The sequence below is a fragment of the Erigeron canadensis genome, chromosome 2 (genome assembly GCF_010389155.1).
Source record: "Erigeron canadensis isolate Cc75 chromosome 2, C_canadensis_v1, whole genome shotgun sequence".
Classification (NCBI taxonomy): Eukaryota; Viridiplantae; Streptophyta; class Magnoliopsida; order Asterales; family Asteraceae; genus Erigeron; species Erigeron canadensis.
The window spans coordinates 42511381-42618889 of NC_057762.1; the positions used below are offsets into that span (position 1 = coordinate 42511381).

At 33.5% G+C, this 107509-nt stretch overlaps 16 protein-coding genes and 1 pseudogene across 17 annotated transcripts in view; 11 read left to right on the forward strand and 6 right to left on the reverse strand.

The window, feature by feature from the left end:
- LOC122587280 (60S ribosomal protein L27a-3) overlaps positions 1-433 on the reverse strand; it is a 1215-nt gene extending 782 nt beyond the window's left edge. The window contains exon 1 of the mRNA XM_043759403.1: positions 339-433. The gene's annotated coding sequence lies outside the window, so the exon portion shown is untranslated. The remainder of the gene's footprint in view (positions 1-338) is intronic.
- Positions 434-1827: 1394 nt separating this feature from the next.
- LOC122586692 (DEAD-box ATP-dependent RNA helicase 20) lies at positions 1828-6712 on the reverse strand. Its single transcript, XM_043758676.1, has 10 exons — positions 6562-6712; positions 5749-6389; positions 5485-5664; positions 5234-5395; positions 4976-5130; positions 4776-4868; positions 4598-4683; positions 4294-4520; positions 2264-2491; positions 1828-2131 (listed from the first exon to the last, which is right to left on the reverse strand). Exons 1-10 carry the CDS (start codon positions 6615-6617, stop codon positions 2037-2039), a joined length of 1923 nt encoding a protein of 640 aa, XP_043614611.1. The 5' UTR covers positions 6618-6712; the 3' UTR covers positions 1828-2036.
- Positions 6713-10273: 3561 nt separating this feature from the next.
- Positions 10274-12260, forward strand: LOC122590070 (plant intracellular Ras-group-related LRR protein 9-like). The gene is made up of 2 exons (XM_043762402.1): positions 10274-11171; positions 11476-12260. The coding sequence occupies exons 1-2, from the start codon at positions 10299-10301 to the stop codon at positions 12241-12243; spliced, it is 1641 nt and encodes a 546-aa protein (XP_043618337.1). The 5' UTR covers positions 10274-10298; the 3' UTR covers positions 12244-12260.
- Positions 12261-12899: 639 nt separating this feature from the next.
- On the forward strand, positions 12900-16245 carry LOC122589906 (annotated as a pseudogene).
- A 987-nt stretch (positions 16246-17232) lies between these two features.
- Positions 17233-18962, forward strand: LOC122589907 (protein DETOXIFICATION 16-like). Its single transcript, XM_043762236.1, has 2 exons — positions 17233-17535; positions 17983-18962. Exons 1-2 carry the CDS (start codon positions 17269-17271, stop codon positions 18583-18585), a joined length of 870 nt encoding a protein of 289 aa, XP_043618171.1. The 5' UTR covers positions 17233-17268; the 3' UTR covers positions 18586-18962.
- Positions 18963-22032: 3070 nt separating this feature from the next.
- On the forward strand, positions 22033-24025 carry LOC122587450 (probable serine/threonine-protein kinase DDB_G0281745). Its single transcript, XM_043759624.1, has 2 exons — positions 22033-22139; positions 23087-24025. Exons 1-2 carry the CDS (start codon positions 22113-22115, stop codon positions 23738-23740), a joined length of 681 nt encoding a protein of 226 aa, XP_043615559.1. The 5' UTR covers positions 22033-22112; the 3' UTR covers positions 23741-24025.
- An 11439-nt stretch (positions 24026-35464) lies between these two features.
- Positions 35465-36399, reverse strand: LOC122589710. Its single transcript, XM_043762034.1, has 2 exons — positions 36213-36399; positions 35465-36103 (listed from the first exon to the last, which is right to left on the reverse strand). The coding sequence occupies exons 1-2, from the start codon at positions 36331-36333 to the stop codon at positions 35634-35636; spliced, it is 591 nt and encodes a 196-aa protein (XP_043617969.1). The 5' UTR covers positions 36334-36399; the 3' UTR covers positions 35465-35633.
- Positions 36400-43653: 7254 nt separating this feature from the next.
- Positions 43654-48383, forward strand: LOC122590038 (protein JOKA2-like). The gene is made up of 7 exons (XM_043762376.1): positions 43654-43974; positions 45009-46288; positions 46366-46492; positions 46576-46827; positions 46900-47049; positions 47137-47901; positions 48000-48383. Exons 1-7 carry the CDS (start codon positions 43948-43950, stop codon positions 48096-48098), a joined length of 2700 nt encoding a protein of 899 aa, XP_043618311.1. The 5' UTR covers positions 43654-43947; the 3' UTR covers positions 48099-48383.
- Positions 48384-51347: 2964 nt separating this feature from the next.
- LOC122589750 (protein JOKA2-like) lies at positions 51348-54264 on the forward strand. The gene is made up of 5 exons (XM_043762079.1): positions 51348-51428; positions 52064-53069; positions 53137-53286; positions 53381-53869; positions 53951-54264. Exons 2-5 carry the CDS (start codon positions 52194-52196, stop codon positions 54041-54043), a joined length of 1608 nt encoding a protein of 535 aa, XP_043618014.1. The 5' UTR covers positions 51348-51428; positions 52064-52193; the 3' UTR covers positions 54044-54264.
- Positions 54265-62556: 8292 nt separating this feature from the next.
- LOC122589751 lies at positions 62557-63685 on the forward strand. The gene has a single exon (XM_043762080.1). The coding sequence runs from the start codon at positions 62733-62735 to the stop codon at positions 63414-63416; it is 684 nt and encodes a 227-aa protein (XP_043618015.1). The 5' UTR covers positions 62557-62732; the 3' UTR covers positions 63417-63685.
- Positions 63686-65142: 1457 nt separating this feature from the next.
- Positions 65143-66708, forward strand: LOC122589754 (protein JOKA2-like). The gene is made up of 2 exons (XM_043762081.1): positions 65143-66324; positions 66421-66708. The coding sequence occupies exons 1-2, from the start codon at positions 65812-65814 to the stop codon at positions 66532-66534; spliced, it is 627 nt and encodes a 208-aa protein (XP_043618016.1). The 5' UTR covers positions 65143-65811; the 3' UTR covers positions 66535-66708.
- A 1602-nt stretch (positions 66709-68310) lies between these two features.
- LOC122587781 (serine/threonine-protein kinase STY13-like) lies at positions 68311-70513 on the forward strand. Its single transcript, XM_043759946.1, has 6 exons — positions 68311-68689; positions 68774-68906; positions 68999-69194; positions 69274-69398; positions 69490-69648; positions 70051-70513. The coding sequence occupies exons 1-6, from the start codon at positions 68559-68561 to the stop codon at positions 70363-70365; spliced, it is 1059 nt and encodes a 352-aa protein (XP_043615881.1). The 5' UTR covers positions 68311-68558; the 3' UTR covers positions 70366-70513.
- A 157-nt stretch (positions 70514-70670) lies between these two features.
- LOC122587780 (pentatricopeptide repeat-containing protein At1g08070, chloroplastic-like) lies at positions 70671-73004 on the reverse strand. Its single transcript, XM_043759945.1, has one exon. The coding sequence runs from the start codon at positions 72846-72848 to the stop codon at positions 70743-70745; it is 2106 nt and encodes a 701-aa protein (XP_043615880.1). The 5' UTR covers positions 72849-73004; the 3' UTR covers positions 70671-70742.
- A 5613-nt stretch (positions 73005-78617) lies between these two features.
- Positions 78618-84589, forward strand: LOC122588302 (pachytene checkpoint protein 2 homolog). Its single transcript, XM_043760416.1, has 14 exons — positions 78618-78804; positions 78891-78954; positions 79807-79913; positions 80130-80197; positions 80578-80681; positions 80764-80868; positions 81305-81394; positions 81489-81564; positions 81684-81753; positions 81837-81907; positions 82274-82364; positions 83538-83665; positions 83756-83884; positions 84225-84589. Exons 1-14 carry the CDS (start codon positions 78618-78620, stop codon positions 84363-84365), a joined length of 1431 nt encoding a protein of 476 aa, XP_043616351.1. The 3' UTR covers positions 84366-84589.
- A 6014-nt stretch (positions 84590-90603) lies between these two features.
- LOC122589420 (protein DEHYDRATION-INDUCED 19 homolog 5-like) lies at positions 90604-92844 on the forward strand. The gene is made up of 5 exons (XM_043761714.1): positions 90604-90959; positions 91513-91646; positions 91787-91864; positions 92253-92431; positions 92556-92844. The coding sequence occupies exons 1-5, from the start codon at positions 90872-90874 to the stop codon at positions 92644-92646; spliced, it is 570 nt and encodes a 189-aa protein (XP_043617649.1). The 5' UTR covers positions 90604-90871; the 3' UTR covers positions 92647-92844.
- A 218-nt stretch (positions 92845-93062) lies between these two features.
- LOC122589419 (elongation factor TuB, chloroplastic) lies at positions 93063-94696 on the reverse strand. The gene has a single exon (XM_043761712.1). It carries the CDS (start codon positions 94611-94613, stop codon positions 93180-93182), a length of 1434 nt encoding a protein of 477 aa, XP_043617647.1. The 5' UTR covers positions 94614-94696; the 3' UTR covers positions 93063-93179.
- A 2286-nt stretch (positions 94697-96982) lies between these two features.
- On the reverse strand, positions 96983-99581 carry LOC122589320 (50S ribosomal protein L19, chloroplastic-like). 2 transcript variants are annotated; one of them, XM_043761605.1, is made up of 5 exons: positions 99341-99581; positions 97837-98094; positions 97661-97747; positions 97430-97563; positions 96983-97315 (listed from the first exon to the last, which is right to left on the reverse strand). In XM_043761605.1, the coding sequence occupies exons 1-5, from the start codon at positions 99455-99457 to the stop codon at positions 97213-97215; spliced, it is 699 nt and encodes a 232-aa protein (XP_043617540.1). In that variant the 5' UTR covers positions 99458-99581; the 3' UTR covers positions 96983-97212. The 2 variants fall into 2 exon arrangements, with proteins under 2 accessions (XP_043617540.1, XP_043617541.1); XM_043761606.1 differs by having other exon boundaries at positions 99381-99469.
- Between the last annotated feature and the right edge of the window lie 7928 nt (positions 99582-107509).

Genomic DNA, 107509 nt, shown 5'->3' on the forward strand with positions numbered 1-107509 from the left:
CTTTCCATCAAATGAGCTTATTGAAATTAAAATAAAATCAACTCACAAAAATGAACTTCTTTGTGAACAAGTCTAATCCAACATCCTCCTCTTATTTAGAATAAAATGAACTTAATAAAAATTATAAGTTTAGCATGTGCTCTTTCATCATAAATCCAATCACAGGGCAAGTATTATTAGCTACCAAATTATTACGAGTATGTATTAAAAAAGAAACCATAACATAAAATAATAATAGTGAAAAATACACAAACATATATCAGCGACGTTATGTGAATGAGCGTATTACTGGTATTATCAATCATATAAATTTAATCCTCCAACAGTAAGAGACTTACCTGAAAAAGGGGCTGCTGCGGCAATGACCTGTGTGTGTGTTAGGGTTTGGATGACAAATGAGAACCCTAACTCCACTTATAGGGAGGTTGATTTAGATGGGCCTGTCTGCGGGCTATTTTTTTGTTCAGTCATATGTGGCCCGGCCCACTATATATCTTATCTTTCATCAGACTTTCAGCGTTTTGTATTTTGATTGATATTATGATACATACAAAAAAAAAAAAAATCAACATAGACAACAAGATCATGATAATCTCACCGTATAATAATGAAACCTTATATGTACCATAGACAACAAGATGTCGGCCATGCACGTTACAAGTATATAAAAATAAAACCTCAAGGTTTAACATCTTAAGTATTGAACTCAAGAAAGGTAAAAATGCGAATCTGACCAGTTGGGCTAGCTGCTGATCATTGGCTAACTACTAACTTCCCGAAACGGATCCTATCAAATATTTCACATTTTCTGTAATCATCCCTATTTCAGGTATTTAGGGAATCCTTCCTGATAGACAATATTTCTATTATATCAATATCAATTGAATCAATGTTATTAGCTATAAATTTGAACTTTTTTGGTATTTTACTTTTCTTCAGATGATATAATGGGTCAATCATTTGCTTCAATGGTTGCAACGGTGGCAGCTGCGGTTATGAAATGGTTAACAAAAAGCAACAAAGCTTCTTACTAAGTATAGCCGGGAGACTGTAAAATTTGGACTGTTAAATTAGTACCAACACATGAGGGAGGAGGTGTATTCAGTAAGCTTGACCTAACACGTCGTGGTAATCACGTTTAAATTAGGGAAAATCCTAAAGATTGGTTTGACTTTTCAATTTTCATCTTTGAAACAATTAGGAACAACCATTGGTTCTTCCAACCATGAGGTACTGTGATTAGTAAATGAACTATCCTTTCGGATGTCATAAATTCCCAAATATAATTGTATGATAAAAAAAAATGTCATTTCATGCATACGGTTTTGCTTGTGAATCTCTTTTAATGAGGGAGATAGTTACCGTCGAATAAATTTGACAATGAGTATAAACTGTATAAAGCATAATACCATGCTCAATCTGCACTGAGAATGAAACAACCAACCCACATTGTGATTGCACGGAAGCTATCAATGGTGTTTGTTCTCTATAGCATCACAGTGTATTACCATAAATTTGGACAGATACCATCACCTCATCACACAGCTTTAAATGTTTAAACATATCCTCAATCTGAGTTGGTTGTTTGGTTTCAGTTGAATGAGAAACCTAAGGCAGGGTACTCTGAAGGTTTGATGATGAACACAATTAGTGATGTTTCATCGGCCAAAACTTCGAGCATGTTGAGCTTGGGGTTTTGAGTCTTTTCACCCAACAAGCCAGTTGCATACATGACACAACAAAAGGTACAATCCATGACTTCTTTCTACAGAAGACATATATCCTATATGAATCTCACAACATAAGTTGTCGGAAAATACATTATGATTAAAAACCGAAGCAAGCAATGTTTATAACTTAAAAAGATTGTGTTTATCATGTGGCAAAGAAATTTCCATCTGTGATGCACAAAAAAAAAGATCTAACAATACAATAACATTAGCTAAATCCTAAAATTGAGACACTACTGTAGTTGTGGAATTTTTGTAACATAACATAAATCTGTAAGGTTTGCTAGCTAACACCACAAAAAGAAATTACCAACGCCTTTTTGAACCAACAGGCACAGTATTGGATCCTGTCAAACCGCGATTGCCAAATCCATTTCGACCTCTTGATCTAAAGTTCCCACCTGAAAATGTTACATAACACCATTAAAGGGTATTTTAGATATCTGACCAATGGCTGGTCATTTGTAGCCCTGTGCTTTTTCACAGGACCAAGAAAGTATATAGTAAACAAATTGTTGAGTTAAATAATCTACCCCCAGGACCCATTGACCGGGTCATAGCAGTTAATGCAGCAGGAACAACTTGGCCAGCTTCTTGAAGGATCTTCACGAGCTCTCTAGCATATTTTGCATTTGAATGGGTAAAAAAAGTGACAGCAATCCCCTTGGCTCCTGCACGTCCAGTACGTCCTATTCTATGTACGTAATCCTCAAGACTTGTGGGGAAATCATAATTGATAACACATTTTATGTCCTTCACATCTACAGTCAACATAAGAAATTAAGTTTATATAAATCCAAATATATAAAACCCAATTAAATTGGAATGAAATGGAACCTTATCCCTGCATTTATAAGATCATTAGTATCAAATGTGACCACCTCAACCTTGCAGGGATAAGGAGCAGCAGCACCACTACATCCGCCAATTCCAAATCAATAAATCCAATCAATCTATAAAGCTTTTGTTTGTACAGGTCAACCGGGCTGTCACGACCACCAACCTCATAACCGTGGATGGGAAACGATAACTTTTTAATAAAAGGTTAGAGTAGAGTATCAGAACGAGTTCAGCAAATGTAAAATGCTTCACATGAGACTCCTGATGTTCCCATGGTTGCTTTTAGAGTTGTAGATCAACCACATGAACCTTATTTGACACACATAACAGACTCAAAAGACCTAGCAGACCCTATGACAATGACATTTATAGCTCCCATCTATATATGTACCATATCAGCTAGGCATCATGACAATTGCTCATCTTAATTCTGTTTAATCATCCATTAACTCAGCAAGGGTGACACGTATAGGCTACAAATTTAGAATCACTTCAAAATGTTTGAAAATTTTCCTGTCCTACATCACCAGGATGAATAAAACGTACATACTGATTCCATGTATGTTGCAGTGCATATATATCATAAGTAAATGAATCTTTGAATGTACAATTACGCTTCAATTAAAGTTCTAAAGTTTTTTAAAAACGGGTGCAATTTAGCATTGAACATATAGAGCTTAACACTCAAGACTATATCGTTAAGACGTTAAACCTTATCACAACTCAAAACTTAACACGTAATTAATTTAAAAAAGAAGAGTAAAAATATTAACATTTACCTCAAGAATCAGTTTCAATACTCTTACCTGCGTCTCCAAAACCAAGTATTTTCATCTTAGATAACAAAACAAAAGAGACAACAGGTTTTGCCAAAAACTTGCATAACCCCTGAAAAAAGAAACAGTAAGGGCAGCACACCAATAACGCATGTCCCTTTGCCAAGCCAAGACTTCAGCAACTACAGCACTAAGCTGAACCGAGTAAAACTGTGATAAGTTTTATGTGTAATGCATTACGCATGATATATTGATTCTATATTCAATGCATTAAGTTTTATAAAATATAAATACCAATACTCTACAAAATTTGGTGTTTTAGTTTAACTCAATGCAGCTCGTCAAAAAGCCAAACCTAAACTTAAACTCATATTGCAGTTAACATTATTTTATATAGCCTAAATTTGAGATTAGAATTTGATTTGATTAAGGATTACCCTTTATACGCTAAACAAGTAAACTTATCATTGGGAGTGCATCATGTATAACAAGATGTTCAAAATCCTAAATGTGTTGACATATTGGTTCACCTTAAATGCAGCTGGCCAAAAAGCCAAACCTGGACTTTAACTTCAGTTTGCAGTTAGCTTTACTTTTGATAACCTCATATTGAGGTTAAGATTCGATTCAGTTAGCATTTATCCTCTATATGCTAAACAAATCGTAGGGCATGGGGTCTGTAACAACACTTGATCAGCGCCTATTTTCCTAATACCTTATCATTTACCATACAAGATGCATACTGCAACCTAGATACTAAGAGAAGTCAAAATGATGATGCCTTCCTGTTATGACAACTAAAAACCACTTCCAAACATGGTTTCACTTCCTACTCTCGAACCCATACCACAAATTATTTACTAAGGCAAGTAGACAACAGCCCGCTGATTTAAAGGATCTCATGACCTAATAAAATATGTAAGCTTCCTAACACACAGTGATCCTACCAAGACCACGGGCAGCAACATCAGTGGCAGTCATTATAAGACTTCTGCCACTTTTGAACTCTGCCAAGACCCAATCTCTTTCATCTTGGCTTTTATCACCATGGATGGATAATGCAGGCCATCCATCCATTCTAAGTTGTCTTGTCACTTGATCACATCCTTTCTTTGTTTCCACAAATATAAGAATTCGGCTTCCATCCATCATTTCTTTCAGCAGTCCAATCAACCTACATGGAAGAAATTTAAGAAACAAGTGCACAAAGAAAACGTTTTACTTGAATGTTAAAAGGGTACCAAACTATACCTGTTGTACTTTTCTGCATCTGTTACAACCTCAATAATCTGGTTTATTGACTGGTTTGCTTTAAGAACAGGGGAACCAATGATCACCTAAAGAATTTAGGTTTTTCAACAATGATATAAGCAATCTGATAAAGATGTTTGCTACACAATGTAAAAACAAAAAAATTTCTGATAGTAACCTTGTATGGATTGCGTAAGAACTGCCTTGCCAAACTCTCAACCTCTTTAGGCCATGTGGCACTCCAATATAGAGTTTGTCTATCTGGTCTGATCTGTAAATGAAGCACCTCCGAAATTTAGCATAAGCTACTGTCTGATATATATCATATAAAGGATCAAGAAAGAAAACAGATGAACCATTTAGAGAAAGTTAACATACTTGGGAAATAATTTTTCGAATTTGAGGCTCAAACCCCATATCTAACATGCGATCGGCTTCATCTAAGACAAGGTAAGTCACTCTTCTCAAGTTTGTGTGTCGGGCTTCCAGCATATCTATCAACCGACCAGGCGTCCCGATAACAATTTCAACCCCTGAAATTAAGAATTGTATGAGTTTATAAATACAACTTTTCATTATAAAGCACTGTCTGGTTTTACTAGAAAAATACTTCTGACTAGTTGCCAATTCCTGTACCTCTTTGAAGATCACGAATCTGGGGTCCCTTAGGGGCACCACCATATATGCAAGTGCTTCTTATTCTGGAATGTGATCCAAATTTTCCAGCTTCTTGTTGGATCTGGACAGCTAATTCTCGAGTGGGAGCCAGCACTAGTACAATGGGACCGTCCCCATGAACTGAATATATTTAGCCAATACAAAAATAAATTAAGTTATAAGAAGAATAACAATATATCAACCAAACAAAATATAGAATTGAAACCAACCCAATTGAGGTTGGGCTGCAACATGAACCAAAGCAGGAAGCAAATACGACAAAGTCTTCCCCGAACCAGTCTCGGCAATCCCAATTAAATCTCTTCCCTTCAAAGCCATAGGCCATCCTTGGGCCTGAATTGGTGTCGGCTCAGAAAATCCCAGTCTGGAAATGACCTCGAGACAGTAGTCTGCCAAAATAAAATAATAAAGTTAGTTAGACTAAAACAACTCTGACGTAAAAAAGTCGATATCTCAATGTGCAGACTGATTACCGGGAAAACCAGCCTCATGAAACATCCGGACTGGCCTTGGAACATCATGACCTTCAATAGTAATCTCCCTTCGGTCACGGTAAATCGCGACCTCGTGATCATTCAAGTCCCTAACAGAAGGATTCTCGACGTAAAAGTTCTTCTCAAAAGGCACCAGATTTCCAAAATCCTGTTTCGGTAAAGCAATATTATCCAGATCCCCTTTTGACCCACCACCTCTTCCTCCTCTCCCACCACCACCAAAACCCCTCCCTCCACCTCCACCTCGCCCACCCCCACCACCAAACCCTCTACCTCCATCACGTCCACCTCCCCGACTCCCCCTACCACCACGTCCTGAATCAAAACCCCGTCCACCTCCTCTCCCTAAACCACCATCAAAGCCTCCATTACTCATTCTCCCTCCGCCACTACCACCACCTCTCGAGGCACCGAATCCCCTCCCTCCTCTTCCAACACCTACACCTACATTAAAACCTCCCCTCACACCAGGTTCAAAAGGTGGGTAACCATTTCCAACACCTCTAGCACCGCCTACAAAAGGCGGCGGCACTACAGCCGGAGGACCTCTGAACGGAGCCGCTCCTCCTCGGCCAAAGTTTGCAGGGGGTCCCGCAGTAGCCGGTAATCCCATAAAATCACTGTTACATTCCACAAATAATAATAATATAAGATCAAAACTATACATCCTATCTATATATCCTACACATATACATATTCAATAGATAGATGCACATACACATACTGAATTGAATTCTATGTGGTATAATAAACGAAAGAAAGATAAAAGTTGGATTTTTATTAGTAACGTACCTCCGGCGCTGATGGTAAGAACCGGCGTCGACAATTCTGGCATCGTAATGATTCATGGCGGTTGAAGGTCGAAATTAATTCCGATTTTAGAGTTAGGGTTTTGAAAAAGTATTTGGGAATGACTTTGACTGATCTCAATCAATCAAATGGAAAAAGGATATCACCCGTATATTTATTTTCTGTATATAACAACATTAAATTAGATTAATAAAAATTGAATTAACCGTCTTTACATTTAGAAAATATCACCGGGCGTTGCCCGGAGAGATATTATGTTTATGTATATAGTAACATATTAAGTTAATTGGATTTTTCAGACATATATTGTGTACGATAATATGTAAAGGTTATTAAAAAAAAATCTCAAATCCGCTTGTTAGAGAAGAAAAGGATCATTTTATACAACATTTAAAATGTCATGGGGATTACAAAAATATTAATGATTTGTCATTGAATTGTAGTTGTCATAAAACATAAAAGTGAAAAACGTTGTATATAGTATAAGTAAACTTTGTTAAGTTAAATATAATGTTTACAAAAGTGTAACGTAAGTCAATCTGTCAATTTAAAAACGCATATGACATTTAAAGATTGTTAAACTATTAGAGAAAAAGAGCTAACTCCGTGTTAGAGAAAAAGAAACTGACACTACAAACAATATTGCATTTGTTCACACTTTTAATGAGTGTGAACAAATTAAAAAATTTTGTCACCCTTTTTTGTGTATAAAAATATATATAAATAAAAGTGTGTAGAAATTTTTCCATATTAAAAAGTGTGTAGATTTAAAAGTTCACACTTTTTAGTGTGGAGAAATTTATACACACTTTTATTTCTTTATGTATTTACACACAAAATAATTTATTTGGGAAAGGAAATTTGTAATACCATCCAAGACATAGGATGGACAGTTGGACAGTCAATTTTAAAAAGTGTTATCAATTTTCTTATTGTTCAAAAAAAATAAATTATAAATAGATAAATTTCTTTTTTTATATTCAGTTTAACAAGTGTTTAATATTTTTTTATTGTTCCTTTCTAACGAAGATTTAGTTATGACAATTATAAAAATCTCATATTTAAAAGTGGTTTAGCCTTAATGATTAAAATGATGGAAAAAGAATCTTTTGTCGTATAAGTTTTACTAAATCGTATTTTGAAGGACGAATTTGGACACAAAGAAGACCCAATGAGATATAAGAACATATACACATGAGTAAATTTAAAGCTTATATTTATTACATTAAACAACTTATATAAAAAAGGTACTTTTATAAGTTTAAATAAATTTATATGATTTAGAGACATCCTTATAAAAGTTTAATTATAACATCAACTAATGATTAGGTACTCGTATCAAAGTAGATAATTGATGCATGTTGGGTAATATGTGAGTAATCGCAACATGGTTCACAATTTGGTCAAAATTCAATAAAAACTTAGTTTAATACTTAAATCTACCAACTTTGTTAAAACTCATTGTTAACTTACTCGAAAAATTGGTAAAAAAAATTGGTTTAATACATTTAAGTAAGAGTTAATGTTATCTTTCAAACAAATGTATGGTTTTATGAACAAATTTATGGTACAAAATAATACTACGCCCCCCACGGACTTCTCAAAAACAGCGGGGTGTTTACTCTTTACAAAATAATACTTCGTCGTCCTTAAAAGTACTTGGGGACCAAAGTGCCGCCAGCAGATGTACCGGCTTGTGCATATCGAGATCGATTGTCATCCGTTGTTCTTTCTGCCTTAGCACGAGCCATTTATGATTAAAAACAAAGAAGATAGAAGAAATAAGTGAAGATACAAGAAGAAAAAAAAAGAAGAAGTTGAAAATCCTACAATGAAACGGTAGGGTTTTAAATCCCCACCTACCGCTTCGGTTACCGCACCAAAAGTCAAATATTTCCACTATCTTTCATCACTTGCTAAAATTTATCCTTCCACAAAAAGTCACCTTCCTTTAACCCTCGGAACCGGTCAGAATGATCATTTTTTGTCCTTCGAATATTACTTTAAGCCTACTTGATAAACTAGACTTTCGCGATACATGAATGAAAGAATAGTCTAAAAATTATAGTCTTTGCAGCCTATAATATTAGACTAGGGGGCTTGATGATATACCCCTTTGAATGCCTATACGAAACATACCTTGTATGAAGCATGTTCACGAAAGATATGAGCTTGGAGGTGTTTAATTAATTAGTTAAGATATAAACTTTCCAAAGATAAAAAGATATTCATTAAAATAAGATCATTATCTTGTGAAAGAAATCAGATAAACATAATAACTAAATCTAAGGATAAAAGATTAACCATAATCTTTTCCTCCAATAAAACCCTTTGCTATAAAAAGGAGATGAAGTTCGGCATGATCATTAAATTAGCCGACTCATATACAATCCTAATCACTCCCTTAGCGTCAAACTACATTCGGGTTTCGTCAACAAAACATAAACCCAAATCCGTCTTGATCATTAACACATATTAAACTTACACGGTTTGATGCACAATCAATATAGATGGCCTTTAAGAATTACAAATTAACATAAAAAATTACTTTCTTATTACGTCAACTATCAAATAAAAATAAAATTTATAAAACAAAATAGAAAGAAAGAAAGAATATTCGAATAAAATAATTTACTCATTCAAACTAAAAAATTGTAAAAATATACCGAAATTAGCAAAAACCCTCTATATCCTATAAATAAGCCGTACAAACCCATTCCATTCCGTATACCCAACAAAATCATACACTTTACCGTACACGTTTAACCACCTTGTTCGTATTCGTATCATCATGACTTATAACTTCATCACCAAACCACTAACTAACTATCAAATTCCTATACAGCTATTACGGCAGAATCCAGCCACGGCATCCCGACGGCAAGCTCTGTTACTTTGGTGGCCATACCCGAGTCCTTGCCGTTAACCGTTCCATCACGTTTTCGGAACTCATCGTTAAGTTTTATGAGGTGTGCGGGTTTTCTGTTGTGTAAACTACCGACGGAAGATCTCGACGTATTGGTTTCTGTAAAATGCCTGTTGTTGAAGAATACAATCGTGTTGATTCGGCTTTGAAGATTAGAGTCATCCTGTTCCCTATTGAAACGTTGAAAAAGATATCCCCTGTTTCGTCTGCTGGTTTGCTTAAAAAGTGTTTGGCTTCAAATCAACCGATGTGCAGGGATCGAGAGAGTTTTGATCAGTACTAGTACTATTTATTTTACTAACTACCTTACTTAGCAAAGAGGAAAAGTAAAAGTATATATTAGAATGAACTAAGGTAGAAACCATTCGAAACTTTTATTCAAGGCCATAAATAAAATAAATTAATATACTCTATTTTCGGAATATATTTATGTATATGGGTAAATTGTATTTTGGTAAAAGCCTCTCATATAATGGATGACTGACAATTTTACCAGAAAATGTGGAAACCATTGTTGCAAAATTTCTTCTTCAAATTGGTGCAACAATGGACATAATGTCTTTATCATCGTCCTTCAATATTATTTGTTTGTTGCCTTTTTTCTTTCTTTGTTTCTCCCGTATTCAGGAGAGACATATAACGTGACGCACTGATCAAGGCTAATTAATTAAACCAACAACAGGCGTTACGTTCATTGATCTCTCTGAAATCTATCATCATCCTTTTATCTTAATTCCTTATTTGTATTAAAACAACAACAACAAAAAAAAGTAAATTAAACGCGGCCGGCCTTATGGATCCAAAATACCCGACCCCTAGGCCGATCAAGCTCAACAACACCTCTGTGACCAAGTTTCACGCCATGGATCCAAACCCGAGCCCTAGGACGCCGATGACCAAGTTCAATTCCATGGATCCAAATCCGAGTCCTAGGAAGATGCGAATCCTTTCATATGTTATGACCAAAATCCCTAGCTTCAAACGACGCCAATTGCAGGAGCTCGAGATTGAAAGGCTGTCACCGAGGTCCTCCTTGCCAGAAACCTATACCGAATTATCTCAACGCGAGTCGTATTCAGAACTTGCTGAACGTGTGTCTCGTTTGACGGATGATGATATCCTTGCAAACATCCGTGCGGTTGCTGTTGAGGTGTCTCAGATCCGATCTGTGATTAAAACTTTAGGTGAACGTCCGGATCCGGAAACAGTTGAACTAGCCAAGTTCCGGTATGCTGAGGCAGAGGAATCACCTTTTGGTGATCATTTTGATGAGATCGCGTTGTCTGAAAACGAAGTTGAGATCGTGGAAAGGAGAAAGAGAGCGTTGAAAAGAGAGCAACAAATGTATAAGGCCTTGCTGTCCTTGGATGAGATGCACGCCACGTATGGTAATTTGTTAGTTGTTGCGGAAACAAGGCTTCAAAAGCTCTATGATACGGCTAAGGAGGCTGGAAAGTTAAATGCTCTCGATAAGAAGGCTTCTTCTTCTATGCTTCCAACGATTGCGGAGGAGGTTAAGGAAGAGATGGCTGATATTCTTCAGGATGCATTAGTGAATGGTGTTGAACGGATTAATTTATCTAACCGGAAGTTGCCTTTTGTTCCTGAGGCCTTTGGAAAGCTTCGAACGTTGGTTTCTCTCAACCTGTCCTCTAATAAACTTATGGTTCGTTACCCAAACTTTAATCTATATATTATATCGTTCTTGACATGTTATTAATCGATCATATGTTTTGTGTAACTTATATGGAGTAATATATATATTTGTCCTAAGTGTTAGGGTCCAACAGGTCATGCATATTATTGTTACGATGCCAAGATTTATGAATGTAGTCTTTAAACGTTTTGGCTTTGCCATTCAAAAAAGTTGAGTGGCGCAGCTTGTTGCCTGTTTGCCTTCTATTTATATGTAAAATGTAATTGTTATTTAAAAAGTTAATTAACAAGGATCTTGGTGCATTGAATTACAGGCTATTCCGGATTCACTTGCTGGACTTGAGAGTCTCGAGGAGCTTAATCTTTCTTCAAATCTATTCGAGTCGCTACCAGAGTCCATTGGTTCATTGCAAAGATTGCAGGTCCTAAATGTGTCAAGCAACAAACTCACCTCCTTACCAGATGGCATTTGTAAATGCAGATCATTAGTAGAACTTGACATCAGTTTCAACAAGGTTGGATATCTCCCTTCCAAGATTGGCTATGGGCTGGTGAATCTAAGGAAACTCTTGATGGCATTGAACAAATTGCGCTCCCTTCCTACCTCCATTGGCGAGATGACGTATCTCCAGGTTCTAGACGTGCACTTCAATGAGCTCAAAGGCCTGCCACCCTCCATTGGGATGTTGACAAAACTCGAGGTTCTTAACTTGGGTAGTAACTTTAATGACCTTACAGCACTCCCTGAAACAATAGGGAGCTTGACCAGCCTTAGAGAACTCGATATTTGCAACAATCAGATTCAACAACTGCCCATTACATTTGGGCGGCTTGTGAATCTGAAAAGGCTTGTGGTGGACCATACTCCATTGACGGTTCCACCCCCAGAAGTAGTGGAGGAAGGTGTTGAAGCTGTGAAGGTGTATATGAGCAAGAGGTTATATGATTTAATTGTCGAAGAAGAGAAAAGGATGATGTGGGAACGGGAAGAACAGGCACAGGCTGGTTGGTTTACGTCGGTGTTTTTTGGGCCGGTTTCTGGTCCAGGCACAACGTATCCTTACCTCACTCATCGACTATGATCACGTTATAGACAACATCCTGTAACGACGGATGGGTAGTTTGAATTAATTAATGGGGTATACTTCATACCTTGTTATCGATAATTGATTATCTGTTTTAAATATATGTTTTCCAAGCCAAATTTTAAATCACACACCTAAAAACATGCATGTAAAGTTTTGCAGGCCGGGAGGATACATATGGTGATATTTATATATGTAACGTGCTAAATTTTATCCCATGTATTTAAGGACGATGTATTGAAATAAAATGGGCTCGCATTTATTATTACGGAGTACTGTATTTTCTTTGTTTGATGGCTGGAGAAAAATATTTCAAAATAAATACATATTCTGCTTTGACGGAGAAATATATCATATCCATTCGTGTGCTTTTTAAGCAGATTAATGTTGGACATGTATATATATCCTGCTAGATCAGTTTGACTCTCATTTTTGTTGAAAACTATGGTAACAATATTATATACTCGTATAATACACTTACATACGTAGATCAGTTTGACTCTCATTTTTGTTGAAAACTATGTTGTCCATAAAGTTAATGCATCCCGTTTGTCACGTAAAATTATATATAATAAATATAGTTTTTTCATTAAAATTATTGCATTATATTATATTTTCAAGAAAAAAGAGTACGTGTAGCCAGCCAGCCAGCCATGGATCAAGATAACTCGAGAAATGTTCTTGAAGCTCCTCTAGTCGTTCCCAGAGCAAAAACTGAAACGGGTTTTGGGGGAAGAAGATGGGTTAAATTGAGTATTGCTCCCGAGCCGTTTTTAGAGCTGAAACACCAGCTGAAGTTGGCAGGGCCACTTTGTTTGGTTAGTTTTTTGCAGTATAGTTTGGAGATCATTTCTGTCATTTTCGTTGGTCATCTTAGTGAACTTTCACTTTCTGTTGCTTCAATGGCCACTTCTTTCGCTTCAGTCACTGGCTTTAGCTACATGGTATTTTACCCATATCAACTAGTATATTCAATTTTTATGGGTTCTGTTTTTATCTATTGTTCATGTACATAAACAATAAAGTAATACTCGTATATGAAATTCTGTGTGATCTCTTTATGGAGTATTGTTTTTGTAATAATATGGAAATTCTTAGCTGATTCTTTTCTATTTCTATACCATCAATACACATATCCCCTTCTTCGTTTTAGACAAAATAAAATTCAATATTTTCCGTTAAATTTTGGTTATGGGACCCAGCAAAATTGGTCCACCAAGTAAAGATTGACATGAGTTGTGTTTTATCTCAAACAGGTCAACACACAACAAGTCAATGGGTCAATCAATTTCTTTTAGTCAGAAGGGGAATTCGTCAAATGGGCTTAAAGGCTTGAAAGTTCTCAGAAGTTTATTTTTATTGCATACAACTTCATACAACTATTTTCTTTTGGAATCATTTTAATGTCTCATATATTATTTGCGAGTCAATCCAACCCAACCCAACCCAATTTAGACTAGTTTGATTTGACCCGTTCTAAAATGACTCAATTCAACCACAACATAGTTTGACCTGTTAGTTACCCAACCCGCCCACACGCCACCTTTTGAATTCTTGATATATATATAAATGAATGGTACTTATTATCCATGATCCTAATTTAAATGTTGGCCACACTGATAATAATCAAATCAGACAACTAACTAACAAAGAACACAGAGAAGTAGAAGTTTTTTTTTAAAAAACCATCTAAAACTGGTTTTAGTGGAATTATCTTTAATGCTGATCAGACCTTACTGATGTTTTGTCTATTGCATATCATTGTGAACAGCTTGGAATGGGACGTGCACTAGAAACATTTTGTGGACAAGCTTATGGGGCAGAACAATATCGCATGCTCGGTGTACACACACAAAGAGCAATGATTGTGCTGATGTTTATGGCAATTCCTATCTCCATCATATGGACTTTTACTGGTACCATCTTTTCTTGGTTCGGTCAAGATTTGGAAATATCAAGTTTAGCAGGGTCATACACACGTTGGCTCATTCCAAGTATTTTCCCTTATGGGCTTCTTCAATGTCAGTTTAGATTCTTACAATCTCAAAGTAAAACAAAAGTGTTGATGATAAGCACTGGATTAGTTCACGTTCTTGTTTGCTGGATTTTGGTATTCAAGCTCGAGTTAGGCTGTCAAGGTGCTGCCCTTTTGATATATATCGATATATATCAAATTGTCGCCTGACTTTGAGAAAACTTGGACGGGATTTTCTAAAGAAGGCCTGACAAATCTTGGCGAGTTCCTTGGGTTGAGCATACCATCTGCACTCATGGTCTGGTTAGTTCTTTTGAAATCCTATTTAGACTAACAAATCTATTATAAAATTTCCAAGTTTGTACAGTGTTTTCGATAATCAAGTTGACATCCGTACTCATGCTCTGGTTTTAGATCAATGTGTTGGTTTTATTGATCTATATCAAGTTGATTATTCATTTTTCATTATGAAGTTGATGTTTGCGGACTGCAATCGACTATGGATCTCATTATTACAACTTGAAGCCGCAAAAGTTTTTAGCGTTTGGATGAAAAAGTTATAATTTTGATTATTAACAGTGTTAGAAATTCAGTTTCATCTCACGTCTTGTAGTTTCAATTTGAAGGTAAGAGTTCTTTTAAGTTTTAAGCTATTTTGAATGATTTTCAAATCTGTTTTACAAATTGTTTTTGATAGCACTGTTGTCATCTGATTATTATAATTTCAAACTGTAGAAGCACACATATACACTATCTTCAACAATCTGTTTTCTTACAATAAATTGATAATTATTCAATATCACACCCTCTTGTCATTTTTAGGGGGAAAAAGCAGAACTTAACTAAATATCATTCTGTATGTTATGTAGCTTGGAGTGTTGGTCCTATGAGTTCCTCGTTTTCATGTCTGGCCATCTTCCAAATCCGAAACTTGAAACCTCAATGATGTCTGTCAGGTATGATGTTAACTGGCAATAAGTAGATTACACACGCTTTGATCAAGTTGACTTCTATATCTTGTTTTCTTAGATGTTTTTTATTTCCTACAGTCTTTTCCACAAGTTCAGTGATCTTCAGAATTCCATGTGGTTTTGGAAGTGCAGTAAGGTAGACATAATCCAATTTTTTCCGAAAAGCTTCTATAGATAGCATATGTGTTTGTTATTTATTTGTTTACCGGATTTATGTGAAGCACAGGAGTTTCAAATGAACTTGGAGCCGGTAGACCACGAGCTGCACAGCTTGCAGCAAGAGTAATGATGTTTCTGGCTATCATGGAAGGGGTTTTAGTTAGTGTAATTTTGATTGCCATTCGGCATATCTGGGGCTATTTGTTCACAAATGAAGAAGAGGTTGTTAGTTATATGTCTTATGTCATGCTGGTTCTTGCTCTATCCAATTTCATGGATGGAATCCAAGGTGTTCTTTCAGGTTAAAGCTTAAACTATCTGAACCTTTTTGTACTAGAGGTTGTGCATGCAATAAGTATTTTCAGGGTACAACTGATTTGATGCCCTGTGAAAAAAGGTACAGCAAGAGGATGTGGATGGCAAAAGTTCGGGGCAGTTGTGAATCTTGGAGCTTATTACATTATTGGTCTTCCTTGTTCGGTCATCTTGACAATCGTATTGCATTATGGAGTGGGCTTCAAGCCATACTTCTCTTGGTTATTACTATGCGCATGAACTGGGAACAATAGGTAAATAACTTCTATATTAATCATCTTTTTTCTACACTGATCTATAAAAGATGTATAACTTTTGAATTAAAGACAGATGATTGTAGCTAACATGTTATTATTTTAAAAGGCAGACATTTGCACACCCCTAACCACCTATCCTTTACATCTTGCTATCTCAAATGAGACTTGACTGACAACCTCTTGGTTGATGGTCACCTCAATGCCGCTAGGGCGAATTAAAAGCGCATTAGTAGCTACCTTTTCTTTTAATGTTTCTTTTACATTGTTATTTCAGGCCATAAATGCACGAAATAGGGTATGCAGCAAAAGCTTGCCTAAGTGATTTCTTTTTTTTACTTGATAGACTTAATAATTTAGAACTTAATGCATTCAGTCAAATTTCATGTTCTTTTTTTGACTTAATAAACAAAAATAATCGTCAATTACCTATTTGTTACTTGATACATTCAGACATTATTTATACATTCAGTTACTTAATACATTCAGCACTTAATGACTAAAAAAAAGAACGGCCCCTAGCCAAACAACTAATTATTGATATACTGATTGTTTGATCGTCTCCAATGCGATCACATCTATGGGTATGGCGATCTTAATTTTCTGAAGTGGGGCAAATAGAGGTACTTTGGTGGACAGATCCATGGAATATATAATGCTGAAAATTGTAAATAGAAGTTTGATAGTTAGTACGCACGCAGTTAAGTTATGATCAAGCCGAAATCAAATGTTATATGGATATTTGTCATTCAATGAGGACTTCAGAGTCATATAATCTTCATTGCTATCTGATTAGTTCATCTGTTTCCTCTCAGGAAGTTTTACATATTAGTGCCATTTTCTTTGCTGAAATAATGGGTAACACTTTTATTTTAATGAAAACACATTATGCTAGATCAGTAAGACTTCTTGATTAAAAACCAAAATCTTGATCAAAAAGTGTACTTAAATAAAATGATATAAAATATAAAGACAAAAATGATGAGAGTCAATAGTGGATGTCTACTTCTCTATAATGAGAAGTGACTAGGAGGTACTCAGATTCTTTTACTTTCGACTCCAATAATGCAAAAAAATGTGATAAAAAGTTAGCAGACGGTTAGTACTAGCACTGAGCCGGTATAAAGTTAGCAGATTGTTAGTATTAGCCCCAAACTATTTTAGGTTAGTGATTACATACGATAGCATGAGCCGGTATAAAGTTATGTTATATAAATGATCCTGTTACAAACAAATACAATGTCATTTCTACAACAATATTTCACTAGCCTCTGTGTTCTTTATCATCAAAGATCAAAATATATCCGTCTATTTAAGCTCCAACTCAAGAAAGGAAATCCGAAGAGAAATGGATAGACAACAATATTCCAAACTGCTTCTCGGGTCTTCTATTATTATCCCAAAGTCAAAAAACCGTTCTAACTTTGACACACCGAATATTTCTGCAGAACTAAGGCAGCAACTGATGTTAGCAGGACCTTTTATTGTGGTTAGCTTTCTTCAATATAGTTTTCTGCTAACATCAATCATGTTCATAGGGCATCTTGGAGAGTTTGCCCTTTCTGGTGCATCTGTAGCCACTTCATTTGCTAATGTCACCGGTTTTAGCTTCATGGTAATAAAAGAGCATCTGTAAACGCCAGATCTGGTAACTTTGATCCATTTGCTTATTATTGGGTCAATATGGGTTGTGTTTTGTCTCAAAACTGTCAAATGGGTCAGATCAATAATTTCTGCTAAAAGATGAATAACTCAAAGGGTCACATGGGTCAGGTTAAATGTCGGCAAAAGCTTTTCATTGATGCATAAGGCTTCCTAAATTGATTCATTCAAAGATAGTTTATCATGTTATATAAATAAATGAGCCAAAAACTGTAAATGGGTCAATCCGAATTCATTTGTGACTGTTACTAAACACGCCCAACCCGTCCATCTTGCCTCTTCTAGTACCAAGGGCCATCTGAAAATTTATCTGTAACATGAATGAGCATTTCTTAGTGGTCATCATGTGGTTATTTTTGTGGGTCAATTTCAGAAGATATGATTTCTTTTTCTTGATCAGATGGGAATGGGGAGTGCATTAGAGACATTTTGTGGGCAAGCTTATGGTGCAAAACAATATCAAATGCTTGGTATGCACTTGAAGAGGGCTATGGTTATACAAATTCTAATGAGCATTCCAATTTCTCTCATTTGGGTATTCACACGAAATATCCTTACATATTTTGGACAAGATTTGGAGATCTCAAAAGAAGCAGAAAATTATGCACGTTGGTTAATCCTTGGCATCTTTCCATATGGTCTACTTCAATGCCAGATCAGATTCTTGCAGACTAAAAACAACATGAAGCCATTGATGATAAGCACAGGATTTGCAAGCTTACTTCATGTCATGTGTTGCTGGATCTTGATTTCAAAACTTGGGTTTGGCAACTCGGGTGCTGCCCTTTCTGCAGCTATCTCGTACTGGATTGATGTGCAGATTTTGGGTATTTATATCAAGTTTTCACATATGTCTAAAAGCACATGGACAGGGTTTTCTAAAGAAGGTGTCCGTGATCTGGCCGGATTTCTTACTTTGGGCATACCTTCGGCTCTCATGGTCTGGTTAGTTCAAAGCTGCTTTTGTTCATGCTATGTGCATCCATTTATCACCTCTTTGTAGCTGAATTACACCTTTATTTGGTATTATTTTCATCATACAAGCTTGAAGTATTGGTCTTATGAGTTTCTGGTTTTACTGTCCGGAGTTCTTCCAAATCCAAGACTGGAAACATCGATGATGTCTATCAGCCTGAGCACAACTTCACTGGCCTATAGAATTGCATATGGTTTTGGGAATGCAGCAAGGTATGCTTAACGAGTCCAGTTCCTCCACTATTCTCAATCTGTCACTTTCTTGACAGTAGGACGGTGAGATTGATGACCTGTACTAGACCAAGGCATATTCACTAGAAAATGATTCAAATAACGGTCATGTAACTAACTCCAAAACAGGTTTCAAAACTTAGCTGAAAATGAAATTGGCCAGTTACTTCGAAATTGGACAAAGTTTATTATTTGAATTTTCAATCTTCCCAAAACAATTTATTTAACTAAACATATTTTCTTTTAACCACCTTCAAGGTGGCCTAGTGGTTATTATCCAATGGAAAGGTTTGGAAATAGTTACTGAATAACATGGTTAGGCTGCATGCATATATCTAAGTCACAAAGACACTTTTTCTGCAGGTAACCTGTATAGGAAAAACCCCGTCCCTTTATATTAAACATATACTTACAAAAATGGGATTCATAATCAAAAATGATCATGATATCTAGCCTGACTCAACTCCACCGTTTTGCCACCTGTTGACATATTCTACTAATCAACAGCACAAGAGTTTCGAATGAACTCAGAGCAGGAACACATAAAGCTGCAAAATTAGCAGTATGGGTTGCCTTATCATTAGCCACCACAGAAGTACTCGTGATTGGCCTAGTACTAGTGGTAACCCGTGGGGTTTGGGCCAATTTGTACACGGATGAAGCTGAGGTCAAACACTATATAAAATTAACGTACATACAGCCCGGAGTTAATTAATAAGTTAATTATTTGTTGTAGTGTTTCAAAAGTTTTTTTTTTTTACCATAACGTACAAAACTTTGAAAAAAACATAAATGGTAACAAATAAGGAAAATGTACTGTACATCGCTAAGTGTGGTAGTTACATGCATAAAGGTTCATTTTCAAACTTTATCTTAAAAATACAATGAAATTAGCAAGAGCCATCAAATAAAAAGGCTTAGATGATATAATTAATTAACCGTACTGAACCGGCACCGTACCGACTAATACCGATACCGGAAATTAATGGCCCAAAGTGAGAACCGAATACCGTACCGATTATATGGATACAGTACCGGTATTTTGGTTTTGTACCGAATAGTACCGAATTTTTACAAGCGTTTTCGGATTTGACGAGTAACTATACGCATATAAATCATCTTTGAGTTCAAATCCGATGTGTTGTCGTTAAGTGCTCAAATAGTCATTCCTAAGAACAATTTTTATATCATCATGTGTAATATCCGTTAATTGTTTGGGACTATCGCACCTAAAGGCATGGCGACTTATAAGCTATTCACATATCTCCAGTCCTTCCGGTAGATGCTCGGTATAGTTCCTAAATGAATATGCCGTGTTCCAAACTTCACATTTTTTAGGCAACAACCTACTGTATCTTGGTTTCCTTCCTGTAAGGAATCTTTTTTTTCAAGCAATGCATCCAATTGATCAACGTTATCAAGAACAAGAAGTTGGAATACTATAATATAAATAAGACTAAATAAAACGAATAGGGACTTGAAGAATCACTAAAGACTAGCAATGCATTCCATCGTTATATGCATTTTCAAATAATCGGTAGTATTCATATTCGGTTTACCCGTACCGAACCGATTGGTATCGAAATGAAAACCGATACCGAAACCGAATCGTACCGGTACTGGTTCGGTTTCGATTTTTTGCTCATCCCTACTTTGTAGCTGATTATAAATCATAGATAAAGTACTTTCTAATTAAGCATTTGCTAGTAGAACTTTGAGATTGTTTACATGATCGCCATATTTTTAACGTGAATTATGTAAGCATAAAATTGAATTATCACTTCTCTTTAAATATCGTATCAATCTCAAGTCTAGACTTTATTAAAAATTAGTTACATCGATGTTCATGCGCATAGTTGTCGACTCGTTATTTTCGACTCGACTCAAAACCTTGATTATGATTATTATAATTTTTAATTTATAGTTAATCTAAATGATAACATAAGCGAGAGTCAATTTGATGAAGTTAAGCGATTTGATTAGTTAAAAAGTCATTAGTTCAACCGTCTTATAGTATATATTAAGATAATATTATATATTAAGTTAAAAATCAATTTAAAAAAAAAAATAGAAAAATAATAAATTATTTTCTGACTCGTGACTCGGAAGACTCGAACCACAAACCGACTCGTACAAGTTTAACAACTATGCCCACGCGATATGCCAATATTTCAATGACGGGTGGTGGTGATAGCAATAGAGGCGATGATGACGATAACTGTATGGTTATTATTGTAAAAATAATTGATGTAAAAGGTGTAATGTTAGTTATTTTAAGGGTTAAGATTTTTAAAAGTATTATAGATATATTATGTAAAGATATTTAAATTTGTGAATAAAAAATTTATTTTAAGATTATCAAAAAATTTAGTTGGAATTTTTTAAAATAATACTTATAATGTGATATATATCTATACTATATTATAAAGCAGATTTCACCTGTTTATATTTTAAGTTTCAACATTTACTTTCCCAAAATGCCCATATTTCGATTCTATATTTACCTAACACCATTTCTTTCTCCTCAAATCTCAATCAATTATTTGTTTTCTCTCTCCTCCATAAATCATTTATTTCTCCAATTCATTCAAAATCTTTTATCTCAAAAACCGTACATCGATAAATTATAAAAATTATATGGGTGTTCTTAAAATTTCATGTTCTTTCATTATAGATGTCATTCGATATACTTTCGACGAATTTTTAAATCCGAGGGCGGAGCCCGTACGACTAAGGCATTTGGATATCACACTTAATGACCTATCACCCCCATCATCTCACCGCCGCAACGCGCAAGTACTTACTCTCGTATATATATATATATATATATATATATATATATATATATATATATATATATATAAACTAATCATGAGATTGAATTTGTTTTTGACTTCATGTAGTTAATTTTCAAAAAAAAAATTCTTACTTTCTGAAATCAATCCATTTAAAAGTTGAAAAAGCTTAACTAAATACCACTCTTTAATACAAATCCGGTCAAAACAACAAATCCGGTCAAAACAACGTATATTATACTCTACGCTGTTGAATCAAGATACGGAAGTTTAAATTGAAATTCACTTTTCAAAAATAAAAATAAAAATACAAAAGACCAAGCAAAAACAAAAACTAAAAAGGGCAAACATTAAAGTTTATGTGATGTGGGACTCTGTGCCCAATAATTCACAAATAGTACACACTCCTTTTTCTTCTATTTATACACACGCTAGTATTTCTCTTTCGGACTCATAACTTTTATTAAATTCGGTTTTATTTCTTTCTTCTTTCTTCTTGTTCAAGTGTGTATTTTTTGTTTTTCAGACAATGTCTCTTTCCTCGATTGTCATCAAGGTTAGTTTTTTTTAATATAATATGTTTTCATCTTTTTATATATTAGCTGATTATTTTTATTTTAACTTGCATTGATTCCTATTTATGTATTTTTATATTTTATTTTAGAAAAATGAGAATGTTTGTTCTGGTGTTGTTTTTGAAGCAAAGATCTTTGTTTGTACAGTAACTTTGATGATCGGCACCTTTAATTAATAAATATATAAATAAATAATTGCCGTTCTAAAATATAAAAATAAAATAAAATAATAAATAATTATATGTATTTACGAGTTTTAATTTTAATTTTTTTTCATGTACTCCTTAAATAGTGTTACTTTAGTTAAGGCAGCTAATTATTTAGATGTATTCGACGGTTAGATCAAGGGGTTTTTTTTTTCATTATTAACAACTTTTTCTTTTTTTTTTAATCACTATTTCTGCCTTTCAAAACAAAAAAAAAAAATAATAATAACTTATTTTTGGACCATTTTGAATGTTGAAATTTGGCCCCGGTTAAACTTTTAAAACCGGATGACATAATTAGCAAATATTTAAATGTATTAGACGGTTAGATCAAGTTTTTTTTTCATTATTAACAACTTTTTTTTAATCACTATTTTTTTTTTAAAAAAAAGGAAGCCTTTTTACAATTTTTGTCTATAACTTATTTTTGGACCATTTCGGATGTTGAAATTTGGCCCCGATTAAACTTTTAAAACCAGATGACAGAATTAGCAAATTCTAGTGATTCGGTTAATAAAATGTATGAAATTTTAATCGGCTCCAAATTGGTTGTGCATTCCTCCAATTGAGATGATGAGTGAAATATGCTACAGTAGTTATCATAATGTATTCCATAGATATACCGGTTACTAAATAACTTGATGGACAATTTTGTAACATGTAAGGATTGAAATGAAAGGCAACTTGTTTGCCGTTGTTATTGATAATAATTTGAATTGCAGGTCAAGTATGGGGAAACACTCCGTCGCATAAGTCCATCTGTTCATGACAAGAAACACTATCTCGACTTTTTTATGCTCAAGGAAAAGATCCGCAGTCTGCTCGGTTTTGGTCCTAATGCTATGTTTAATATGACTTATGAGGATGAAGATGGTGACGTTGTCACACTTGCTAATGATGACGATCTCCGTGACGTGATGCAACAGTCTCTGGATCCATTGAGGATTACTGTCAAGTTAACCTATGGCAACAGCGGCAGCAACCCCCCTGGTGGATCATATCCTGGACCCATGAAATTTCCACATAACTCGTATCACCCACCTCCACAAAAGCCGTTTCACCCACCACCACCACCACCACCAAAGCCGTTTCACGCACCACCACAAAAGCCGTTTCAGCAACCACCGCTAACCCCGTATCAACAACCACCGCTTAACTCGTATCAACAACAACAGCAACAACTCCAGCTTCAGCAACAACTGATTCAATGTCAACAACGACAACAACAGCTCCAGTCTCAACTTCTGGCCATGAACCTTTCCCCTGTGCTGCTTGAGCCTCCACCTCCGCCTCCGTTTCAAACTATGAGTGCTCCCCCGTTCAACCGCATGAATGAAGGAAGGGCAGACTCTTCTGCAAGTACAGACTCTTTCTAAGGCATGATTTCATATCATGTGGTCTTTTATTAGATAACAACCTATCTATCTATCTGGTATTTTATTAAATAACCTATCCGTCTGTCTATCAACATCTATCTATCCATCTATTAGTAGCTAGCACATCTTATATTGTGCAAATTATGTTATCTAGCAGCTTAATGGAAGACGTTTTAGGATGGATCATATGATTCAAATCTACTGTACTTGATTATGGTTTATTTGTTTCATTATGTTATTATCATGTTATGTTTTTATAAAGTTTAATGACTCTGTTTATTAAAATGTCGATCTGTGATGGTATTTTACATAGTCGCAAAATATAAATGGACTACCGAGATACAATAGCAGACATTATACACTAATCGTGTTGCAGTTCTCTCAGAATTGTACTCCCTGCCAACTAAACTTCTTTGGTCGACTAGTTAACAGTGGTTCCGTTTTAGTTTATTCTATAACAAATATGCTTGTAAAAGAAATGGCAAAAAGATCTGATCCCGTTGGAGAAACCCGATATCGGAAAAATTCGGGTTGGGTTGGTGCGAGCTCATTGAATTACAAGTTGGGTTTCAGTGCTGTTAACAGGTTCTTTTTCGTGTTCGGGCATGGACTGTAGCATATCTCTACGTACCCCAACCAAACAAACATATTACTTGTATATTAAAAAACTACTATTATCATATGGTATTACACTTTAACGCATTAGTTGCTTCCTATAGTGTAGTGTTGAGAAAACCACCTCATATCAAGTAGGTTTTGGATTTATTAATGTGGATCAGGTTTAGTGCAATATTTAATCCCGATAGGGTCCTTGATAAGGAACCTGATGAGGACTGGGTCAGATTCGGATAGTAGTTTCGTTGCCAAGTTCAGTTGTCTTACCACCCATCCCGAAGATGACCCATTATTACTCATACGTCAACCCTAATAAGCATGGAGCTTTATAAAAATTTGGTTCTATTATAGGTACGGTTTTTTAGTTTGTGTACACTCTTTAAAGGTAGTAAATTTTAAGAAAGACAATTTGTAGATTAACTAAAGAGTTCATTGAGCTATTAAACGGGTAAAATTATACGTATCAAGTTATGTCACTTTGCGCGTGAGAAACCACCGACCCGGGTCTCGGGTTTTGGTGCACTAGGCACATCCCTAGTCTCGATCACGTCACACCTAAAGCAAGCTTATTTGAACAATGAATGCATATACTCGTATATCTCAAATAAATAATGGGAAAATGATGAGAACTGCAGTTGTACGGTACTGCTGTTCTCCATCATCCTCTCCATTTTTCCATATGATCAATTAAACAATAAATCCTCCCCTGAATGTGAGGGGTAACAGTTCAAAATTACGAACAACTGCACTAGATATTATATGCCCATAAATAATTTTAGATTAAATATGGTCTTTGAAATCATTTTTTTTAACGTTAAATTATGTTTTATTTAGTCATAGAAAACCACTTTTGTTGTTGTGAACATTGGATATGGTTAAAGGACTTCCCGTCGATGGTTAACATTTTCAATTTGATGCGTCCATTTCAAGATTGAATCCGGACTATACCCTAACGGGCGTTTGGTTCGCATAATGTTTTTGAAAGAACTGGAATCTGTCAAAAAAATTGAAATTTGAAAGAAATTGGAATTGGAAAATTTTAAAACTTGTCATGTGTTTGGTTGATAGAATTCAACTAAGAAATCTGAATTGAAATTATAACGAATGACAAAATTACTATTTATTATTAAAATTTTATAATATCTTAATAAAATATAAATAATAACAATTATCATCATAAAGTTATACTCATATATTCTTTATAAACATATGACTTGATCTTTAAAATTATTACTGTATTAATAATAAAATAAAAATAATAATATTAATAAAATTATAAACAAATATATGTTAGTCTATGTTGTACACACCCACCATGTACACATTTTTTCACAACAACTCACCATCTTCAATTCTACATCTTGGATCATGATCGACAATACTTTTTTTCCATCATTCAACTTTATCTACCCTTTACCTCTTATTCATTTTTCATCCAATAATAATAATAATATAATATACTATATACGCATAGATCTATTTCTGTTATAATCAAATAGCCCCCAGCAACAAGACATCGATGATGGCGGATGATGATGGTTGTTAACATCCGGCAGCCAACAATGGTGAAACATTGATGGTGGCGGATGGTAATGGTTGTTTAAAGGAGACAACATGCTTCAACGGTACAGGGAATATTTTTCTATTTTAGATAAAAGGGTATTTGAGTAAAAGCGGTGAATTTCATGGAATGTTTAAACATTCCATCAAGTTAGTGATGGGATTATAGATTCTCTATTTTAAGGAATTCAAATGAAAGTTTTGAATTCCAATTCCATTATTTTGCCAACCAAACACCTTCATGAATGTAGTTCAACATTCCAACTCCAATGAATTCCTAAGAATTTTATGAACCAAACACCCTCTAAAGGGTTTGTTTCCTAGTCTTAATGAGTATAGCTAGCTAAAGTAGTTATTCCTTGCGTTTCAATATATTTATTTCTCAATTTTAATTTAAAATATTTTTGTTTGTGTTATATAATACTTGATGAAGCTAGTCATATGAATTGATTGAGTTTTAAATATATTTTCATTGGGTATAATTATTATTAAGTTCTTTTTCTTTTTAATTTTTATTAAGTATATATAACATAAAAAAAAAAAATTTAAGGTTGAAGTTAAAAAATAAATACTTTCAATATTTAAAGTACGACATTTTTATTGAGACGGAAAAAATATATTTTAATTCTACATTAAATGTGACTAATGAAAATTTTGTTATATTAAAATGTACGCACGATTCCATGGATAGTTTCATTCGAGATCGTGATGGAGGACATAGCTTACGATCATCGGCTTTGATCATTCCACTAGGCATTTGATTAAGACATTGCACAATGATCCGAACACTTTGTCGCATCTCTTCGATACGAATACGTGGTCGTAGGTTCGAATCCTACTTGGGGAGATTTTCAAATCGCCGTCAACACCCCGGTACAGGTCCGGGATACTCCTTTATTCCATAGCCCTGAGGCTATTTACAACTATCCAATTAAGAATTCTCAGATATACTTCGATATTCAATACTTGCATTGACAATAAAATGTGACTTTAAACAATTTATGATTATTAGTTGCAGTTTACTAAACAAAAAATTGATATATTTTAATGGGGTTAGGTATTGTAAAATAAGTATTAAGATAAAACAAATAAGAGATGATCTTGACCCTTAGATCATGGTTAAGTTGATGCACGAAAATTCACGAAACAATTGATGTACGATGATTTTCATTTTGCACGGTGATTAATTATCACTTAAGAAAAACCTATTGTTTTATTTGTTTTACTTTAATAGTTGTTTTATTTTACCTAAAACCATATTTCATTTCATATATATATCTTAATCTTAATATATACTATAAGACGATTGAACTAATAACTTATTAACCAATCAAATCGTTCAATTTCATCAAATTGACTTTTGCTTATGTCATCATTTAGATTAACTATAAATTAAAAATCCTAATAATCATTATCCAAATATATTATTATATTAATATTTATATTATTTTGTAGAAAAAGTCTCATTAATTTACACTTTTTTGTTTTTCATCAATAATTTACACTTTTTAACCCTGAATACTTAAATTATGTTTATTTACTTGAGAAAGTTTTTTAAAATTTATAATCATTAAATTAGTGTTAAAAAAATCTCAATATATTAAATATTATCTACAAAAAATTATTTCAAAACCTAATGACTTATTAACAAATATTAGATTATATTTTTCTTAACTATAAATATTAATATTAAGTTTAATATTTAATATAAACACAATTTGAACTCTAGATACATATCCCAAACATAATAATAGATGACGATATATAACATCCTTATCCTAAACACAATAGGAATCACAAAACATGAGACAATCATAGACTAAAAACACGATTTACAACAGAGGGTTACTTGAATACTAAATCGAAGTCAATATGAACTCCATTCAAAATTCATTATATCTCTCAAATAAAAAAGGTACATAATTTTCTTTATTTTCTATATTAGGTTTGCGTATTAATATTTAAAGTTACAATTGTCACTCAAATCAAGAGTCCTAATTATTATCAAAGAGTATGAAAACAATCCTAATTGTTATCTAATTATCATAGGACAGGTGATCGAAAATAAATCTATGCGTGTTATGAGTCCGCATCATAATGAAATACGTATACTTGAATGTCAAATACATGATCAAAAGTATGTTTATATTTTAATTCTTAATTATCTTTCATAATAATATCACATTATGAGTACAACTGGTTTCAAAAAGTTATATAATAGAGAAATTATTATAACATGTGCCTTGTGGAATGAATATGGCGAACAATTTCATCAATATGTCTCAGCTAAAAATGACAGTGACGAACATATGATTATTGTACTACAACTTGCAAAGTATAACACTTAGAACTCTATATCTTCAAAATTATAAGTTTTTATGACTTAAATGTATGAAAATCTAATATTGATAATATCGTAAACCCCGTGTACAGTAATGGACACGGATCTAAAATCTAGTTTTATAGTAAATGCAAAATTAAAATTTCTTATATGTGTTAATTAATTAAATGTATTTTTTTTTTTCTAAATAGTAACCGATCTAACGTGAATGAGGTACATATAAGCAATTGATCTAATGAAATTTTATTAGATCATTATTATGCATGTCATTATAATCTATAAAATTTTTAAAACTATTGAAATATGTAATTCATCAATTCATGTATATATATTTTTGTCGGGTGGCTTTCAAATAGAAACATACATTTCATTTTCAATATGTGAGGTCCTGACATAGATAGTCGGTTGTCTAAACTAAATACTGTTATCTCATGCCTAGCAACAGTGCCAAAGGGAAACCCCACAAACTCCCCCCTAAACAACTTAGGAATTAGTAAGAATAAAATTTGCATTTGACAAGACTTGAACTTCCGCCTAATAAGCAAAACTCAGTTGCCTTCCCATTGAACAAGTAGGTTATTGGCTTATGTCTTCCTTAAATTGAGGGCGAGAACAATGGTCGGTTCATTTAAGGTACTCCTAACGCATTCATTTTGGACTAGTATTGGACTCGTATTATCCTTTACTATGAGTCAAGACGTTAGGTGTAGTTAATATTCGATTTATATATGACAGGAAATATAATTAAATTAGTTAATATTAAGTTGATGATCGAGTTATAAAGTAAATTCATTTATACATGTATCACACATTGAGAGAAATATATTATGGTACCAAGACAAAGTTTAGTATGAAATCGAGCATAATAATAAATTAGTTAATATTGAGTTGGTGATCGAGTTATAAAGTAAATTCATTCATACATGTATCACGCATTGAGAGAAATATATTATGGTACCAAGACAAAGTTTAGTATGAAATCGAGCATAATGTGATAATAAACTCGATCTTAACACTTGTACCTTTTTAAATTTTTTAACTTATATATAGAGTGGGTTTGATATATATATTTAAATCGTCAATATTCGTCCCAACCTCAAATTAAATCTGAAAAAAATCGAGCATAATCGAGTCATAATTTATAATAATGATGCATAACAATATTAATCTCAACGTTATTTATACTATAACTAAAAGTGCATGTTTGGGATATATTTTCTCTAATCCTCCTACTTAGGCCTAATTCTCTATCTTAATTAATCTAGTTCTCTCTTTTTCTTTTTTTCTAGTTTTTTTTTCCATTTATGTCTATTTATAGTTATTATTATGTATAAGGGTAGTATTGTAATGTAACAATTAATATTATGTATAAGGGTAGTTATTATTTCTAGTTATTATCTATCTCCGGGTAAACAACTCTTTACCCAAAAAAAACTATCTCCTTTTTTAATTAATTTAAATATTTCCACCTAGTATCTCTATAATATTCTTACTAAAGTTATTTACAAAAGATAAATCTCTTAACCATAAAATAACTACACTAACATTTACGTCAATTACTTTTAGATTAATAATCACATTGTTACCTCCACTGCCACTAGCACCACTCGTTGTTGCCACCGCCGCCACATTGCGCGAGTACCCATCTCGTCAAGACAACGTAATTTTACTTTGTGGTATTCCAGACCTATAGTAGATAATTAAATTAAATAATTAAGTATATATATATCTACCAATAAACTAAAACAGGATTGATATGTTATTGAAACGACACGAGGCGTAATCCTTGATCGACACGTGTCTTTTTTTAAAATTTATTTTATTAAATTAGCTTTTTTAATTGCATATGGATTCAATTTACTTATTAGATTTAAAATTAAACTCTAACTCTTGGTTTATAGATAGAATTGAGATGTTCTTGAAACAACACGTGGTGTAATCATTAATCGACATGTGTCTTTTTAATTTATTTATTTTATTAAATTAGTTTTTTTTTAATTGTATATACATTCAAATTTTTTTATTAGACTTAAAATTAAACTCTAACTCTTGGCTTATAGATACAACACATTATAATCTTATTTTTCTCTCTCGATCTCTATCTATATGACTATATATACACACCCTCACCATCACATCACATAACGAGCATAGTGCCCACGCGTTGCGCCGGCTAGAAGGTAAGGACAATATAAAAAGGAGGCGGTGGTGGAGATCGAGGGAGGCGGCAGAGGGTGATTGAAGATCGATGAGAGTGTGTAATGATTAAAGGTAATGGAGGAAATGAGGGTATATAATGGTTTTATGTTAAGTAGGGGTATTTTGGGAAGAAAAAAATGCTTAATTTCTTAATCCTTATTCTCTTTACAAAGTATTATAGATATATATTCTCTAGCACACACACAACCTATCACAATCGGCTCACGGCTACCCGTTAGTTTTTACACAGGGCTTCTTCAATAGTGATCAAGGTTAATTAGTTTTTTAGTACGTTTTTATATATTTATTTTAATGGGTTTTGATAATTTGAAAACTAAAATTTTCGTGAAAACCAGAAAACTGACTAAAATACACTGTGATCTTATTTAACACAACGTGTTTTTAATATGTTTTTCAAAAACACATTATGTTAAGTTTATATCATAGTGTGTTTGAACAATTTCTGATTTACAGCGCTATCAAAAACACACTGTGATTTAAAACTTAACACAACGTATTTTAGATTACACAATAAAAACACATTGTGTTCTATAAAGATACAATTAAAACACATTGGGTTAAACTTAGATCACAGCGTGTGTTGGCAGTTTTCTAGTTTTCACAAAAAATTTAGTTTTCAAATGAACATTTCACTTATTTTAATTTTAATTTTACTTTAGCTGTTAGATGATGTTTTTTATGCGTTTTTAATACTTTAGTTTTTACACTTGGCTTTTGTTTTCATATAATTATAAAAAAGTTACTATGAAATCAAGTCAAACTTTATTGGATGATTTTTTTTTAATTTTTTTTTTTTGAAGCTAGGGTTAGGGTTTTTACACATGAAGCTAGTATTTTGGTTTTCGTTAATCTGTTTTTTTGTATATGTATTATATTCATAAAGAATCAGTACTTAGTATGTCGTAGAATTTTAGAAAAGAAAATAAAAAATTTAGGCCCCATTTGGTTGTAGAAAATGTTTTATGGTTTTCTATTTTTAATTTTCTAGAAAATAAGAAGGGTTATTATTTTTTCTAGAAAACAAATAAAAATTTTGAAAACGTTTTCTAATTGAAAAACTAGAAAACATGTTATGGATGTGAGAGAAATTGGAGGGGGGAAATAGAAAATGAAAAACAAGGAAAAGATGTTTTCAGGTTTTCCATTAAAAAGTGAAAAACATTGTTTATATTTTTTGAAAAATATTCTTAGAAAACTATGTTTAGAACGCATTTTCCGTTTAACAAAAATGTTTATTTGAAGGGTAAAATAAACACTGTGTAATAATGGTTAGTTATGTGATTAACAATACTGATGTTTATATATACCCGTGTGATGTGTTACATTTTACAACAACTAGTACTCGTAATTTGTTAAACTTTAATTCATGAATATAAAGATGTACATTATTGACTTGGATTGACCAACTCGATCTATTCCTATCAGACCATTTAATCAATAAAGTAATATTGCCGTTTTAAAAAAAATAATAATCAAAAAAAGTACATAATTTGTATATATTGCCGTTTTTGTACAAGTACATATTTCTTCATAGACCATTTTGAAGCACTCTCCCTTTCTAATGCATCCGATTTATATATATCCTTGTAAGAAAAATGACGTGCAGGGAGATTTCCACCTTGCAATGATCAATGTGGTTCTTTTTGTGGGTCTATTCCTTAGAACTTCATACTTTATTTTTGATCAGGAGAGATGGGCATCAAGAATGGACTGTAAACATTTAGGGAGCCATTAATAATATTTTGTTTCATTAATTATTGGATCATCTCATAAGCTTCCTCATAATCTTAAAAAACCAATGGCTATTCCATGTGTGTTTGGTACCTCAAGGGCCCTTATATTTATAGGCAAACAGCCTTCTATCACTGCCAATGTATCAACCAGGAAACCGGGTGCAATGGGCAGGGTATAACAACCATTCAAGTAGAGATGTCGACAAGTTTCAAGACAATCGTTTTTACCCAGAGGAAACGAATGGTTAAGGTCAACAAACTTACCCCTTTGTAGTGGTCTTTATGCTAAAGATTGTAAAACAGGTGGCAACTCTGCAGAAGTTGAGTGACCAATCCACTCAACCTCTTTTGGTGCGTTCGCCTATACAGATATACAAGCACGTCATCAAAGCTTTTGTAACAAAGTTTGTGAGTTTATAGCAAATTTGAATATGAATACGGTACATTTTTGCTGGTATAGTGTCCAACTTGAGAATGGAAAATTTTGACATGAAAATAAACCCGTGCATCACTGCATCTATTGATGACAAGAAACTTGATCTTGACATAATGACATTGTTAGGTTGAGTTTCAAAATCAGCAAGCTCTTCAGCTTTGGTTCTGATGTTGAGTTTTTAATGACTTGATGATTCAAGCGTGACTTCTGCACCCTTGGGATTTCCATTTGACCCGTTTCAATTGTTAAACCCGTTTCATGATTTCATTATCAACATCTTCAATATCAAGCCATCAGAGGTGGCTCAACAGTACTATGGAACTAGGCGGTCGCTTTAGGCCCCCAAATTTTCGAGGCCTCAATATTTTGTATATTCGACTTATTGTTTGGATTTTGGACTAACTATGATATATAATTTGCATTATAGTAACGCCCTTATTGGTTTTGGTATCAACATCCATATTTTTTTTATACTAGTAGTTTATAATAAAAATCGAATTACTTTTTTTTTTTGCTTTTCTCTTTTACTCTAATTTATATGGTAATGAACTAGGCCTCGAAAATTGATACCGTTTGAGGCCTCAAAAAACCTTAAGCCGCCACTGCAAGCCATGAACCCTCAGGTGTGTCCCGTCTGAATTCACCCTCAAGTCCAGCCTTGGTTTCAACAAGAAACCACACTCTAGAACTCGTGGAAACCTGAAATTACCACCACAACAACTTCCAAAGCAAACATAGAAGAATATGTTATCACCACTGTACCAACTTCCAAATCAAACCATCTGACTCTCAGGTTACTGTTAAACGGGAATCTGTGCATGCATCTTCCATGGGCTACTGATCTTAAGGAAGACACAGATGACTTGGTTGTGAGGGTGCGTACTGACCCTATTGGCGGTGCATTAAACGTTGATGATCAACAGGATGCAGATTCTGAATCATCTTTTTTTAAAGGACAGTGAGGACGATCCTGGTGGATCAGGTGGGACTTGTGCACCCTTGAGATTCCCATTTAGCTCATTAGAAAATCTATACCGGGTTCGATGTCAACCACATGTTTTTTCCCTTGAGATCTGAGATTTCTTTCCCTTCAAAATCAACAATGGTCCAGCCTTGGTTTCAATTTCAGACGTTGAACCCTGGAATTTCTTGAAATGTGAACTCTGTGCGTGAACTACTTCGGGGATATTCTGAGTTTAAGGAAATGACCGGAGACTTGAGTCAGACACCTAGCGGTGCATCAAATGTTGATAGTTAACATGCTGCGGATCCTGATTCATCAGGTCTAAAGGACAGTAAGGTTTTCATTGAATCCTGTGGTTAGATGTATATACTCTAAATAGAAGTATTAACTCTTCTAAGAGCATATTTGCCAGCATGTAATTAGTAGATAACCTATATGAATGAGAAGCAAACTTTCGGCAATTTGACCCACTTGACCCGTTTCATTCTTAGGTGTGTTTAAAAGTTCAAGTCATCGGAGATTAATACCACTTAAATTCATTTCAAGTAAATGGGTCAAAAGTAGTACATCTTGTCATTTGACCAGTCTTTTTAGCATTGACTAGCATATTCTGCTAGTCATTGGCATGATAATTTCCAATGAAATTGGTGCAAAAGAACACGAAATTGCAAAACTAATGGTGTGAGTTGTCTTATCACTAGTTATGACAGAAGTGCTTGTGACCAGGAGTCCAGGATAATTCTACTGGTAGCCTGAGGGGCTTGAGTCCCTTTGTAAACCAAATAATCTGAAGTTATCAGTTATGCCATCTAACATCACAGTAGGAATTCAAGGTGTATTGACAGGTTAAAACTTGTAAATCTTTATATCGATCTAAGACCTTAACAAACTCTAATGTTTTAATGGTTTTTACTACCACAAAGAAGGCACTGCAAGAAGTTGTGGCTGTCAGAAACTCGGTATATCTACGCTTCGGTGAATCTCTGAGCCATCTTTTTAGTAGTTGTGAACCGTTTGTGAGGGATGGCCATGTTTGACGATGTTTATTTTCGTTTGTTGGTTTTGACTTTTGAGGATCAAATGTGATCAATTCCATGGCTGGTATTAGCAATTATGGTATGTACAAAATAGGAATTAGGGGAAAATTGTTCCGCTTGTTTGAGTCAGTCTTCCTTTATCTGGGCTCACATACACTAAATGTTTTCACAGTTGGAGATGTGTGCATGCTACTATGGTAGCAGGTTTCATGTAGTCACAGTTGCAGCTTAAATGATACTCGTATCAAATTTAGGGACTGGACTACCAATGAGGCAAAATTTGAATAATGAGATGCAACCTCAAACCCTCCACGCAAAATTTGAATAATGAGATGCAACCTCAAACCCTCCACGCACACTGGTCTGACGAATCACGAATTATACAAATTCATACCCGGGAAGATGGGAATTGAAAACAAGTTGACTAACAATGATCAAGACCATTGACTTCAGAATTCAAATGTGACAGAACACAAAGTATACTAGCTATAGTAGCAGGTTCAATGCAACCACAATTACAGCTTAAGTGATACTCATCAAATAAAGAGACTGACTACCAATGAGGCAAAAACTGCATAATGAGATACAACCTCAAACCCTCTACGCACGCTAGTCTGACAAATCATGAATGAGATACCATCGTCTCAAATCTTTTACACTACTGTATTCGACACCAACCGTACTGTATTCGACACCAACAGTTAAACAAACTCATACCCGACTACCTGTGAATATGGGGAATTGAATACAAGCTGAATACTTAATGATCAAGACACATTGAGATTCAAAATTCAAATGTGACAAAACACAAAAGAACATAGTACTAACAGATATTCATATACTAAATAGCAATAAGCATTGGCAACCATCCAACCAACATTACAATGGGGTGTTAATAATAGCATTAAGATTGGTTTCTGACAAAAACTGTTACTCCTCTACTTTTTTCTTTCTACTGTTAGATTAAGAAGATTAGCAGTACGTTAATCAAACAGCTGAGCTGCCGCCATCCCCCTCCTCCTTAACCTTGTAGACAGTAACTGGGCGGGGCTTGTTCTTGAAGAACGTAACCAACAAACCACTGTCTTTTGTCTCTGTTTTATAGTCCTCATCATGGCCAGCAGTTAAATGAACCTTGCTGTGGTAGATTATCTTATCAGCGATATTAGCTTCGACGAAAAACGCCTTGCGGTTCTTAACACATTCAGCACAGTGGGTCTTGATATCGAACCCGTGGCTGTCCCAGTTATCGACACCCATGTTTAGGAAAAACGACATGCTCCCTCCTCCTTCTCCTTCAGGTGTCTCCTTCACCTCAAGGTTTGCAGGGATATTTAGTGACATATTCATGTTTTCTAGTATGTATTCCTCCTTAACTTCGCCCTCCGGCGAGATTAAGCTTTCAAATCCATTGGGTATAGTTATATGCATTGTATAAGACCTCAATTTTTTCAAATCTGTCAATTGCAACACACACACTCATACACAAATTAAAAGGAAAACAAATAAAAGTAATACATATATATATACATAAAAAAAAAAAGAAGAAGAAGAAGAAAAAAGTACCATCGATAACACGAGTTTTGGTGCTGAATTGACGTGGATTGGGGGTATGACGGAACAGGGCCGATCTTGTTGAAGCTACCAACTGCTTCGCAGCAAACAACAAAGACGAAGAAGAAACCATTATTTATTACTATTAATTATTATAGTATAATTTATATATTAGAATCCGATGATTGAAACGGAATTTTCAAGATTCAGTCCACCTTTTTATAACCCTTCTCAAATTTTCTTGGGGAAAAAGTTTATGGCGCGTTTGGTTCACAGAATGTTTTGAGAAGGAATGAAATCTTTTAAAGGAATTGGAATTTGAAGGAATGGAATTTGACGGAATATTTTTGATTTTTTGAAAATTCAAGTGATGGAAGGAATGAAATTCCTTTTCCTTCTATCCATCCCCAAGGAATGGAGATTCCATCAAATGATGGAATGTTTACATTCCTATGGAATGAGATTCCATCTTCTTTGTGTAACCAAACGCACTAAGGAATGAAATTCAATTCCAATCCCATCAAATTCCATCAGATTCTGTGAACCAAACGCGACCTTAGTTTTTAAATTCTAAATAATACATTTTTTTTTTAGTCGGCCCACAAAAGATTTTTTTTTTTTTAATCTTTTTCTGCCCAATTACTTCATATTAAAAACCATAAGTTAGGATCATTTTATGTGTGTACATTAATGAACGATTTAAGGAAAATGATAGATTAATATAATTTTTATATGTTTAAGTTAAATATTTAAGAATTTGATAGGTAGATTTCATTAAGCTTTTTTCTAATCCTATTCTTTTAACTCTTAAAAACGTATGATCATCACTGTTGAAGTTGTGACGAAGTGAATTGGATCTATTCTGAAATATCTATTTGATTATTTACTATAACATTTTTTTTTATAGTTTTGATAAACAAAATGCATATAGTTACCTTTAAGCTTTTGTGTATCAAATATATTTATACTTAAACAACAAACATTAATATATTTGATGATAATTTTTTTAATTTAAACTTCTTATATCAAGCTATTTTTTCTTCTTTTTATATAAGATACCTAGCATATAAAAAAAAAATGTAGTTATATTTTTTACTTCAAAATATTCTTTTTACTTGAAAATAAATAGAAAAATGTCTATATTTATTAATGTTTCATCAAGACTTAAATGTAAATTATAAAATTATATGAAAATTAATAAAGTAATTAAGATAGTGTTAAGTGGATTAATTTTTTTAAAAACTAAAATGTTGCTAAAATTATAATTTTAAATATGATGTCATAATTTCTAAAAACATTTGTAGGAAAGATTGTGAGTTTGCCACATAAGAAATTTTCTACAAAAATCTTCTAGAAACAATTCTCTTTTATTTATATAAGAGATTGTGAGTTTACCACATAGGAAATTTTCTACAAAAATCATCTAGAAACAATTCTCTTTTATTTATATAAGAGATATTGATTTTTAAATATATGAGTTAGATTGATTTTTAAATATGTGTTAGATTAATTTTAAAAAATATGACTTAACTTGATTTATGATTATTTTTTATTTAATGAAATTAAACATTTTTTTTTCAGTAAGCCGTAAATGAATAAATATGTTTGTATATTACCTGTTGTTTTTTTTCTGAGTATTCTATAATCTATATATTCAGAATGAAGCAATAGAATTTTTTTTTTTTATCAATTAACGATTCAATGAATAATGGTATATTAAAAAATGTGAATGGTCTCTTGTAAGTATTTTTGACAATAATATGACATGATGTATGCATATCAAAATAAATTTTATGTGATTGCAAAACCAAACTTAAATTCGATGCTCATTTTGAACCTTGAATGTGCAAACATATTTTAAGGGATGTTGTCTAACCTGCATGTATTATCGTTTCTATTACTTACTGTTCACTTAGAATAAATTTTGGAGCCATCACTACTTGACATCCTCTTGTTTATCATCTTTAATTGATTTTTGATTTTCTTGAATTGAAACGACAAAAATAGTACAAGATTTGAAGAATTAAAGAAAATGGAAAAGATAATATACAAAAGAGAGTTAGCAAGGCATCTATTAAATTAGATCTTAAAAGAAAAAGTGAAAGAAAATTACAGAAAAAATTATATACAAAATAAATCATTAAAGAAAGATAAAAATAAAATAGAAGAAAAATGGAAGGAGGCGGAAAAGAAAAAGATGCCGATTGAAAAATCATGATTTTTTCCTTCATACATCCGAAAATTAGATTGTTTTTTGTTTGTTTCTTCTTTAAAATATAAGAAAAGAAAATATGGTGTTGCGGTCAAGTAATGAAGTTCACCTAAAGTTGTACACACATCTTTTTCTGCCCCTGGCTAGTTCAAATGTTAACAAGACATCTAAAGTTTCAATTCCATGTCACGAGGTCCAGAAACTACGCCAATGTAGCCAACAAATTCATTCTAGTACCACTCTCAAGACTTTATGCCCTCTTTTAATATAATGAGTTGACCCTTTCCGTTTATAAGTAGCAAAACTAAACTAGTAAAACAACACATATAATAATGATCAAGACTATTGAACTTCAAAATGAATATGTGACAAAAAAATATTATAATTTTTTTTTTAATGTATTTTCAAGAAACAAAAATGAAAAAGAACAAATGTTTGTCACAACAAAACGACCTTTGATATCAAACGTGGCCTTTTATTGTGGACTTTCTTTTCATTGTTATTTAATTACCCACCTACCAGGGGTTGAGAGCTATTCCGATCACTTGTCGGAGCTCTTCCTCTCGTCAAATCAGTTTCTCTTGCATCTCTCTTATTAATTACTGCAGCATACTTCTCTTCAATTCTTCTTACACCAAAATGAAAAATTAAAAAAGTAATGTGAACCCCACCAACCCCTTTATTACTCCTCCCTCCTCTTCATGCCAGCAAACTCTCCAAAATTTATATTTGCAGTCCCTTAAGGTTGGTTATTTCTATTGGGAGCTCTAAAACATTGATGATGGCTACTTCTTCTTCTTCTTCTCTGATTGTAATCAAGGTTCGTTTTTAGATACCCTTTCTGCATACCTTTTTCCGCCCTAGTTCAATGGCTGGTTAGGGTTTTTGTTCCAACTACTATTTCTAATTTATTTTTGTTGCCATTTTGGGTAAAAAGTAAGCTGAATGTAATTGACTCATCGTTACAAACTTATATGGTTTTGAATAATAAATAAACTAAAGACTGTAATGATAATTACTGTAAATGGTTTTTAAAAAGTGTACTTACAATCTTATAACTATTATTTGGTAGTATTATGTTTGATTAAATACCTTTATATTCTCATTTTATACATGGTTTTGGTTGTATAGTTATTTTTTATTCATTTGCAATTACTGTTATCACCTTATGCTATCAACTATTGTCAAAAAGGTTGTCACTCGCCTACATGCCCAAATATTCCTTATACTATTCATTTGTTTATATGAGCGGTCAAGGTCATACAGGGAACATCATACCTTTATATTTTGTAGGGAGGTCCCACATTGGGGCTCCACCATCAACAAACTCATCTACATGCCCAAGACCCTTAAATTTCACATTTTTAGTGTATCAAGTGTGTATAGTATAAAAGCCAAAATGAAGTTTTAGTGTTTTACTCTTAGGTCTGGTTTTGGCCGCAGTTATAGTTCTTTAGGTGGTATCCTGAGATTGAAGAGATTGAATTCCGTTTTAAGCAGGCTTATTTTGAGCTGAGCTTTTAAGCTATTAGCACTTAAAAATATGGAGCCTCAAACAATCTTTCAAGTCTCAACGTGACTTTAATTCAGGCTAATATGCAATTTCGTTTGTATAAAAGAAGGGTAATGTGGACTTATATTTGCCTATTTGGCAAATTCCTGGAATGCAAGCCCAAGTTTATAAATGTTCGCCCATTTCAAATGTATTTTGTGTGCCGTTTTTGTTTAATTCAAGCTAAAATCGTGATAAATGTGTGACATATATAATTGCAGGTTATGTTTGGGGAAAAACTCTCGCGCTTCACTGCATCTGTTAATGACAAGAAACTTGATCTTGACATTGTTATGTTGAGTGACAAAATTCGCAGGCTCTTCAGTTTTAGTTCTGATGTTGAGTTTTCTATGACTTACATCGATGAAGATGGTGATGTGGTTACACTTGCTCATAATGATGATCTCCTTGAAGTTGTTCGACAGTCCCTGAATCCTTTAAGGATTACTGTCAAGTTAATTGATGGCAACAAACTTGGTGGATCAAGCGGGACTTCTGCTCCCTTGGGATTTCCATTTAATCCCTTTCAATCATTAAACCCGCTTCATTATCAGCAACAATATCAAGCCATAAACCCTCAGGTGTCTGCCTCTCCTAATTCACCACTAGTCCAGCCTTGGTTTCAACTTCAGACCTTGAACTCTGGAACTTGTGGAAATCTGATACCACCACTACAACTTCCAAATCAAACCTTAAACTCTGGAGTTTATGGAAATCTGAAATCACCACCATACCAACTTCCTTATCAAACCGTGAACTATCAGGTTGCTGGAGAACGGAAATCTATGCATGACCATCTTTCATGGGCTACTCATCTTAAGGAAGAGATGGATAACTTTCTTATGAGGATGCGTGCTGACCCTATTGGCAGTGCTTTAAACGTTGATTATCAACAGGGTGCAGATTCTAAATCATCTACTCTAAAGGACAGTGAGGACAATCCTGGTGGATCAAGTGGGACTTATGCGCCCTTGGGTTTCCCATTTAGCTCATTAGAAAATCTAAATTGGGTTCGATGTCAACCACAGCTTCGATTTGAAACCTTGAACTCTGGAGTTTTTGAAAATGTGAAACCTGTATGAATGTTTCTGGAAACTGCTGAGCTTAAGGAAATGACAGGAGAGTAAGAGACTTGAGTCGGGCACCTATTGGGGCATCAAATGTTGATAGTTAACATGGTGCGGTTCCTGATTAATCAACTTTAAAGGACAGTAAGGTTCCATTGAATCCTGCGGTTGGATGTATATACTCTAATAGAAGTATTAACTCTTTATAGTTTCTAGTGCATATATGTCAGTATGTAATCAGTAGATAACCACTAATAAAAGCAGACTTCGGGCATTTTGACCCACTTCTAAGTTTAAAAGTTTAAGTCTAGAGATATAATACTACTTAAAACCATTTCAGGTAAACGGGTCAAACTGTCACATCTTATCATGTGACCTTTGTTTTTAGCATTGAATAACTTATTCTGCTAGTCGATGGCATAATAATTTCCAATGAAATCGATGCAGAACACGAAACTGCAAAATTAGTTTTTTTTTTTTTATCACTACTCGTGACCTGGATAGTTATACTGGTAGCCTGTGGGATTTGAGCCACTTTCTATACCAAAGAATCTGAAGTTCTCAGTTATGCCATCTAACGTCATGGTTGGAATTCAAGGGGTATTAACGGGGTCAAATTTGTAAACCTTTATATCGATCTAAGACCACATCAAACCCTAAAATCTTAATGATCTTACTCTTCATGGCCACAGAGAAGGCACAACAAGAGGTTGTGGTTGTCAGAACTCAGAATACCTACACATTGGTGTCCGGTGAATCTTTAAGCCATCTTTTTAGTTTGTAGTAGTTGCGAGTTGTTTGGGAGGGAAGGCATTTTCATTTGTGTAATTTCATGTTTATTTTCATTTGTTGGACCGGGGATTGGTTTTATCACGGTGATCAATTTTGTGGCGCGTATTAATAATTACGGAACGTACAGATTAGGAATTAGAGGACGTAGGACATCAAATTATTGGTCTTGGACTTTTGGTGGAGTCGGTCTTCCTTATTTGGGCTCACATACACTAGATGTTTTCACAGCTGAAAAGTGTGTATACGACTATGTAGCAAATATTTCATGTAGCCACAATTGCAACTGAAGTTGGCTTGAAATATTTTTAGTGAAATCCATCCAACTATTATCGTTCCATCAATAACTAATTAGTCTTTTGTATAACACATTTACACCAATGAGCATGTAGATTGTACATGATAAGCTTACAGTTCTACACCATCTAAGCTTATGATGATAATAATTAGTAAGTGCTATGATAACTAAAGTGTTTTCTTGAGAAGTGACCCTGGTTCTTTGAGAGTGTTCTCTTGAATATGAGAATTTATGAGTGTTTCATGTTCATTAGATGATGTTTATGAATCTTTAATGTCACTATTTATAGTGAACATTGTAGTTTTCTATAAACGTATGAGCAATTTTATTTTTCCTAAATATATACCATCTACCAATATATATATAAAAAAGTACTAAATTCATTACTAAACAAATAAAAACCTTTAGATGATTTTTATCTTTGATTATAACTATTAGATCAAATTTAATTATTTTGTCTTTATTAAATGACAATATTAATACTTATACTTTATATAAATAGTCAAAATATATCATTCTTAATTATAATAATAAATTTAATGTCATTGTGTAACCATTGTGTAAAGTTATCCGTACTTAAGATATGACATTGTAACTACAAACCATTCACTATTTCACAGTTACCATACTAACTATATTGAATATTGTCATTGTGGTTGTTGATATTCATTTTAAGCTACAAAATGGTTCATTTTGTAAAATACTCATACATATATTGTATTTAGTATTTTTTAAATATGTGTATTTATTATGCCGATAATTGGATAAGTTTGATTTTAGAATATTGAAGTTTGAATGAGTATTTAACACACTTATTTGAGTTGCACTAATGCAAATTTTAGTCCAACCAACTCGGTGATGAAAACAAATGAGCGGTACACTTTCATTCAATTATCACTTTTGGTATACAAAGCAACATAATGTCAGAAGTAAAATAAAATTAAAATTTGAGAATACTATAAAAGTGAATAAATCGTAAGACTTTGTTAAGGTTAAAGACATATTAGACCAAATAAATTTATAGAAATAGTAACGTATATTTTATGGTGGCTCATATAATCAACAAAAAGATTGTCATAATTATAATATTAATTTTTTCCCCAAGCATGTATATATGAGTGTAATCTATGGTTTTCTTAATATATAATAACATTATATTATATTAATAACATATGTTTACTCGTATATTACACGAGATATAATTATGTGTTTCACTAATTTTTTGAAAGATTCAAGTTTCGTATGAAATATTATGATGTATATAATTAGGGGAGCACTTAGTCAGTATCGTTTGACAATAAACAATTGGTGTGTAATTAAAAATAAATAAACATGCAAATTCATGTATGTACGAAGAGGGAAAAAACGGTTGAAGACTTTTGAGAGGTCAATTCCTTAATCTAATGGTTTTCCCAAGATTAGATTTCTTTGGAAGAAAGACAGAAACATTAATATCATAAAATTAATTAAAATAATAAATAGATATCTATTTATCTCTCTCTCTCTATATATACACACCCTGACCATCACATAACATATAGCACACAACTTTCGTGTCGGTATTTCCATAACCTTTTTTCACAGCGCGATCAAAATCGCCTCGCGGCTTACGGCTACGCGTTAGGATCGATTCAATTGATTTCCAGTTTTATAAATCAATCTAATTTATCCCAATCCCATCCATAACTTTTTATTAAATCTGTTTATATAATCATAATAATAATCAAATCGTACAAATTTTCTTTTCCGTTTCGCCAAAATAAAATAAAAAAAAATTCCTGTTTATCTTTTAGGTTCTTCCTTTTTGTCACTTGAGTTAGCTTTTACACATGGCTTCTTCTTCAATCGTGATCAAGGTTAGTTTTTTATACGTTTTATCTATTGTTTTAATTTTACTGTTGCATTTTTTAGGGCTTTTGTTGATTTTTTTATTTTTATATATAATTATTGAAATTATGATGTGAAATCAACTTTATTGGATGAAGCTAGGGTTAGGGTTTCTTATATCTTATTTTGTTTATAATTAATCTGTTGCTACCTTATATTTGCACAATCAATTAGCTAACATATTGTAGAATTCTATAAAAAAAAAATATAAAATGTAGATTTTTTATTTGAAGGGTACAATGAACAATTTGTTGAGCTGAAACTAAAATTATGAAAATTTGTTCCTATTTTTATGTTTATCTATATGTATTTTTATTTTTTTTATTTTTTGGTATTTTGTATACTATCTATATGTTACTCATCAAGCTAAAAAGTTTGTTAGTTTGTGGATTATACTTCCTGTATGAATTAGTATATAAGTTATTATGAAAATTTGTTGCCTATCTTTATGTTTTTATCTATGTTTATTTTGGTTTCTTGTATACTCTATCTATATGTTACTTATCAAGCTAAAAAGTTTGTTAATTTGTGAATCATACTTCCTGTATGAATTAGTATACAAGTAATTATGAAATTTTGTTCCCTATTTTTATGTTTTTATTTATATCTATTCTGATCTTTGTTTTTTTGTAAACTCTATCAATATCTTACTCACCAAGCTAAAAAGTTTGTTAATTTGTGGATTATACTTCCTGTATGAATTAGTATATAAGTGTGGATTATATCACATTATTATATGTATATGTGTATACTGTATAGGCCTGTTTTTTTTAATGGGTAAAGTTAACATTAACATTTTGTTGAGTTGAAATCTGAAGTATGAAAATTTATTGGCTATTTGTTTATTTATACGTTTATTTTTGTGTTTCTTTTTATTGTGCTTTAGTACAGAGTAACTAAAGTTATTAAACAACTTGTTTCTGTAAAAAAATTTTGGTGTATAATGTAGTGTTTGATTGAATTTAAGCTCAAGGTTTTGTTAACTTGTGCTTTTGTATTGCAGGTGAAGTATGGGGAAACACTCAGACGCTTTAATGCATCTATCAATAATGACAAGAAGCTTGCTCTTGACGCTGCTATGTTGAGGGAAAAGATTCGGGGTCTTTTCAACTTTGGCTCCGATGTTGAGTTTACCATGACTTATGTTGATGAAGATGGTGATGCGGTTACGCTTGCTGACGATGATGATCTCCATGACGTTGTCCGACAGTCTCTGAATCCGTTGAGGATTACTGTTAGCTTGAACAATGGGAATGTTAATGGGTCTGCTGGGACTGCTACTCCTGTGAAATCGCCTCAGAACCATATCCCATTTCAAGCTTTGAACTCGGGGGTTGCTGAACTTCTGAAAGCTGTGCCTGAACCCTTTCGTGAAACTCTTGTGAAGTTTCCCCTTGATTTGGCTTCTAAGGCGACATCCTCTTCTCCAACTGTTTCTGAACTTATGGAGAAGATGAAGGCTGTTTATTTGGATCAGATTTCTGCTTCTATGGCTGGCCAGAGCGTGCAGCCTAATAATGGTGGTGCGTCGAATGTGAATTCTCAACCGGCAACTGGTACTGGTAGTAAGGTTCCAGTTAACCCCGAAGCTGAAAGTTCTAAATTAAAGAAGAAAGAGAAGCAGGTTGAAAAGGCGGCTGAAGGTGTGAAGTTCAAAGAGGTGCAGCAAGCCTCAAGAGATGTGGATCTTAATGTTCCTTTTAATGAGTATGAATCTCTTCATGCTCCAATCAATGCTACAAAGAGCATTTCCGAACTTTGGGCTCCGATCAATGCTACAAAGAGCGTTGCTGAAGCTTCTAATGATGATAACAAGAACACTACTGATGGTGTTGAGAGAAAAAAAGATAAGAAGGTGAAGTACTTCACCGGTGGTTTTTGGAATGAACCTCTACCGAAGCCTGCCAGTTTGGGCTCTTCTTATGTTGATCACTCGAATCAGATGAGACAGTATCATCTAGATCAAATGGAGGCTCAGGCGGCTAAATTGGCCAAAGTGGCTGCTGATGTTAAAGCATCAGTTAATAACTCTGGCAGCTCCTCAAGTTGGGCTCAGGGGATGTTGAAAGCAACTAATGAATGCCCATTTGCTGGGACTCCATTTGATGGGACACCATTATTGAATTCATTTGATTCACAGGGGCATCATCGTCATTCTCGTGGTCATCATTGGAAGAGACATAGTTTTGAAAATGGTGGCTTTGGGAATATATTTCATAGGGGTGTTCGTTGTGATGGATGTGGAGTACATCCTATAACTGGGCCACGGTTCAAGTCAAAAGTGTAAGTAATTGTGAATTCATGTTTTTTGCCGATCTCTCTGTAAGTACGGTACTTAACTGACCTTTTATCTTTTGCAGGAAAGATGATTATGACCTGTGCAGCATCTGCTTTCAGGCTAATGGGAATGCCGGTGACTATATCAGAATTGATCGCCCTACAAATGCTTTTAGGCATCATGTGCCTTTGAAGGGGTTGTATGATCATGTATGTAATTTTGTGACAAGTGGTTATAGGGTTATCTTGCTGCTATAAAGTTACTAACTGATGTCCTTTTTGTGTTTTGGTAGTCTGTTCGTATTCCGCCGCCGGTGCTACCCCATGCTCTGAGAGCCCCTGGGTCTAAGCTTCCTCGGTGTAAGCTAGACAGTCGCTTCATTTTGGATGTTAATGTTCTTGATGGTACCATCATGGCTCCATTCACTCCATTCACCAAAATTTGGAGGATGAGGAACAATGGGTCCATCATATGGCCTCATGGATCACAACTTCATTGGATTGGGGGAGATCGTTTAAGCAATTCACAGTCTGTGGATGTTGAGGTTTGTAGCTTTAACTTATTGTCCTGAATTCATTTTGTGAAGTCAGTTTATTAATTGTATCTTCATATATAGATCCCTGCTGATGGTCTGGCTGTAGACAAGGAGCTTGATGTTGCAGTTGACTTCACCGCACCCGAACGTCCAGGTCGATACGTTTCTTACTGGAGAATGGCATCTCCATCCGGGCAGAAATTTGGGCAAAGAGTCTGGGTCTTGATCCAGGTAATTCACCTTATACTTGGGGCTTGTTTATTTTTTGATGATTAGTTTAGTCGTCTGTGTCACTGAATTCGCCCACCATGCACGCAGGTTGATTCTTCGATGAAGGATATGGGCGAAACAGAGATCAATCTAAATCTACCACCTGTTACGAGGAACCTGCAAACAGTTGATCAGGATAACATCATTTCAGGAAACAATTTCTTCAAGGTAGCTGATTCCGAAACTATGTCCATTGATTCACAACCCAAAGATCAGGAGATGAATTTCCCCATCAATGACTCCTTAATTATTGATAATTGTGATGTCGCGAACACTACGATCACTCCTCTCCGTCCAGTGGCTCCTGCCATCTCTACGGCTTCTGATTCTACAGAAATCGAAACTGGTTTGGCATCTCTTCCAACTGCACCTGCAGTTTCTTCGGGTTTCTATCCTACAGTAGGTTTGGATTCTGCTTCTCTTAAGCCTGTTAGTTACCCTACTGTGGACTTCTCTGCAATGCCACCAATTTTGGGTAGTGGTGCACCGTCACCATGGGCGGCAGTGACACAGCCATCTGGATCTGCCGTTGCATCATCTTCTGCACCTGTGGTGGGTTTTGCTCCCTCGCCTGGTTCTGTCAGTGAGCCAGGCTCTGCCTCTTCACCTGTCTCTGCTTCTGCATTGGGATCATATGAGGTAACTGATGAGCAGGAGCTGGCTCTTATGAAGGATCTGGAAGATATGGGATTCAAGCAGCGGGATGTTAACAAGGAGATCTTGAGGAAGATGAATTATGATCTGGAGAAGTCGATTGATGCTCTATGTGATGTTTCAGAGTGGGATCCCATGCTTGATGAGCTGCAGGAGATGGTTAGTGCTGTTAATCTATTTTAATAATTCTTCTGTTTTAGTCTTTCAATGTTTGTGATGTTATGTGATGTGCTAGTACTGACTAACATCTTTGGTAGGGGTTTGAAGATAATGAAGCAAACATGAGGCTTTTGAAGAAGAATAATGGAAGTATCAAGCGTGTGGTGATGGATCTCATCAACGGAGAGAAAGCTTAAACCAAGAAGTTACATGATGGTTGAAGTGAAGAATGTCTATCTACATAAAATAAATAAATAATTGTAGGGAAGACTTGGTGTGAGTCTGTTTCTGGCGTGTCTGTTATGAACTTGGTGTAGTGTGGTGTGTGTGTGTGTGTGTTTAAGTTGCTGAATAATGTTTATCGCTGGTCTTATAGGGTTGATGCTCTGGCCGCATAACCCTGGTTGTTACTTTCAATTGATCTTTGATGATGTACGGTGTACACATCTCCTATGTAATATAATGGCACTTTGTTTTAGTAAGTCCGTGAATCTATATGCTATTTGCTGCACTTGTATCTATAGCTTGCATTGACGCTTTTAGCTGAACTGTCAAGCTTAACCAGTTTATACTGCATTAAGCTGGTACCTTATAGTTTAATGTAATATATTCTAACTTGCCTCCTCTTACTTATTTTTGCAATTTCCATGCTTAACTGAATGTTGGTAATTACTCGTAATTTAGAAGTAAATGTCATCAGAAGTTACTCGGAGCCGGAAAAAAATTAAAAAGTTACTTTACTTTATATAATTGTGTCATGCGTGGACAAGAACTGGTTTCCAGTGATCCACATATATAATCCTTTTATTAGTGTTTATTATACTAAACTGTAAATCAAAACATGAACATGCATATTGCTTCGTGCAGTATTGCTTCTAATGATGCTCTCTAATTTCAACTCAATCATACATAGACTAAGCTCAATAAATACAAAGAATGGCCCGAACAACTAAGCTTTAGCATAATGATAAGAACTCAACTACGACTTGACGAGGCCCTTAAGGGTGCCATCCTTTTGAGCCTCACACACATCCAGACATTGAAATCTAGTGGGACATCTTTAGGAGGATTTATCATTTTCCAACTCTGAATACTAGACATGGATTAAAGGTCCGCAAGGAACTATAAAATGCAACATAGATTCTAGACATAAGGATAGGCTTGGAGAAATGCTGCCTTTTTTTTTCTTTATAAGACTAAAACAGCAAGTTATTGGTTAGTAATAGTACTGCCTCACACTAACTACTTGAATGTTGGTTGGTTAGATATTTGGTGATCATTTCACATTAAGACATGTTTAATGGATCCGACATATATTTATAGTGATTGGTAGGGCTGTAAACGGTTCGGTTCGGTTTGGTTAGCTAGAAATTTCGAACCGTTTTTTGGGTTTCGGTTCGGTTAGTTAGAAATTTTGAACCGTTAAGTTCGGTTACCCGAAAAAGTCGGTTAATTTCGGTTTTATTTTCAGTTAACCATTTATTAAAGTTATGCTAATATAAAGTTTAAGTTTTAATTACAATAGTCAATTTACATTGCATTAATTAATTTTTTTTATATATAATAGTTATTTAACTACATTAATATTTTGTTTTATAAATAAATGTACATTTTATCTAATTGTGAATTACTTTTTTCTAACGTTTTATTTATACAATGCAAGTTTCTATCTAAGAGTATCATGATCTACTACTTAAAATGTCTTTTATATGATATTACTAATGTTTTTGATAAATATCTTAAACAAAGTTAACAACTTTTCTTAAAAAAAAAATATATATATATATATATATATATATATATATATATATATATAAGAAAATTACTTATAATATTCAAAATTAATTATAGATTGTGAAAGAAAGTTAGTAAAAATTGTCAATATCTTAGACAATAAATACAAAAATTTAGCTAAAGAGATATGTAAATGATGTATTTATGGAATACATATATGTGTAAATATACATATATATGATTATATGTAGGTATATATCAAAATTCGGTTCGGTTAACCGCGGGTAATGAATATTGAAAACCGTAACCGAACCATTACACTTCGGTTTTTATGTTTTCGGTTTTTTCGGGTTTCGGTTTTTTCGGTTTCGGATCACGCGGTTCGGACCGGTTTTTCGGTTTTCTGGTTCATTTCTTACACCCCTAGTGATTGGAAACACGACAATATGTGAAAACACCTTATTGGTTGTAAGACTTCATAATACTAAATTGCCAGAATATCAGAAATACACTCTTAAAAAATGTTAAATACACTCTTAAAAAATGAGTAGTTCACACACAAAAATAAAATTATAATTTTTATATTGAAAAATTCATCTCTTGAATTTTATAAGAATTATACTAACCAGGGGCGGAGGGAATGGGGTGACTAGGGGGTGCCTGGTCACCCCTAATAAGCCCAACAAGTATGATTTCCTAGTAGCCCAAAATCAAATACCCAGTCTAATATGTATACGGATCCCTGTCAACTCTCTATGATTTACATATAGTTTATTACTTACTCTAATAAAGCAATTGGTTGTAAACAGTAAGTTTTTGTCTTTACTTGAAACTTTTAGAAAATATTTCATTTAGCAATTGTAAAACAAGTGTTGTCTTGGCTAGAGTGGCTTATCTCTTGGTTTCAAAGGGAGGGGTCACTAGTTCAAAACCCTTTCCCTCCTTCCCTTTGAAATTTATTGGATATAAAGCATTGGTTGCTCCTTTGAATTAATCGGTTGTACGTTCAAACCTTTTTTCTTACATTTTTGCCACGAATGAAGAATAAAAGACTACTACTACAATGTTTTTCTTTAGCCATGAGCCCATGAACGAAAAAAAAAAGGCAATACAGCTAAGTTTCATTCTATTAAATGTTCCATCCATGTCTTTTTTTCAAAATCAATTTGCTTACCTTTTGAATTTGCACGGCAACAAAACTTCATGGTATGCTACAAGAAGCAACCATAGTCTATTTTTTCAATAAAAAACAATTAAATCTTTACGTAAACTACATCATTGATTCATCGTCATTTTTTTTTTAACTAACAGTTCTCATGAGCTGTACAATGAACACTATGAACATCAAATACAAAACTAGCATAACCATTAACGCTTCTTCGCAACTCTATGGACGTTGATAAAGATATCGAGTTCAACAAAGTTCGGAGTGAAAACTAATTAAACTCGATTTCGGGACGTAGTTGGAATATTTCTATAAAAGAACCCACAGCACCCCATCTGCGTGAGGGTCAGCGGGGATTTCTCTCTCATTTTATTATTGTGGACTCCCAGTTAATTTCCATAAACACCGTATTCAATTCCTCTTGACCAAGATTTTGATATCCTTCCTCAATTAATAATAATAATAATAATAATAATAAATAAATAAATCAAATTCCGGCCGATTCTCATTCTCTTTATAACAATTAACAAATCAATTGGCCGCTCACATTACATTTTACATCCATCACTAAGTATTAAAAAAGTACCATCTCCTCCTCCACATGGCGTCTTCCTCCGTCGTCATCAAGGTGGTTTCTCACTTTCTTTTTTTCTTTTTCTTTTTTAATTTTAAACAAACTGTTTTCATTAGGTTCTTTCTCACTTTACCAGAGGGGTGGCGTGTCACTTTCTTGTTATTCGGTTAGAAAAGTGGAGGTGTGTTAGTTTATTGTTGGTGTCCGATCGAGGGAGTAGTGTTGCTGTATATATTGAAAAAAATTATCGATATATAGCGTGAAACATAAGTCTGAAAATGTGCAGTACCGTAATTTGGCATGCGGTAACACCATTCCCTTGCTTTTTGGCATTGTATGGCCTGCGGCATTGGCATCCTAACGTGGCTGTCCCTCTTTTTTTTAGTTATCTTGTTGGTAGATTCTTGGAGACACTTTTGACAAACCACCCCGTTGCTATGCCGACCAATCAACCTAACACACATGGCATAATCAAAGATTAATACGGAGTATTAATTAATTGTTGGTGAGGATGGTAATTAAGCCATGTGTCAAGTATTATTGTTTCTATTAGACTAGCTAGTTTGGTTTTTCTGCTTGTGTTCTATGCATGTACTATATCACTGCTCTTAATTATATACGGAGTAATTAATACCTAGTAGTATTAGTATAGAAAAATATTGATACATCGATATCTGGTGATTTTGCAGGCCAAGTATCGAAAAATACTCAGGCGCTTTCGAGTTTCTATCAGCAACAAGAAACTGGCTCTTGATTTGGTTATGTTTAAGGGATAAGATCCGTGGTTTCTTTGGGTTTGGTTTTGGGGATGAGTTTATTATGAAATATGTTGATGAAGATGGCGATTTGGTGATGCTTGCTAGTGATGATGATCTCCATGATATTGTCCTACAGTCTTTGAATCCTTTGAGGATTACTGTGAAATTAAATAAAGAAAGAAAACTTGGTGGAACTACTGTCGCACCCTTGACATCTGAGGTTTCCGCAACTTTGCAATCACCACAAAAAGAGTCTGAATTTCGACTATCAAACTCTTTGGTTCCGCAAACTATGTATTCATCATTACAACTCGAGCCTCAAATTCACTTCTTGAAGTCTGGAGTTACTCGAACTCTGAGTTCATCATCACTCCAACAGCCTCAATCTCTGTCCATCAACTCTGCGCTTTCTCAAAATCTGAAATCATCACTACAGCAGATTCCATCTCAAATGTTGAACACTGTGGCTGAACCCTCTACATCAGAGACTTCTCAGCCTTCGGAAAAGATGGAGGCACACGCGACTCCGAAGTTCACCTTTATGGCCGGAGGTGCATCAAATGTTTATGGTCAAACTGTCAAAGACAGTGTCAGTAAGGTTCAGGTGAAACGTAAAGTTGGCAGTACAAACTCAAAGAAGCAAGAAAAGCTGGTTCCTAAAGTTGTGGAGTCTACTGTTCCAAGTTTTGGGTTTGTTAAACCTTTTCCGACGCCGTTCAATGCTACCAAGGGTTTGAAAGATTCTGAGTCTAAGTTAGATAGCATTTGCGTTAGTGATGTCACTGTTCCTGATGTCACCATCATGGCTCCATATACTAAATTCACCAAAATTTGGAAGATGAGAAATACAGGTTCCCTGGCATGGCCCCAAGGCTCAAAATTTATGTGTGTCTCGGGAGTTCGGTCAAGTCGCGATTCTGATTCGGTTGATATCGAGGTTTGTTGCTATATATTCTTAGTTTCAGTTTTTTAAACCAGGCCTGTTAACTTTTCTCTTATATCAGATCCCAGCCGATGGTCTGCCTGTGGACAAGGATCTTGACATTAAAGTCGAGTTCACTGCTCCTCGACATCCCTTTTGGCATGCTTCCGCTTGGCGGATGGTGTCTCCTTCTGGACAGAAGTTTGGGAGCATGGTTTCGTTCAGTTTCCAGGTAATTTATATAGACGGGCTAAACTGGTGGAATTATTATAATGTGTAATATTGTTATGTTACTATGTTAGTGAATTTGTTTTTCATCTATACAGGTTGAGAATTCTTTTAATAAATTTGTTAGTGAAACCATGGCCAATGTGGATCCGCCTCCTGTTGTAAGGAACCCTGAAGTAGTTAATCAGGATCATCTAATGGATGCTGAGAACAGTTTCATCAAGGTGTCTGGTTCCGAGGGTGCAGCTATTGATTCACAATATAAGGATCAGGAGAATGATAGTGATGTGTCAAGCAATATGGCTACTCCTTCTGTCTATTCAGCTTTCAGTTGTACAGAAGTGGAAACTGCTTTGGCTTCTCTTTCAGTAGGATTGGATACTGGTTCTAAAGTGCAGCCTAATATTCAAGAGGTAAGTGATGATCAAGAGCAGGCTCTTCTGAAGGATTTGGAAGTCATGGGGTTCAAGCAGCTGGATTTGAACAAAGAAATTCTGAGGATTAACAATTATGATCTGGAGAAATCTGTTGATGATCTTTGTGGTGTTTCTGATTGGGATCTATTGGTGGATGACCTGCAAGCTGCGGTGAGCATTAAAGGTTTTACTTTACATGTACTAAGCTTCATGTGCTAATGATGTTTTATTGACTAGTGACCTTTTGTGTAGGGCTATGCCGATGCCAAGAGTAGGCTTTTGAAGAAGAATAATGGAAGTATCAAACACGTGTATAACAGAAAACTTGAATCCAATAACCAGTAAGTCATGATGAAAATAGTACATGCGATCAGTATTGTTGAGATCAAACCATCAAACTTTTAGTAACTGTCAGGAGACATTAGAGTTGTACCCATGCTTCATGGGTGATATTTGGCATGTTGTGTATAGTTTTGGTGTTTCTTTGTATTGATCAAGATTGAAATCACTGAAGTTTAACATTGGATTTGGACTTTTAGTCAATGAAAATCATTCTATCCTTGGATATTAGCCGTTCCAATTTCAATTCCTATATAATTCAATTATGTTTTAGCTTTTTCTTATGCAAGAAAATCACTAAAAGTTAAAAAGAATATAATGCAACCCCGAGTAGAATCAAATCATTGACTAACAGTTACTCAATTTATTAAGGAGAATTTGACCTTAGTTTTGATCCTCGTACAAAGAGTTGATTTGCTCGTACTTGTCACCACCAACCAGGGTACCTATGGTGCAATCATTGGATTCTAATAGTCAAGAGGCAAGTCATGGATCTCATAAATGAAGAAGCAACTTAATCCAAAAACTCGTACATAGTGTTTGAAGTTTATATTTGCTTTTTCTGAACTTCATGTGGCGGTGTGATGCGGATCCGTGTTTAATATGGCGAATTATGATGTAGCATACATGCATATATAAGAACAGACCAATATTGAGAAATAACGAGTAGGATAAACCATTACTGATGAGGGAGGTCATAAACTCATATGGTTGCATTTTCATCAGAAAGACTGTGTCATAACCATCGAGATTTGAATATGTGGACATTCAATGCACTTGCCCAGTACTGGCACAACCTCGCCCTGGACCCTTGCATGTCCGCCAGGCTGTGTGCATCAGATGTGGATTTTCAAACCATTAACGTACATACGAGGCTGTGCACAAGTGTAATCGTTATAACAAAATGGGCAAATCACAAGACCAACATGAATGTCTTTAAATTATCGAAATTCGAGGCGTATGTTAATATTCAACAACCAATTAAGGATAAAAATACAAGACAATGTGAGTAGTTTTAGCGTGTGCAAGATCTTTGTTCAATTAAGGTCAGATCAGAATATTGGGCATTACATCACATGTTCATATCATAAGTTGATAGCATCTGCTTCTTTCTACAGTTAAAATATAACTACAACCCAGTAGGGTTCGTCTTATCTTTGTGTAAGTTCTACAACAAAATAAAGATTTTGATCAGGAATGTGTTAACTCCATGATAGCAGTTGTGGTACATGCATCTTAACATACGTATCTGTATCCACATTCCACTCTGGTTATTTGCTAAACAATTGATAATAATTTGGAACAATTGCATTTCGGGCCAACCTGACCCGTAGAAAAAACATGTTGTTTGACCTGAGTGCATTCTATCCCATTACCCGATCTGCCCGTTTTGCCATTTCTACTACCTACCATAATCTTTGCAAAAGCATAAACCGTAATGAAAACAATGAAACCTGTTGTTATCCCTCACAATTATCTCTCTTCCCTCCAACTTTGAGATGATCTTCACAGCTTCATGGCATTCCCTACACGCTCTTTAAGTTTTTCACCACTCGAATAATAGACCCTCGTTTACTAACAAGAAGAGCAAAAACAAACTGCCAACTTTGAGATGATATCCAGCTAGCCTAATCTTCTTTTGTAATTGCATCAATAGTTTTGTATATATCATTTGATCGTTCGTGTATTTTAATTGCTAATTACTTGTATTTTAATTACTCAAGTGATCAAGTTAGCTAGTATAACGGTGCTACATATATATAGACCGTTGTCCGTTGGGAACTGAAAACAATTGATCAGTAAATGTGACCAAAAAAATAAAAAAACAACAACAAATGTGACAAAAAACATAGTACAGAGTAACATATAGTGATATAAATAGCAAGCATTGCCAACCAACCAACAATAATACAGGTAATATATATAAAAGTTAATTACTGAAATGGTAGTACCTCACGTTCACGCCATATTACTGGTTTCATACCTTTCCTTTCGAAATTACGCTGATCATACCCAACGTATGCAAATCTCCACTCGGACCATACTGGAGGCTAACGCCGTCAGCTGGCCGTTAAAACCTCCCCCACGTGAGGGGTAAATATGTAATATCGCGTTTCCTAATTAATGAAATGGTACCTAACGTTTGCACGATATTGCTGGTTTCATACCTATATGTTTCTTAATTACCTAAATGGTACCTAATGTTTAGTTATTAATTTATTTATTTTTTTATTTTTTTTAATTTGTTTTATTTTTCTTTTATAAAAATTCTCCAAAACTTGTTATAATTTAATGAAAATAGTCAAAATACACTTTTAATCCACTCAAAAATAATACCAAATAGTTATTTCATAACAAAATATAAGTTTTAAAGTTCACGAATAACCAAAAATAGCAATAAAGTGTCATAAAACAATTTTTAAAAAATTTGCGAGGAAATTTTATTTTTTTTTGAAAAAAATCCGGAAATACCGCAATGGTAATACCAGAAATACAAGTCAGTACTTACTGCGACACGAAGCTTAAAGCAATGTTTCAAATACCGGCTGATATTTCTGGTATTCCTGGATATTTCTGGTATTACCATGCGGTATTTCCAAAATTTTTAAAAAAGAAATTTTTATTTTTTTAAAAAAATTATTTTTATGATACTTTATTACTATTTTTGGTTATTCGTGAACTTTAAAACTTATATTTTGTTATGAAATAACTATTTGGTATTATTTTTTAGTGGATTATAGATGCATTTTGACTATTTTCATTAAATTATAACAAGTTTTGGAGAATTTTTATTAAAGAAAAATAAAACAATTAAAAAAATATATAAAAAAATTAATAACTAAACATTATGTACCATTTAAGTAATTAAGAAACATATAGGTATCAAACCAGCAATATCATGCAAACGTTAGGTACCATTTCAGTAATTAGGAAACGCGATATTACATATTTACCCCTCACGTGCAAGTCACGTGGGGGAGGTTTTAACGGGCAGCTGACGGCGTTAGCCTTCGGTATGGTCCAAGTGGAGATTTGCATACGTTGGGTATGATCAGCGTAATTTCGAAAGGAAAGGTATGAAACCAGTAATATGGTGCAAACGTGAGGTACCATTTCAGTAATTAACTCTATATATAATGTAAATAATAACAATATAATGTGAGCAGAGATACAAAGTTCAGCGAATTGAAACATTATATATATGCTAAAAAGTTATATGACATGGACAAGTTCTCTAAGCATGGAATGTAAAAATTCATATAGCACATACTAATATTTATTAATTTTTATTTTAACCTCCTAAAGTTTCTATCTTTTAATTTTAACCCCAGATCAAAGTTTTCATTTTCATTTTTTTACACTAAACTTTTCAGTTCTCATGTTTTTATTAAACAACTTTCACACACTTACGGTTTTACTTATAAACATTTAGTTTTTGATAATTTCCATCCGTCTTTTTATATATATATATAACGTTTTCAATATATAATAACTTTTATTATCGTCACGTCTTACGTTCATGTAACATTTAAAACATATATATAATTATTGTTTATATTTTTATACTTTTTATTATTCTATTACAATTTTTTTTCATTGTAATTGATACATGTTTTGTTGTCTTTTTCCGAGGAAAGTTTTTATCTTTTAACTTTTAACCCACATCAAAGTTTTCGTTTTCATTTTTTTGACACTAAACTTTTAGGTTCTCATGTTTTCTTAAAACAACTTTCACACAGTTACGGTTTTACCATCAAACATTTGATCTTTGATTATTCTCATTAATCTTTTTATGTATATATATAACATTTTTAATATATGACAACTTTCATCATCGCTATGTCTAACGTTCATGTAAGCTTTAAAGTATTAATATAGTTATTGTTTATGTGCCTATACATCTTATTATTCCTTTTTTAAAAATAATTATTGTTATTACTACATACTTAGTTGTCTTTTTTAAGGTTTGGGTTCAAATATCGACATAAATTTGGGTCCAAAACTTTACCGTGTAAAATATATATACCGCAGCAACGCGCGGGTAAAAAGAAACTAGTTAAGGTTACTATGTTTATGAAACTGATCCGCGCCATCCTTCTTGTGGGGAGTATCCAATAAACTTTAAACTTGCACTTCAGTAAAGCCCTTAGACCATTTGTAAAGGTAAGTGAAAAAGGTAGGTGAAAAGGGTGAATGGTTAAGGGGTGTAGGTGATGAGTAAAGGTGATTGCGATCACCTAGGTAAAAAGACAAAATGTGGGGTTCACTTTTATTTTTATATATATATTTTCTTGTTTTCTTTTATTTTGATTGGATATAGAGTGAAAGATGGTAGAATATTGTGTTTTTAATTAAATAAAAATGGAAACCAAATGATAGGTAATTGTCAAGGAAAAAAGTAAAAGGTTAAAGAAATGAGAAGGTGATGCTGATATGGCAAGAAAAAGTATAGGTAAAAAGGTGAACGATTACGAATGGTCTTATAGTCACCAGTGAAATTAACCTTGATGTAACTGGTCTTGACAAAAACAAAAAAATTGAAAAGATAAGAAAGAAAAAAAACCATATCTCTATATACTATATTATAAAACAAATAAGTTTCTTTAACATTTTAATATTCAAACATTTCATCAAAATCAACTTACATCAATAATTTACATTACTCGTCACCACCACCACAACCAATCTTTGTCGCCGCCACTATTGCCACCATCGCTCGCCACCAACACCTGTCACCACCACCAACGTCGCGCCATTACATCACCACCGCCGCCGCTGTAATGCAATTAAGAGGGACCTTTGACCGTTACTTTTCGGGATTATAGTTTTTTATGCTTATTTTGCCTTATAAAAACTAGTTTAAAAGTGTTTAGATAAGCTTTTAAGCTCTTTTTGATAAGCTATTATTATGAGTATAACTTTGTAAGCTTCTATTGAAAAGGTTTCCTACATAAGACAATAAGTCAATCCAAACACACAAGAACAAATAATTTATAAGTTAAGCTAATTTTTTAGAAAAACAACATAACCAAAATTTGAAAATCTAGGTCAAACACCTCCCAATTTAAATAATAGTATTAGATTGAATTAATGATAATTAAATATAATTTTGATTTTTGAATAATTTAAGAAAAATGATGTCTGAAACTGATGATTAGCAAATCCCTACTAAAAGAATAAGAACTAAGAAGCAAGAAAATTACCTTGGACCATAGATCTGTCGGGATTGGATGGGCTGACGTAACGACCTAACAGGGCCATTCTTGCGGAAACAACGATCAGTCTCGACAACAATTGACTATACATTATAATTAGTTATTATTTTCTCTTATGATGAAACCGATTTTGAAGATTCTAAGTTTTTATGACCAAGTTTTCTCAAATTTAATTTCTAAATATTTATTTTACTTTTAAAGATTTTCTTGGGAAATATGAGTAATTTTTCTCATACGGTTTCTAAACATTAATTTTATTTTCTAAAGATTTGATCGAAAGAAGTATAAGCTTATGATTGTTTTACGTGGTGGTGGATGCTATGGAAACATAGGAACGATAGTTGTCTTTAACGGGAGTTCCACCTCAAGTGTCAATGTTTTTAACTCTATAGTTTCTATTTCTTTTTTCTGGATTAATTGTCGTAACAAGAAGGAAACACTAGATTGATCCTTTTGGCAAATTAGCCCCTCGTATCTGATGTAACTTTGATTTTTCTTTCGGCTTCATGCTGAAAGAGTTTATATTAATATAATATCTCTGTTAAAAAAAAAAAGAGAAAATTTCAGCCCAATTACATCATATCTCTAATTCATATTTGAAACCCAGTTAAGTTACGTTCATTATATGTGTGTACATTAACTAATTTGCTTAATGAAATTAAACTCTTCTTTTTTTTGTAAGTAACAAGTGCATAAGTATGTCTATTTAGATATAGTTAAAACTTATATGTTGCTTTTATTCTAATAAATCCTAGGGCCCAATCATTTGTAAAGGAATCGAAGTACACACTTTATATTATTATGTATAGTGAACTATATAATTGTCTAAAGTGGGTGCGAACGGTGAAAATATGATGTAACACAGGGCCAAAAAATTACCATATGGTGGTTTTGATTGACGTGTGGGGTGTTTTTCAGGTTGTTAAGCTCATGAAAAGAGTAGAGTTGTGCTTTTTGCCAATAAATATAGTTAAGAAATGAAAGATTAAGGCCAAGAGCTAAAAGACATGCACTGGCATAGAGTAAGACTTTGATGTGGGTAAGTTAATAAACAAAATTAAGTTGGGGGAATGTTGGAATCTATAATTAGTTTAAGATTGAGGGATACAATGTGTAAATAGTAATAGAGAACGGTGTGTATATTCAGGAAAAGAGGCCAACAATTTGGTCCTTCTCATAGCCATTCTGAGATAACCGCTAGAAATAGTATAAATAAAAACATGTTAACATATATTTTATAGAATTCTTTACTAATTATTTAAGGAAATATTAACAATACAAAACCTTTTACAAATCTCAACTTATACAGAACGATATTAATCCATAACGATATTAATCCATACATGACAAATGATCATGAACATCTTAACTAATTATACGATTCATATATCAAATCATAATTATCAATTCTTAGTATTGTTGGTTTATGTATAAGTATCTTAACAGGTCTCATAACATGCCCTAATAGGTCCAAACTTACGAATCTTACCTATTAATCTAGGTCAAACACGAAACCTGTTAAAAACATGTAACACAAGTTTCGTATCAAAATTGTCCGACCAAACTGTAGAGGATATCAAGAGTTTGTGGGACGAAGGTTATCTTAAATCCATCTTGTTTACATATTCAACACAGATAAATCTCATTGTCATTGATAAGAAGAAGCTAAAGTCATTACTCATTACTAATATCATGACGATGATTAGCATCACGTACTACCATCGATCTGGAATAATGTGCACAGTTTACAAAAGAATGTGATATAAAACGATAAGACCATTTGTTTTGAAGGTATTAATATAACTAACATTATTGCAAAACTTATAATTTTAATTTCAGATCAAAAACTAACTCATGAATTTTATTGAAACCAATACAATTATTTTAATCACGTTAAATAACATGGTCCCTAAATATCTAGTAGCAAGACCCATTACTTGATAATGTAGAGAGATAGAGAAACAATTGAACTAAGTCAAGCTAGCTAACTAGCATTTATATTTTATACTAGCAAGCATTGCTACATTAAAAAAAATTATTATTAGTAGCTAGGTTACGTTGTTATCAAACGAACGGGCCATCATGGCTACTTAGCTTCTTGAGGAAAGTAGCTAATACACCTTCTCCTCCTCTATGATCTTGTGTGTGTCCGTTCTTGAAGAAAGTGGTCACTGCCTCATGAACTTTCGCGAATGCCTCATCAATTTTTTTCGACCCTGACCACCCCTTATACATCTGGCTTTCGAATAAGCTTTGAAGCAGCACATATGTTGCAATCAATATTATACCATCAGCATCGATCCATTCGATCTCCTTATTAATTATTAATTATATAATTTTTATCTCCGATGATTCAAACTGATTACTCGTAATTTTCAAGATTCTTTCGACCCTTTTATAACCAAATTTTGTCTCAGGTTTCTTGGGGGATAATTTTCTAAATGTTTTCTTGGGGAATAATTTTTTTTTTTTTTAGGATTTCCAAATTCCAAATATATTTACTATGAGTATTTTTTTTAGTTTTAATTTTTTCAGTCTGGCCCAACAAGGATTGGTTTTTTATTCCTCTTTAAGCCCAATTACGTTTTTACTTCATATATTTCAACTAAGATCGTATACAGGTGTTAAAAGTATTAAGTTTTTGTTATAAATTATAATATAATCTTCTTATATTACTAAAAAAAATATATGATAGTTTTTAATAACTTATCGACCAATCACATCACCCAATTTTCTCACATTGACTTTTTAATTTATATTTTTTCCATCACTAATTTTACGCATTTTAACCAATAATTAGTATATAACAAATTAAGAATAATAAATATTGTATATCCATTTTTTTTTCCGATTTAGTTGGTATTCGACATCAGGGAAACCTCACTGTATAATGGTGAAGCCTTGCACGTACCCTAGAAAACGAGATGGTGACCATGGGTCGTTACATGTATTTGGATGAAAAAAACCCAAGACTTGTCATCCATAAAGATCAAATTCAAGACATTTGATAAAACCTGAGATGCTTCTAACCAGTTTGACTAACTCTTTCATTCTTAGGTATGTTTAAAAGTTCGAATGATTTATCGACCTTTCATTTAATTATGTAATTTCAAGCATTTGACATAAAATATTTCATGATGATATATAGCTCATTATCTTCTCCAAAAATGTTATCAAACATTGTTTTCATCATTCATTTTTATTTTCCACGTCAAATATTCCGTTTTCCACATCACAAAACACGTATAGTATGGCCACCAACAAGGACCATCATATTATTAAATGTTTGAAAGTCATTACAAACTTCGAAAAAAATGTCAAAAGACTATCCGGTGTGGTCGTTCACACACCTAACCATGATAGTGGAATAGTAGAAAAATCCAAATGACATAAACGTGATTTTAAAGAAATATTAATCACTTTATATACACACAAATCCCCTAACCCAAAATCATCAATTTAATTTTCTTCAAAAACTTATGATATATACACTCATGGCAGCTAATGATGATGCTCAAAACTTGTTTGATCAATTTGATACTTACTGGTTTACACACCAAATTTTCAAGAAAACCCAAAATAACCCATTTCCCCAAACCCACATAAACAACCAAGAATCTATAGTTGAAACAGATCATAAAAATTTTGATTCCATGAAGCAGCTGCAAAGTAGTGATTCTCCAAATTCTGTGCTGAATTTTTATTCTCCAAAGCTAGAAACCATCTTTTCAGGAAAAGAATCTAGAGAAATTCTACTAAAAGAAGAAAAGGAGCCGGTAGAAGTGAAAATGAAAAAAGCATTACCAAAAGAAAGAAAGAAAAATACTAGTAGTAGCAAAAAAAGCAAGAGCCTATCAGAGTTAGAATTTGAAGAGCTTAAAGGTTTTATGGATTTGGGTTTCATGTTTTCTGAAGAAGATAAAGATTCAAAGTTGGTTTCAATCATTCCTGGGTTGCAAAGATTAGGAAAGTTGGATTCTAATAAAGAGGATGATGATGTTGTTTCTTCATCATCAAGGCCTTATCTTTCTGAAGCATGGGATAATTATGAGTTTGACAACAAAAGGGAATTAATAAGAATTCCAGCTTTTGGTAATGAAGTAGAGATTAAGGATCAGCTTAAATGTTGGGCTCATTCTGTTGCTGCTTCTGTTGTTAGATGACATATATCATTAACTACTACTAGAACATGTTTTTGCATTTGGCTTTTTTTTTTGTGACTAGTTATGTATGGTCATTTGTTTTCATGTCCTTCTTTTGTTGTTGATGGGATTATGTTATCTTGATAATGTATATATGGCTTGTGTATTATTACAAATTGTAAACTGGAAGTATGCATCATGAGTCATGACATCTTTTAAGTTATTTGTACAAGACCTCAAGGTCAAGCAGTGGTGGATAGAAGAGGAAAGAATAAAAGAAGATTTTATTAGTTGTTTTTCGAATATATATATATATATAGAATGGTCGTGAAAGAACATATATGCTAATTTTATTATATGTTGTTATTTGTTAGTGGTACTAATAAAATTTATAAAATCACTGATCACAACATTTGTTCGTTAGGTTTAATTTTTAGCATAACTTTTTTTTTTTTTATGAATACATAAAAACTGTTTTAATAATATAATCAATTATTAAAAACAATGACTAATAACCAACACGGTATATAATAAAATTATTAATTAAAATTCATTATATCGGTTAATAAATTTTGAAAAGAAAAAAAAAGTATTGGTGAATTGGTTCCACAGTGAGTTGGTGCTTGTGTAGACAAGGACAAAAATCGGTTTTTCAAGAATCGGAACTACAATCGGTTCTAGTCAGTGAATATGGAATCGGTTTTGATTAAGAACCGGAACCGGTTCGTAACCAATTTTGGTTAACTTTGATCAGTTTTCTTTTTCTAGGAACCGGAAATGAACCGATTTGGAATTGGTAAGGAAATGATTTTTGAAACTGAAAAATGGAACCGGTTCTAAACTAACAGTTCTTCAAAAACCAAATTTTTTCGTTCCGGTTACGGTTTTTTTTTTATCTGTTTTTGAGGATCCGATTATTTTGCCATGTCTAACTTAGTGGCACTGGTAGGACTTGGGAGTTTTAGAGTGGTGCATGGCCCACTTATTTGTACATGTATGATGTATCTGAGTTACCTGATCTTTACAACTCGTTGGAGCCCATTTTCCAAACATTTCAATATTAGAGTCGGTTTAATTACATTTCAATATTTCATATTTACTTTCATATAAAAATTTGTAAAAGTTAAAAACTTCACTTTTTTTTGGACTTTTCTCAAACTCAAAACCCCACATTTACACAACGTCTTATCCAACTTTCATCTTTTATCATTTTTTTTTTCAACGTCACATCATATTTTTCTTATTTTTTATTTCTAGAAAATTTTATCACCATTTCTTAAGTATCTTATAATATCTTTAAAAAAATCATTTTTCTAAACCTTTTTTATTCCTTGAAGCCTTTACCCCAAACTCAGCTCATCATTTTATTTTTTTTTAATTTCTAAGAGAAAATATTAGAATATTTTTTCGAGAAAATATCTCTGGAAAATCCTTTGTCAACCAAGGCCTAACAATATACTAATATACGTTGTTGACTCATTGGTAAGGTCTTTGACTTTGAGGAAATGCACCAGGGTTTAAATTTCACTTCTTACATTTATAGGAGTGGATTATTCGGGGGGTTTTCGAGAGTTTCTATGTGTGGTTCAAGCACCGCATACTGCCCGATTGGATGCTATTGTAGTGTTTCGAATGCTAACTACTAACTAATATAAAAAAAATAGCAATAGTAAGAATATATGGAAACATTATGCTACGTGATTTACGAAAACAAAGGATGGCAATATTAAGAATATGGAAACATTACTTAATGATAGATTATCAGTTTTTTCTAAATGAAATTATATATATAGAGAGAGAGATATGATTGTATATCGATCAAGTAATCCATCGAACAATAGTAAAAAAGTTTTGTTTAGAATTTGGTGTTTCAAGTTTTTTGTCAGTAGTTTCTCAACAATAAATTAATTAATGACTGCTTCTTCATCCAGTATTGTGATCAAGGTTTGAGGATGCAAACACCAACTGGTGATGCATCTAATGTTGATGGTCAGCTGCAGGGTGTGAATTCTGAATCATCAACTGTCAAAGGGATCAACTCTAGTGGATCAAGTGGAAGCACTTCTACTCCCCTTGAATTGATACCTACAGCACCATCCTCTTCTCCTATGGTTACTGAGGTCATAAAGCAGAGGACTGCAGATTCAGATCAGATTTCCACCTCTATGGCTAGTCAGAAGGTGCACACTCCTACCGATGGTTCATCAGATGTGAATTCTGAATTGTTAACTCTTACTGACAATAGGATTTCAGTGAACTGTGAAGCTGAAAGTTCAAACTCAAAGAAGACAGATAAGCAGGTTCAGAAAGTGACTAACGGTATGACCTCTTCTAGAAAAAAATTGGGCTTAAACTCACACAATCTGAATCTGCCTCCTATAATGAAGAACCTGAACTAGTTCCTCGGAATCATTTGATGGCTTCTGGAAACATTTTCATCAAGGTCCCAGACCCTGAAGCTGCATCTGCTGATTCAGATCCTACTGATCAGGATACAGGTGTTCCCAATGACTCGGTGATTAGCGATAATGGTCAAGTATCAAGCACTATGGCTACTCGTTCTCCTACTGAAGTGGCTGCTATGTCTTCGTTTTCTGATTCCACAGAAGTGGAAACTGCTTCGACTTCTCTTCCAGTGGGACCCGTGGTTTCTTCAGGTTTCTATCCTTCGCTGGGATTACATCCCGAATCGATGAGATCACCTACCATGGATTTTTCTGTAATGTCATCTAGGTTGGTTAGAGGTGCACCACCACCAAGTGATGATAAGGAGCAAAAGCTTTTGAAGTATTTGAAAAAGATCGGATTCAAGAAACTGGATTTAAACAGGAAAATCTTGAGGATGAACGATTATGATCTGGAGAAATCGATTGATGATCTTTGTTGCGCTTTAGAATGGGAACCAATGCTTGAGAACCTGCAGGAAATGGTTAGGATTTGTAGTGTTTATCATATTTGCTTTTAAGCTTCGATAAGTTGTGTTCTTTCAGATGTTTAATTGATGAGTGACATGTTTAATTAATAGGGGTTCGTGGATGAGAAAACCAACAGGAGGCTTTTGGAGAAGAACGATGGAAGCATCACTCTTACAGTCATGGATCTCATAAATGAAAAGGCGCTTAATCCAACTCGTACGTAGTCTTTGAAGTAATGAATATCTAGATACATATATAAAGAACCTATAGTCTATAGAGAAGATTTAGCTGTGCGTTTATAGTTGCTTGTTCTGAACTTCATGTGGTGTGATGCGGATCTGTGTTTATATGGCAAATAATGATGTTTAGCTATATAACCATTTGTCTTGGTTTGTTTATAGTTGCGTTTATAGTTGCTTGTTCTTGGTTTGTTTGACATTTTGACCTATTTGTCTTGTTGGTTATGGACCATGCTTACACTTTGGGCACATTCTCATCACTATTATCCCATCAAGTGATTGGTCATAGCATCGTTGGTCTCGTTTTATACGTTATTATGATCAATATATGTGGATTAGTACTTGATTTTTTGTGCAGATCAGTCATGTCATGAAAAAACTTATTAATTGTACTAAAAATAATTGCAAGTTCTGTAATACTTATGGAGAGATATCTGCAAGCATTCATGAGGGCATGGATGTAGATGAGTCTCATGATCTTATAGATGTATTTATAGAAACTAATACGTACAGATACAACAAGTAACATATATTCAATTTGAACTTGATTATGTATATATTACACTTGATAGTAACATGATTGACATAGCACATGCTATCCGAGTTGTGATTCATGTATCAAAAGCTTGACAACTATGTTGTAATTAAAGATCTAGAGACGGGTAAAGTGAATTGTGAGTTTGTGACTGAACTCCTAATGTTCTGATATACAAGCCTTAATCTCCAGAAATACATTTGCCACATCGGTATTGAATCTTAAGATTTGACTTAGATTTGTGTCTAAGAAAAACATCTGATCATTGGTACATATAACACCTTAGAGGCGTAGATACTTGTAATAACGGCTACCAATGTAATCAACCATACAGTTTTGATCGTTTTATAAACGTTATTGTTTGCTAGCTGTTTGTTATAGCTCATTACCTGATATTGCCTAACAGATCTGTAGCATCACTCATGTGTAATACGATATGAAATTACCTAGGCACGTGTAGTTCTACTTTTGCATTATAACAACTATTATACTTATAAGTGAACTAGTTTGGTGTGACAGATTGCCGCCTAGATTATGCATTGCTCATAACTACAACATATGTAACTCTACTTCCAAAATATGCCTAAAAATAGTTAAATACACTTTGAATTACTGACACATGACGAAATCACACTGCAGGCACTTTCTAAAAACAACAGAGTCACACATATGGTGGAAGTTAATTAGGATTTTACTCTTTTAACATAACTTGTTCCTTTCTTAAACTGCTAAATTAAGAAAGGGGCAAAAGGTATTAGTGGTAGTAGTAGTACACAAAAAAACTTTGAGGAGGGGGGCATCACCCAAAAGTCACCATCTTCTCCCACATGTTAAAGGGATCAGTTTCCATGTGCAGCTCTTTTATATTATTCATTCATTACATTGTTTATATATTAAAAACTTGCATCTCTCGTGCCCTGTTTTGTTCTTTTCTCCCCTCTTCAAGACAATCACCCAACCTCTTAAATGATTTTGTCTCCTAATCAACCATACCTCTAACCCCCATCATCTCTTGTTTTCCCTTTTCTCTTTATTTCATATAAAATAATTTCTTGTGTAAGTAAAAAAAACAAAAACATTTTGACTTTAATATCAAAAAATGAAAACTCTGGATAACCTGAATAGAGAAAACCTTATCCGTTTACCGTGTTAAAACTGTAAGACTATATTAATTTTTTTAGGGTGGTCTATACATTTGCCCATCACTAAAGTGTTGGATCTAATCTAGTGTCATTGGTTGATAATGAGTGTTATGTTGTCATTCTTTGAGTACAAAAAAGTACAATACTGTCCTTTGCCTTTTGGTTACATCATCCCATGTGGCTTTAAATTAGCCATCTAGCTAGACAGAGAGAGAGAAATAGTGTTTCCTAAGTGAATAAACTCAAGGTTGCATGATGGGTATTAATAATATATGCCGTTGATACATTTGTTGGCTTAGTGTTGACTTTATTATTTGCATACTTGAGAAAAAATGGGAAGCAGAGATAGTTTCTCTTCAATTGATGAATATAGATTTGATCCCAAATGGTTGATTGATCCTCAACATCTTTTTGTTGGGCCAAGAATTGGTGAAGGAGCTCATGCTAAAGTTTATGAAGGAAAGTAAGTATATAAAGATTGTAGTAATTTCATGAATCGTTTTTCTTTTGTTTCTTGAATCTTGATCTCGGTGTTGTGTTCGTCTAGATACAAAAACCAAAACGTTGCGATTAAAATTGTTCATAGAGGTGATACACCAGAGGAAATTGCTAAAAGAGAAGCCCGGTTCGTGAGAGAGGTTGCTACATGGTCTAGAGTCCAACACAAGAATTTAGCAAAGGTTTGATCTCGATGATTTAATGTAGTTCAACTTTATCAAGAACTGAAAGAGCATAATCTAATAAAGTGGTGTCTTATTTTTATGTGAAACAGTTTATTGGGGCATGTAAAGAGCCGATGATGGTTATCGTTACTGAGATTTTAACAGGAGGGTCATTGCGAAAATATATGCTAAGTAAACGACCCGGAAGCCTAGACATGCATGTTGCTATTGGTTTTGCACTCGATATTGCTCGTGCCATGGAGTGTCTTCACTCTCATGGAATAATTCATCGAGATTTAAAACCGGGTAACTTTTTTTTTCCCGCATCATAGGTTAGATTTGTTTCAAAAGTTGGAATTAACTTTGGATTTCCAATTTACTGCAGAAAACTTGGTGTTGACAAAGGATCAAAGAACACTTAAACTTGTAGATTTTGGATTAGCAAGAGAAGAGACGGTGACAGAGATGATGACAGCCGAAACGGGAACTTATCGATGGATGGCTCCAGAGGTACTACACGATTATTTTTCCAATTGTTTTAAGGCTTTTTAGTTTATTTTGGATTGAAGATGAAGATTTTGATTGATGTGTTTTTCAATAGTTATATAGTACTGTCACTCTAAGGCAAGGAGAGAAGAAGCATTACAACCAGAAGGTAGATGCTTATAGCTTTGCAATTGTACTGTGGGAACTTTTACACAACAGGTTACCATTTGAGGGTATGTCAAATCTACAGGCTGCCTATGCTGCAGCTTTTAAGGTAAACTAATAATTTCATCATATCTCCTAAAGAACACAAATCAAAATACAGTAAGTGGTGGCATCAAATTTTTAGCTACAAGGTAACAGGTCAAACAGGTTGAAAGTCGCCCAATGGAAAAAAAAATTATTGCATACAGTCTACGTAAATCGTTTTTGACTAGTACTGTATTAACATAATATTGTTATTGTTACTGTAATGATATATAACACACTATTAATTTACTCAAAAGATGGATAATATGTTTGTGAGTCGACCGGAATAATATCAATCTGTATTAATTTCAACTCAAACCTATTTGACCCGTTACCCATCCCATTTGAGACGCCCATCTTGCCACCTCTAACTCTCTAAGAAACATACTTAAGACTTTAAAAATTCTGATACTTACTTGCTTTTCAGAATGTGAGGCCAAGTTTGGAAGATCTACCGACGGATTTAGCAACTATTCTAAGTTCATGTTGGATGGAGGATCCTGATTCTCGACCAAACTTCAGTCAAATCATACAAATGCTGCTACATTATTTTTCCACAATTTTGCCATCAAGGCCTGTAGTCGCTTCTCGGCTTTTCGCAGCTGAAAATGCTCCGATGTCTCCTGAATCTCCGGGTACAAGTGCTTTGATGGCTGTCTGCAATTATACAGGGGATACACCAAGGGGAGAAATGGAAAACAAGCCAAAGGGTTTCTTTTTCTGCTTCAACCAGTGCTATTAGTGGTTTTGATGAGCAAATCACAAGGTGAAAAGGTGAAGAACGTGTATTTTTTAAAACGGTGTGGTGTTTTTCCTAAGAAAAATACTAACTTTATCATCTTGTAAATTGAAATCTGTTCACATGATATAGATGATGTTCCCTTCTCCAATTTATCTTTTTATAATAGAATCAGACCAGATCATTGCATACGTCTGGGAGCTTAACAAAGTTAGGACTTTGAAGACTAATTCAAACCCATTGTTTTTTTTTTCTAACAAAGACATGATAAGAATGTTGTACGATAAACATTTTATTGAAACGCAATCTATCCTACAAAAATCAAATTCTTCGGGTTCATTCATATAACAAGGTGCACTATGAGATGAAGTGTCATAGGTTCACCAATAATCATTGCAGGAACATGATCCATCTTTAAAATGGTGAAAGCGAGTGCGATCCCTAACAATGAATTCTCTATTGTAAACTTTTGAAATCATCTTTGTTGCATCGTGGCAATCAGTACATACCCTGAGATTTTTGGATATTCTAATAGGGGTACCATCAAGAGTCTTAATTAGGCCAAAAGCAATCGCCAACTTCTCACTATGATGAGAGATCGATATTTCCTTATCATAATCTTCTGCCTCCAATCTTGCCTCTGATATATTCGGTACATAGCCAGCCATCTTAATCTTTTGCATCATCTTTTCAGTTGCTGCGTAAATTTCATTAGACTCTGGGTGTGCATTATCTTCAGAAAAGAACTCGTGGATGAGCCCATTTACCTCAATTGAGCTACAACCGGGAGTCTTTTTGATTCCCTTTTCTTTCATCTCACTTCTAACCCTAACTGCATCTTTCAACCGACCAACAGATGCATATAAACCAGATAGAAGTAAATAATCCCCACTATGAGCAGGTTCCAAACTCGTTATATACTTTAGTGATTCTTCCCCGATTCTAACATTCTTGTGAACTTTGCATGATGCCAACAATGTTCTCCAGATAACTGCATTAGGTTTTATAGGCATGTTCTGTATAAATTGATATGCATCCTCAATCAATCCTGCTCTCCCAAGTATATCAACCATGCAACCATAATGTTCAATTCTCGGTTCTATATTAAAATCACGAGTCATGCTCACAAACAAAGCACGCCCCTTGTCAACCAGACCCGCATGACTGCAAGCACATAGAACGCCAATGAAAGTGACATCATTTGGTTTTATATGTTTTGCTAGCATCAGGTCAAAGTACTTAAGTGCTGTTTTTCCTTGGCCGTTGCTTGCAAGACCTTGAATGAGAACAGTCCATGATAAAACATTTTTACTAGGCATCTTTTCAAAGACTTCAACCAAATTCTCGATAGAGCCACATTTTGCATAGAAAACTAATAAAGCAGTTCCAAGTGTTACCGTGAGTGGCAATTTCTTCTTCTTTATATAGAAATGAACCCATTTACCCGTTGCTAAAGCTCCAAGTTCGGCACACGAAGAAAGCACACTAACCATAGTGACCTCATTCGGCTCCACATCAGCCTTTTGCATATCATGGAACAAAGAAAGTGCTTCCTTGCATCTATTCGCTTGGTTGTAACCAGATATCATTGCACTCCAAGCAACCACATCCTTACGCAACATCCGATCAAACAAACTCCGTGCAGTATCCACATGCCCACACTTCGCATACATATCAACAAGAGCAGTAACCAAAGTAATATTCCCATTTAACCCATTTTCCTCTACATACTTCCCAATCCATTCCCCCAACTCCAAACAACCAACTCTCCCACACGCAGTCAAAACACTAACCAACGTAACTTCGTCAAACCTCGCACCAACTTCCAACATATACCAAAACAAATCAACAGCCTCTTTCCAACACCCGCTCTTCGTATACCCAGCAAACAACGCATTCCACGCATAAACATCTCGGTCAGACATTTCATCAAACACCTTGCGTGCAACCCCAACTTGCCCACAATTCCCATACATGTTAATCAAACTATTTTCAACAAAGCCACAACTTCCAAACCCCAATTTCATAACTTTCCCATGAACCTGTTTCCCCTCTTCTAAACCCTTTAATCTTGAACACGCTTTCAAAACACCCGAAAACGTAAACTCATCAACTTCCACATTGTTTTCCATCATTTTCTTGAACATAAGAATAGCTTCTTGATACATTTTCTTTAAAGTAAGTCCCCTGATAATGACATTGTATGCAGACGTATTCGGGTCAGTTAAGTTTCCGAAAACTGAAATGGCATAGTCTATGGGTTGATTGCGAATGATGATCGCTGCTGATTCGAGAAAGTTTTCGGCCACCAACGGGTCGTTGAGGATCCGGGTTTTGATGAGATGGGCATGGATTTGATTGAGGTCCTTTATAGTTTTGCATTTTTGTAAGAGTAGGGTTTTTGGGTTGGTAGGGAATTCTGTTATTATGATGATGGGTTTTGTGGTGGTTATTTTGGCGGGAGCTATCGGTAAAGAAACTGCCATTATCGTATTTGGTTTGGAAAGTACCTAGATATTATATCTCGATGTACACATTGAATTTCTTAATTTACACTATATGGTTGTGAGAACACGTATGTTAGATTTGCTCAATACATGATAATTTATCCTGTTAAAAATAAACATTGAAAGAAAATAGATCAAACAAATATCTGAAAAAATAAAGTCAAATTAAAAAAGTAAATGCATGGTTACAAATAGGATATCCTTATACAACCATAACGCAATCCATGACCAAAGCGTACTAAAATAATTACAAAAGAATAATAAGAGTATATATAAATATACTCTTGCCCATTTAGCGAAAGTTACACATTTAGCGAACGTTATTCCCAAACCACAATAAGTAAGAACCTGATGCGATGTCGATAACATTGTTCTAATCCGTAAAATGTTCGAAAGAAACGTGCATATGGTTTACCTAGTCTATAAATACCTTATATATTTATTACCAAAACTATACATAACTCAAACCAAAAATAAAAATAAAACAATGATGCACAGAAGCTTAAACTATGGTCATAATTATGACAATCGTCAATATGGTTGGAATCCCGCTACATCCCCAGAATATGTGCAACGGGATTATGTAATCGAGTATGATGTTCCTCAGCCTCGTAAGTCTCATCACGTGGTATTTGATGACAACATTGTTGTTGTTGAAGAGGAGCGTCGACCTGTTGCTAGCTACTACCCTGACCGTGTTGGGTATGAACAGGAACGTCATTCTGTTCCTGTTCACAAAAATCATCGTTATGCCGGCACCTCAGAGCCACGTAAGCATGTCCACTTTGTTGAGCACAAGGAAAAGGTAACCGAGTCGCTTGATAACTTTGGCAACAAGAAGGTTTATAAGGAGAGCGTTGATCTTGATACCGAAGCTGAGGGCTTCATCAAAAGGAAGCACAAAAATTTTGAGTTGAGCAAAACTGGAACTTTTAATTCGTACTATTAGTACATCTTAAATAAGCATTAAGCGTATTTGGGTATGGGTTATATGTAGTATTTCTATCGTCGTTTTGATGATCTAAATAAGGGAAAAGTTTATCCGCTTCCTAGCTATATATTAAGTTAATTAATATCCCTGTATGCATAGCATCATTATAAGTTGTTTCATGCTATAATGAAATTTACAGTAATTTATTAGAACATCTACTATCATAAGTTTATTAAGTTTCTATAAGAAGATTGAGAATAATATGTGATGTTTACGTGATATTAAAAGTGTTCCAAATTTATTAACCTCTTTATAAGCTTACTGAAAACTACCGGCATAGTTACCATGGGGGTAGAGATTAAACGGACCAATCTACACAAGTAATTATTTGATCATCAAAAACTTTTTTCAGATAACATCATTTTCATCTATTCTCGATGTTGAGTGATCCAAATAACTTGCCGTTGAAAAAAAATTAAAATTCCTACCTAGTGTTGTTTTTCTGACTGCCTCTTAATATAGTAATATTGCTAATCTTCAGTCCCGTCCATTAGACGGGTAGTCTCAAAATACATAAATCAAAGTTTTTTAAAAAAAATTAAGTATGTTAAATAAAAAACTAAATAAAATTCAAATAGATTAATTACAAATTAAAGAACGAAACATATGAAAATTAACTTCATAACAATATTGATTCCAGTTGACTTTAACTTCTTTTTTATTGGCAAATTCGTTAATTTTGTTTATTAATTTGTAATAATTAGTTAAATAAAAAACTAAATAAAATTCAAATAGATTAGTTACAAATTAAAGAACGAAACATATGATAATTAACTTCATAACAATATTGATTCCAGTTGACTTCAACTGCCTTTTTATTGGCAAATTCGTTAATTTTGTTTATTAATTTGTAATAATTAGTTAAATAAAAAATTTGCAGTTTGAAAAAAGAAAAAGAAAGATGTCAGATAATGAAAGAGGTGGAAAAAAGTAGTTGGATATTTCAATCTCCTAAAGTTGTAACTAAATACAAATTCTTACCCATTTTTTTAGGTTATATATATTTATATGCGTGTCCAAAGAAAGAAAAAAAGCCCAAAAACAAATATGCAACATGTTTAGAAAAAAACAACAAAAAACAAATATGCAGTGAAACTTTTTAAAAATTATAAAAATACATATCAATTCATCAACAAAGATCATCTCGAATGTTTTTGATTTTCTTCGGGTTGTTTCAATCCGAAACAGTCCATACATGCACAAACACAGAGTCATAGATGATGGTTAACATGTGTTAGGTAAAGATTTTCAGATGAACTGACGTGGTCTTGTATTTTGTAGTTGAAGAAGAAGCCATAATAAACATATAATGGACAACAAACTAAATTAAAAGAGATGTATAATAATAATAACATAAGAATTCAATGTCAAATAATAATGATTAAACATGAACAAAATATATTACAAAAACCCTTTCTGTTTGTTGAGTAAGTCGAACTTTTTTTTCTTGTTGAAAATTTGTGAGGTAATCGAACATTTTATTTGTAGAGAATTCATGAGGGTTTTTTCCTATAACTAAATTAAAAAAGATGAATAATAATAATAATAACATAAGAATTCAAGGTCAAATAATAATGTTTAAATATGAACAAAATATATATATAAAAAAAATCCCTTTGTGTTTGTTAAGTAAGTCGAATTTTTTTTGGTTGAAAATTCGTGAGGTAGTCAAACCTTTATTTCTTTGAAAATTCGTGAGGTAGTCAATTTTTTTATTTATTTATTAGGTTGTATATACATAATAATCTTTTGGAGAGTTTTAAGAACAGATATTTGTTTTTAATTTTTTAATAAAATATAAGTTGGCCTTGAAAATTTTAAATAGTTATAGAAAAAAAAATAGAGGATTAGACTCAAGAAGGGGGATTAGGGGTGTCAAGTATACCCCTAACCTCCTCTTTTAGTTATATTATAGATTCTCGATATTGTTTATGAAAATTATAAATCTTCCTAAACATGTTTCTAAAAATCTTCATAACTATATGATTATGACATTTGGTAGAATATGAGATTATGTGAGAGAACGAATCGATTACACTTATTATGATTTAAGGTTTTTATAAGGATTGTTAGGTTATTTTATATGAACAATATATCATTTCCTTTTGTTTATTTGTTGGTCTTATACTTTTTCAATAAACCGTTTTGATATATAATCTGAATAAATATTCCGATCTTGTTAGATACATATTTTCGGCGAATATAAAAAATTATTTATACTTACCTATAAAAAAAATAGCCTTTTTATTTTTGAAAGTATTGAAAGCTGCTCTATGTAATATGACAAAAGTACCCCTTTCTTTTTTTATATATCACCTTTTTATTTATTGACTAATTTAATTATCTTCCTTGATATACTTAAAATATCCTTAATAAAATATATTACACTACTAGTCTTTCAATTTATAAGATAACTACACTAACCATTATATTAATTACATTTACATCAATTGTTTACTCATCGTCACCATCACTAGTCGTTGCCGCCACCACCTATCACCACCGTATTGCCTCCATCGCTGGCGCATTATACAAACACCATGCTAGTAGGAAACAATTATATATTATTGAAAACAAAAGAATCAAAAAAACATATATATTTCGACCGGTATTTTGGTAGTTTTTACAAATTGATTTTTAGTTTTGAAGTTAATCATTCAGTAATAACATAGTTGTAATATTTATAATTAGATAAATAATGTTACAACAAATATACTACGTATATATTTTATGAGACCACTATAAAAAATTTTGTTTTATAAAATAAGAAATTTTCTGATAAAAAAGTATTGTTTTTAACAATATTTTTGTAATAGAATATATGATGAAAAAAAAAAGTTTACTTAACACAGATTGTTGAGGCAAGGATTTGGTGACCAGACTTGGTTACTGACGTATGTCGTCAGCAAGTCATCAGCGAGTCAGAGACTCTTCATCAGTGGACAAATCTTCTTCCAACTGTTAGTCAAGGCGAGAAGATTTCAAATCAATAGAAGATAAGAGTCACATGGTGGTTGACCCCAACTGTATTTTACCATGAAAGGCAAAGATGCAGGTGAACCAAATGTAAGGGTTTTATCTCTCATATCCGATTTGGTAAAAAAGACAAATGCTCCTGGATTAAAGTACGTTGAGCCAATGAGGTCTCGACAACCACCATCAATAACTATCAATGTAAGGTTGTGTTGCCCTAATTCCTCCTCTATATAAAGCAACACAGCCGCACCAAAACACCTTGTGTTTGTCACCATAAAGTGTGTGTCACTCAATTTTCTTGTAAAATTGTTTAAGTTTTCTAGTTAGTCTAAAACTTAGCAATTGTATGTTTATGTATTCTCTTGTAAAACAAGTTATAACATTGACCGTGTATTTACTGTTTAATCAATGATACATATGATTATACTTGCATAGATTTGTGTACTTGAATATTACTCTTGTTCTTGTTCTTTACTTATTATTATTTACTTTATATTGTCTAGTTTAATTTAATACTAAGTCTTGCAAATTGTGAACTGTCACGGACTTAACATCAAAATTCAAAAACCGATTAGAAAAATTTGGGTGGTTAAAGCTCTCATAAAATCCAACTATTGTTGTGGGGTGTGGATAGGGATGTGCACGGTTTGGTTTAAATCAGCTAAACCGTTTAAACCGAATTAATTGAACGGATTGGTCGGTTTAAAATCAAAAAATTAAATCGTCGGTTTACCTTTTTAATAAACCGCTCTTATGGTTTGGTTCGTGGTTTTAGACTTTTATCAAACCGAACCATTTAATTATATCAATTGTACATGTATATATTAATATTCAATATTATAACTTATAAATAACAAACTATTAGTTGATATAGAGTTGAACATATTCAATATCTAGATTTAGATTTTTTAAAGATACCATCCCTAAATCACCAAGTAATTAATATTTATATTTTTCAAAATACTTTACGTTTCATTTTAAGTATGAGTGAAACTTTTGCAATTTGGTATTACTAAAAGCTTTTCTACATGAAAGTCAAAAGTATGATAACCGTTTAACCGGACCAAACCAAACGGTTAATTGGTTTTGGTTGGTTTGGTTTGGCATAACAATTTGGGTGGATTGGTTTGAAAAAATGTTAAACCGTTTACATTAGTTCGGTTGAGATTTTTAGCAAAAACCGGCCAAACCGGACCACGCACATCCTTAGGTGTGGATATAGATTATTTAAAATTTGTGAGACTTATTTTTGAATCTAAATTTAAGTCAAATCTATACTCTTTTATAAAAGAAAAAAAAAACTGACTTCCCCTTTTTAAACTTTTAAAAACTTATGACTAATTTATCTTCAATCTTAATACATCTATATTTCTATTTTATACACTGTAACTAAAATACTTTTACAAAAGTTTCAGACTAGACTAGAATTCTCTTTGTTCGTCCAATATTTGTTTTTTGTTTCTATCATACACCGATTAAATATTTTATTTAAAACTAACATTGTCACAACACTTCGAACATTATCTATTTTTCTGCTGCAACGCGTAGACACCATCTAGTTTTTAAAATGTTTACTCTTAATTTTAATCCCATTTTTAATGATCGTCCAACTTTACTATTTGGATCCGTAACGTTGTGTTTACGGACTCTCCTTACCCGGTCATTTTTGCAAACTTTCATGTTCCCGCGTTCATTTCAAACAACATAAAAATATACAATTCTCGCCCAAATTCATTTTAGGGTTTCTTTTACAGCTCACCTCACGATTTCCAATCGCAGCTATGGAGGAGACTAGTGTTCCCATGGATATCACCGATCCAATCGTCACCACTAACGGCGACTCACTCCACGAGCCGGCCACCGTCGTCCCTGACCCCCCTGTATATTCTTCTCCGGCACCGTCTCTGACACCGGCACCGGCACCAGCACTGGAACCGGCACCGGCTGATGATAAATTTCTCGTTTCAGGTAATATTTAACCCTAATTATATGTAGCAGTATTGTATAGTTGATTTGATTGAATTTAAATAAGTTGAAGCTTGTATGTGTTGTAGTTGAAGTTTGCTTGAAGCCTTCTAGCACGGCTCGAATCGAGGACGTGAAATTAGCCGTCGAAAGGTAACTAATTTTCATTATATATATATATATATATATATATATATATATGTATGTCTATATCTATCTCTATAGGTTAAACTTACGATGCTTGTCCAACTTGTTGCTTTAGGGCACATGTTTAGGTGCATTTAATCAACTCATATTCTTGTTGAAAATTGAAAAATGCGGTAACACACTCAATTTACTATCCAGTATTTTCTTTAAAATGTAAAAACATTTTATATATATATATATATATATATATATATATATATTAGAGTTAATTAATGTGTATTAGTTGCATTTCTCTAATTTTAGTAAGAAGCAAAGTGCATTAAAAATCAGATTAGGAGCTTTTGCTGGAGAATGATAGATATGCCTAAAACATCGATCGAAAATTAGGCCTCTAATACTCACTTTTAATATTGTCTTCTTGGTTTCTTTGTTAGGCATACTTTTTTTAGGCACATTTATTATATTTTCTAGCAGTGATTTGAGCTATCAAACTGCAAAAAGCACCTTATATGATCCAAATAGCCTGTGGCTAAAGAGCTTAATTGTGCTAAATGAACTGTGTTTTTGAAGCTATTGCTGGTAGAGTGGTAGTTTATTTAGAAGAGCTTATTAAGCTGTTTTGTAGTAAAGCACAAGTTATTTAATTAAATATGATCCCAGGTTAAATAGAATGTACAACTACTATCATGTAGTAGCATTGAAGTTATCCTAAGGTTCATTTATAGCATAGGAACTTTTGAAAACTAAATTGTAAAGCCGCTTTTGAGGGATGGAAAGAACATTATTTGCCTTATACCACCCCAATGATCTGAACTATCAGAATTGGTAACTTATTGCCTTCTTTTTTATTCTGCTCAGAATGTTGGAAAAGAGGAACTTAAGCTATGTTGATGGTCCAATTGATATGCCTACTGATGACACCTTTCTCGTAGAAAATGTGCAGAGAATATGTATCTGTGACACAGGTATACTTTTTACTATGTATTTAGACTGTCGTCATTGAATATAATTTAAAGATTGAGAACTCTTTTGTAATTGTTCTTCAAGTTAACGTATTTCAGTTACTGGCTTTATTTTTTATAGCCACAAAGTGTACAACCTATTTCCGTGCTTTCGTTTAATGTAGAAGCGCTGTTTATGTATAGTAATTTCCTCATTACGTTTATCTGTACTTTTGGCAGAGGAATGGGTGGCAAACCATGATATTTTGTTATTTTGGCAAGTCAAACCTCTTGTGCATGTTTATCAGGTAAAAAATTTGTGTGCTTGTACTCTCTCAATCTACACTGTTTTAAATGCCACACAAAGGAACAAGGTGTGAATGTGACTAGAGAAATTCTAGCATGACATACCTACTTGGAGATTCATTGTATCATAAACTGTAGACCATCTTAAATTGAGACACACTTTCAAATAATGCCCTACAGCACTGCTCCTTCCACAAATAACTGATGTTTACAAATTTAGTTATCCATAACAAAAAATTCTAACCTTGTCACAACTCTCAATGTCATTAGGTAGTATATTGTTGAAGTTTGTGCCTCACTGCCTGTAACTTCTTACGTGTTATATGATTTCAACTGCTGTTCACACATGATTATGTAGACACTGTTGTTTTTTTTTTTCCAGCTTAGCGAAGAGGGACCGTGTGAAGATCTGGACGGGGATAGCCAACTTTCTAGCTTTAGTGAATGGATTCTTCCTGCAAAGGAATTTGATGGCATGTGGGAAAGGTTAGAGTGCGGCATCTAATGTCCTAATAAAATATCTTTTCAAGATTTGTTTGACTTACTGAGAATTGGCACATTTCTGCAGCCTAATCTATGAATCTGGTCTCAAGCAACGCTTACTGAGATATGCCGCAAGTGCTTTGCTATTTACTGAAAAGGGCGTTGACCCTTTACTTGTAGCATGGAACCGGTATGCTTTTCTACTGTGTGGAGTCATTTCATTATGATCGTCTAATGCGATCCAATTTCATTGTTAGTTTTCATTTAGAATTGGTAATATCTTAGAAGAGCTGCTACTTCTATGCTGCCTGGCTCCTCCTATAAGCTTCTTTATCATCAATCATTTCTCTGCAGTTTGATTTTTAGTCCTGCAGTTAGTTTTCTTTTAGAATTGGTAATATCTTAGAAGAGCTGCTACTTATATGCTGCCTGGCTCCTCCTATAAGCTTCTCTATCATCAATCATTTCTCTGCAGTTTGATTTTTAGTCCTGCACTATGAGTTTGATTGGGGTTATTCCTTGTTCTTGTATATAAGATCTCGATAAAACTTCAGAAACATGAAATTTTCTACACAATCTAGCTATATCATTTATCCACTCTGATAACATTTTTATGACATTTGCAGAATTGTTCTTCTACATGGTCCTCCTGGAACGGGCAAGACGTCTTTATGCAAAGCACTGGCACAGAAACTGTCAATACGTTTTAGCTCTAGGTGCATATCTGATACTGTCTCACTTACTGCATCATGTTCAGTTGTTCCAGAGTCCAGCTATGTTAACGTGACTTATCATCTGCATTGAAAACAGATATCCACATTCTCAGCTGGTCGAAGTTAATGCACATTCGTTGTTCAGTAAATGGTTTTCTGAAAGTGGCAAATTGGTAACTGCTACATCTGTGCTCTTTCTTCACACTTAAAATTTCCAGATGTGTGCATCTTGCAACAGTTTCTTCATTTTCAGCTTGTAACCATCTAAATCCAACATGTATACTTGGTTCAGGTTGCCAAACTTTTCCAGAAAATTCAGGAAATGGTGGAGGAGGAGAACAACCTGGTATTTGTTTTGATCGGTGAGAACTTCATAATTGTCAATTGATTTATCATTAAGGGAAACTCCATGAACAAAAAATACTAATATTTTGCTGCTCTGTAGATGAAGTTGAAAGCTTAGCCGCAGCAAGAAAAGCTGCTTTATCTGGCTCAGAACCTTCAGATTCTATAAGGGTATAAATGTTCCGTACGAGTCAATGACAATTCTAACCATTGTAATTTGAGTGGGGTGTCATCTTATCATCTAACTACCAATCTGATAAAGTAAAATAAAAAGACAATTGTAGTTGTCAATTAATTGCAGAAATCGACAATCACATAACAGATGGTTACAGATTCTGCTCATGGCAGAAACACCTGCAATATCTTGTTTATGTTTGGATTTTTAAAGTAATGTGATTAGCTAAAAGCTCTTTGTCGATTACAATGGTTAGAGAAACTGTCCAATGTGTTTTGAAGATTAGATCTATAAAATTTAGCGACACGGCAATATGATCCTAAAATGATGATTGATCTACTGTTTTGGAATTTGGCTATCAGGTGGTAAATGCTCTACTTACCCAGATGGACAAATTGAAGTCGGCACCAAATGTTATTGTTCTGACCACATCCAACATAACAACTGCTATTGGTAGGCTTTACTAGTCACAAATCCTGAATTTTTCTCCATTTGGACACTAATGACAACATTGAATGCACAATTCCTTTTGTTATTTTACTTCCTTCTTGATAATCTTTTATCCGTCTATCATGTCATTAGACAAACTTAACATGCTATTGGCTAGATATGCAAATATGGGCACGTCAGGTGTATTTTCATACAGGTGTAAGTAAGTTTAACAGGAATGTTCTGGGTCGGGTAATGGGTACTTAGTGAGTTGACCTGGCACTCTGTTTGTCTAAATTTTTTTGAGTTGGATTAAATAGTTAATAGGTGAACCTTGTTGGATTAAATGGATACAAGCTAATCTTTCCTCATAAGTTGGATTAAATCAAAATATTATAGCTTTTATGATTGCATTAATAATGATATCATTTATTATTGATAAAATAATAGGAGGTTTTATGCATTAAAAATATACTTCGGGCCACTCTTGATGTGTCTGACTTGTTTCCATATTTGCTAACTTACCCTATATTTCCCATTTGACCCACCAAAGATGAAACATATCCGAATCAAGTTATCGACCCATTCATACGTAAATGGGCAAAAGTTGCTATCTCTGGCTCTCTGCTACAGCATATAAATTTTAACAGTTACCCTCAAAGTGCATATGCTCCGCCGGTTGCTTGCAGATTCAATTGATTATTATATGAACACTGGTAGACCGACATTTGTTTACCTATTAGGTAGTAAAAGCTGTAAACTAAAATTTAAGTAATTCACCAGCAGTTGCCAAATATTGCAAAAAAGGTCATTATTGGTGATTGTCTTGGGTTTCTTAAGTATTTGGTAAACTTACTAGCGACTGAATGCCCTTTAGATTTGTAACATAAGCTGCCTCATACTTTTAATGCTCTGTGAAATGTAATGCAAGTGTAGTGGACCTTTAGTTTGTCAGTAAATTAAGCCTCTCAACATTGAGATTTATATTGTGGCAGCTTTCAGTTATACAAGAAAACACTTAAACAGTATGCATTAAAAATAAAATCATATGGGATGTCATGAACTTCTTGTCAGGCTTAATCTAATTAATTGTCGAAAATATATAGTATCATATGAAAAACTGTGTACACTAGATTACCAAGTGGACTCTTCTTCCAGGATGAAGTGAAATCTTACCACCAATATTGGGTTTTGTAGATATTGCATTTGTTGATCGAGCTGATATAAAAGCATATGTCGGTCCTCCTACTCTACAAGCACGTTATGAAATACTAAGATCCTGCTTGCAGGAGCTTTTACGAACTGGAATCTTGTCCAGTTCTCAGGTATCTCAAACTCATCTCCACGTAATCAATGACCTGACCAAAAAATTTCGTTTTTGCTGAATGATCAAAGAACATGTTGGTTTATTTTAGGATGACAATCACTTGATTCTTCCGAATTTTGCTTCTTTGAAAGACAATTTGGCTTCAGCTACTGCAGAAGATTCTCAATTTCACTTGAACTTGTACAAGCATTTGCTTGATGCTGCCGAAGCATGTGAGGTGAGAACCCATCTACTGATGCATAATTGATATCTGATGTCTTAAAACAAAATGGTATTAAGTTTTTGAGATAGCAAATCTAGACAGATTAGGTAACAGGTCAAAATGGAGGTTTTTTTAATGCGTTTGCAACCAGTCAGAAGGATTGGGATGACCAAATACACCATTTGTTAATTTAATGGTTTATATTTTTTACGTTACGTGTCAATAATAATCTCCTTTCTTGAAAAATATGATATGAGATGTTATTTGCATTGAAAATGAGATTTGGATGACTTTTGACCCATTTGATTCATTTTCTTTCTACCTTTATATTATTTGTTTCATGCATCTCATCCAGGGATTGAGCGGAAGGTCTTTAAGGAAAGTCCCATTCTTGGCTCATGCCGCACTTGCCCATGTTCAGTGTCGCGACCCCACTAAGTTCTTGCTTACAATGATCAAAACGATCAATCGGGAACGATCTGAGATACCTGACTAGGTGCTATCGGTTACTCTAGACCTCAATCCAGCCATCCAGGTGAGTGGATACTCATACAAGCAATTTCTTGTGTGGAAAGTGAGCAATTAGCCTCCTTGTTTACAACCAGCTTGTTACATCAGTGGCTCTACACCCCTAATAAAAACTTAATGATCCACCACTGTCAATGGGGAATTTGTGAATATAGAAAATGCCTGTATTAGACACAGCTTTAACTATAGTATACCTGCAACATATTTCAGATTCATCTCGCCAATCTTTCTTTTTTATGTTTTAATTTATTTATCACACCAATATGATGTTAACATCATATCATCATAGTTTTCTAAAACAATTTTCAAAAAAAATCATATGATCATCCATCTTGCCACATTATTTCATTATCTAATTACAAGTAGCCTACTGTATGCTTGACCCACCAAAACTTCTTATTGTATCATTAAATATAATCAATAATTATATAGTAGTTTGGTTTGTATCATTTAATACATCTCTTGAATTGCTTATTTCATTCCACCGATTTAATTTACTTCCTCCATAGCTACTATTTGGATTATTGGCCTCCTCTTTTTACGGAGGTGATTGTTGGTGTTTGTTTTGATAGCCTTGGTAAATATGTCCTGGCCTGATACATAACAGGTTCAGAAAAGGAAACCCTAACCCGTAATCTGTTAATGCAGGCACGGCCTGGCTAACGCATTTAATAGTTGGGTCAAACAGGTTTGACGGGTTGACATGCTGATTTAATCTCAAACAGTGCAAGTGAGTTTAGATTACCTGGGTTAGTTCTTGGTCAAATGGGTCAAATAGATTTGTTTTGGGCGAAATGGGTTTATTTTGGATTAGTTTTGTATGTATGTAAAATACTTTCGGGTTGCAAAGTTGACTAAGTTAATCAAATCGCTAACCACTTAAAGTTTTATTGGATTGATGGGCCAGGATTACACAGCCCAACCCATTATATGTTTGTGTTGGTTTCACACTTTCATGTCAGGTTTTGGGTCATGTCGAGTGTTAACGTCTTGTTATAGGTTTGTCATTTGTGTAAGAGTCGTGATATGTACACCACTATTTGTCCATACACAACCAATTCATGCTCAAAGGAGTTGAATATGTGGTGGTGTAATGCATGAGTAGGCTACTAGGCGGAGATTGTCACCCTTTGTGTAAAACTGCGATAATAATGGTTAGAAAAATTGTTTTAACATCTCATAGTCATTCTCTCTCTCACCCACACCCGTTATTTAGTGTTTTAAATGAGCCAAGCTGAGCTTGAGCTCATCTAAGTAATACATTAAACCCATGTATGGCTGGACCTTCAACGACCTAGACATGGTTTTTCACTTTTTTGGGAAGGCAAGAGCAGTTTATGTTGTGACTGCTATAGGAATTCTTTAGTCTCAAACTCAGGAGCTATAGATGGTAGAAACAGGTCAAGGAGTTATGTACGGAGTAATTATTGAAGAAATGTGATGTCAATTTTTTGCGTTTCTTGGTAATTTGCGTTTTCCATTTCGCAGCTCAATTACTTTTGTTTGCACAAAGTTATATCACCATCACCATCGTATTTACTTACTCCATTAAATGTGGTTGGTGGATTTCAGACACTATTATGATCCAGAACACTCTTAAAAACTCTCTAAAGTATCATCTTTATGAACTATCAAGTATATACATTTTCTTCCAAGTTTTCTATATAAAGCATGTGTGTCATAACTATTTAACTCTTATAATGTTATACACGCACTTTATTAAAAAAAAAAAAAAACCATTGAAGACAACATTAGAAAGTAGTAGACCCTCAATGATACTCATGATGAACACTTTCTAAAAGAAGCATAAAAAAAGCCTTAAAGGTTAAGAAACCTAAACCATAAAGATTTCAAAAGCAAACAATACAATATTCTTCATAGACTCAGCATTTTAATTTAATTTGTCTTTAAGTTGTTTAAGGTGGACTGGAGAGAATTTAGGTGTGATTAAGCCAACAAGGGCCCTCATAATCTCAAATTGCTCCTGGCTTGATAATGACATGAAAGTGAAACTTAACCAATAAAGCATCTATCATTATAGAAGAACTTAGTCACCATCTTAACGCCACATTGTCATTAAACCACCATTTGTCCATTGAATTGGACCCATTCACAATTTTTAATATGTGATTAGGTATCTAGGTTTACTCATTCTCATTACTATTAAAATTGTTTCATAATTCACGCAGAAAACGAAATCAACTCATTGAGTAGTTATTGAACATCTAAACTATGTTTTATTAATGAAAAATCATGTTTTATCGTGAAAACGGATAAAACTCAACTGAACTATGGAATACTAGTTACATGTCTCATTTTGTATTTTGATTACACAGTTGTATAGTAAGGTATACATATATAATCAATATAATGTAGATACATGGAGATTAAGAATTTGACATCCATTATCTAATAACATTGTAAAATGTCCCTTAACTAAACTACAGTACTATGGTGAGACTATCTGAACTCTGAAGGACAACTTTAAATGTTCAATACATCTGACCTAAATGTTCGCCAAGAAAAATAGAATTTAATACACTTTGTGTTAGGTAAAAACACATTTCGTTGACTAGCTTGATGGTATATATACGAGATAAAGTCGATCATTGCTAACCTTAATAACCATCCTGAAAATTAATTAATTTTTCATGATTATGTCAAAGGCCATTTTTATAGTCTTATACTAAGTAATAAGTATATACAGATAGATTGAATATTCTTGATGGTAAGTTGTTTTGACTTATATATAAGTCAAAATCGAACTTTACCCATGACCCATTAAAATCATTTCCTTGATTATTACAATGTGCTCATCTAGGTAGGATCACTTTTAAGAGTGGCAGGTCGCTTATCACTTTTACCATATTATGCATCGTGTATGACGAGAAGGTTACCCGCGCAATGTGGTGGCAGCGATCGGTGGCGCCGGTTTTGGTGACCCACGATGTGCTTATTAATTTTAAGGTAATTGATTTAATGGGGTAATGTAAATGTGATTATTAATTTACAAGTAATTGATTTAATGGGGATAATGTACAAGTATTTAATTTTATTAAGGCTATTATAGTTTTATTATGTGAAGATATTTAAATTAAATAATAAAAGAGATGAGTAATATAATTATTTCAAAAGCTGAAAGTTAAAAGATGAGAAAATGATGATTTGCTTTATAAAAGAGTATAAATATAGATATGAATTGAGTCATTGGGACTTTCTAAATTTAATTTTTAATAATGTAAATAGATGAGGTTAAAATATCCTATTAAACAAAACAACAAATATTAACCCAACTTCATTAACTAAAGCATTTCTCTTTGGGAAACACTCATATTATAACCCTGCCATAATTAAGTTGCAAAGTTGTGTATTCATCGTGAAATTTGTATAAGAGCATCACACTTTCTTGGGTTGCATGGAGTGTCACATCTACACTTCACTACTTTTTATTTCTTGTAATCAATAAAAATTTAGAGAATTTATTGATTTAGTCTTATTTTAATTTTAGCCTAGTAGAAATAGAAATCTATATAAAATTTAAGGTATGTAAATGGGGTTATACTTTTCCTTATAATAACAGCTCCATAACCATGGAATGATTTATAAATTTATTTTTCATGTCAGTTGATATAATGCATGAGTTATATATATGGAATGCCGAATGCCACGTACTCTATACAACTTTCTGACTGATAATGCCCTAAGTATGGTTTTAATACATGTCATATGTTTTCTTACTTTATCAATTCTTTATTTCAATATACTCCTATAAACTAAGGGATATTATAAATTTAGTATTTCTTCAACAATGAAAAAGAAATGGGAAAAAAAAAGAGAAAGGAAGGTGGAGAAAAGGAAAAGTTTGAGGGGGTGATTTTGGATGGTTGTGAAAATCTGACTGGACAGGGAGGTGTACAATAATGAGTGACAATGCAAAACCGATAAAGCTTAAATGACACCAAACTCACCCACTCTCTATATGCCGCGTGTCATAAGATTATCAGAATGGCTTTTCTGTGTCAGGAAAACCTTTCCTTGCTTATTCTCATTTTCTACAGAAATACGTACTTTGATATTTCCATGAGAAAATGGAGTAATACTCCCATATTGGTCATCAAGTAATTATCTTCTTTAATATATTAATTGTATATGAACAGTGCCCATCCTGCATTAGCTTAAATATTTCAAATGCCTAAAATTTAATAAAGTTTTGATTAGCTCAATTGATTTTCAATTCATTGTTAATATAAATAAACACGGGTTCGAATTTTAGCCTATTTTTTTTTTTTTTGGCTTTTCAGAAATTTTATAATATTATTTGTATTGAATGTATTGCTGGCATCATCATACGAGAGATTAGTGTGTGTTGCTGCTACGTGTAAGCTTTTTAACAAAGATATCTATTAATGATCATCATACGAGAGATTAGTGTGTGTTGCTGCTACGTGTAAGCTTTTTAACAAAGATATTTATTAATAATAATGCTTACATATTTCATATTTTTTTTTCATTAACCATATGTACTGTGTATTTACTAGGGTTTACTCTTGCTTAGAATATAATCAATCAACTACTATTGCTGTTTCTATTGACAAGGTAATTTCTTGTGTCTGTGTGTCTTTTTTTCCTTTCAATTTAGTTGTTAATTTAGGTTATTAATTATTGTCAAAGGATGACAGTTTTACTAACAACCAAATGTATGTAAATTTTATAATGGGTAAATAATTAACAGAAATAAAATAAATATATATGATTCCACCACATACTTTTAAGACTAAATTTTCGAATAACAAGTTGAAGAACGAAAGAATGCAACCACAATGAATTATACATATATAAAGTATATATAGAGATAAAACCGAATGATACCGAAAAAATGAATAAAAGGAGAGCTTCAATGGCGTATATCTTCTTCTTCTTGTACTCCCATATCGGAGTAATACTACTTTCTTGGCTATGGCGATTTGGTACAGAATTGGCATTTGGTGTAAGGTCAGCCCGCTCTTCTTTTTCTCTGTAAAAGATATTCTATATATTGAAGATTTCATGAAGCTTGGGAAAACTGCTAAAAAGATCTTCAAAGGAATTATTCTAGTGGCATGTTGGTGCATTTGGCGGACAAGAAATGGTAGAAGATCGAATGAAGACTCGGCTAACGTGGAAATAATTTTCCAAGATATCAAGGCTACTAGTTTTCTTTGGTACAAACGTAGAACTAGAAAACATAGTATAAGTTGGCAAGATTGGAGTCAATTCAATATTGAAATGTAAGTATTTGTACCAGTGTCGTTCACGCCCGACTTGGGTGTGGCGACGTTTTTTAATGTGAATAATAGTTACTTTTCAAAAAAAAAAAAAAGTAAATACTACTTTTTGATTTACAAAAACTACAATTATTTATTTAGGTTAGATATTTAACTAATTTTTTTTATTAATATTTGATAGAGTTTTTTATTTCAGCCTTCCAAACCTTTTACAAAGAACTTATATTTCTCAATTGGATTGTTAAAAGTTTTATATTCCCTCCATCTCATAAAAAGCCCGTCAAATTATAAAAATCCATAATAGAGTCTGTAAAACAATTATATCAATAGTTAGTTTTACATTTAACCATAATTTCCTTTTTCTATAATTTATTTATAAGATTATCTACTGTATTACTCTAAAATAACTTTTAACACTTTTAACTCAATTATTTTTTTTAAATCAATGTATATTTTAACTCCTTAAATTAGATTAATAAATGATATTATATTTCTAAAAGATTAATAAGTGAGTCTAGGATAGTAGAAGAACTTATTAACCAAATCTATACTAAGTATACTACATATTTTAATAATTCAATATAATAGAACATCTAGTCAACCAAATTAAGGGTACTAATATACATTTTGACCAACTTTATGTTATGTGATTAAAAAGCATCTAAACAAAAATAAATGACCGAAAGTTGACAAAGTCTATGCTTTGCGTTTTCTGATCGATATATATTGGTTATATGTAAGTTCATAGATGACAATAAATAATGCAAAAATGTGAAAACTTGCCAACGAGCTTATAAAAAAGTTCGGAGAACTATATAAAATTCTGAAGAGAAAGACAGAAAAATCGTCCGGGCCCGGTTAATATTTAATACTCCAATATATGTTTTTGGAAGCACTAAATAGTATGTGTAAACTTAGAACGTACGAGCATTAAAATCCCTTTTGGACTCTACCTCCCCCTTTGCTTTGTTTCACTTCACTTCACTTCTCACGCATAAAACACACACACTTGACTAGTCGTCAAACTACACTCCCACCTCAAAGATTCAATCTTTATTAATACCCAGAACTTAAATTTTCATTTTCTCTTTATAAATCAAACTCCATAGCCTTTTTTTGTTTGTGGGGTTTACTCTTTCTTGATTTTCTTGTTAAAGACATAAGCTTTTTTTTTCCCCGGGAAATTTCTTGCTAAAAATAGATATATAAAATGGAAATGGAATTTTGGGGTTCAAGAACTCACTCAGCTAAACACCACCAAGTTCACACTTTGCAATCTGGCCGTCTTAGCAACTCTGGTGACTCTCTAAAGCCTTATTTTTTGCTTTTATTTTGGTTAAAATTTGATCTTTATGAAGAAATATCCAATCTTTTTGGAGATAGTACTGTTTTGAATATATTTAAGATTTTCTTGACTGTGTGTTAGTGTGTGTAGTCTGGTTGCATAATAAGATCTGATCATCTATGTTAATGTCAAATTCAAGAGTCGGAATATTCTGATGTCCAAAATTGTAGATGAACTGATGAAGTTCTTTAATAAAGACTTTTTATTGAGGTAAAGAATAGTTTGTTTGTCTTTTTGAAGTCAAACCATAGTTACTTGAGCTTCAATAGTTCTTGACAGATAATGGAGATGAGTTTTTCATGTTGAGGTTAATAATGGAGACGTGCTCATCTTTTTTGTCCTGTGGTTCTTAAGAAATGATGGAAATTGGTTCTTAAATTCTTTGTCAAATTGTTAAATTGCTACTCATTGACCCTTAAACTGTATTTGTTTGTAGTTCTTGACAGATAACTAAAGCTGGGTTCATTTTAATTCTATCCAAAATAATACAATCTTTTTTGATGTAGATAATCATTTGGGAATGGATGGAGATGATGATGTTAGAGCCTGGTTTCCCTGCCCTTTTTGTTATGTTGAAATCGAAATCCCTGTGTTTTGTTGTCATTTGCAAGAAGAACACTGTTTCGACCTCAAAAATGCGGTATTCATATATCACTTTTATGGATGTATTCATCTGTGGGTCTCATTGTATATTGAATGGGACTAGCAAGAGCTTAGATCTTATGAAACATCTTGGTTTCTGCGATTACTTGTTTATCTAAAATGAAAATTTTCGTTTAGGTCTGTCCGATATGTGCTGCAAATTTGGGCAAAGATGCACTTTCTCATTTCACATCTCACCATGTCCATTCGATAAAGGTACTCATACACATCTTTACATGCATTGTTAGTTGATAATTTGATATACCTATGAATGAGTTGATTTGGCTCATTTGGGTTGTGTTTTGTTCAAAATGGGTCGAGTCACCAAATTTAGCAAAAACATGAACGAGTGAGAGGTTAAAAGTAAGAAAAGCCGGTTGACTTGTAATGCTTACAACCTTCCAACTTATTGATGTAGTGCTTAATTTTTACTTCATTCATTTATGTATTAATAATATGGACTTGTTCAAGAATTGTACTAATAGGTTAACCCAACCCATTTTGACTGACTAGTTACCCAAACCAATTTGACTAGTCACCCAATCAACCAGCCGTGCCCATCATTCCACCTCTAGCCTTTAACCTGTTTGTTGCTTGGTGGCAGAGGAGAAAATCCCAGAAATCTGGTATGTGGAGTAACGGTGCGTGTCTCACACGAGAAATAGCTGACAGGGGAAACATACAAGAAACAGCACCTGACCCATTATCGGCATTTCTTTACAATGTTCCACTGTCAGAGCTTCAAGAAGATCAAGTATCAAGCGAAACTTCTGATGTTAAGAGGTATATGTTCTTTCTTGTAGTAGAATTAAAAAAAAAAAAAATTTGTTAGCAGATACAACACAATGTCAAAACCAAACCATTATGTGTCTAATATCCGCTACTGAACCATATGTTAAATGTGCAGCACAAAAGAGGAAGTAGAAGTGAAGGATCACGAAGAAAAGAGGCATCGAGCAGCATTCATTCAACAACTAATCTTTTCCACCATATTCTGAAGTAAAAACGTCTCGAAACGCAAACCATATTAGTAAAGGAAGTTAGCATTTGTATCAGTTTAAACTTTGCTATACTTGATCATCTATAAGTTGATGGTTTAAATTAATTAGTGTTTTAATTTACCAGATTATGTATCCATCATGTATCTGTAACCTATGCAAGTTCAATGAAGTTAATCAAAACCTTCATCACTTAAATCTAGTTTACACCTCAGATGCATGTATATTGACATTCAAAGATTTATAAACCAAGAAGCAGAAACCAAGACCAAATTGTTACATTGCAAAACCAACTCAATTAAAGCGACAAAAGCAAATAAAGATGGTAATTGCATAGGGCTACACATCAAACCAAGATCATATATGCAATGATATGATTAAGCTAAGATACTAGAATATAAGAAATCCAAGAAATGTAGTTGCAACAAGCATGTGTGATATCATAAAAATGCAAAATTAAGTGCATACAGTTATGAATATAAATCTCCAAACAACTCAAAAGTGACACCACAAACTTGAGATAGATAAAGAAATCACGCGATAATGGACTGGATAACACCAGCACCAACGGTCTTTCCACCTTCTCTGATGGCGAACCTCATTCCTTGCTCACAAGCAATAGGCATAATAAGCTCAACAACCATCTTCACACGATCACCTGGCATAACCATCTTGGACTCTTCATCTTTATCATTCATAATCGATGTAACCTTTCCAGTAACATCAGTAGTCCTCATATAAAACTGCGGCCTATACCCTGCAAAAAACGGCGAATGCCTGCCACCTTCTTCCTTCTTAAGCACATAAACCAAAGCCTCAAACTTTGTATGAGGGGTAATCGTCCCTGGCTTAGCCAAAACCATCCCACGTTGAATGTCCGCCTTCTGAATACCTCTCAATAACAACCCAACATTATCACCAGCCAACGCTTCGTCTAACAACTTTTGAAACATTTCAACACCAGTAACAGTAGTAGTCCTAGTATCTTTCAGCCCAACAATCTCAACTGTCTCACCTATCCTAACTGTCCCTCTCTCGACCCGACCCGTGGCAACAGTCCCACGACCCGTAATCGAAAACACATCTTCAATAGCACATAAAAAAGGCAATTCAGTCTGTCTTTGTGGGATAGGAATATAATCATCAACAGCAGCCATAAGTTCATAAATTTTATCAACCCATTTATTCTCACCTTTAACGATTTTCGGGTTTTCAGTTAAAGCCTCTAAAGCTAATAAAGCAGAACCCGAAATAATCGGGATATCATCACCGGGGAATTCATAAGAAGACAAAAGCTCCCTAACTTCTAATTCAACTAATTCAAGTAATTCCTCATCATCAACTTGATCTTGTTTATTTAAAAAAACAACCATATTAGGAACACCTACTTGTTTCGCAAGTAAAACATGTTCTTTTGTCTGCGGCATTGGTCCGTCGGCGCCGGAAACAACCAAAATTGCGCCGTCCATTTGTGCAGCACCAGTAATCATGTTTTTCACATAATCAGCGTGACCGGGGCAGTCAACGTGAGCGTAATGACGGTTTTCCGTTTCGTATTCGACGGTAGCGGTGTTGATGGTGATACCTCTGGCACGTTCTTCCGGCGCGGCGTCGATTTCGTCGTATTTCTTACCGACACCGCTGCCGGTGGAAGCTAAGGCCATGGTCAAAGCAGCGGTGAGGGTAGTTTTGCCGTGGTCAACGTGACCGATGGTTCCGATGTTGACATGGGGTTTGGTTCTTTCGTATTTCCCACGCGCGGCCCGGACAGTAAAGGAGTGACGGCGGTGTGAAACGGCGGCGTTTTGTGGTGGGGATTTAAGGAAAAGAGTAGTAGAGGATTTAGAGATGAAGGAAGAAGATAAGGAGAAACTGGAAGAGGGTTTTGGTGGGGTTTGTGTGGAGGATGCGGCGGTTGTGTAATTGAAGGTGGTTGCCGCGGTGGCTGCGGCGGAAATGGAAGCCATTGGATGGTGGTGAAAGGATAGGATTTTGGGTGGGAGGGAGGGAGAAGAATGGATAGGGTGAGTGAGGATGAAAGAGTGTGTTTGTGATTTTTTTTCTTTTTATTTCTCAAAGGGAAATGAAAGGGGGGTTTGTGGATTTGGGGGTTTTATTGGGTTGGAAATGGTGGGTTTTTTTAAGGATCCGATATGGGTGTTTGTGTGTGTATGTGAGTGTGTGACGTGTATTGTCTTTGTTCATATATTATATTGAGTTTTTAGTTATATGCAACGGGATTCATTTATCTTTGATTCTTTTCACCACAAATTATTGGCTACTAACTTGAGGTTGATTTTAATCATTTTATGTTCAAAAAGAACTTGAGATTCATGGCTTAGATGTAACTTCATGCTTTATTTTTTTAACCAAAACTTTAAAAAATGCGATTGATTCTATGGATTTCAAGCATATTTTCAATAATATCTTAAAGAGGTTGTCAAGAAGGGTTTTAAGCTATTTATATGGATATTCTAGCTAAATCACATACATCTGGTTTAAATGAACTTATCATCCATAGATAATTATAAAAAGAAAACCTCATCCGTCAACATTCTTAGAAAATTATGATTAAAACGTGTTTTCTGTAATTCATGTTTTCTTGAAAAACGAAAATGGAAAACAAGAGGTGTTTTCCTCAAACAAACGCCCTAACTATTTTTTTCTCTGTTTCTCCATCCCTCCTATTAACCTATCTTTTGATTAGTATTAAAAAGATAATGACCGGTTGTTTGTTATAACTAGTATGGTCTATTGGGATTCACTTTTTAATCAGCGTAAAAATCATTTATAGAAGATTGAATGAGTGACCTTAATCTATGGTTACAGAACTAAAGCTATTAAAATCAAAATTAAAGAAACAAGAAGTTGTTATTTCATCAATTGTATTATATATATCTCATGATAGTATCATACGATCTTTGGAAATCAATAAATTGTTTGATTTTTCTGATATAAGACCAATTGGCTTGTTGAACCGTGAACCGACCGTTGTCCAATTTAACGTTCGGTCCGGTTTTCAAGACTTGATGATGGTGAATGTTGTATACAGTACTTGTTATGTGGGGTCGTGGGAATAAGCGGTTATTGGGCTTTCGGTGCATCTAGAATTGGGCCTCAAATCTATGTAGAATGGTAGATCAATAAGTTATCCTAGCCCGCAACTCTGCATCATTATAGAGTTAAATTGGGCACATTGGAGCAAATGATATTTTTGTCCTTCGGTATGTGAGTAGAGAATTGTTTGGGTGCGATGTTTGATATGGCTGGGGTCCTTACACTCAGATTGTTCAAGTAACAAGATCGTTGGATACTTGGATATGAGTCATGTGTCCAGTGTACTTTGTTGCTTGTTGCAACGTATCATGTGTTTTGACTATAAAAGGTCAAACTGTTTTTATTTTACTGCATTTCATACACAAATACACAATCACTTTATGTCTCCAGAATATTTGTTAAGAGTATTTTGACAGGGAAACCTTAAACTGTGTACTGGATTGGTACCATACCCATCATCTAAGAAGGCAGATATACCTGTAAGACACCTTCATACATAACACCACCACGGCGTAGCTCGGTCCCCGTTGGTGTGTAATCCTTGACTCGCTTGTATGCCTCCTTTATCATGGATCAAATAGTTTTTAATGGGTTTAGGAAGGAGAGATGTGAGAATTCCCCTTTTTATAGCTTTGTAAACTTCTTCAACTTATTGTATCCAAATCCCAATCCCGCTATAACACAAATCTAGTGCTAAACAAGGATCCTTCGGAAGCTGGCTCAAAAATCTAGCGGCTCAATATGATGTTTTTATACGACAAAATTTTATTTACATAGCCTTTTTCGTGACAAATAAATGCCACATGAAAGATAAAACGCAAATTAACCATATTGAGATCGGTAAAGAAACCAAAAACTAACTTAACATTTTAATCATGTTCAGGATATCAAAAGTGGCCATAGTACCTAACCCGTCTTCATAATGAAGATGCTGTAGATATTCATGGGTTTAAATCGTCTCTTCATATTGGTGTGTATTGACCATAGAGGAGACACTGAATGATATAAACATTGACCCTAGGTTCAGTCTCTAAAAACATTAAGCGTATCTCACAGATTGAAACTCCAATTATTGGTTCATTATTTTAACATGGATTTGCCTAAACAAACAAGCTAAAACTATTTTTTTTTTTACAAGATACGTGAATCTAATACTGATATAGAAACAGATGTTGCCATCTAGAAGCCAATATCTTTCAAGAACAGAGCGAGACATTATGCACGTTAGATTAGATGTCAATTGTAGCAGTTTTCTAGCAACTGCCCATGGTACCAAATCTAAAATCCAAAATAACTCCATATAGATGTTAGAAAGACACATCACTACACTTAGGGTTGCAATTATTAACTAGATGATTGGTTTCATTATAACATTCTTAAAGCAAGAAGGGAGTAAATTTAAGATTCTATAATTCAATAAGCAAAAATAATGGTTGCTGCACAGCAACCCAACTGAACTCACCCACTAGGGCATGCCCCTCGCTTTCAATGCTAGCAAACTGGTGGTTTCTATTTCCGGAGTGCGTTCATCTTGTCCCTGAGATAGTAAAGCTTCGCCCTCCTCACTTTCTTCTTGTCCAAAATCTTTATCTCTTTGATGTTTGGTGAGTATCTGATATCATTAAACCCCTTAATATAAGCGCCGGCCAACATGAATGTGTAACAGAAAACCCTTGCTAGGCTTATACTTATGCAAACAGACAGTAACAATATCAAGGACACTTACAGTGGTAGTAGCGACTCAACCCCAACTCCTGCAACAAGTCTTCTTATTCTGATTGTTGAATTTAGACCTGCATTGCGTCTCGCTATGACTATTCCTTTCACTGTCGATACCCGTCTTTTGTTCTCAGGTGTTTCCTGTCATTTCATGGATTGTAGAATTTATATAGAAGATTAGCCTTTTCATAAGCTTCAAATACAACAATAGTACACATTATCAATACAGTTCCCATACCAATCTCATCTGGATTATATAACCTGGCCTTATATCAGGTATCTCTCTTTGTGACCGGACTTCCTGCACTGCTTCTTTATCAAGTATCTGCAAATGAATTACATGTTTAAAATTAGGATAACCAAAATCAACTTCCAACAAAAGGATTAAAATGAAGATAAGACAAGATCTATTGCCTGCATAATGTGCCTGGCAGTTTTATCGAGCCTCTTGAATTTAATGCGTGATGGAACCTCAGTAGCAGCAGAAGCCTCTTGTGGATCAGATTTAAGTGAATCATCCAATGTAGTAACTCCCCTACTAATCAAGCAGGGTACCAGTTGGCCCCCCATCAATAAGCTTGGCCTAGACTCTTTGTAGGCTGATGCTACTGAGATTATGCCAGTACGTTTGCATGAAACAGGTAATTCTCTCAAAGAACCATAACTTTTTGTCTGAAAAAAGATAATCAGAAGTTAAATGATAATATCCTTATTACTAGAACGGTAACTTCAATAAGGAAATCAGGACCAGGGCTTGCAAGACGATAATCAGGATTCGAAAAGGTCACAACTAAAAACATCTCCAAGCCTGAAATCTAACATCTGAAAAACTGGTTGCAGATTATATAAATAGATCTTCACAACACCCAAACTCAATGACTTAAAACTTTATATAAACATGTTCTCCAACTAAAAAGGGTGTAAAGACCTTAATTGTTTTGCACAGTATAGATGCAAGACACACAGTAAACAAAACAATAGTTCAGATATATAACGAACGTCGTACTAAATGCTTCCAGTATGTGTGATCTTAAATGCATTATGCAAGGGTTGAAAAGCCATAACTAGTATGTGAGTCTCATCCATCAGTGAAACACACCAACACCTTCAAACAATAAACCTATGAACCACCGCCAAGGTGGCCTAGCGGTCAGGCCACTGATTTCCTCACAAGATTTCTCAGGTTCAACCTCGCTAGATGAACATCTTGGAAGTGCCAGGGAAGGGTTCGAAAACATTGACAGGGATACCCTGATAGGCCACGTACATATGAGTCAAAGACTCACCCACCATCGGATAACCTCAACAAGGAATATCTCATCCATTCACAAAATAAACCTATAAAACAATACTGGCTGTCTATCTAGATAGACATACATACTTCCTCGTTTGAAATTCAAATATATCTACCAGAGGAGGTTTTACTAATTCGGGTTAGCCAGGGACGGCGAACCATTTTGACTCAGATGTATCAGCCTAATCGGTAAGGATTTAAACTTGAAACCTCTTGTGTTGAAACAAGACTTTGCCATCAGACCACTTTATGACGTTTATTCACTATAACGCTATCAAAATGGTAATGCTAATTCACTTGGTAAAGGTTTCCTTTTTTCTTATCATTGTTGATATTTGATTACATTATGCCCACTAAGAAGTACCATTTAGCAAACAATCAATACAAATAAATCGCAATAGTCACCAAATAAAACACCTTTCTCACATTATCTAGCATCTACTACACAGCCTTAGTGTAAATTTTATTACAATGACAAAAGGAAAATATCATCATTTTTACTCAAATCAATGTCTCTAAAGAACCCTAATAATCAAGATATGGAATTTCTTAGCAAAAATCCCTAAAAAATGCTGTGAAGTGGAGAAATTAATTATCTTTGAAACAATTAAAAAGGAAAATTACCGAGAAATGAGAAGGAATTAACCGAGAGGAAACAACAAACCTAGAAGTGGTTGAAGAATCAAAAGATTTTAAGGCGTGGTTAGTGATTAATCTAATTCTCCCATAGAGAGATTGCATTTCTTCCTGATCAGTTTTAATTTAAACCACCTCCTTTTCTTTTCCTTTTTTTAATTCTTGTGATGATATGATTTTGGCGACTCAAGAGACGGAATTGGAAATTGCAAAACCCTTCTTGTCGTTGGATCTTCAAAGCAGAGGTTTATGACCCGAATTATGTTTTCTTTGACGAAACTGCCCCTCAAACTAATATTTGAGACCCATGGGTGAACCCGATAATCATAAATATGGTATCCAATCGGAAGTGAATTAAGATAAACATGACGTTTTTTACGGGTTTTTTTTTATCAAAAAAGTCTAACTTATTTTACAAGGACGGTTGTACGATTTAAAATCGGTTTTTTATTTTATTTTATCATCTTTTCTAGTTTTTTTTAAAGTAAAAGAAAACCCCAGTGTCACACTCCACTTTAGGCGGAATCGTAGGATATGACGAAAAACATAACATAGCACATGGGATTTATAATAGAGTAATACTAAATGAAATCCAAATGAAAGTAATTTCCACAAGCAGAAAGTCTAGGCAACACGCCTCAAAATAGCAAAGAAGTAACAATTGCAAATAGTGTTCAATGTTTCAAATGCAATCTAGGAGTCCATGAAGGATCTCTTTATTAGTCTTCCTAATGTCCATATGCTCACTCTCCTTAAGCATTGTTATTACTTGAAAATGAATGCTCGAAAATGTCAACATAACGTTGGTGAGTTCGTAGGTTTAAAGGAATACAAATGAGTTTGTTGTGCATGATATATGAGGTTTGGACAATAGTGTAAATATAAACATGTAGCAGCCTGTATGTAATCCAAATACTGATCAATGCCATCATAGTTATCCAACAACACAACCCCATAACTCCTGCCAACAAATACAACCCCATAACTCCTGCCAACAACTCAATCACACATTGTATGCTAACAAACTACCAGCTGGAATATAAAGTTGGTTAATTGTTATCATTGTTATCCATTGTCATAAATTGTCTTCAATAGATATCGACAGACATCTATTGCATCATAGGAATCAACACAAGCAAAGCTAACATGCACATTTCATAATTACACGTGTTTGTCCAATAAAACAAACAAGTTTTGGCACAACTAGTAAAGAAATGAAAAGTGTTTTGAGCATCATTTTCCCCCAAAGAAATAAAATAAAAAGGGGTCACGAAACTCACCTCAATCAGCAAGCAGTTGTGCGAAGTCCAAAAGATCACTAAAATCTACACAACCTATACATGTACAAGTTACAATTATGGACATGGTCAATAACCGTCCACTGTAACCCGCATTTGATGATATACATATATGGCTACTTTCAAAATATTCACAACTGATTTGTCATGTATTATTAAGTTACAAGTCACATAACTTAATATAGTGCATTTGTTTTAATGATATACCATTGGTTTCTACAAGTTCATATTCACTGAAATTTTTGGTAACTTTATCAATTTTTTTATTAGGATGAAACGAACAATTCAAGCTTTCAAATCTTAACCACTGTAACCTTAGAGTGTTATATACTTACATAAATTTTTGCTTAATTTATTTTGCACGTTAACTACTTTTTAAAAATTCCATAATTACAAACTAGTCAGAAAATTCACTGTTTGCGCGCAAAAAAGTTTTATAAATGTTAAGGGCCTTCGAAGCTTCAAAAAAAATCCAAATTTTTTACTGTACACTTTTAACATCTTAAAAATGTTTCTGGAAAAAAATAATCTTCCAGTTCATAAAATCGACCAAAATATGACTGTTTGAAGTTGACCTAAATCTGTTCGGAAAACTTAGCTTTGTGCAGTTTTGTTATAAAATTCGTTTGGCAGCCTTAAACTTCATATTTTTACACGAAACCAATTCCACCAGAAAGTAGGCTTCCTGAATTTAATTTTAGACACCAAAAACGTGACTTAACCATCTTCCATGACCAAGATACGACCTTTCAAAGTTAACAAACCGAATCTGTCCAGATTCTGAAATAACCCAAACTTACTGTTTTAAAGACTAATACAACTAATATTCATATATAAACTTTCAAATCTTTCCAACACCTATTTACATCTGTTATTATGATTTCCATGCCTTCATAATTGATATTCTTTAATTACATTAATTATTATGCTACAATAAGTATTTACACTTTTAACATTAATATGATATATATTTCAAGCTTTTGACTTAACCCTAAAAAAAAACACCTTTCATTCATTATTATATATTTTGCCATAATATATATATATTCATCAAATAGGTTACTTATAATAAAAGATCAACAATATATATATATATATATATATATATATATATATATATATATATATATATATATGAAAAGAAAAGATAAGTAATTTTTACCCCAAGATAGATGATCACTCCTTAGATCATTTATATAAATAAAACAAGATTGTCTTCTTAAGTTATTTTTAGAAAAATTGTGATGTGTCAAGCTTGAATTATTTCCTACCAATATTTATGAGAATACATGATGTCATATATAATTTCTTTTAAGACTTATCTTGCCAAAAATTTCTTAGTTTAATTTGCATACTTGTATTTTTTTTTTTTTAAGTAGTCTTTATATTTGTTTGTGCATTTTTGTTATTATTGAAAACTTCCCCGAATTAACAAAAAAAAAATCTGAGCACGTTTGGTCAAAGTATATCTTGTCTTTACCACAAGCCATTTTCTGGTTAAATTTGTTAACTTTGGCACAAATTCGTGGGTTCATCAACAATAACTAGAACATTTGTTGTTGTTTTTTTCAGTCTAAACCATTTTAGTGCAACTCTTGGTTGATAACTTTATACATTTTTACTAATAAAATTATAAATTTATCAACAAAACAAATAACATATTACTTATTTTTTGGTAAAAGTTTTATAAAATAACCCGGATTCAATCCGGGTTGATTAACTAGTACCTTAACAAAATAAAATATAAATTTTATTAGGATTTTAACCATAGATTTTTATATAATAAAACTTTTAGAAAACATATTGAGATTTATATTATCTTAACAAAAATTCATGAATCCTTGGAGAATAAATGGCAATTGAGAGATTATGGAAATTGTTTTTTTTTTCTTTGTGGTGGTCTTGTTCGACGGCAGGGAAAAACACAAAGAGTAATTGTGTTTTAGATTTTATTTTATTTTAATAATAACTAATAATGCTTTAATCCCATACTTGTAGAGATAAGTGTTAGAGTTTGTTTACAATTAGAATATGTAATTATTATTAACCAAGAATTGAGATGGGATGGGAATGTAAATCCCTTTTGCCGTAAATTCCATATATTGTAAGGATAAGTTTTGGTATTTGATATAAACTCATCAAATTACATATGAAGTTTTTAACTGTTTTATTTATTTAACTTATAATTTAATAGTACAATAGCTATTATCATTACTACTACTACGTATGTATAATTATTATAATTTATTTTGATGATGATGATCATAGATTTTATTCACCAATAAGTATTATATAGAAATTTATATGTGTCTAGAATTGAATATGACATATAACTATATGTCTAGATATCAACGGGAATAACTATAATCATCTATGTTTAGGATAATAGAGTGATTAAATCCTAAACTAATGGTATTCAAGTAATAGGAGTTACATATTGGAATTATCACCACATATTGACTAGTCAAGAAATTTGGAATGTAAGTTAGAGATTATAATAAATCACCAGTTTTGGTGACGGATGTCACACCAGTATTTTGTGATAATTCTTGAATTTTTCTGATCACCACAGTGTATCTAGAATAACATAAAAGGATTCATATGTTAGGATTTATATTGAAAGGGTCGAGAAAAAAGGAGGGCTAATGAAAGTTTTTTTTTTTTTAACAGTTACGAATCGAATATCATAACGAATGGTCTAGACTGTCTTAACGGTGTCTACGCTAGATCCCCCTCACCCAATATCTAGTAGGAGGAACAACTCCCTATTAATCCTATTAATTCGTCTAAAGACACGACAATTAATAGGAATAAACCTTGAATTCAAGCCTTCATTTTGAAAGACTTCCATTTGCCACTAGGTTATTAATTCAATCCCTATGCCACTGGGCTAATGAAAGTTATTAATCCTTGCGCGGTCGTTCTTATTGTTTTCGGCTATATTTTTTATACATATTATTATTATTTTGTTTATGGCGATGAGTCCCAATGGAACATGTTATTACTCGTCCAAAATCAGGTAACTATCAAGGGCCTTAGCTAGTTAATGTAAAATGGAAATCAGAGGAACAATTGTAATATATAGATTTGAGCTTATTTAATGGTGGATTGTATGAATATTAAGGATGAAAGGTGAAGAGAAAAAATATATCAATTAAGTCATATGTATGAAATTGGGTAAAACTGCTTTTTTACAAAAGGTAGGGTTTAAGGGTATTTATACATGTAGCCTATTTTCACTAATGTCCTTTCCACACTTAGAAAATTACAATTCAACAACATATTTTTATATTTAACAATCTCCCTCTTGGTGTTGAATTGCAAAAGTTGCATCGTCTTCATTCTTGACGGGTCCTTTTTGTTGAGAATCTTTGTTATGGAGTAGACTTTGAAGCTTTCTCTTTGTCTTTATCGTCTTCAAGCAACTTTGACTTTTGGATTCTTAAACATTCTGTGAGGGAGAAGACTTGGGTTTCTTGTGAAATGCGAAAACTTGGTATACAGTGCGGAAGCTTGGCTTGGTTTTGAGTGTGGCTCTTAGTTTGATCTTCCTTTCAGTCTTTGGTTATTTGTCTCTTGCTCCCCCTCAACCACTCAATTTTCCCAACAACAAATAATTCATTCAAAAATGATTTTTTATTTTAGCTCCCCCTCAAACTCGGCATAATCTTCGGAGCAAAGAATCAAGCAAAGCAATGTGCTCCCCCTCAAAAGGATAACCAACCTCTTACACTTTTCTCCCCCTCATGATTAACATATATAACGTGTTCATCATGCAACTATGATTGATAATACAAATGGTGAATAAAAGATTTAATTATGAAGTAACGTATCAATTAAACGGGTTTTGTACGAGCTGTACACTAAAATGTGTACAAGCCAACTATGATTGATACCAATTGTAATATATAGATTTAAGCTTATTTAATGGTGGATTGTATGAGTATTAAGGATAAAAGGTGGAGAGGAAAAATATATCAATGAAGTGATATGCATGAAATTGGGTAAAAGGCTTTTTTACACAAGTTAGGGTTAAGCACTTAAGGGTATTTATACTAGTCACCTATTTTTATTAATACCCTTTTCACACTTACAACATATTTTTATATTTAACAACCAAGCAAATGCTCAGGAACAAGTCCTTGTTTGAGTAAACCAAACCATTACGATATTTGATATTTTTTGCTCCAGTGCTCCTGGCTATAACATGCTCCCTGGTTGAAACAAAAATGTGTCGTCAACCAAATGCTTAAGCATATGGATATGTTAGTTGGCTATACCGATAAGATGAAGATTTTTTTTAGATATTTAAAGTCTGAACTACAATTGTCTAGACCACATATTCGTGAAATAGATCATGAATGTTTGTCGGGTTAAGAATAGTTGTTGAATTATTGTTGTAGTTGCGATCATCTATACAATGTGTATTTGTATCTAATTGGAGTGCTTCTGCCAAAAGTGATGTGGATGATACAATTATATACTTTATATATACTATACTATATACTATATTTAATGGAAAGAGTTATGAATAGTAACGCACCCGCATGGCTGGTTACGATTCGTCTCATGTTACACCTCGTTTCACTATTTGGTTTTTGTCATATCGCATCCCGTTTGAGTTTTTTATTACGGGTTACTTATTGGTTTTTTTCATACATTTTCCTTTTAACTCATTCAACCGTTTTGTGGCCACACCATATACGTACCACGTACTATTCGCATTTTGTTACATTTATCTTGCTTGAATTCTCATCCCGTTTTGGTTTTCTGCTCCAGATTTTTTATGGGACCTTGCACACTTTTAAAAAACTCAGGACGAGTTACAATTTGTCTGCGTCACACCCCGTGCCACCATTCGGAATTTGCCACATCATATATTGTACGGGTTTTCAACTACGAGCTACTTCTTGATTTTTTTTTTCCATATATTTTTTTTTCCTTTTGGGTCATTCAACCTTTTTGTTCCCACAACACGTACCATTATTCGAGTTTTGTAAACTCGCATCTCACTTAAGTTCCCAACTAATATATTGAAGATTTTCTTACATTGCATCATGTTTGAGTCTTTTATCACGAGTTACTTCTTGGTTTCTTACCTACTTTATAACAAAAGATATGAATAACAAAATGATTTATAGTTAACCAGTTAAAGGTTTAACGTAAATATACTAGATAATGTAATCATTTAAATAAGACAATTGAGGTAGCGTAACGCAGGATGTGAACTTTACTAGTTATGTAAAGAGCACAAGATACAAATTGATGAATGGCGTGCATTAGATTTCGATATGTAAAGATTTAATGTAATATAATATACATGAGAATTACACATCAAGAAACTTGATCACTTTAATGTAATACTATACCATTTCTCATTTAAATTATAACTAATTATCATTATATTATGAAACTATTAATATATCAAGTACACCGTATACAATAGCAATATTGAATAAATAACTTTAAGTATTTCAAACAATAAACTTTGCAAGGCATCAGCAACATTCTACCATAACTATCTCTAACTCTACTCCCTAATAAAGCAAATCTCCCTTCCTCTATTAAATATTTTTGTCTTTGAAATACCTTATTTGCCCTTAGACTTTTTTTTTTCTTTACATAACTACCCAAAACATTTTTATTTTAATAATTAATATTTTAAGCCTTTATCTTCTAAAAATTTCTACTATCGCAATTAAATCAACCTACACCACTTGACACCGCCACCAATAGTACCAGGGACGGAGCTAGAAAACTTGTTGCGAGGGGACAATTTTAAAAGTCGTATGTCATACTCATGGTCAGTCCTCGTATATTTGATGCCTGGTTTAAATCCATGGATGATATGACTATACAATATTTTTTAAAAAATTATAATTTCCTAACATTTATAAAATGATCTAGTTTTTTATAATTAATAAGTAACATTTTAGTTAATTGTGAGCTTATTTTAAGAATCAGAACAATTGTGTTTTGTCAATATTCATTAAGATATAGTTTAAAAACTAATGCTTCATTTCGTATAATAGTTTTAAGATTATGGTTATTCAAGAAAGAAAAAAAAAAGTTAAAATTATGAATTATTGTTATTGCTTTTGTAGTTTTGCTTAAAATAAAAATCTACGGATAAAGCCCAATGATTAATTAAAAAGGTTGTCCATAAAACTATAATAATAATATAAAAGGGTCAATATAACCATTTTAACAAAATAGAAGGATTAGAAAGAAGAGAGAAGTAAAAACTAAGGTAAATTTTGAAAACATGTCCTCATCTTCCCCTATCTATACCTGCAACTCCCAAACGCCATTAAAACCATAAACTGATTGTCTATTTGTCCATTAACTAGTTGTCCATCGTAACATAAACAATATGCTTTTAACTACGTAAAAAACATATTTATGTGATTCTGTTATCATTTGTTTGGTTTTAATTATTTTTTATAGAAAAAATTTCAAAAATATTCTTGTATACACCGCCCCCAAGCTAAATCCGTCCCTGAATAGTACCATCACCGACACCATTAGATCGTCTTCCCCACTATTACCGCCGCATTGCACGGGTACCATGCTCGTAAATTTAAAACATAAAGAAGTTGCCCTTGATGGTTGACTATTGACTAAGATGCTTCAAAATAAACATAATTTTACACATGTGATGCACCCTAATGACCTAATGCGCGAAGATATTATTATTATCAATGTTATATATCTCACTTAATCGTTCTAAATGTTACAGTATAATGAGCATGATACCTGTGCAATGCGGCAGTGGTGGGGAAGACAATCTGGTGGTGGCGTTGATAGGGTTTTACTTTGCTAGAGACGAAAATAGTTGATGGGCATAGTTGGTATATCA

Excerpts from the sequence above, each read along its gene's own strand:
- LOC122589419 (XM_043761712.1), bottom strand. The coding sequence starts at position 94,613 with ATGGCTTCCATTTCCGCCGCAGCCACCGCGGCAACCACCTTCAATTAC.
- LOC122589907 (XM_043762236.1), top strand. The coding sequence starts at position 17,269 with ATGGATAGACAACAATATTCCAAACTGCTTCTCGGGTCTTCTATTATT. Across the intron at positions 17,536-17,982 it reads TCACCGGTTTTAGCTTCATG|ATGGGAATGGGGAGTGCATT; the intron begins GTAATAAAAGAG and ends TTTCTTGATCAG.
- LOC122589751 (XM_043762080.1), top strand. The coding sequence starts at position 62,733 with ATGATATATACACTCATGGCAGCTAATGATGATGCTCAAAACTTGTTT.
- LOC122589320 (XM_043761605.1), bottom strand. The coding sequence starts at position 99,457 with ATGCAATCTCTCTATGGGAGAATTAGATTAATCACTAACCACGCCTTA. Across the intron at positions 97,748-97,836 it reads CTGCCAGGCACATTATGCAG|ATACTTGATAAAGAAGCAGT; the intron begins GCAATAGATCTT and ends ATTCATTTGCAG. Across the intron at positions 97,316-97,429 it reads GTTGAGTCGCTACTACCACT|ATACTCACCAAACATCAAAG; the intron begins GTAAGTGTCCTT and ends TAATGATATCAG.
- LOC122590038 (XM_043762376.1), top strand. The coding sequence starts at position 43,948 with ATGGCTTCTTCTTCAATCGTGATCAAG. Across the intron at positions 46,828-46,899 it reads CACAGTCTGTGGATGTTGAG|ATCCCTGCTGATGGTCTGGC; the intron begins GTTTGTAGCTTT and ends CTTCATATATAG. Across the intron at positions 47,050-47,136 it reads GAGTCTGGGTCTTGATCCAG|GTTGATTCTTCGATGAAGGA; the intron begins GTAATTCACCTT and ends CCATGCACGCAG.
- LOC122586692 (XM_043758676.1), bottom strand. The coding sequence starts at position 6,617 with ATGAATCATTACGATGCCAGAATTGTCGACGCCGGTTCTTACCATCAG. Across the intron at positions 5,131-5,233 it reads GATTCGTGATCTTCAAAGAG|GGGTTGAAATTGTTATCGGG; the intron begins GTACAGGAATTG and ends TCTTAATTTCAG. Across the intron at positions 2,492-4,293 it reads TGTTGCTGCCCGTGGTCTTG|ATGTGAAGGACATAAAATGT; the intron begins GTAGGATCACTG and ends TGTTGACTGTAG.
- LOC122589750 (XM_043762079.1), top strand. The coding sequence starts at position 52,194 with ATGAAATATGTTGATGAAGATGGCGATTTGGTGATGCTTGCTAGTGAT. Across the intron at positions 53,287-53,380 it reads TGGTTTCGTTCAGTTTCCAG|GTTGAGAATTCTTTTAATAA; the intron begins GTAATTTATATA and ends TCATCTATACAG. Across the intron at positions 53,870-53,950 it reads TGGATGACCTGCAAGCTGCG|GGCTATGCCGATGCCAAGAG; the intron begins GTGAGCATTAAA and ends CCTTTTGTGTAG.
- LOC122590070 (XM_043762402.1), top strand. The coding sequence starts at position 10,299 with ATGGATCCAAAATACCCGACCCCTAGGCCGATCAAGCTCAACAACACC. Across the intron at positions 11,172-11,475 it reads TGTCCTCTAATAAACTTATG|GCTATTCCGGATTCACTTGC; the intron begins GTTCGTTACCCA and ends ATTGAATTACAG.
- LOC122589754 (XM_043762081.1), top strand. The coding sequence starts at position 65,812 with ATGGCTTCTGGAAACATTTTCATCAAGGTCCCAGACCCTGAAGCTGCA. Across the intron at positions 66,325-66,420 it reads TTGAGAACCTGCAGGAAATG|GGGTTCGTGGATGAGAAAAC; the intron begins GTTAGGATTTGT and ends TTTAATTAATAG.
- LOC122587781 (XM_043759946.1), top strand. The coding sequence starts at position 68,559 with ATGGGAAGCAGAGATAGTTTCTCTTCAATTGATGAATATAGATTTGAT. Across the intron at positions 68,690-68,773 it reads GCTAAAGTTTATGAAGGAAA|ATACAAAAACCAAAACGTTG; the intron begins GTAAGTATATAA and ends GTGTTCGTCTAG. Across the intron at positions 69,399-69,489 it reads ATCGATGGATGGCTCCAGAG|TTATATAGTACTGTCACTCT; the intron begins GTACTACACGAT and ends GTTTTTCAATAG.
- LOC122587450 (XM_043759624.1), top strand. The coding sequence starts at position 22,113 with ATGTCTCTTTCCTCGATTGTCATCAAG. Across the intron at positions 22,140-23,086 it reads TTTCCTCGATTGTCATCAAG|GTCAAGTATGGGGAAACACT; the intron begins GTTAGTTTTTTT and ends TTTGAATTGCAG.
- LOC122587780 (XM_043759945.1), bottom strand. The coding sequence starts at position 72,848 with ATGGCAGTTTCTTTACCGATAGCTCCCGCCAAAATAACCACCACAAAA.
- LOC122588302 (XM_043760416.1), top strand. The coding sequence starts at position 78,618 with ATGGAGGAGACTAGTGTTCCCATGGATATCACCGATCCAATCGTCACC. Across the intron at positions 80,198-80,577 it reads CTCTTGTGCATGTTTATCAG|CTTAGCGAAGAGGGACCGTG; the intron begins GTAAAAAATTTG and ends TTTTTTTTCCAG. Across the intron at positions 80,869-81,304 it reads TTACTTGTAGCATGGAACCG|AATTGTTCTTCTACATGGTC; the intron begins GTATGCTTTTCT and ends TGACATTTGCAG.
- LOC122589710 (XM_043762034.1), bottom strand. The coding sequence starts at position 36,333 with ATGGTTTCTTCTTCGTCTTTGTTGTTTGCTGCGAAGCAGTTGGTAGCT. Across the intron at positions 36,104-36,212 it reads CAAAACTCGTGTTATCGATG|ATTTGAAAAAATTGAGGTCT; the intron begins GTACTTTTTTCT and ends TGCAATTGACAG.
- LOC122589420 (XM_043761714.1), top strand. The coding sequence starts at position 90,872 with ATGGAAATGGAATTTTGGGGTTCAAGAACTCACTCAGCTAAACACCAC. Across the intron at positions 91,647-91,786 it reads GTTTCGACCTCAAAAATGCG|GTCTGTCCGATATGTGCTGC; the intron begins GTATTCATATAT and ends ATTTTCGTTTAG. Across the intron at positions 92,432-92,555 it reads GAAACTTCTGATGTTAAGAG|CACAAAAGAGGAAGTAGAAG; the intron begins GTATATGTTCTT and ends TTAAATGTGCAG.